This window comes from Grampus griseus (genome assembly GCF_964374135.1).
Source record: "Grampus griseus genome assembly, chromosome: 1".
Classification (NCBI taxonomy): Eukaryota; Metazoa; Chordata; class Mammalia; order Artiodactyla; family Delphinidae; genus Grampus; species Grampus griseus.
The window spans coordinates 39,487,076-39,631,254 of NC_139017.1; the positions used below are offsets into that span (position 1 = coordinate 39,487,076).

The 144,179-nt window shown below is 39.5% G+C and overlaps 1 protein-coding gene across 2 annotated transcripts; it reads right to left on the reverse strand.

Annotated features, from left to right (window-relative positions):
* Positions 1 to 47,705: 47,705 nt before the first annotated feature.
* Positions 47,706 to 105,487, reverse strand: CENPF (centromere protein F; the record flags this gene model as incomplete). Of its 2 annotated transcripts, XM_082660659.1 has the most annotated exons (19): positions 47,706 to 47,909; positions 52,601 to 52,779; positions 54,219 to 54,695; positions 55,916 to 56,078; positions 58,359 to 58,520; positions 58,867 to 59,043; positions 62,165 to 62,317; positions 63,545 to 66,286; positions 67,798 to 71,192; positions 73,362 to 73,497; positions 79,983 to 80,105; positions 84,122 to 84,250; positions 85,199 to 85,324; positions 93,767 to 93,969; positions 95,100 to 95,391; positions 97,856 to 97,947; positions 98,362 to 98,483; positions 104,091 to 104,287; positions 105,326 to 105,487. In XM_082660659.1, 19 exons carry the CDS (start codon positions 105,485 to 105,487, stop codon positions 47,706 to 47,708), a joined length of 9,234 nt encoding a protein of 3,077 aa, XP_082516785.1. The 2 variants fall into 2 exon arrangements, with proteins under 2 accessions (XP_082516785.1, XP_082516786.1); XM_082660660.1 differs by lacking the exons at positions 58,359 to 58,520; positions 58,867 to 59,043 and having other exon boundaries at positions 62,195 to 62,317.
* Positions 105,488 to 144,179: the final 38,692 nt, after the last annotated feature.

Below are 144,179 nucleotides of genomic sequence, written 5' to 3' on the forward strand. Positions count from 1 at the left end.
GAACATGCTGAGGCACATACTACTCAAACAGACAAAAATTAAAGATATAGAAAAAATATTAAAAGCAATGAGGGAAAAGTAACAAATAACATACCAGGGAATCCCCATAAGGGTATCAGCTGATTTTTCATCAGAAACTCTTCAGGCCAGAAGGGAGTGGCATGATATATTTAAAGTGATGAAAGGGAAAAACCTACAACCAAGACTACTCTACCCAACAAGGCTCTTATTCAGATTCAACAGAGAAATCAAAAGCTTTAGATACAAGCAAAAGGTAAAACAATTCAGTATCACTAAATCAGCTTTACAACAAATGCTAAAGGAACTGCTCTAGGCAGAAAGAAAAAGCCACAACTAGAAAAAAGAATTACAACCTGGGAAACCTCACTGGTAAAGCAAACATACAGTAAAGGTAAGAAATAATCCACACACAAATATGATATCTAAACCAGTAATTGTGAGAGGAGGAGAGTACAAATGCAGGATATTTGAAATGCATTTGAAATTAAGAGATCAGCAACTTAATCATACAATCATGTATCTGTGTGTATATGTGTGTATGTGTGTGTGTGTGTATATATATATATACACACACATATATATACAGTTTGTGTACATATATATATATATATGTACACACACACACTGCTATATCCAAATCTCATGGTAACTGCAAACCAAAAATCTGTAATAGATATATACACAAAAAAGAAAAAGGAATCCAAACACAACACTAAAGAAAGTCATCAAATCACAAGAGAAGAGAACAAAAGAGGAAAGGAAAACCTACAAAAACAAATCCAAAACAATTAACAAGATGGCAATAAGGACATACATATCAATAATTACCTTAAGTAGAAATGGACTAAATGCTCCAACCAAAAGACATACATTGGCTGAATGGGTACAAAAACATATATGCTGTCTACAAGTGACTCACTTCAGATCTAAAGACACATAAGACTGAGAGTGAGTGGATGGAAAAAGGTATTCCATGCAAACGGAAATCAAAAGAAGTTGAAGTAGCAATACTCATATCAGACAGATAGACTTTAAAACAAAGACTGTTACAAGAAACAAAGAAGGGAACTACATAATGACAAAGGGATCTATCCAATAAGAAGATATAACAATTTAAATATATATGCACCCAACATAGGAGCACCTCAATATATAAGGCAAATGTTAACTGACATAAAAGAAGAAATCAACACTAACACAATAATAGTGGGGGACTTTAACACCCCACTTACATCAATGGACAGATCATCCAGACAGAAAATCAATAAGTAAACACGGTCCTTAAATGACACGTTAGACCAGAAGGACTTAATTGACATTTAGAGAGCATTCCACCTAAAAGCAGCAGAATACACATTCCTTCTCAAGTGCACATGGACCATTCTCCAGAATAAATCAAATGTTGGACCACAAAGCAAGCCTTGATAAATTTTAAAAAATGGAAATCCTATCAAGCATCATTTCCAACTACAACATTATGAGATTAGAAATCAACTACAGGAAAAAACTGCAAAAGACACAAACATATGGAGGCTAAACAATATGCTAACTAAACAACAAATGAGTCACTGAAGAAATCAAAGAAATGAAAAAAAAAACCTAGAAACAAATGAAAACAAAAATATGAAGATCCAAAACCTATGGGACACAGCAAAAGCAGTTCTAAAAGGGAAGTTTATAGCAATGCAATCTTACCTCAGGAAATAAGAATATCTCAAATAAACAACCTAACCTTACACCTAAAGGAACTAGAGAAAGAAGAACAAAACACAAAGGTAGTAGAAGGAAAGAAATAATAAAGATCAGAGCAGAAATAAATGAAATAGAGATGAAGAAAATAGAAAAGATCAATGAAACTAAAAGCTGGTTCTTTGAGAAGATAATCAAAATTGATAAACCTTTAGGCAGACTCATCAAGGAAAAGAAAAAGGGAGAGGACCCAAATCAATAAAATTAGAAATAAAAAAGGAGAAGTTACAACTGACACCACAGAAATACAAAGGGCCATAAGAAACTACTACAAGCAACTATATGCCAACAAAATGGACAACCTAGAAGAAACAGAAAAATTCTTAGAAAGATACAATCTCCCAAGATTGAACCAGGAAGAAATAGAAAATATGAACAGACCAACTACGAGTACTGAAATTGGATCTGTGTTTTAAAAACTCCCAACAAACAAAAGTCCAGGACCAAATGGCTTCACAGGAGAATTATATCAAACATTTAGAGAAGAGTTAACACCCATCCTTCTCAAGCTATTACAAAAAAAATTGCAGGGGAAGAACTTCCAAACTCATTCCATGAGGCTGCCATCACCCCGATACCAAAACCAGATAAAGATACCACAAAAAAAAGAAAAGAAAAGAAAAGAAAATTACAGGCCAGTATCACTAATGAATATAAACACAAAAATCCTCAACAAAATACTAGCAAACAAAATCCAACAGTACGATAAAAGGATTATACACCATGATCAAGTGGGATTTATCCCAGAGATGCAAGGATTTTTCAATGTCCACAAGTCAATCAGTGTGATACATCACATTAACAAATTGAAGAATAAAAACATATGATCATCTCAATAGGTGCAGAAAAAGCTTTTGGTAAAATTCAACATCTATTTATGATAAAAACTCTCCAGAAAGTAGGCATAGCAGGAACCTACCTCAACATAATAAAGGTCATATATGACAAACCCACAGCTAACATCATACTCAGATGTGAAAAGCCGAAAACATTTCCTCTAAGATCAGGAACAAGACGAGGATGTCCACTCACACCACTTTTATTCAACATTGTTTTGGAAGTGCTAGCCACAGCAATCAGCGAAGAAAAAGAAATAAAAGGAATCCAACTTGGAAAAGAAGAAGTAAAACTGTCACTCTTTGAAGATGACATGATACTACGCATAGAAAATGTATTTAAAGATGCTGCCGGAAAACTACTATAGCTTATCAATGAATTTGGTAAAGTAGCAGGATAGAAAATTAGTGCACAGAAATCTGCTGCATTTGTATACACTAACAACGAAAGATCAGACGGAGAAATTAAGGAAACAATCCCATTTACCATTGCATCAAAAAGGATAAAACATCGAGGAAAAAACCTACCTAAAGAAAAAGACCTGTACTCCAAAAACTATAAGACAATGACAAAAGAAATCGAAGATGACACAAACAGATGGAAAGATATACCATGTTCTTGGATAGGAAGATACAATATTGTGAATATGACTATACTACCCAAGGCAATCTACAGATTCAATGCAATCCCTATCAAATTACCAATGGCATTTTTCATGGAACTAGAACAAAAAATTTTACAATTTGTATGGAAACACAAAAGACCACAAATAGACAAAGCAATCTGGAGAAAGAAAAATGGAGCTGAAGGAATCAGGCTCCCTGAATTCAGACTATACTACAAAGCTACAGTAATCAAGACAGTATGGTACTGGCACAAAAACAGAAATATAAATCAATGGAACAAGGTAGAAAGTCCAGAGATAAACCCATGCCCCTATGGTCACCTAATCTATGACAAAGGAGGCAGGAATCTATAATGGAGAAAAGACAGTCTCTTCAATAAATTGTGTTGGGAAAACTGGACAGCTACATGTAAAAAAAATGAAATTAGAACACTCCCTAACACCATACACAAAAATAAATTCAAAATGGATTAAAGGCCTAAATGTAAGGCCGGACACTATAAAACTCTTAGAGGAAAACATAGGCAGAACACTCTCTGACATAAATCACAGCAAGATCTTTTTTGATCCACCTCCTAGAGTAAAGGAAATAAAAGTAAAAATAAACAAATGGGACCTAATTAAACTTAAAAGCTTTTGCACAGCAAAGGAAATCATAAATAAAATGAAAAGACAACCCACAGAATGGGAGAAAATATTTGCCAATGAAGTGACCAGCAAGGGATTAATCTCCAAAATATACAAACTGCTCATGTAATTCAATATCAAAAAAAAAACAACAACCCAATCAACAAATGGACAGAAGATCTAAATAGACATTTCTCCAAAGAAGACATACAGATGGCCAAAAAGCACATGAAAAGATCATCAACATCACTAATTATTAGAGAAATGCAAATCAAGACTACAATGGTCAGAATGGCCATCATCAAAAAGTCTACAAACAATAAATGCTAGAGAAGGTGTGGAGAAAAGGGAACCCTCCTACACTGTTGTTGGGAATGTAAACTGGTGCAGCCACTATGGAGAACAGTATGGAGCTACCATATGATAGAGCTACCATATGATCCAGCAATCCTACTCCTGGGCATATATCCAGAGAAAACCATAATTTGAAAAGTTATGTGCACACCAATGTTCATTGCAGCACTACTTACAATAGCCAGGACATGGAAGTAACCTAAATATCCATCAATGGATGAATGGATAAAGAAAATGTGGTATATGTATATACAATGGAATATTACTCAGCCATAAAGAAGAACAAAATAATGCCATTTGAGGCAACATGGATGGACTTAGTGATTGTCATACTGAGTGAAGTAAGTCAGACAAAGACAAATATCATATATCACTTATATGTGGAATCTAAAAAAATGATACAAATAAGCTTATTTACAAAATAGAAATAGACTCATAGGCATAGAACACAGACTTATGTTTACCAAAGGGGAAGAGAGGGGGGTTATATTAGGAGTTTGGGATTAAAATATATACACTACATATAAAATAGATAACCAACAGGACCTACCATATACTCAATATCTTGTAATAACCTATAATACAAGAGAATGTAAAGAAAGAATATATATATTCTTATATATATATATGAGTTCACATATGTATATATATGTAATTGAATCACTTTGCTGTACACCTTTAACACAACATTGTACATCAATTATATTTCAATAAAATTTTTTTAATTAAAAAAAATGAAAGCTGAATCCTTAGGTGCCAAAACTTCCCTATGAGTTTGAACTTTCAAAATAAAGAAAAAAGAGAATAGATAAGCCTGGGCTTGATGAGATGGGTTAATTTAAATATCTGAAATTTGCCTTTTTCTAGTCACCTGACAGTCATTCTTACATCTTCCAACCAAGCTTGAAAATTAAACAATTGTTTTAATCCACTGTGTTTGCAGATAGTAAAGAGACCCTCCAAGCTTCCTTTTATACTTTTAAACATATTTTTTACTTCTGCCTCCAAAATCTTAAGTTAAACCATTTGGACACTGTGCTTATTGGTTTAAATACTTTAGGACTTGGTATAGGTGCTGTTTGTCACTACAGATTCCTTCTCTGTCATGTGTGAAGCACAAGGGAGAATGAGCATATAACTTGTTTTGAAAATCGTTCTGAGGGTAGCTCCACTTCAAAAGCTTCGGGTCCAACTTTGAAGTTTGCTCCACTTCAAAAGCTTTGCCTTGAAGTGTGTTATGGAGAGAAATACACACCAAGACATCCTGAATTTTAAGGTTTATTGAGAATTACTTCCTGTGGAGAAAAATAAAAGCAAGATAATAAATGAGGGGAAATCAATCTGAAAAAAAACTTGAAGAGATGTAGAAATAGAATTTTTATTTATAAAAAAAGCTTTATTTTGCAAAAGTTTTAGCACACTTTTTCTTCATGGTTTATTCTATTAGAAACTTTAAAAGATTGTTCATTCCAAATAAAATAATATTGTAAATATTTGAGTATTTTTAAATCCAATAAAATTTAAAATAGCATTAAATAGAGACCACCATATAGAGTCAAGGGTAACAAAGAATAATGCTATTTGTCTTTGTCACGTAAAAACAGTTTAAAGTATCACTTCCTGAAAAGAGGAACAGAAGAAATGTAGTATAAAAGATACATGTTATTTGCATTTATTTAGAAGTTACAATTAAACTAAGATAGTCCCTTAAGGACAGGGGTGTTTTGTTCACTGATGTGTCACTTTCACTAGGTTAATGCCAGCCACATTATGAGTACTCAAAGATCATTTACTAAGTAAATGAATCAATTACTAATAAACCAGAGAGGATACAGAGAAAAGATAGCAGTGTTCTCAGGAATAGAATGTGAATGTTTACTGCTCACAGATTATTAAAATCAGAAATTATCTAAACCTTTGCTCCTCAAAGTGTGGTCCACAGACCAGCAGCATCAGCATCACCTGAGAGTTTGTTAAGATGTGCAGATTCTTAGAGCCCATCCAGATGTATTGAATGAGATCTGCATTTAAGAAAACTGCAGGTGATCCACATGCACAATAAAGTTGAAAAAGCCCAGACTTAGATGACTTTGGTGTCCACAGCAGAGTCATATCTCAGGACACAGGGAGCAAGTGTGCTAACTTACCACAGGATGGGACTGAAATAAGAGGCCTTGGGGAAATGCTTCGCACAGATGATATGACAAAGAAGAGTCGACCTGAGGAATAGGCACAGCATCCAAAAGGAAATAGAAGTCTCTGAGCATAAACTTCAACAAAGTATGGTTGAAGACCATACTTCCAAATAAGTGGGGGTGGTAGGAGTGGGGGAAGCAGTGGTCCATTCAGACAGGTTTCTTGGAAGTCCAAAAAGGCAGTAAGCACCTTTTGGTTCCTTGGATGGCCCATGTAGGTTACAGAGCCTCAGACACTGGGCTGGAATATAAGAGAAGGACTCTGAGGTTGGAATGAAAAAAGGAAGGAAGGAAGAAAGGAGTAAAGGTGGGAGGGAAAGAAGGAAGGATCCAGAAATGTGTGAGAAGACCAGAAGATAATCTCAGAACAGAAGAAAAGAAGGGGAAAAAACTGTTTCTATAAAGATCTACTATGTGACAGACACTGACCAGATGCTTTGCATAGAGTATATGGTTAAATTCCATTAGATATGTATTATTATCTGAATTTGCAGATGAAAGGAAAAGAAATACTGAGGCTCAGAGAATAGAAAACCATAAATAGTCATTTCAGAGGAATCACATATGACCAAAACATATGAAAAGCTCAGCTTCGTGAGAAATCAGGGAAATGCAAATCAAGACCATTTTATAACTATAGATTTCTAAAAATGAAGAGGCCTGACAGCACCAAGTTTTGTAGCCCATGTGGATTAATAGGTTCTTTTATACATTACTGGTGGGAGTATAAATTGGTATAATCACTTTGGAAAAAATTTCAGCATCATCTCATAAAACTGAAGACATGCATACCCTTCAAACTAGCAATTCCATTCTTAGACATATACTCTTAACTACAGACAATCTTGTGCATGTGAACAAAAAGACTTTTTGCAGCAGCATGAGATAATAATAGCCAAACTGGAAATAATTAAACATACATTGACTGAAGAGTAGATAGATGAATTGTGGTATAGTCATACAGTGGAATAATTTACAGCAATGAAAATTAATGAATTAAATCTGCATCCAGTAATATGGCTAAATCTTTGTAATATTTTATTTAGGGAAATAAGCAAGTTCTAAAAGACTACATATAATATGAAATCTTTAAGCAAATTAAACTAAAAATATTGAAGCATATGTGGTATTAAAACTAAAAAAATAAGTCAAAGGACTGATAAGCACAAAATTCAAGATAGTGACAACAGGAAGGGAAGAAGTAGATGGAGGAAACAGAGAGGAGCATAAATATGAAAGTTGCACCATAGTTCTTGAATTGGATCATGGATTGAAGGGTACAAATTATATTATTAAATAAATGAATCCAAAGGCCAATGATTAAACTATATGATAAACAAGGATGATCATTAACTCAGTGCTGTACACTGACCATCCTAATTTGGAAAAGAAAAAGAAAAGAAAATAATCAAAGAAGGATTAAATTTTTCTGATCAGATTGCAAAAGTCAAGTTTGTTGTGAAGATTACCAAATCATACAATCATATAATATAATCAGAAGTATTTTATTAAAAATCATTTATTTTTACTCGAAAATACATATGTGCATTTAAAAGCATTTTAAAGCATCTTGTTAACTCTAAGATGAAATCAATTTATTTTCAAAATTTTAGCTTCAAGTTAAAGTCTCAAACTTTTTTTTTGCTATTTACTATGTTTTTTGTTCAAAGTGGTAAACTTTAATTGGTCCTTTCCTAGAACCAATAATCTTAAATTAATATGTATCTTCCATATTGGAAAGAGCTTCCTTATATTTGTCCCAAAATCTGCCCTTTGTAATTTCTCTGTTGGCTCAAGTTCTGTCTTCTGGTATGCTTCTCTACTTATTTGAAACCACCTTGCTTCCAGAGTTCTACCTCCTCCTTTATAAATCTCACTCTGAGTACCCCAACACTCAGTGATTCCTGTCTTTTATGAATCCTTGTCTGCATCAGTAAGTTGATACTTTAAATTTTTTTGATACTTTAAATTTTTATTTGAACTTTATATGCTCGTTCCTGGCCTCCTCAACTACATTATAAGCTACTTGAGGGCTGCAGACTTACATGTTTTATATCTCATAATATTAGAGATTTGGAGTGTCAAACACACACCTTTCCTCCCATCCAAGTCTTTCCCAGTAGAGAATGGATGCTGGGAGATGTATAGAGATCTGAAAATCAATTTTGTTAGTGATGATCTAGACTGATAAAGCTGGGTTGGGGAATGTAATTGGAACATGAGGCCACACTGGGAGCTCTTCAAAATAGTTGAGACTGCAAAGCATTTGCAGCCAGAGAAAATGGAAAATGTCAGACTTTCCCTTCTCTGTCCTTCGTCCCTTAAAAAGCTCCTCACAAGGGTCCTATGATGTGGAGAATAGTCATGTAGGACCATCCTGCATGAACACAGGCCACAGGCATTTCCCACGAGAGAGATTTCCCATTGTCAGGCAATAGCACTAACCAGTAAAATTGGTTAGTCCATCTAATTACGTGAAAAGAGAAAAAAACTGAAGCATTCACTCCACTAGTCCCCCACCCAGTGGGAAAGGAGTAGCACTCTTCTCTGGCAGAAATACAAGGGAGAACATGGGCATCCTCTGTTGAATGAATGAATGAACTGAAAATGTTCATGGGACAAAAAGCAAATTGTTTGTGATAAGGCATGCCCCTGTGAAAAAGAAATAAGCACAGATATTCAGATGCAAATGATCCCTAAACTACAACCTTATTGGTCCTTTGGACAACAGCTACAAGTCAAGATATTGTACACTGGGCTGTTATTCTACATATGTACAATAATATAAACTGAGTTTTCATGTCTGGAAACACATTTCATACCCAAAGAAATGAATATAAAGCACAAACATGTTTTTACAAACAACTAAATATAAAGCTACCTATAAATATTGTGTGGGGGAGGGTTCTCTGACTTGGACTAGGTGAGGCTTTCTCAAATATGTGTCCAAGGATGTGTCTCTTTGCTGATCAATCTCCCTACATGAAACAAAGGCATTCTTCTTTCCTCCAAGGAACTTTGATCTGCATTCAAAATTAAGGTCATCTTTTCTACGATTATCATTGCCCATGCGATGTGCATGAATGCATCCAGAAGCTTTTGAACAGTAATGATAAAAGGGTGAGGGAGTGGAGGAGAAGAGATGGCAGTTTCCATATTGACTTCTTTACTGTGACCAATAGAGACAGCAGAACAGCTGTTCATTCTGGGTCACAGTCTTTAGGCTGTCATCCATAAATAAGAGTTAGGATCAGGATTATAAACAGCATAAAAGCAGAAGTGGAGGGACTGTTATGTCGAACTATTTATGAATGCCCTGTGCCAGTAAGTTACTTAAGATGTACTTGTTTGTTCATATCTTAGTCTCTGGGGTTTTTTTAATTAACTAAAATTTAAAATGGGAATTTATACATATTTATGCCTTTTAGTCACCCAGAAATAATGACTCTTAGTTCATCATTTCTAGCAAAGTAATAAACCCCACAATCTATTTGAGGTGGAGAGAGAGGAGTTTCAAATATCTTCAGCAGACAGTGAAGTAGCCATACATATGAAGCCATGGGATGTAAAAATAAGAAATGGTAGCATCTATAGTTCCTTCTAAGTCATTTAGCTTCACTGGGTTAAGCAAACAAATAAATACAGAGCTAGAATCAGAGTTGTATCATTAAGTTTCCCACCCTTCACAGCTTTATGGCCAGCATCTACCATAACGAAAGGAAGAGGAAATTTGCTCAATGACTAAAGTCAACATATAGCTGCATCGAAAGTAAGAATATAGTCACCTATTTGCAGTTCTTAAGCTTTTTGTTTGTTCAATAGATCTCTTCAGCTGGGCTATTTATAGGGTATGCCTCTCCTGAGAGGACAATTCTTTACAGTCTGGCAAAAAGAAAAGCAATCATTATAACCAGCAGTGACAAAATGCTATGTAAACATCAATTTAGTAATTTTCTCCTGTAGATTACCAATTTTATCATAGAAGTGCATTAAGCACTTATGGAAGTAAAAAATATCTGCTGTGTTGCATATTGTAAGGAAAGACAGTGAGGAAAATCACACAGTGTCTCCCTCAAGGAGCTTACAGACTGGTCCAGAAGTGACAGTACAAAAGTAAGACAGCTGGCCTGTCTGGAAACAGAAAGATATTCTAAGAAATAATACCTGGGTTAAAGAAGAAATTATACCTGGGTTAAAGAAGAAATTATAAGGGAAATTTTTAAATGCTAAGAACTGAGTAACAATGAAAACACTGCATGTCAGTATCTGTGGGACACCACTAAAGTAGTACTCAAAGAAACTTTATAGTTTAAATAAGAAAATTTTTAAATAAATAAGCTACATGTCCAACTTGCGAAGGTAGAGCAATGGAATAAGCCCAAAAGAACAAGAAGGAAGAAACTGACAGCTATAAGGGATCAATGAATTAGGAAACAAAAGAATCAAGACATGATAAACTACACAAAAATTAGATTCTTTGAAAGGTTTAATAAGACGGAAAAAGTTCTGAAAACTAGATGGGGAAAAAAAGGATTTAAATAAGATACATAATGAAAGGGGAAAATGACACTATATATCAAAATGTCAAAAGATACTTTAAAATAATAAAGAGATAACATGAAAAAGTATACATTGATAATCTAGAAGAAATAGACATAATTTTGGAAAAAACATAAAATGCTCAAATTAGAAGAAATAGAAAACTTGAACAGATCCAGAAGATTGTACAAGTGAATTCCACCCAACATTAAAGTAACAGATGACCTACTACAAGGAAAAAAGCTGTTTCAAAAAACAGTAAGTAAAGTAGTCCACTTTATCTTATGAGGTTAAAATAATCTTGATTCCAAAATTGAAATATAAAGACAAGAAGAAATTAATAATATAGGACTATTTCATGTAGGTGCAAAAACATACTAAATAAAATATTAACTGAATACAATGGTTTGTTTTAAAATACAGTAATACATCATAATCAAATGAAGTTCAGCACAAGAACACAGATAGTTAATGTGATTCAGCACATTAATCAATGTGATTCACCACATTAATAAATTATGGAAGAAAATTCACATGATCATCACAATCAATCCAGAAAAGTTTCTGATACAATTTTTAAAATTAATTTTTAATCATCAGAAATTAGTAATAGAATAGAACTCCCTTGACCTCATAAAGACTATTTACCAAAAACCTCAGTAAATACCATGGTTAAAAAGAAACTTTAGATGAATTTTTAAGATAAAGAACTAGACAGGAATGTCCTTAGTAGAGTAGAGGAGTTTTGTTAGCCACAGTGGCTAGTACAGCATCTGGCATAAAATACATGCTCAATAAATATTTGTAAAATGAATGACCATTGGTACTCCAAAGTCTTGGCCAGCACACTAAAACAAGAAAAAAAGAGTTCTTATAAGGACTGGGAGAAATGATACAGTTTAGCATTATTTGCATATAGTTTCATCTTTTACAAAGAAATCTCAAGCAAATCAATGTAACACACCAACTAATTGTTTAATAGAACTAATAAAAATTCAGCAACATCAATCTATACAAATTGTGTTCTCCTATGCCAGCAGTATCAAATTAAGAAATACAGTGGAAAATAAGCTACATATCAGTTAGCTTTTGTTCAGCTACGTATACCAAAAAAACCCACTTATAACAATTAGGAGTTGATTTTTCTCACAAATCTGGTGGTAGATGGATACTTGTATTTGTTTCAGGGATGCAGTAATATCAGGGAGACTGTCTCTGCAACACTCTTGTATTTTCCCTCATGGGTGCAAGAGGGCTGCTGAGGCTTCAGGCATTGTACCCACATTTAAGGCAGACTGAAAGGGGAAACGCTGTGCATCCACCTCTTTTTTCATGAAAGCAAATTCTTTCACAGGAACCCTCCCTACAACAGATTCCAACTTACATTTCATTAGAAGAACAGTGTCACAGGACCACCATTTTTTTTTAAATTGAAGTATAGTTGATTTATAATGTTGCATTAGTTTTAAGTGTACAGCAAAGTGATTCAGTTATACATATACACACATATATATTCTTTTTCAGATTCTTTTCCATTATGGGTTATTACAAAATATTGACTATAGTTCCCTGTGCTATACAGTAGGTCTTTGTTGGTTATCTATTTTATATATAATAGTGTGTATATGTTAGTCCAAAGCTCCTAATTTATCCCTCCCCCCTTTCCCCTTTGGTAACCATAAGTTTGCTTTCTATGTTTGTGGGTCTATTCCTGTTTTGTAAATAAGTTCATTTACATCATTTTCTTACATTCCACATATAAACAATTATCATACGATATTTGTCTTTGTCTGGCTTACTTAGTATGATAATCTCAGGTCCATCCATGTTGCTGCAGATGGAATTATTTCATTCTTTTTTATGGCTGAGTAATATTCCATTCTTCTGCCCATTCATCTGTCAGTGGACGTTTAGGTTGCTTCCATGTCTTAGCTATTGTAAATAGTGCTGCAGTGAACACTAGGGTGCATGTATCTTTTTGAATTATTATAGTTTTCTCCAGATATATGCCCAGGAGTGGAATTGCTGGATCATATGAAGAACATTCTCTAACACCATATACAAAAATAAACTCAAAATGGATTAAAGACCTACCAGATACTATAAAAATCCTAGAGGAAAACATAGAACACACTTTGACATAAATCACAGCAATATCTTTTTGGATCTGTCTCCTAGAGTAGTAGAAATGAAAACAAAAATAAACAAATGGGCTCTAATTAAAGTTAAAAGCTTTTGCACAGCAAAGGAAACCATAAACAAAACAAAAAGACAACCTACAGAATGGGATAAAATATTTGCAAACAATGCAATGAAAAAGGGATTAATCTCCGAAATATACAAACAGCTCATACAGCTCAATATCAAAAAAAATAATAATAACAACCCCTTCAAAAAAATGGGCAGAAGATCTAAATAGACATTTCTCCAAAGAAGACATAAAAATGGCCTAAAGGCACATGAAAAGATTCTCAACATCAGTAACTATTACGGAAATGCAAATCAAAACTACAATGAGATATCACCTCACTCACTTGATATAAAAAATTATATCAAGCATTTTTTCCAAACACAACAGTATGAAACTAGAAATCAACCACAGGATGAAAAGCAGGAAAAACAAAAACACATGGAGACTAAACAACATGCTACTTAAAAACCAATGGTTAATGAAGAAATCAAAGGGGAAATCAGGAAAAATCTCAAGACAAATGAAAGTAAAAATACAACTTTCCAAAATCTATGGGATAAAGCAAAAGCAGTTCAAAGTCTACTTTAAGAAATAAGAAAAATCTCAAACAACCTAATCTACCATCTAAAGGAATTAGGAAAAGAAGAACAAACAAGGCTCAAAGCAGAAAGAAGGAAATAATAAAATCAGAGAGGAAATAGAGACAAAAAAGAAAACTAGAAAAGATCAGTGAAGCTAAGAGCTGGTTTTTTAAAAGATAAACAAAATTGATAAGCATTTAGCCATGCTCATTAAGAAAAAAAAAAAGAGAGAGAGAGAGAGGATCCAAATAAAATTTTTAAAAGATGAAGGAAGAGAAATTACAACCAGTATCCCAGAGATACAAACAATCATAAGAGAATATTACAGTTATATGCCAACAAATTGCACAACCTAGAAGAAATGCATAAATTTTTAGAAACATACAATCTTTCAAGACCAAATCAGGAAGAAATAGACAATCTGAACAGACTTATCACTAATAATGATATTGAATTAGTAATCAAAAAACTCCCAGCAAACAAAAGTCAGAACCAGACAGCTTCACAGAGGAATTCTACCAAACATATAAAGAAGGGCTAACACCTATCCTTCTTAAATTATTCCAAAATACTGAAGAGGAGGGAACACTCCTAAATTTATTCTATAAGGCCACAATTACCCTGATGTTGAAACCAAAGGCATTACAAAAAAATTACAAATCAACATTTCTGATGAATATAGATGTAAAAATCCATAACAAAATATTAGCAAACTGAATTCAACAATATATAAAAAGGACTGTACAGTATGATCAAGTGGCATTTATTCCAGGCATGCAAGAATGTTTCAGTATCAGCAAGTCAATCAACTGATACACCACATTAACAAAATGAAGGGGGAAAATTACATGATCATCTCAATAGATGCAGAAAAAAGCAATTGATAAAATTCAACATCCATTCATGACAAAATCTCTCATCAAAGTTTTTATGGAGGGAACATACCTTAACATAATAAAGACCATTTATGAAAAAACCACAACTAACCTCATACTCAATATTGAAAAGCTGAAAGCTTTTCCTCTAAAGTAAGGAACAAGAAAAGGACGCCCACTCTCACCACTTCTATTTAATATAATATTGGGAGTCCTAGCCACAGCAATCAGACAAGAAAAAGAAATAAAAAGCATCCAAATTGGAAGGGAAGATGTAAAACTATCACTGTTTGCAGATGACATGATACTATATATAGAAGACCCTAACATCTCCATCAGAAAACTCTTAGAACTAATAAATAAATTCAGTAAAGTTGCAGAAACAAGGTTAATATACAGAAATCTATGGCTTTTCTATACACTAATACTGAACAATCAGAAAGAGAAAGCCAGAAAACAATCCCATTTAAAATTGCATCAAAAAGAATAAAATACTTAGGAATAAACTTAACCAAGGAGATGTAAGACCTATACTCTGATAACTATAAAACATAGATGAAGGAAATTGAAGATGATACAAAGAAATGGAAAGATACCCTTTGTTCATGAATTGGAAGAATTAATATTGTTAAAATGTCCATACAAACCAAAGAAATCTACAGATTTAATGCAATCCCTATCAAAATACACATGACATTTTTTTGCAGAACTAGAGCAAAAAATCCTAAAATTTATATGGAACCATAAAAGACCCTGAATAGCCAAAACAATCCTTAGAGAAAAAGAACAAAGCTGGAGGGACTTCCCTCGTGGCACAGTGGTTAAGAATCTGCCTGCCAATGCAGGGGACACCAGTTCGAGCCCTAGTCCAGGAAGATCCCACATGCCGCGGAGCAACTAAGCCCATGTGCCACAACTACTGAGCCTGTGCTCTAGAGCCCGCAAGCCAAAACTACTGAGCTTGTGTGCTGCAACCACTGAAGCCCGCGCACCTAGAGCCCATGCTCTGCAACAAGAGAAGCCACCGCAATAAGAAGCCCACACACCACAATGAAGAGTAGCCCCCACTTGCTGCAACTAGAGAAAGCCCATGCACAGCAATGAAGACCCAACACAGCCAAAAATAAATAAATAAATACATTTATTAAAAAAAAGAAAACAAAGCTGGAGTTATCACAGTCCCTGACTTCAGACTATACTACATAGCTACAGTCATCAAAACAGCATGGTACTGGCACAAAAACAGACACATAGATCAATGCAACAGAATAGAGAGTGCAGAAATAAACCCACACACCTAAGGTCAATTAACCTACAGCAAAGGAGGTAAGAATATACAATGGAGAAAAGACAGTCTCTTCAAAAAGTGGTGCTGGGAAAACTGGACAGCTACATGTAAAAGAATGAAATTAGAACACTTTCTCACACATATACAAAAATAAACTCAGGGACTTCCCTGGTGGTGCGGTGGTTGAGAATCCTCCTGCCAATGCAGGGGACACAGGTTCGCTCCCTGGTCCGGGAAGATCCCACATGCCGCGGAGAAACTAAGCCCATGCACCACAACTACTGAGCCTGCGCTCTAGAGCCTGCGTGCCGCAACTACTCTGAGCCCGTGTGCTGCAACTACTGAAGCCCACGTGCCTAGAGCCTGTGCTCTGCAGCAAGAGAAGCCACCGCAGTGTGAAGCCTATGCACTGCAATGAAGAGTAGCCCCCGCTCCCTGCAACTAGAGAAAGCCCACGAGCAGCAATGAAGACCCAACTCAGCCAAAAAAAACGAAAGAAAACCTCAAAATGGATTAAAGACTTAAATGTAAGACCGGAAACTATAAAACTCCTAGGAGAAAACATAGACAGAACACGTTTTGACATAAATCATGAAAATATTATTCTGGATCAGTCTCCTAAGGCAAAGGAAACAAAAGCAAAAATAAATAAGTGGGGCTTAACTAAACTTAAAAGCTTTTGTACAGCAAAGGAAACCATCAACAAAATGAAAAGGCAACCTACTGAACGGAAGAAAATATTTGCAAATTATATGATCAGTAAGGGGATAATATCCATACAACTCAATATCAGAAAAACAAACAACCCAATTAAAAATGGGCAGAACACCTGAGTAGATATTTTTCCAAAGACATACAGATGGTCAGTAGGCACATGAAAAGATGCTCAATATCATAAGATACTTACAACTTGAGATGGTGGCAGGATCAAGGGAAAATATAACAGAAAACTTGACATGTTTAGAGGCAGAGGAGGTGGGACAAGCAGAGAAGGTAAAAGTGAAGACCTAAAAGAGACTGGGGATTACACACTGTGTAATCCAGTGGGAGGACACACAAAATGGAATCATGAGCTCAGATATCAGTTTGGACTTAGCAAGGACAAGGGACAATTTTTACCTAGAAAAGAAGTGCACAAAGGTCTAATATCTATACATAGGGATTTTAGAGGTGGCAAGGAGGAAAACTAAGACGTGTTAGTGATACAGAGCTCAATTTTATCTATAAAATTGAAGCCAAGGTTATTTGTCAAGAAAGAGATGGGCAGACATTAGTTGAAAACATTAAAAAAGCAGAAAATCTTTTTGAAATCTTACTGTCTACTGAGAATATTTCATCAGCCCTGTCTTGATATTTGAAAATGATTATTATATATGGAAAAATATTGAGAGGCTGAAATCTCTCACCATGGTTAGTACACTGCAGTTTGCCAAGCTGACTTTGCAAACAACCACTTCATTCATTCAATCTGCATCATATGTACTGCAATTTGCATAACTGCTATCTGGCCAGTAGAGTTGGATGCCCATGTCAGACAGTGGGGAAGAAGCTGTCTTTCTTTATTTTACTGAGTTTGTGTTTGCCTATGGAGAGGAATGATTAGGAAAATATGTTCAGTAGGATGATGAATGTTTGCACTTTTGACAACATGGTTGAGACCTCTAAGAAATAAATCAGAAATCTGCTCTCAAAGAAATGTATTTGCAACCAATTTGATTTTATCTAAAATAATTACAATAATGTATTTGAATCTTAGTAGTGATAGCTTCCTCAAGATTTCCTAATAATATTCATGTGCATTTAACCATTTTCCAATAACCAAATCAGTAGCAGAGGACCTCTCTGAAATACATGTGATGTGGTTGTAAAGTTATTCAAATTGTGGTGGAATCAGGCTGACTACTTTTTTGAAGATTTGCCATAACTTTTTTTCTAGTATTATCTTTTTATACATAGACAATGTCAGCATCCTGATGTTTGGTTTTGCATTATTTTACATGATAGGTTTGTGGTAGTGAAATGTGTACGGTGTATGAAAATGGAATCACAATCGACATACTTTGAAAGTGCACTAAATCCAAAAAATAATCTTGGATTCTTTGCGAAGTCTCAATTAGTATAGAATTGATCTTTCCAGTGGTTGTTTAAATTTTAATTTGAATGATATACGGTAGGCAGTGAATAGTCTCTTAAGGAAAAATAAGTTGAAATCTTTTAAATCAGTTAATCTTTTTGACAGAAAGGAACTCTGTAGAAAGAAATGAGTGCCTGTAATGATCCATGCTCCCCCCCCACCCCAGACTCACTTCAGAATTGTTTTCCTTTTTAATACCTTCTCTTCCATATTAGTGTTGCTTTTCAACTGGTTGTTGCTATCTGGGTGTTCTCTTAAAAGTCAGCTCCAGGCATTATTTTAGAATCACTCAGAGACAGCCAAAGGTATAAATTCAACCCCTTTCTACTGGACATTGTGACACATTTCTTTGAGATTTTATAACTGTACGTTAACGTTTTATTTTATTTACTGTGTGCAGTAGTTGCTCTCCATGTATGTTTCCTAGTGAACAAGGGAAGCTCCTTGAGAATAACTCCAAAATTCTATCTGGTTTCATGTCTTTCATGCATTCCCTCTTTAACTAGAGTGAACATGCACAGAGACAATTAACTGCACACAGTAAAAGAAACAAATGACTGTGTTTTGTGCTACTTTTCCTTTAATCTCCCTATTGTGTATAGTCAGTGCTCCATATTCAGGAGCAGTTTGTAGTCTGTGATGCACTTCTTCTTAATAATACACCAAAGATATTATATTTGGCAAAAAACAACTAACAGAAATTTAGATCCAGAAGGTTGTATAATTTTTAAAACTTACATGGGCTGCTTGTGCCAGCAACTAGAACAGCTAATTCTAGAAACCCAGCTACATTTCAAATAGAGAACTGTGGTTTTGTCCCTCGCTGATCTATCTTAGTTCATAAATCCAAACCAGTTCTCAAGTGATACAGTAAGTACAGCACATAGAGCTGTCTATGAAAAAAAAAATCAGAGCTTTCTGGGAATTATTAAAGTGCCAAATAAATATAAACAGTCATACACCAGAATAGGAATAGATACGATGCACTGCTCCTTTTATTGTAGTTCTGTATCTTTCCATGATTACTTTTTCTGTTTTCCATGCTATGTTTTCATGCTGTTTCAGCACCATTTGTAGGTCCCTATCATGCTAGGAATGACTGGTTCTTCTTCCTCTGGGCTGATTGACTCTCACACCTCTGAACACATCTGCACACAGTTGCTGGTGAGGGAGGAGTGGAGGTGAAGGTTTGAGAGTTGGCCTAGAAGTAAAGTTCAGCATTTTAAAACTTGCTCTCCTGTGGTTCAGAAGAGTTGAATTTTTGTTTCCTGTATCATGTGATCCAGCACACTACACCTACTTTCCCCAACCTCACCCCTACTCACCCATCACAATCTAGGATTTTGCTATTCTAAAATGTTTTGCCTAATATATGTGGTCACCTTAGGCAATTTGTGTTGATTGAGCCATATGAAATTGTTAATATTTTACCAATAAAAATGGCCAAATGGTTCCAAACTAAAAATCTCTATTCAAATACCATATTCCAGTACAGTGAGACATACTGTTTGTTTAAGAAATGTTCCCTTTCAGCTATATCACCACTTTTCCACAATTCAGTAATTATCATTACTTTTATTTTATACCTACATCATGACATAAAGATATTTGATTGGTATTTCAGATTCTATAACTTGAGATGAAAACTTTCCAGCCAACTGTGGCTAATCCAGTCATCTGCTTGTCTTTATTAGTCCTACCCATCTTTCATCTTGCACTAGCAACTGTTTCAGAAAATAGACAGGTAGATGCAAACATGAATCAAGGTAGTCTTCCTGATAGTTTCTAGTTTGAGTAACTTTTTATTATGAACAATGCTGAAATTAGGTTTAGAGATTAATCCAGTGCCTATGTCCCCTTTCCTTGGAGAAATTGAATGCCAACTGCAGATATAATGGTGAAATAGATATCTACATTACCATCCATAAAATTTCCCAAACCTTCCACAGTTATTTTCATCCAGTCAAATAATACAGTATATGTGATTATGTGAGGCCAGTAACACAAAACCAAGCAATGTAATCCTCTAAAATACTTTTCTGGGGAAACTAGATATGCTACGAATTCTCAAGAGCATTGTGTTGCAAAATTAATACTACATAATAAAAGCACATAAGCAGCTGAAGGCATCTTGGGAAACAGGAAAAGTAAGCCATTACCCTAAAAGGAAACTTATATTTAGAAAATATTTCTCTCTTTATTGGGGCCTAGTAATTTGATGCATTTAGTAAATTTGATGCCTAGTAATTTGATGCATTTAGGGTTCTATTATACCCTAAAAAGACCATTTAGCTCTCACAGAGACTACTTATCTTATTTAGAGTACTAAGAATTCTACACCTAAAAAAGGAATTCTTATCTAAGTACTTTTGGTGTTTTAATTTTGTGTCTCTTTTGTGAATTGCACAAAAATAGCAAAAATGTAATAAAACAGATTTTGTACATCTCTAGTTTTAAAAGAATCTCTAACATCTCCATGATATTCCTTGTAAAATTTGATTTATAATTTTTTTTTAACAATTAGAGACGTCACAGTAGGATGAAAAAATTTCCAGAATTGCATATATTTTTAAAGTTCCTTATTAGCACAGGAAACCATTGACTGACTGATATTTCACTAAATTTTTTTCATCAGGGCTTTTACATTTTGAACCTTAACATTCGTAGCATCCCTATAATTCCATCATTTTTCTTCAAATTGAACTCATTGATATCAAATTTCATATACCAGTTGTTAGCCAGTCATATTTCTTTCTATTTTAATTGTCTACTTTTCTCTCACCCATTTTAAAAAAAACAGTCTCCTTAAAAATTCCTGTGAACAATATGGTCAAAGACTTCAAAAGCAAAATTAAAAGAAAAGTTACATCTGAGAGAAAATACTTGCAATCCAAGTAAGAGAAAAAGTGTAAATATTTGGATATTAGAAGAAATCCTAAAAATCGATGAGGAATGCTTCCACATCTGGACAGATGGAATGGATGTACTTTTCCTTATTTCTCTCGCCAAGAAAAACTAAAAACCCTGGACATTATATATAAAACAAACATAAATAAATATGAATATATGTTTACATAAGCTATATAAATATGAACATATTTAAACATATATTTATATTATATATAAAACAAACATAAGAAAACTCTGAAAGATGGAGAGAAGATGGCAGATTGGCTAAGGACCTTGGGACCCAAGGAACAACCCATTGATGAGTTCTGTGGGTTTTCTTTTTGCCTCAGATATACCAGACTTTGAGCTGAAGAAGCTACCAACTCAGAAATGACAATAGGCACAGACCAAAGAAGTCTCAACAAAAGTCTGCTGTCTCTAGTCAAAGAATCAGGAGAGGGGAAAGCCTAGCAATAGAGAAACATTTTAGATAATAACCATTCTACTCTACCAAACAACACAGAAAACACTATAACCCCACTCCTACCCATGCCAGCAAAGGGTAAAGGGGGAGCCCAGAATTCCACCTTAGCAAGGCTGTAATAAGGCACCCAAACATTTCTCCACTGGGATGGCATCAAAGGAGGTCCAGTAGAGACCAAGGACTTTCAGTATCACCCAGTGTTAATAAGACCACCACACCATGGTGTCAATGGAGACCATGTGGAGAGCAGGAACTTTCATTCTTACCCAACAGTAATGAGGAGGCAGCTCTTTCACATGTCAATGGAGGCTGAGTGGGAAAACTGGACTTTCACTTCCAACTGGCAACAACAAGGCAAACTTCTCCTTTCCCTACCAGAATGGCATCAGGCAAAACCAGTGAAAACAAAATATTTAAATAAGATCCAGAGTCTCATAACATAATACAAAAATGTCTAAGTTTCAATTGAAAAATCACTTGAGGAATATCTCAAACTGAATAAGAAAATCAACAGATGTCATCACCAAGATGACAGAGAGGTTAAAAGTATCTGAAAAAAATTTTAAAACAGTCATGATAAAGATGCTACAATAAGCAATTATAAACACACTTGAAACAAATGAAAAAAGAAAACCTCAGCAAATAAATAGAACATCTCATCAATGGAATATAAAGATGATATAAAGAAGAGCTGTGTGGAAATTTTAGAACTGAAGAATACAAATAACAAAATTAAAAGTTCAGCTGGAAAACAACAAGGTACTACTGTACAGCACAGGGAACTATATTCAATATCCTGAGATTAAACAATAATGGAAAAGAATATGAAAAAGAATGTATATATATGTATAACTGAATCACTTTGCTGTACAGCAGAAATTAACACAACATTGTAAATCAACTGTAAATCAACTATACTTCATTAATTTTTTTTTTTTTTGCGGTATGCAGGCCTCTCACTGCTGTGGCCTCTCCCATTGTGGAGCACAGGCTCTGGACGCACAGGCTCAGCGGCCATGGCCCACAGGCCCAGCCGCTCCGCGGCACGTGGGATCCTCCTGGACCGGGGCACGAACCCGTGTCCCCTGCATCGGCAGGCGGACTCTCAACCACTGTGCCACCAGGGAAGCCCCTCATTAGATTTTTTAATTCAATAAATAAAATCAACAGCAGAATGTTGAAGACAGAAAGGATACAGTGAATTGGAAGATAGAACAATATAAATTACTCAATCTGAAAAAAGAAAGAGAAAATAGGCTAAACAATGAAAAATGCTTGAGGGACTTGTGAGACTATAACAAAATATCCAATATCCATGTCCTTGTAGTCCTAGATGGAGAGTAAAAAGAGGATGAGGCTGAAAAGTATGAAAAAAAAAATAGCTGAAAACTTCTTATTTGGCAAGAGACATAAACTGACAGAATCAAGAATCTGAATGAAACTCAAACAAGATAAATCCCCCCCAAAATTCACACCAAAACACATCATTATTAAAATTCTTAAAACAAAAGACAGAGAAAATATCTCAAGAGCAGCCAAAGAAAACAATACCTATCTATAGAAGAAAAACAATTAGAAGGGGATCTGATTTCTTATCAGAAACCATGAAAAACAGAAGGAAGTTGTACAATATTTTTCGGGTGCTGAAAAAAACCCTATCACCAAGAATCCCATACTCAATGAAATATTCTTCAAGAATGAAGGGAAAACCAAGACATTCTCAGACAAAGGGACACTTAAGATAATTTGTCGTCAGCAGAAGTACCCTAAAAGAACGGCTAAAAGAAATCCTTAAGCAAAAAGGAAACAATACAAGAAGAAACCTTGGTAGATCATAAAGGAGGAAAGAGCACAATAAGTAAAAATATGAGTAAATACAGTAGGCTTTCCTTCTCTTCTTCAATTTTTAAAATTTGGTTAACAATTGAAGCAAAAATTGGAACATTGTCTTATGTGGTACTACCTGTAATATGGCAGTTCCCAACCTTTTTGGCACCAGGGACTGGTTTCATGGAAGACAGTTTTTCCATGGACCCAGGGGGCGCGGGATGGTTCAGGCAGTAACGTGAGTGATGGGGAGTGGTGGGGAGTGGCAGATGAAGTTTCACTCACTCACCCGCAGCTCACCTCCTGCTGTGCAGCCCAGTTCCTAACAGGCCGTGGCCGGGAATTGGGGAGCCCTGCTGTAATAGAAGAAATATTTAAGGCAATTATATTACAAATGAGGAGGATAAAAGGGAACACGTTCTCATATTTCACTCAAACTAGTAAAATGATGACACCAGTCAATGAAGTAAGTTATGTATATACAATGCAATACCTAGAGCAACCAGTGAAAAAGGTCTATGAAAAGATACACTCAAAAATGTTACAGATAAGTTAAAATGAATTCTAGAAAATGTTCAAGTAGACCACAGGAAGTCAGGAAAAAGAAAACACAGAAGTGAAAAATGTAAAGAACAAACAGGAAAAAAATGGCAGACAAACCCTAAAATATCAATAATTATATTAAACATAAATGGTCTAAACATTCTTAAATAGACTGGCTGAGCAGATTAACAAACAACAAACAAACAAACAAACAACCCTATCAAAAACTGGGCAGAAGACCTAAATAGACATTTCTCCAAAGAAAACATACAAATGGCCAACAAGCACATGAAAAGATGCTCCACATCACTAATTATTAGAGAAATGCAAATCAAAACTATAATGGGGTATCACCTTACACCAGTCAGAACGGCCATCATCAAAAAGTCTACAAATAATAAATGCTGAGAGGGTGTGAAGAAAAAGGAACCGTCCTACACTGTTGGAATGTAAAGTGGTGCAGCCACTATGGAGAACATTATAGAGGTTCCTTAAAAAGCTAAAAATAGAACTACCATATGATCCAGCAATCCCACTCCTGGGCATATATCCAGAAGAGATGAAAAATCTAATTCAAAAAGATACATGCACCCCAATGATCATTGCAGCACTATTTACAATAGCCAACCAATGGAAGCAACCTAAATGTCCATTGACAGATGAATGGATAAAGATGTGGTATATATATGTACAATGGAATATTACTCAGCCATAAAAAAGAATGAAATAATATCATTTGCAGCAACATGGATGGACCTAGAGATTATCATATTAAGTGAAGTCAGACAGAGAAAGATGAATAGCATATGGTATCACTTATATGTGGAACCTTAAAAAATTATACAAATGAACTTTTTATAAAACAGAAATAGACTCACAGACATAGAAAACAAACATATGATTATCAAAGGGGAAAGGGGGGAGAGATAACTGGGAATTTGGGATTAACAGGTACACACTACTATATATAAAATAGATAAACGAGGAGCTACTATATATCACAGGGCAATATATATTGATAATTCAGCCTGGTCACCCTTGGGTCCATTCGCTTTCTGCCAGTTTACAACATCCAGGTGCTACAGACCATGGCTCTGCAACAGAAGAAAATTTTGGGTGAAGGGGGGAAGGTTTACTAGGAAACGCTCGTCAGGAGAGGAGAGTAACTGAGCAGCTGAGCTTTCTTCTCAAACACCTTGACCAGGCATTTCACCACACTGAGATATGGAAAGAAAGGCCCCTTTTCTCTATCACATTCCTCTATCTCCCGAGTTCTGGCTCCCTGAATGTAGAGAACTCCCGGTGACCAAATGTGGAAAGAGAGAAAGGGTCATACAGGAAATGAAGCCAGGATGAAGAGGCAACCCAAGGGCTTGCCCTGCCTGAAGCCACGGGACTCCCTGACAGTTGGGATAGTTTCTCTGACACTCTACAGCCCACAGTTCAGAAGTGCATCCTGGGGAGATCAAAGAAAGCACAACAACCCTAGGCTTCTGGTGAGCAGCAGAAACATGTGATTGTCATGAGCAAACTAGTGACCGCAGATTTGGAGTCCTGCTAAATATATTATGTACTTCAATTTCCATAAGCACTACCAAAAAAGTCTAAATTCTAGCTTAATTATTTAGCTTCCCTGAGAAAACAAAAAATGACATCACATCAAGTATATATATATATATAGTCAAAGAGAATAACTGTCTTTAAAAAATGGACCCAGAGAATGTCCTCAAAATGTTTAATCATGAAGACTGATTATAATGGGGAGTTGCTGAGTGCTACTGTCCCCAGGGCACAGAGTTCCCAGACTATTCTGAATAGAGGCTTAATCTTGTAGGTAGAATGTCTTTATTCAACTTCATTTGCCCCCTGCTAAAATGAATGGGTACACAATTTAAACAAAGAAATAAATGTCAATGGAAGAAATTCTAAATAAAAAGCTAGCTTTTTATCCAGTTATCATAGAACTAACAAGAAATCTGCATTTCTAAAGTAATCCAAATATCATTTCCAGTAAACCAAACGCTGAGAATCTTATGTTAATGTTTTGCAGATTTAAAACTGAGAGATTTATTTGTGTAAGGAGAGAGTATTCCAGAAGTTGAGTTTGGCTGAAATAACACCAGCACCTTTGATTTTGATGGTGCTGTCAGAACTAAGAGTTCAAAGTGCCCTTCACAGGGAGATGCTTCATGTGCAAGTAAGTCCAGAGATTACTGAGATTCAAACCACTCCTCACGTTTGCAATCTGATTTGTGTTATATACTAGGAACTATTTGCAGTGAGTGCTACTTGAAATAAGCAGGGAATAGAAATATTTTTTATTAATCTAATACTGAGATTTGGGGGGGAGGTATTTATTTCCTCATAATGGGATTACATCCAACAGTTACGTGCTAGTCACAACACTGCAAAAAATACTGTCTTACATGCAATTTCTAAAAGTTTACTTCGAAAGTGCAGAGTCCTTGCCCACTGTTTTTCTATGGCTGTAGTTACTGTTACTAGCAACAATATTAATAATGGCTGCCTTTTTGGGCATTTATGATAGCCAAATAATATCACATATCTAAAATCATGTAATCCTCACAACAGCCCTGTGAGGTTGGTATTATGATACCCATTTTAAATATAGAGAAATCAAGCCTTGGAGAAATTGAATAACTCCTCAATATCACAGAGTTTATAAGTGGAAGAGGCAAGATCTGATCCTGATCTGTCTGCTTCCACAGCCTGTGCTTGAACCGCTAAGCTAGACCACTATTTTGAATGTTCTCGCCCCAGATCTATGTGATGCAGGGACTAGGGAGCACCTCTCAGCACCAGGGCATTAGGGCCTTCGCATTCCCTGAACCACATTACACTGGTGGGTTCTCTCTGGATTGCAGCGGAACGATTCCCCTTTCTTAACTGAATGTTTCCTAAAAACATTTAACTTACCAATTAGATAATGCATCACCTTTATGGAGTTAATAATCACAGCAAACACTTTTAAAGTATCTGCCAGTCCCTTTTCTAAAAACTATAAATATTTAAATAGCACCTAATAATTGGTACTATTGTTGTCCCAAATTTACAGCTAAGGAAAAGAACTTTCCTGAGAGCACACGACTAGTAAGCGGCAGAGCCACATTCACCCCAGGCAGCACTGAGCATCCCCTAACATTTCTGAGCAGGAGCTGTATGCTCAGTTCTGTCCTGGGCTCCAAGGAGGCTACTATGAACCAAGCAGAATGACCTCCTGAAGCTAATTAGTCTGGTGTGGGAGACAGAAATGAATCCTGTCGATACATGTATGATTACAAACTGTAATAAATATATGAAGGAAATGAAGCAGGAGCTAAGAGAGCATAACAGGGGCCCATCTGAGGCTGGGCAGGCCAAGCAGGCCTCTGTGGGAAGCTCCGTCTAAGCCGGGACCTGAAATGGAAGAGGAGCCAGGCGCGTGAATGCTGCAAGCCCAGAAAGCAGCATGCGGGGGCAAGACCGAAGGAGGGATGACACCCACTCATTTCTTTATTATTTTACAACTGTAAGAACATGCTAAACTATGGCTTGTTCTATCTGTTTGTTCTCTCCATAGGTTGACAGCAAAATAATAGATCCCAGACATCCCCACTGGAATTGCAAAGAGGGTACCCAGCCATCCCTTTGTCAATCCCTAATCTATCACCCATCTTGAGGCTCCAACAGGGTTGGAGTTGAAAAGGTTGAGAGCAAGAATTTCTCTGGAGAAGCTGTCCTTTTGCTCTGCATCCACTCCCTTGCCCTCTCTCTTCCACAAAAGGGAAGAAGAGGGATCTTTTACCCCCCATGCTTTGAGATCTACCGGGGATATACCAGGAGACTCCTCAATGCACTGCTGTCTGACTCAGCTGAAATATCTAAAGTCATGCTAACGAGAAACATTCAGAGGAAGTGGCAGCACTGGAAGCAAACTGCACTTCACACAGGCAAAGATGTAGGAGAGATTCTCTTCAAACATATGTGGGTCTCGTGGGAGCCAGACTGGAGCCATCTTCCAAAAGACCTTGCTCTCAAGAGGTTTACCACAGAGAGTCTTGTAGGGTGGAAGGCCCAACGCTCCAGGTCTGAGGGTTTGTGTTGTTAAGTGGCCAACCACATCCCACATCACAGGACTGGTCATTATCGAAGATTCCCACCAGTGGAGTTTCCTAGAAACCCACAAGATGTATCCCAAGGGAAAGATCTAGGTTTACATTTGCCAAGCCTCATGAACACCAAGGACAGATTGTAAAAATATCAATCTCTGGATACTGTGTGTTTCCTTAATGCCTTCTTCCCAATTCAGAAGGAGTCAGAAGCCTGGACTAGTGAGCAGGGTTTAGAAAAGGTGAGGATATGGAACAGAGGCATCCATGCTCCCCTCCCCAGCGCAGGATTCAGAAACTGGGGATGGGGAAACACTTTAAATATGACTAAAAGTCTGAATCTTAGCTTTTTATGGAACTGGGTCATTTAAAGCATTGAAATAAAACTGTCCCTGTGACAGGAAGTGTCCCACAGCCTTTTCATTATTCAACTCTAACTAGAAAAGCTATGGACCTGGTTAAGACTTTATCTAGGAGAAAGGCAAAAAATGTAGACTTCACTACACAGGGTTGAAGACCCCTGGATGGATTACAAAGAAAATTGTTTTTAATCATTCAGCAAGTATGAGGAATGTTTTCAATGTGCCATGTATGATTCCGAACTTGGAAATAGCAGTGAACAGAGCAAATATCTACATTCTATTGGGGTGGGAGAGGGGAGGTATGATGAGAGACAACAGTAAATGTGATAAATAGGTAAATTATATATTATGTTAGAAGTGGTTAATGTTATGTATAATTTGATTGAGCTAAGGGCATTAAGAATGCTGAGGGAGGGGTAGCTTGTAATTTTAAACTGAGTGTTTATTGTTAAGTCTTATTGAGTGAGCAATACTTGAGAAAGGAGACTTAAAGCAAAAGTCAGATCTTGTCACTCCTCTGGTCAAAACCCTGCAATGGCTCCTACACTTTGGCCACTGGGTCAAGAAACTATAAATGGGAAGAGAGAGCTGCTAGGAGGCCACTGCAGTAATCAAAGTGGGAGATCATGGTGGCTAACAGCAGCAGTGGGAGAGGTGAGAAGTGGTCAGATTCTGGAGATATTTCCAGAGAGAAATCCTAACTGGTAGATGTGAAATGTGGGGAAGGGGGGAGTGGGGGAGAAGGAAAGTTTCGGTTGATTCCAAGGTTTTTGGCCTTAGCAGATGGAATTTTGGAATTACCCAAACCTGACACAGGGAAGACTGCTGGTAGAATAGATCTGGGGTTAAAAGACAGTCTTGGGCACTGTTAAGTCTGAGCTGTCCATGGGACCATCAAGTGAAAAGCTGCCTAGATGATTGGGTACATAGATCTGAAGTCCCAGAAAGAGGTGTGGGCTGGAGCTCCAAATCTGGGAGTAGAGACCAAGAATTGTCTATAACTTGTAATAAGGGTCACAGTATAAGAGAAAAAGCAACCCATTGTAAACCAGCATGAGTGAAGTGTCCAGAACCCAAATAGAAAAGAATAATAATAATAATAATGAATTTGCATAAAGCCAGAACAGAGATTTCTGCCAAATCTCATTATTCAAAGAAATCCTGCATAGATATTATTTGGTAATTCGGAAAGTCTTTTTCAATAATTGCTATTTTTCTGAAGATGTTCGGGGTCCCTTTATCTAGATTTTTATTTGTTGAATTTCTTAAAATGAGAAACACCATGTATCTTCCATACTTGGGAGAAGGGCACACTGCCTAGGGTAAGGGTGGCTTGAAAATGTGACAGAACCTCTCTACTCTCAATATAGAAAATGCCCTCCTATTAAACTGCCCTCTCTTGTTTCATCTATTCATCTTTCCTCTTAGTCGACATAGTAATCTGTCAATCACATAATCGTATGGCTGGCCCTGGAAAGGTAAGCAGCACACTGGCCCAATTCTCTTCCCAAGGAGCACACAGGGCACCAGCTGAGACTCAGCCTGCTTGACCAGGAGAGCCTCTTGATCATACCATCCTGATAAGCCTTCATCAGAGCCCAGTTCGTTCTGTAGCTCTTGGCAACATAACTGGCATGACATTTTTCTGGTGGAAGAAAAGAAATAAATGTCAAAATCACTGTTATCAATAAAGCCAAATCTAGTGACTTTTCTCCCTTAAGAGTTGGGGTGAAGTCCTTCTCCAGCAATTTATTTAAAATTTAGAGTACCACATATCTCTTAAATACAGACAAAATTACTTTTTATAGAAGGGTGTTAATTTCTTTAAGCCAACCAGTCAGTTAAGAATATTTTTGGAGTCCCCTCTGTCTGTAAAGTATTATTTAGTTATCTATGATTTTAGAACTCAGAGCTATTGAATACATTCCTGCCATTGTTCCTTGGTGAACCCTCTAACCACAATAAAAAGGGAAATTTGGTGTCCCTCCCCATAGCCCAGACAAAGAAAATTACAACTAGAGATCAGAGGAGCAGATTAAATGGCACCCTGACCCAAAGGTTTGAAAAGAATGTAAAAATGCTATTATGAAAAATAAGGGGGCAAGAGAAATCACGGTGCAATGTCAAACTGCTAAGTATAGTCCTGGGATGATTATGTTCCCATGAAGGATGGACCTAGAACACAGAAGTATATATAGTCAGATCAGTTGAGTTCCGGACTGAAGGCCAGAACCAGACAATTCAGTCTGGTCAGTCTGGACAAACAGTCCTATGGCTCTAACACAGTGAGTAATTAGGGTACAGAAAACAATGGAATGAACACTGAAAAAACAGAAGTGAGAATAAACATAGCCCAACAAAGAAAAACATTTGTAATATACTTAAACTCACTTTGACTTATAAGGCAGTAGAACTAGTTCCAAATCAGGCTGGGAGAGTTGTTTATTTTGCTTTGCTCGAGTCTGATCTAATGATCCTAATGACTTTAAATGTTCCTAAATTATTCCCCAGACTTGGTTAGATTTTGTACTGTGGCTATAGTTTAGACAGCAGAGGCTGATTTATTTAGAGTTCAATCAACCCAGCTCTCAATTTGCCAGCATCCTGGTCCACTGTCAGTACAGTGAGTATTGAAATTCATACTCCCACCTCTAAAATATTTCAAGGTGATAGCATCCCTTCAGATTTATCAAAGTACATTTTCAGGGTTAAGTTAACTGTATTGACTTCTTTTTCCTTTTTCATTTCTTTCTTTCTTTGATTTTTATTTTTTTAGCCATACATAGTATCTTTCTATTACCCAGAACATTCAACTGACTAGAACACCTCTTTCTCTAGAACTGTGCTGTGCAATAGAGCTTTCTGCAGTGAGGAACATGCTCTGTATCTGTATTGTCCAATACAGTAGCTACTAGCCACATATGACTATTGAGCACTTGACGTATGGCTGGTGTGGCTAAGGAACTAAATTTTTGATTTAATCATTTTAATTACTTTAAATTAAATTTGAGTTTTAAAGAATCACATATAACTAGTGGTAACTATATTATTGGACAGTGCTGCTATAGAATAACAGAGGAGGTATTATATATTACTAGCTTATAGACAAATACTGCCTCTGTGTGCAAATGCGTCTGCAAAACACAGTGGTTCTTTCCATACTCTAAGCAGAAGAAACCTATCTTTTATTATATGGCCTGTGGTAAGCCATAGGCAGACCTGATGTGGGACTGCTGACAAAGTAAGAAGGAGTATTAGTTGCACCAAAAACTGGATGCCTTGACACAAAGGGAATGTATCGTCTCACAGTTTTGGAGGCAAGAAGTCCAATATCAAGATGTTGGCAGGGCCATGCTGTCTCTTACAGCTCTAGGGGATAATCCTTTCTAGCCTCTTCTGGCTTCTGTCGTTTGCCAGCAATCCTTGATATTCCTTGGCTTGTATATGCATACTTCGCCTTGTGTATCTTCACATCGTTTTCCCTCTGTGTCTGTCTCTATGTCCTAATTCCTCCTTTTTATAAGGATACTAGTCACAGGGATAGAGCCCACCCTAATGACCTCATTCTAACTTGAAAACCTCTGTAAAGACCCTATTTCTAAGTGTGGTCACATTCTGAGGCCTCTGGGGTTAGGACTTCAACATATCTTTTCCAGGGGGACACAGTTGAACACAAAACAGTCAGTAAAGCAATAATTTCCTTGTATGGAAGTAGGCAGATCCCCGAATGCTAACAAGCCCCCTCTTTCATTCTAATCCTTGAAAGACAACAGGAACAGGTCAGAGGTCCAGGCAGCCTCCCATTTCCACATAAACAGTATTGAGCACATGACTCTGGGCAGGAGATATTGAGAAGCCTCATCTGCTCATGTTTAACCTTCCCTAGTGTCTTCTCTGTTTGGCTGTGTGCAAGTTTGGCAGTAGACTGAGGAGAAAGTGACTTTGAATGGAACCCAAGGCATCATTTCCCCAGCCTTCGAACCAGACCAGCTCTGTGGTCTGGCCTGCACAGTGCCGCTCTCAGAACTCACCACTATTCACAGCTTCCAGGAAGTTTACATAAGGAAGGCCTTTCCTTTAAAAAAAAAAAAAAAGTGTACTTGCCCTTCTCTCCTTTTGTCTTTCTCCTCAGTTCTCTCTGCTAAGTCAGTCTGATGTGTCTACTGCTCTTTTTTTTTAAGCAGCATCCTTCCACTACTGGATGTGGTGTTTCATCTTATACCTGATCCTTTAGGAAAGTTGTTAGGTACCAGCCAAGAGCAAAGGGCACAAATGTCCCCCAGATGAAATTTGATCCAGGCAGCAGCTCAGAGAAAGCCATAGGCCTTCATGAACTGGCCTGGGGAAAATGGTCCTGGTGAAGCTGGAGACCTGTGCATGCTGGGAGGGCTGAGGGGGAAGAGGAGGACGTGCATTGAGCAAGCAAGTCCAAAAGCCACAAAGGGAAGGGAGATAGATATGAAGGTACTGGAGAGACGAGGTTTGCCAAGGTAGCTCAGTAAGGACTTTGAAACACAGAACAAGAACAAGGACCTGAGGTGAGATGCTGAGGAAATCACTATGTTAGCATGAGGAGAGGGAGGTGAAAAGCAAAAAAGAGAGAAGACCATTCAATCAGCATCTCCAAGGACTGAGTAAGATACTGTCAAGCAGAATTTGATAATACTTCATCAGTGGTTAGTTGAGTTGAGTTAGAGAGTAAGCTCCTTGAGGGCAATAAGAAGAGACTATCTTATGAGTCTTATATCAGCACCTAGTATAGTCCGTGGTACATGGAAGTTGTCCAATAAATATTAAATAAACGAAAAAGCAAATGAATTTTGGATTTACTGTATGATGTCAAAGTGTCGGAAAGACAGGCTCAGATACTATTCTGAGAAGTTAGTTGAGAAGTGGAGATGGATAGCTTAAGAAAAATATTAGGAAGTAAGTGATAAAACATGAAGAACAAAGATACTCCCTAGTAGTATTGAATAAATAAATGAAGAAAATGGAGAAATGAATGAATAGGTCAGAAACAACTGAGGTTTCTTACCCGAGACATTGGTGTTATAATGCACCAGCTATTAAGATAGAAACCTGAGTATAAAGTTTCATATGATGACAAAGGATGGCGTGTGATCACACTGCAGGTGTGTTTTATTTCACCCACACAGGGTTAAAGAATAGTTTTTTAAAAGGAGATTTCCAATGAACACAAAATCCATTGCACTGCAGCTAACAGTGGCGTGGCTGCGCGGGCTTAGCACAGCCTGTACCACTCTCTATTGTAGCTTCATAGAGTCCACTTTACCCATGTGGGAAGGGACGATAATCTACCAGTACAGTTTAGCCCCATGAGTTGTTAGACTATTAAATACACTGGTAAGTCAGCACTATCCTGTGCCTTCTAAACGTATCCCTGCCTCTGCAGCTGTCCCATCACCACTCCCTGAGGATCCTTCAGATCTCCCCAAGATCCAGGAAATAAAGGAGAAAGGCCAGCTGTCACAAGGAACCTACTGCACCCTGCTCCCCCTCTGTGGTCAGCGTCTGTTCTGATTGGTAAATGTGGGTACCATATCCGTGAAACGTTATTAATAGCACCCCTACATGTGGGTCACCTGCCTACCCCCTGCAGACATTCGTTTGCCACCTCTCTCAAACCTTAGTCACCTCTCCGTCTCATCCACAGGTGCTCATTTGAAGTTCCTGTCTTTCTTCTGCTGCCGAATATATCTTAATATATTCAGCTTGTTGACATCCTTATGTAACCTTTAGAACATGGCTTTTTTAATAGCCTCATTCCCATGGAAAGCCCTAAATAACTTCTATGCTCAGCCTCTCAGCTTAATCACTCTTCTAATCCTCTGCACTGCTCGTTGTCAATTTCCATGATATCTTCCCAGGAAACTCTGCCTTTATTCCTTTCTCTGGGGCTCCACCCACCCCATGGTTGCCGTTTATTACTGGATTTGAATACCAAATGTTTGGGTACTCTTTGTTTACCTAAAATTTAGACAAAATAAAACAAGAAGAGGAAGCTTTTATTACAGAAAAATATTCCATAGATTAAAAAGTTACTGTCACTATCCTAATGAAACTCGAATAATCAGCAGCTAAGAGAAAATCAGAAACATAACTTTTCGGTCCAATTTTCTAAGTGTTTCTGCATAAGGCAAGAAAATATCTAAAGTACTAGGAGCTCCATCTTAACACTGGACTCCTGTGGTGGCCAGAATTTGGCTGCATTTCAAAATAATAAGCATTTGGTTCAGAAAGCTGTTTAAAGGAAATAAAAAGGCATAAAATCTCAATCATCCAATATGGTTTGTATTAGAATAAATTGATTACCCAAAACCTAACGTGATTAGCGCTTTGCCAAGTGGCTGGCAAGCAACCACTGTTGACATAGTCCACATTCTAATCAGTTACTTGTAACAAGTGATTATTTAATAACCATTCACATTCATCTTTGCTCCTTCAGCCAAATGGAGGAGGAGAAGAAAGAGAAGAACCCTCAGAGGGAATAAAAAGAGTTCCAAGCTTTTTTTTTTTTCTCTTTGTAAGTACAAGAAAATGTATCCATATGCAAAGAAAAATTCAGTGTTGTCAGTCAGACCCCGCACAGTGAAAAATCAAGTCACTCTTTCCATCCCTTTAAGTCTTAAAGAGAAGTTGACTTACTCAGAGGTCCTTTGAGTGGAAATATTGGATGAGGAGATTTGGTGTCATGATGCTTCTCCTAAAGAGAAAACTTCTTTTCTCTTGTAACATGTATAAAAGTATAAAATTACAAACCAAAAATTCAGTTTAAAAAATGTTCCATTCTTTCTTAGTTGTACTTTATTGAGCGATGAATCCATTTCATCAAGCTTCTGAAATTCCAGAGATGTACTTTTAATCAAGTATGATGAATAATGATAAGCATGGCAAATTTAAAGAGAAAATTCAGAACATGTTTAAGACAGTAATGGTTTACTAATAGACAATAAACTTTAAAAAAGGTTTTTGTTAACCACAGAGCAGCATTTTTTACTCTGAGGTATCATGATAAAGAATATCTCTCCTCATTCTTTCCTTGACCAGTTTTGGTAAAACCATTTGAAGTTAGTTTTTGTCTTTCTAATCTTTTATATACTTCACAAGACACCCATCAACTATCCAAGTTGCTATCCTGACATCCTATAGGAAAACAGTGTCTTTTGTAACTGCCTAAAAATGTGATAGAATTGTCAAAGGCATATGGAATTCGTTATATAAATCTTGAAAGTCAGTATTATTTGTTCTCTGATGGCATACGTTTTCAGCCAAAAAGTTAATACAAACAAAGAAAAGTTATAAATGCCCTTTGATGGAGAGACCAGACACAACCATGCCCGTTTACAGGCACAAGCACCAGTGAGAGCATCAGTGATATTATTATAGCAGTTCCGCAGCCACTTGCTTTTGAATTGAACTGAGGGAGGTATCGAGGCCAACATTTCCCACCCACCGTACACACTGCAGAGCTCTGAGAGCAGAGTCAGCTACATCTCACCATTTTTCCACGTTTTCCTGGAAGAGCTGGGCTGGGCTGGGCATCTCCAGCTTGGGCCAAGAGAGATCCTCTGAAAAGGACCCTGAGAAGGGTAACTTTCTCCAGGTAATCTCTGGTGCTCCCTGAGAAGAGCCCACGTCTGAGAAAATTGCTTCCACATCTTAGGTACCTCAGGTTCCTAATCTACCAGTATTTGCTTTTTTATGCAGCTAGAAGAAGGCCTTGCTGGGATGTTAAATCCATTCAGCCCCTACCCTCTTAGCCTCTGTTAATTGGCAAGCAAAGGTCACAATGGCCACTTGTCAAGACTGCTGTCAGGACCTTCTGGTGCACACTCCTGCACTGGCTAGCTTCTCAGCCAGGATACGGAATTTGGAAGGGAGAAGAACTCCTTTTTTCTGACCTTTTAATTGAGGCTCCCTTCCTTCAAAGTCCTACTGAGAAACATTCTAACCCATGAAGCCTTCTCCTGGCATCTAATTAATTCCCTTGACTCAATTAGTTCATCTTATTTAGAGACTGTAGTCTTAAAATGTCGCAATGAAAAGAAAAAAATATCCCTGTAGTCTCAAAGGTCATGTCTGCCACTACAGGGGTAAGAAATCTTCTAAAGTTTTGTGCCTCAGTGTTCTCAACTGTAAATGGTTATTTGAGTATATTGTTCTTCATTCATTCATTTATTCAGCGTTTGTTTCATGCTTAGGCACTGAGAATCAATGATGGCTTTTATAAGCTCCTCTTTCCTTGAGAAGCTGATAGTTTACTGGGATTACCCCCAGGGTTCCTATTTTTTTTTCACACTTTTATTCCTCCATTCCATTAAATATTTTATGAGTTCATACTATATTCCAAGCATTATTCTAGGCACCACGGGGGAAAAAAGAGGAAGAGGAGAAGGAAGGGAGAGAAGGAGAGATAAAATTCCATAACCTCATGGAACTTACTGGGGAGAGACGGATAACTTTTTTGAAAAAGAAGAGCTAAAATATTGAGCAGGTAATAGATACTGATAGCATAGATTGTATCAAGATCTAAAAGAATTGTGGGAGGGGCGCGTATGGATATCTGGCAAGATTTTCCCCGGCAGAGAGCACAGCAAATGCCAGTCCTAAAACAAGAGCACCTGGCACTTTAACAGAATAGCAAGGAGGCCAGAGAGGCCAGAACAGGAGTGTGAGAAAAGGAGATGAGGGCAGGAACATGATGGGATCCTGCTCATGAAGGCCATGGAGAGGACGTTGACTTTTACTCTAAGGTAGAAGGGAGTCCACTGGAGTCTGTGAGCAGAGCAATGACATAATTCCACTTTCTTTTAAAGGAAAGGCAAGACCAGTATCAGAGAATCTAGTTAGAAGGCAACTTAAAAAATCCAGGTGAAAAATAGTAGTGCCCTGGGCCCAGATGGAAACAGTCATGACAGAGGTGGGAAGAAACGGTTGGATGCCTTATATGTTTGTGTTCTGGGAACTCTTAGTACTTCCACTGTATTCTTTACTAAGCTCTACTGTGAACGATTACTTTATCAGGACTGAGAGCTGCTGGAAGCAGTGGCTTTGTCTTTTCCCTTTGTACCTAAGCAGAATCCTCTTAATTTTATTTGTTAATTGCTTAATAAACATTATGTGAAACTTGAATGAACCTGGATCAGAATAGCAAGCTCAGGATTAGACCCCCATGAATATAGTCAACGGATCCTTGAAAAAGGAGCAAAGGTAATTCAATATAGAAGAGATAAGTCTTTTCAACAAATGGTGCTGGAACAATGGATGTTCAGATGGGGAAAAACCCAAAAGCTAGACACCTTATACCTTTCTCAAAAATTAACTCAAAATGATCATAGACTTAAAGATAAAACATAACACTATAAAACTTCTAAAAGAAAGCATAGGAGAAAATCTATGTGCCTTTGGATTTGATGATAAGTTTTTAGACACAACACCAAAACACCCATGAAAGAAAAAACTGTTAAATTAGACTTTGCTGAAGTTAAAAACTTCTGCCCTGCAAAAGATACCAGTCCGTAATGACTAAAATAAACCTGATAGAGAAGCAAATGTAACTAGCAAATGAGTAATGGCACATGAGCACTGCTCTGAGCACAGAAGTTCTCAAGGGAGAAACTTTCCTCTGACCTCAGAATAGCCAACTTCAAGCCAAAGTCTCTGTCCCTAAAACCCATTTGTGCTCCTGCTGAGCAACGTTGAAAGGAATATTTAAATCAATTCTGTCGCTCCCACTGGGGCTTCTCCTCCCCTGCCAAGAGCAAGAAAGACCCAGGATCACTGCTTCCTGGGGGAGATGATGACTATAGTGTCCTGTGTTGCCCCCTCCTGTGATTTGGAAGGTGTCACAAGAGTGGGGCTGACTTGGATACTCCTGTTCCAAGTCATCCCCTCTTTCTGGGGTGCGGGGGGACAGGGAAACAGAACAATATCAACTCTCACTTGCTGGAAATGGAGATCTGTGAATTTTTTTTGGTCTTAAAGTATTAGCATCAAGCCTAGTAAACAGATTACTGCTGAAGGAAAAATATGATTTCTAGAACAGGTTACTAATTCGGACACATTTGGTGGAAATTTTAAAAGGTAAAAAACAGATATTAAAGAATTTACAATATTTCTATTACCTCCAAATACACAAGAGAATGTGTGTGCTCTTTATCAGTCACGGTCCAACCAAGATGTAGAAATGACACCAGCTATTTAAAGAGTGAATTTAACAAAGAATTGTTAACTAGATATTGCAGAACTGAAAAAGCAAAACAAAGAATGCAAAGGATTTACAGAGGTTGCAAGTGCCATCAGCAGTAACCATTCCTAAGACCAAAGGAACAAAGGGAAGAGGTGAAAATTATTAAAATAAAAATACCTGGGGCTTCCCTGGTGGCGCAGTGGTTGAGAGTCCGCCTGCCGATGCAGGGGACACGGGTTCGTGCCCCGGTCCGGGAGAATCCCACGTGCCGCGGAGCGGCTGGGCCCGTGGGCCATGGCCGCTGAGCATGCGCGTCCGGAGCCTGTGCGCCGCAACGGGAGAGGCCACAACAGTGAGAGGCCCGCGTACCGGAAAAAAAAAAAACAAACCTGGAGGAAGGGCCTTGCAGGTGCTGGTTCTCTAAGGGCGGGCAATGAGGCTGATGAGTGTTGGGAGCATTGTAAATTGAACCCATTTGGAAAGCCTGTTCTCCCCAGATAATGCAGACAAATAGCAATCTAGAGCATATAAGACATTTTCACAAATTCCACATTGGTAAGGAATGGACACATTAGGTTCTACCACACCTGCAAAGTGATATAAGGTCATCTCATTAAAAGAAAAAAGATAAAGCAGCTACAAACCTTCCGGGCTTCAATTTCTTGACCTTTCTGTGATTAGATCCTTGAACTACACCATCTTGATTTCTCTCAAAGAAAAGAGTGAAATTAGCTATACTGGAGGTAAATAGTTAACAAACTAGTGGGAAGAAAGTGTTTGTCGTGTACCATTCTCCTAGATAATGGGAATAGTTCTGTGGATTCTGGGACAGAGATTAATCACATCAGAACTTTCAGTAAGATGCTCACCCAATTCATCAGTTGAAACAGATGTCAGCAAAGATTTGATTACTTATTAAGAAGGATTTGGTCTGGTTTTATCAAAAACAAGTGCGAGAAGATGGCTTTCAGTACCAGCCAGGGTTAAGGCTGAGAAATCAGTACATCTCTGTCAGTCTCTCACCCTTCTATGTCCTGATAAAAAAGAGAAGGCAACTGTCATCCAAGCAATAATCATCAATAAGTATTTACAGGCTGGACCCTGTGCTTGAACTGGGAGTATAAAAATGTATATAGGACATTCTACTGTCCCCAAAGAGTCCTGGAATTCAGATGAGGAAATAGGAATATACGTTAAAAATATAGCATATGTAATGTTGTCATGGAAATGCTAACCAAATGAGGTCATGAACTCACTCCCAGCAGGTGATAATAGAGGGTAATAGAGGTACTTCTTTTAAAAGATTAAGTAGGACTAGGGTAGAGGAACACAAACCAGTCCAAGTCAATATAGGATAGCATCACTTGTCAGAAATGTGGTGGCGGAAGCTAAAACTATTAGTTAAATCAGAGTTGGAGTTGAAATCACCTGATTTTAGTTCTATACTAGCTTCTTTAAATAAGCAGAGGCTTTTTGACTACGCCTGAAAAACAGTGTGTGGGGGGGAGGTGTTTAAACAGCAGATAGAGCATTGGGGTGGCTTCCATGAGTTCGTGGTTGTAAAATAAGGACGTTGGCAGGCAATAGCTGTGAGATGGAGTTTCAAGGTCTGCTCAGACCTGGAATTAGCAGTCCTCACAAGACAATCGAACTTCCAATTCTTGAATTGTGACTGTAAAACATCTAATGTTCTCTGGGTTGTTCTGATCCCCAAACTTCATTCCTTTCCCACCCATATCTCTTCCCAGCTGCTCAATGTTCCTCCTTCCCATCTTTTTTCTCCTCCCTCACTGTCCATCTCTCAGCATTTCCTGATCATCACCATCAATAATATATTATCAATTACCGTGAGATGATTATGGTATCTAAGCCAACCAATCTTAAGCCCCAGGGCTCATTTACCTCAATCATTTCAAAAATTATTTTGGAGACTAGAAACCAGTTAAAGGGGACACCTCATGTATGAAACCAGAAAACAAAAGACTTTTTTAAGTGTTTATCTTTTTGAACTTAAAAAATATATAACAATAAACATAGACTTGAGAAGAAACCCTAATGGATAGCTATCTAACTAGGATGAGTGTGGTTAATAACCCTTCTCTGTTGATGTGTCTTGAAAAGTTACGTGAGAAAAAAATGTCTTCTCAATATCTCTATTATTTCTGATAAAAATAATTTTTGAGTTAGGGTGAGTTTATAGATGGTATTTCCTTCTATTCTTGAAATTCTCTTTTACTATCACACTGACTTAAAAGATATTTCACTTTTGCAGTGACCACTGCAGATTCTTCATCTGTATTCCTCCTACTCGATCTTCGGTGGGTGTGACCCTCTAACAAACCTCACTATTAAATCTCTCTCTACAACTCAGACTTTCTGTCAAGAGGTTAATTGTCCCCAAAGCAATATGGTAGGGCTCCCATCCCCTGTCATTTAAAGGGAATGCTTGGGAATTATTTGGAAAGTATGATATTCATACTCTGATTTTGTTCTGGTTTTCATAAATTGAATCTAACAAGGATGTAGTTTGTACATATGAAGAGAAGGAGTATGGGAGAAAGAGAAGGTCTTAAAATTCTGACAGGTTCTATCTGAGGATTTTTTTTAAAATCTAAAGCCCTAATTGTGTAAAAGGTACCCACAGCCATGTTTGGGAGCTACTAAGAGAGAAGTCCTAGAGCACATAGAAGCAGCTCGAGTATGGATGTTGGCTTGGGGGAAAAGCCTGGTGAGGAAAGTAGAGAGCTTCTGTGAGCCTGTCACCAGAAACACTGAGTGTTCATACTCTGTGTGTCTGTCCCCATAACTATTCCATTAACACGTACACACGTATATCTCTCTGCAGCTGGCACCCTAATCATGGCTTCCCTACCGGGTTTTCCTAGTGAAATCCCCTGGTCTTTAAGGCTGGGACAGAATGAAGGGATATTTGACCCTCGTAGAACTCAAGATCCGATTTTCTTGATGTGGTTCAAACTTGCTGTTCCTTCCAGTGCTGTGAATGATCATTTCTAGAGAAAAAAAAACTGTAAATATTATTCACATGCTCTATTTTTTAAAAGCACCATTCTGAGTAGCTGGAATGTAGATTTTAGGACAAAGTGTGGGAGGCAGAGAAAACTATTTCTTATTCAGGATCTCAATTTCTTCATCTTCAAAATGATAAGGAAAACCCAGATAATTAAACCATATTATTATAATAGAAGTTATGGATGCCCGAAAGTCATTTTATTTTTGGACTTGTAGCTATTTTAGTTACCTGATGTTAAGAAAAATCACAATAGGCAGAATAATGAATGACTTTCAAGGTGGGCATTAATAGGCATTAGGACATTATGTACTTTCTTCACGTCCTCCCCTGTGTAATTTAGGTTTCAGACAGGTGCCCTGTGCCAATCCAAGCAGAATTGCTTTTCATGACAGACCTGGAGGGAGTAAGATTGTTAAGCATATGGGTTTCAAAGAGCTCTCTTGCTCAGGTAGCAGGCCAGACTCAAAGAAAAGATAAAGAGTGTAGGGATGGACTAACAAAAACCCAGAAAACGGGCTTTGCAATTATATCAGGAAGCTTGTGGGTGAAGTAACAGAATTTCCTACCGGAAGTTGCTTTAAAAAATCACAGCTTATTTTTGACAAGAAACCCAAGGTTGGTTCAGAGGCTTAACGTAGTTATCAGTGACCCACCTTTCTGACCTGGCATCTGTGTTTTGGAAATGTTTTATTTCTGGTCTCAGAATTGGTTACTGCAGGGTGGTCAGCATAACCAATCACTGACAAAAGAGAATGGAATGACCCAAACTGGCTTATCCCAATTTCGTTCCTTCCCTGTGAGCGGGGCCACATTTCCTGAGCAAATGCTGCCCAGCATCTGAACAAAAGCGAGTTCTATTGGCAGGAAAGAAAGTGGCAGTGACAGCTGAGTAGGCAATCAACCATCTTTTCTGTCTGGGGATAATTTTATTTTTAACTGGCTGAATTTGGTTTTAAAAAAAGAATTCTTCATTGACTACAACGCATACCACATTTGGAAGATCAGTGTGAGACTCTTTGCAAACCAATATATTCTCTTCTTCAATGAGTTTATGACAACCTCATGGAGGAAAAAATTCTAAAAATTCTAATTTTGTTATACATGTTGGAATGAGATTTAGGATGCTAATTTGGGCTTCTGGTTTTTATAACAGCATATTGGTAAATGGAATCTGCAGTAAATCTTCTCAGTGAGAACTTGTTTTAACTTCTAGGAATGATGGGTATCTTCCATTCATTAGCTCTGCCCTTAAAATCTGTTATATGCAAGTCCATGAACGTCTGGTATTTCAACTTGTCTCATAAGCCGAATACCCAAACCTCTGAAAGAACCTAACTGGGCAAAGCCAAGATGTAACTCACTTAACCTGCTCCAAGTCGTGGCTATTTTCAAAGGAAAATAGTCACCTGTTTACAAATCAGCAGTAACACTTCTTTCCTTCCCCACATGGCTATGATTTGGAGGGAAATGACCACCAGCCTGCTGTGAAGGCATAAGCTATGGGCTGACCATAAATAATAGCGTAGGGGAGACAAAGCATTGTGGGCTGACACAGGGCGCCCTCATGACCCTCTGCTGGCCCACGTCCAAGAAGATGGCCATTAAAACAACAGGCAGATGGCATCCAGGACAAGTTAAACCCTCGTGCGGACTGCCCAAGGTCTAGCAGGAAGGAGTGGGCTCTCAGCCAGCACACGTTATTAGATAACACAGCTGTGATTTCAACACCCAGTGGATCGGCTCACATTTAAAACTCAGAAATATCTCAATGTTTCCCTAAAAAGTCTGTAACTGTGGAAAGCTGCCATTTTCCTGCCTCCTTGGGGGAAGGAAGCAGCATTGGGGAAAAATTCGAAGCGGGAAGAAGTGGAATTCCCTATGATTACAACAGTGTAACTTTTGCTGGAAACCATCTCTAACTAAGGGTTAAGTAAAGCACATTTTCCTTAGGTGCGGAGTTGTCCTAAGCCCTAAAAAAAAGGAAACTCCCCCCACTGGGTTCAGAATAGGAACCTAAAAAGAACTTATCAGGCTGGTAGTTAGCTTCTTGACGTCTTTCCTCTCTACTGGGGGGTGTAAGGTAATATATCAGGAGCCTTGGACTGGAGATCGAGTCTAGAACCTCAGTTTTGTTTTGCCACAAACTTAATAACCTTTTTGGGTGTCTTCTTGAGTGGCAAAATAGGACCCACTTCACAAGATTATTAAATATCAAATAAGACAAAGCATTTGAAACTGCAAGGATTCGGCTTGACAAATCTGGTATTTTTATGCATGTAAACATTACCCTATGATCATCCTCAAGGCGTCCTAGAGGAGAGGAACAACAAAGAACTGTCATCTTATTCACCTCCCACATTCTTTACTTTGAGGGGATGAGGGCTGGTGGCATTTTCTGTGCTGGAACTCAATCTGCAAGTCAACAAAAATGTATGAACTTTGGGGATATGCGTGTTTCCTCGTGATTTTCTAAAACATCAATAGAACATACCACTTATATCTACACACATAAATACATCAGCATTACACAGGACAGACCTTACCTGCAGCATCAGAACCAACATAAAAGCCGTCCTTTTCCCTTTCATACCGGGACAGGCTGCTGCTAGAAATGTGGCAGACAGGAATCTGCGCACCTATTACTCTCCAGAAACCACTAGAAAATTCCTGTCCAACACCACAGGATGGGAAGGGTGGAACACACTATAAAAATGGTTGAGGGGTAGAAAAATGAGTTTCTGGTAACTCAATGCTTAAAATATATTTTTCCAGTAAAACAATGCTATAAGTGGAGGTTCTGATAGTTGAAACAAAAGTAATTCCCATTTTTAATATATTATGTGTGAACTCAATTAACTTTCTAAGCTTGAATTAGCCACAATTTGCAATGTTGTTTCTATAAAGAAATGTATTTTGAGTTCCAAATGGTCAGTTTATATGAACCTCAGCAACACAACTCATTTGTAATTAAAATTGCAGCAATTGTTTTCTTTGGGTATTTTTAATGAGTCAACCAAAGAAAAACCAAAACCAGTGGACAGTACATTTGCAAGATCAGTAATTGAATGATATGAACAATTCTACAGTGATTAAACTCATTTGCAAAATAAGCATTAGTGGTTTTGAGAATGGTGAGAATTTTGTAGGACAGAACTTCATCTGAAATTAATGTGTAGTGTTGGATGAAAAGATTTATCTAACAATTGTAAACTGCAATTTAAAAAATTTTCTAATTATATGTATACAGAATAACCAAGAGTGCAAAATCCTATGTATAGTTAAATAGTAACCGATTAATTTAATTATCATGACAACGTCAGGAGTATTATTATTATTCCCAATTCTACCAGAAGAAACTGGGGCATAGTGAAGGTCAAACTTGGCCCAAGGTCACTTGGGGAGCCCAGGCATTCTGACACCTGACTTTTAACGTCTACATTATACTAAACTTGCATATTCAAAGCCTTACAAATCCTTAGATTTTTCAAGTTTTCCAACAGACTCTTTAAAAAGATTTGCTTTTATTTAAATAAATAGTGCTTATGCACTGAGTTAGTAGTTACAATTTTTAGAAGTTGAAATTTATAGCTTGTCTCATTTTATGGTTTTGAAAATTCAATAGAAGGTAACACAAGTCAGATGCCATCATCCTAGATAAAGGACATCTCCATTGCACAGAGAGGAAAAGCTACTTCTATCACAGGAATATTTGTGCTATCAGAATTATTCTGGAACAGACTGCTCCTAGAGAGGCACAATATAAACAAGAAATAGAGTGGGCTCTATGTTCACGAACACCATGGTTGAAATACTTCAACCCTCTGAGCCTACATCATCTTTTATCCAATAAGTATAATCCCCGTTTTGCAAGCTTGTTGTGAGACACACTGTTATTATTAACAAGCTCTCTCCAGACATGAGTCAGAAGCTCCGTGTCTCTTACTAATGTTAGCCTATGAAATGGAGATCCTAATGTCTACCTCACAAAGGTGTAAGGTTTGAGCAAACATGCGAAATGACTATAATTTTCCACACTGTGTTTTAAGTAGCTGAGCCATAGCTCATGTGAATAGTGCCATTAGATACATAGCTCTACCTGGAGGTAGGATGCTAGTTTCAGGTCCTCAGTCTTTTCTAATTAGAACGAACGGCCTGGTTCTTCTGAAGCTACCCAAGTTCTATTCCCTCAGTGTTCTCTCTAGTCAGTGAACTTAGCGTGAAGCCCCTTCCTCTAAAGGGAAGGCAGCTTATGTGAGTAGAAGTGGGAGGGAGAGCATAGTCCCTTTGGACTCCTGATAACTCCCAATAACACAAAGGGCCATCTCAATTCCTAAAGAATATTCAAGAGGGAAAAATCATCTCAACCAAGCCCCTCTTTGAACAGATGAGAATCAAATCCCTAGATCTCTGGACTTGGTTATTTCCCCACATGATATTTCAGCTGGGATCTTATTTGTGACTCACCTGGCTTATTAGGTACTTCAGTAGTTGGGACTGTACTGTATTTAGTTTTCATCCTATATGCAGCTCAGCTCCTAGGGTAACAAGTATTATTAGCTCAAGGAAAAGAATATTTAATGTCCTTGCTGTCCATTTATAAGACTGTGAACAATTCTCTACAATTCTGAAAATGGAAGGCATGCTGAGTACTTCCTATAACAAGGAACAGCAACTACAGTTCACCTAGGAAAAGATGAAGATGCTTTCAAGGACTCACCAAACCGCCCAGCCAGACCTATTGAGTGGAATCTTCCAAAAACTGGAGACAGCCAATAAAGCTGATGGCCTGATCCCAGCAATGTCTACTCTGGGCCATGCCCTTGAGCACATGGCAGCCTTGGGATGATTTATGATAAGGATATTGCACCAGACCACAACCTCGAGCAACAGAAAAAACAGGAGGAAAGTCAGGATACCACTCTCAGTGGATGAATACTAAGTAGCTTAATATTATTGAAGCATTATCCAACCATAGAGGCCATCTGGCAAAGGACAATTTTAAAATATAAATGATAGTATTTGTCAAGGTTTACACATCAATCTGAACTGGAAGTCAAGAGCAAATTATCTTTTACTAGCTCATGTCCTGGAAAACATCTTTACCCCGATTCAAGGACACAAGGACTTGTTCCAAAGTTTTTGGAATTGATATGGCTCATAATGTCTGCATATTTTCAAAACCCTGTCATCCGTAAATGAGCTGGAAAATATCACATACTTGTATCCTTGCTGATGGGATTTAATGGGTACACACAATGTGCTAAGCGCTGGCTGGACATATTATATGCCTACATAATCTTCATGACCCATATTCCAAATCACGTCTTTTAATATAACTGAATACATTCACTAAATATAGTAATATCGGTTGTTAAAACATTTTTACTATTATAAGAGGCTGGTGAAGTTAGCAAGAAATGGTACCAAAGTTCATAGTATATTTATATTTAGGAATCATTTTTACAGAAAACAAAGGTGAATTTTTAATAGAAAATATGCCATATTTTAATAGAAGATCACCATTTATCAGAATGCATACCAAAATACTACAACAAATTGGTCTTCAACAGAAACAGCACAATGACAGAAAACTCGATATGCTACACCTCTGAGGAGTCTGCAACCAGGCTAATTGGAAATCAACACACAACTCCCACTACCCCACACACAAATATGTACAGGTTATATAAGCCAAGATTTAGAAAACACATTGGAAGAGGAGGGACACACCCACATATGTATTTGTGCGCATGTTTTCCTTGAACACATATAACATTGTTTTCTTTTGTTTTACTCAACTCAAAGAAATTCTTGATCTAAAATTATTTTATGCTTAACACTATACCAAGGAAATACCATAAAGCAAGTTTACATTTTCCTGGGAGCTGTTTGTTGCAAGTAAAAAATGTTTTGCAATTTTTTAGTGTAAAAATCCATATAAAAACAGGAGTTGTTATATAGTGCTTGCCATTTGTGTTAACATTACCAAAAAGCTTTATACAGGACTATTATACATTACAGAAGAGGAATATCAATGAAGAGGTAATCAGTGCTTCCAAACTTTTCTAACTGTTATACAGGGGAGATCTAAAGAGTCCAACATATTTAGATTTATAAGGAATTGTTTTCTTCCCTCTGATAATGTGCTCCTTGAATAAAGAAAAACCCCACAGACACACTGCCTTCTATTCAACTACAGCCACCTTCCAGGGGTGCTGACACACAAGGGCTCTGCTACTGGACCCTACAGTTCTCACTGCCCTTGGACTCGGGGCCAGCTTCTGGGCTGGGAGCCAGCCGGCCTTGCTTGGCCCTCAGGCCCTCCCTGGGGCTGTCAGCCGAACTTCTCTCAGGAAGGTTACTGATGGAGAGAGATCTGGTGGTGGGTTCTCGGAGGGCAGTGCCTGAATCCACTGGGCTCTGTTGAGTAACCTTGACCTGCAACACAAGCGTCATTGTTAGAGGTTTAAATCACATTCACATTTCTACAACATGAAAAATCAAGCACTTAGATCACCAAATTTGAAGTTAAATTCTTCTTCTAGGAGTTGTACACAGTTTTACTATTTCTTCTTCCCCAAAAACAGGCCCCCATCTAACAGAGAAGCTAGAGAAAAGAGTCGGACACAACCTCTGACCAGCCAGCCGCCTTGCAAGCTTCCCTTGACACCTCTGACGGCCGCAAACTCACTCCCAAGGCCAGTGTGACATTCTCAGGTCAGAAGGTACGCTCTTTGAGGGCAAAGACTATGTCCTCTTTACCTTTGCATGGATAGTGCCCAGAATATGCCTACCTGGCAAACATTCAATATTTGCCTAAATAAGAACCCAAAGCAGCTTCCATTTATCTTAACTGAGCCCCTGCTGTCATTCAAATGAACATATTACAAATGAGTAATACCACCTTCATAGAGTGGAAGCTTTACTTACAACATTTAAAAGACCTAGAACCTCTTCCTCACATACCAGCATTTTAATCATTCCCCTTACATTGTTGTTTTATTCCCATATTTGGTTTATGGCAGAAGGGCAGCTATCTAATAATAAAGTCCAGAAAAAAGTAAATTCCCTTTCTGATGTCCTGCCTTTTAAGAGAAAGAGGGAATCTCAAAAATGCGAGACTTTAAGAAGTAGATGAAAGGGCAGGGTAGCTGGTAAAGTCGAGATATTTTTGAGGTTTCCATGGTAGCGAAAAAAGATATGGGGTCGGGAAAGAGAAAGAAGAGCACGACAGACGAAGCACAGAAAAAACGTCACTTAACCAAAGTGAAAGGCAAGAGTAGACAATTCAGGTAGGAAGATTTGTAAAAGAGAAAGAGGAAGGACTCTTAACAAGGGTGCTCAGCACAAACGTGCTCAGGACCAAGCCTGATAAGCGGCTATGGGACACGTCACTCCCTGTGCAACGGACTGCCGGTGACCTCCTTCTGAAGCAGTAAGAAGAAAGAATGGAAATTATTTCCCCGTTTATATTCTTTCCATAGGAAGTACGTGGTCTTAAAAGGCAGCTAAATACTCTTCATTACAGAAAACATAGTAAATCTGGCCGACAGATCAGATCCCTGGAAAGCTTGCCTCTACCTCAGAGGATGTGCAGGACACTTAAAAGGAGCAGCCTTTAAGGATTAGGACTTAATGGAAAATTACTGTCCATGGAAAGTTGAAGGAAAAAAACCCAGAGTTTTACTGGCACTCCTTTTTCTTTTCCTCTTTTTTTTTTAAAGTAGAAAGTGATACAAAAACACACTTCCCTTGAACCCAACAGCTGCAGGAGAATCAAACCTTTAGATTCACCATTAAAAGCAGGGGGATGGAGAGATCAAGCTGGGGAAAGAGAATTTAAGCTACTCAATTCCTGAAACCCAATTAAATAGCCAAAGCCCACCCTTTGGCCTCCCCCCTCTAGACTCAATTTCTTTGATTCTGAATTGACGAAACTGTAGCCGGTGATCAGAGTTTACACTATGGATTTGATCTTCATGTTGGTTAGTTAGCCTCAGACTCACCCATAACTAGGTGAGGTCGGACTTACCAGGTACTTAAGCTATTAAGTGCACCCAGACCCTGTCTTACAAACTGTGTCTGCAGCCACAGTGGGGAGAGGGCAGGTATGCAAATGGCTCATTGGAAATGAATCTCATTAGTAGGAAAAATAGCTAAGACCCCACGAAACTGCTGACCGACTCTGTGGTGACGGCCTCACCATCATCTTCTACAATTAGTGGATGGTCCTCTGGAGCTGACTACCAACCCTAGATTCAGATCAAGTTTACACACAATCACAACTCCCTTGTTCCCAGCAAACTGGGAGCTCTGGGCTTATTCATCCCAGAGACATAACAGAGAGTGATCCTCACCTAATCCGCATTTTACCCATGTTCCCCTTTGAACTTGTCAGATGTCACTAAAGGTTCCATTAAACGATCTAGGAAATCTCTCAACACTCAGCCAGTGACTTCAGGCAAAGGCTCATAATCCCAAGTTTCTAAGCAACTGCTTTAGGAAACGACACCTTGCTCTCTCTTTTTTCAAACTGAATGATGAAATATGCTCAACAGATGAGGCAAGCATTTTATAAGGTGATTCAGAAAATGCTGAATTAAATTAAAAATCAATAGGCTGGGGCTTCTCTGGTGGCGCAGTGGTTGAGAATCCGCCTGCCAACGCAGGGGGCACGGGTTCGATCCCTGGTCCAGGAAGATCCCACACGCCGCGGAGCAACGAAGCCTATACACCACAACTACTGAGCCTGTGCTCTAGAGCCCATGAGCCACAACTACTGAGCCCACGTGCCGCAACTACTGAAGCCCATGCACCTAGAGCCCGTGCTCCACAGCAAGAGAAGCCACCGCAATGAGAAGCCTGCGCACCGCAACGAAGAGTAGCCCCCGCTCACCGCAACTAGAGAAAGCCCGCATGCAGCAACGAAGACCCAACACAGCCAAAAATAAATAAAATAAATAAATTTATATATATTAAAAAAAAATCAATAGGCCAGGTTTCAAAGGCTTACATCTAATCATGAAGTCCCCTATAACCTTCTTTCAAGAGGAACCACCCTCCATTCATGTGCACAAGTGCACAAAATTGCTTAGCAATTCATAACCACTGGTGCCTACTGCAGCCTGTAGCTAAAGCAAGCACACAAGTCTGCAGGCAACCATGATTATTGCTCTGTCCTCAGCAGATGCGACAGCAGCGTGGAGAGCAGGCCCCCTAGCGTGCAAAGCTCTCTTTCTTAGATAGTAAGTCTAAACTCCACATGGAAACTGCTTTAAATAACATCAATTCCTCATAAAAGAAGGGAAAAATGACCCATATGATGATTTCATGAGGTGATTTCCTAACACACCTTTAAACATCTATTATTGCAATCACTTCAGAACATTCACAGCTCCATTCATTCAACAAATATCTCTACTAGACATGAGGACACAGGTAAACTGTAAACATAACCAGGAACATCGCAGAAGTCATACTGGAACTCAGAAGGCAGATATTTAGGCGAGTAGTTACAGTAAAGTGAGCTGCCATGAAATAGCAGGACATACAGGGTACTACCTATGTAACATGATTTCCTGTTTTAAAAGAGCCAAATACTTCATTTCAGGAATTAGCTTGTGGTTAATAGCTTTAGTCAAACCTGGAAGCTTCACTCTTTAAAGGTGCTAGTTACTTTATGGAAAAGAAGCTGTTCTTATTGTCCCTTGGAAAGTCAGGACCTACTCCAGTGCACTCTTCAGTATTCTATTGCTACCAACATCCAAGAGTTAAATCCAAATGTGAGTGAGTGAGTGAGTGAGGAAAAAGAAAAAAAAAGATAAAAAGGTGGGTGGAGGGGTGGGGATGGGGAAGAAATTTGCACAACACAGTAGAATATTTCTAATACAAGTCATGAATGGGCCCATTTTAATAAGTGAAAGAAAACCTCAGACCCTTCTTCCTCACTCCTGAGTTAATCAAATTTTTATTATAATGTAAGTTATGAACAAACTTAATAGTAGGCATAAATTCCTTAATCCTTAAAGCCCTTATACATCAACATAGCAAACATGTGCATATATGTTCTTGCTTTGATGCAACTAATCACCAGTGTCTTTGTATTTGGTGTCTAAAATCCTACTGAGGAGCATGCCTGCCCACTTAAGAATTACTACATTACACAAATAGGGTTACTATGCTTTCAAAGCTTTGTTGGCCGGTTCAAGGTAATCATTGAATACTTAGACTCTGACAAGTAAGCAATCAAAGTAAAATCACGACATTAAAAAAAAAAAAAATCTGTGAGCCATTCTAGAAACTTCCAACAAGATTCCTGCAATCCCTAGTTTGAGAAACAATGGGAAAAGATCAAGACTGGAGCTGAGAGAGAGAGTAGGTGTTAAGTCTGGGCAGGTTCAATCTTCGTAAGTCTTACTTTCTTCCTCCTTTTATAATACTACTTACTAGGAGAGTACAATAAAATAAGAAAATAAAACTTGAGTTCCATAAAATACATATACTTTGCATACATAAGTGGTAGATGCTGGTATGGATTATTGTAATGGGACAAAGATCTGTGAAGCAAATATCCTCTATGCTTTAAATAAGGTGACTGGGCTGTTTGCAAGGTGCAGAGAGGTCCCTAAGATCCCAGCCCTCCCTACCCTCAACAATCAAACTAGAGACATCCATAAACAGAGCTACTTTCTCCAGATATCTACTGAAATATATGCTTTCTGTAGAAAGTAAAGGAATAATGAAACACAAAGAGTCAGCAGCTGGGGGGCAGATGGGTGAGAGGGAAAACTGTGAAGCAAGCAATGACCAGTACCCATGCCAAATCCTTCAGTGGTACTGCCCGAAACTTTCTTACAGACCCTCTGAGCTCTGATCTAACAACGCCAATTCCCGCCAAACAATTTATAAGTGGCCCGCTGGGTCAAGGACAAGATTGTGCGGCAGGGTAATGTGATGTTTATCCTCGCATCTGCTCGCTACTTTCCTCGCTACTGACTTCTTTATACCCCAGGGGGAAGGTCAGACTTTGAAGAGCTCCTGAGTCAGAGGGCGCCGTGCCAAACCCTTGCCCAGATAACGCTGTCATTTCCTGGATTTCAAACAGCAGATACATGTTCACAGTAGTTTACCTTTTGTGATCTGCTGCCACCAGCTGTTGGTTTGGAGGTCTCAGCGAGATTTTCTTTGTCGAGACTTAGTGGGGATGGTGCTAACTTCTGTGCAGCAAGGCGGGGGCTGGTCCTTGTCACCATGGTTGTTCTCCGCAGGATGTATGGGCTAGTCTTTCCTGTTGGGATGTCGGCAAACCCTAAAGGCAAAAAGCTGCCTGTCAACACTGCTGGCTCCAATTCTATCTACGGTGGGAGTACTACTCACTAGGTAAAGTTTGAACAAGGATAAGGGTGCCTCCGAAAACACTTTCTCCTAGCCACAGTGGACAATGGACACACTTTATTCATAGTTACCCTGGAGTCATCAAATTGAATAAATCACTAACAGGTTTTTTTCTTATTAGAAACGTAAGAAACCACATGGGGAAAATAACATTAAACAGAAAAAATTTTTCCTGCTTCTTTTATGTGGATGTCTTAACTCGCACTTTTCTAAGAAGAACACACCAGCAGGCCTTCCTGTAAGATTTGGATTAGAGGAGGAAACAATGGGTGAAATGGAAAGGAAAGAGATAAAAGAAAAGGTCTGCTCTTGTTGAAAGGAGGAAAATGTGAAATGGTAGCAGCTACTTGAGGTAATTACTCTCAGGCAGAAAAACTATGTGGGAGGAGAGATTTGACCTTGCTCTGCACTCATCATCTCCTTCCACAGAGGGAACTGACAGGACCTGTGATGACTGAGAGGTGAAGGGCAATGCCAGGATACTTAAAGAAAGCATGTCACACACAGCATTAAAGTAACTACAGTAACTACAGCAGCATGTGGTTTTGCTTTGTTTTTAACCCTTTAACTACAAATAAAAAACAGAAATGAGAAAGAGATAGCTAACTATTTAGGGGTTAGATTTCCTAAAGCCTAGAGTTACTCAGAGCAGTGCTTCTCAAACTATCTATGGCAAAAAATTGGTTTTGATATTTTGCGGGGGAGGGGTGGGAAGTAATTTCCCATCTGCTGTGGAATGATACTTTTGTATAGTACAATAAGAATGAATCTAATAGAGAACTGATTATGTGCTTGAATGTTGCAACAATAGCAAAGGGCTATGAAAATTTCAAACTCTTACTCTTGATTTCTATACATTGTTTTGATCATGGAGCAGTAACAAAAGTTCCTAGACTGGCCCCAATCTCTGGGCCGCACTTGGAGCACCAGTGGGTTTTAAAAAAAAAAAAGTGGTAAGTGGCTTCAGCCAGGGGTCCAGCATCATCAGGCCCATCCTCTAGCTCACCCACTACCTGGGGGTCACACAGGACTGAAGGTGGGAAAGCTCGAAGAGTGTCTTTGACTTGGGGATTTTTCAACACAGAAATGCCTCTTTCTAAACAGGTTTTTGACAGCCATTTTTCAAATCTCCTAGTACTTTTGATACTGTGACATGAGTAATTAGATCTTAGCCATTCTCTCATGACAGAAAAGAAAGTATATGCCTTACCAATTTAACAGTGGACTATTGCTTCTGAAGGTCAACGAGTACTGTTACGCAATAACCTAAAAAATAAATGCTTCTGTCTTTTTGTATGTGAATTTTTATGAGCACTTTCAAAAGAACACAAATCCTTTTTGAATTATGAGTACCTTTCTTTACAACTTCTGGAAGTCCCTCTGGCTCAGGCTCAGCGTCTTCTGCATCCTCTGCAGGGTGAATACCACTTTTGACTGCTTTCCTGCTTTTTTTAGAAAATTTCTCTGGTGTAGAAGGTGTGGTTTCTCCCCCATCCTCCCGAATCCCACCGGACCTTTGCCTCTTGCCTGAAGCTTTATTTTGGCCAGATGATAACTTCTTTTCAGTAGCAGAAGGGACTGGGGATGGTCCTGGAACAACTGAATTCAGCGAAGGAGAACTTCGAAGATTAAGTTTAGATTGTTGTGAACTCAGACGGGCAACCTGTGTTTCTAACATCTCTTTGGCTTTCTCTAATTTCTCGTGGCTTATAAGCAGGGAACAGTATTTATCCAGGTATTCGTCTGCCTCCTTGGTTTTTTCTTCAAGGGTTTCTTTCAGTTCTTTCATCTCGGTCATTAATTCATCAACATTAGCATCCACAACAGTACCTGTCAAAAATAAAGCGACACATCATTTGTAACTTGACGCTTCTCTGATTAACACTGGGCATCAGCAAGCAGATAACCTTAGACTTGCTTCTTGATTTTTATTTTTGGGAAGAGTGGCAGAAGATCTATCTGTATATGTTCTTATAGTTCTTGTTTGGGAGGGATCATATCAACATACATACTCTAGTGAGTTACATACTTATTGGGATAGCTTAAACATAACCCACCAAAATCTCAAACTCATATTTCAGCCAATCCATCAAACCTTCTTGTAGTTATCATATGACATCAAATGAATTAATTTATTACATCCCCGATTTTCCCGTCCGTCCTTTCTATTGTAAGGGAATGAACAGTAAAAGTCGAAAGAGAATATAAAGTCACTGCTGTAATGGCTTTGGGAGATAGGAAATGGCCAGTGACGAGACAAGGCCAAAGAAGTTCTGAAAACCATTTGGAGGCAATGGAGGATCTGATGGACAAGGGCTTGAGGGATACTATAAGGGAAGAGGTCTCAGTAACTTATAGCTGCCTGGTTGGCACTGATTCCATTAGAGACACTCCCTGGAGCCCCAATCCATTCTGAGTACTCTTCTCAGGAGGCAAGACTGTTGACCTCCCACCCGTGCCAATTTATGTATGGTCCAAAAGAGGCACTTCTACTATGCTTGCCATCATCTATCCACACAGAAAAAGCATTCCATTCTGGGGGCATACGTGGAGAAAAGTGTCAGGAAGAGTTGTCATTTCTTTTTTATTTCACCTCCATACCCAAAAATATAGCCCCCAACCCTTCCATTTAGTTGACCCACCAGGATGGGCCAAGGACAACCAGAATCAGCTGTTTATAAATTACCAATGCCAGCTCACATGCCAGTGTTCCTTTACATTAGAACTACATCATGGACATCCACATGAAAAATGCTTCTTGGAAAGGCTCATTAGCAGAAAGGGCTACCAGTTTTTTGTATGTTTTATAGAACAGAAGATGCAATAATTCTGTTTTGAAAATGCAGGCTTCATTCTGAATCCTATTAATGACTCCAAGCTAAGCACAAAATTCTGAAATTGGAAAATGCTGAAAACGGCTAACTGCTGAAAATCAGCATGCAGTCATAGAACAGAGCACTAACGACACTTCCCATGCAGACACACCGTAAGTGTATGATTCACTAGTGGAAAACAGTCTGGGTTCACTGATGTACCCAGTTAACACCGACCTGCTTTCTGTTTCTCTTGCGCAGCTTCAAGACGAGATACCTCTTTCTGCAACGTCTCCTTTTCTTCTTCCAGCTGTTTACAGGATTTGATCAACAACTTTATTTTCCCCTGGGCACGATCGTTTTCCTTCTTCAACTTATCTGCATATTTTAGATTTTCCATCTACAAAACAGAAGTAATTCCACTTAAAACCTTGAATTGCTTTTCATAAGCATATGGAAAAATAATAAGATATAATTAAGAATCATATGCTGTAAATTTAAGAACTATTATTTTCAAAACAATTCATCTTCTCTGCTCAGTGTCCTAAGTCCCCCCAGTAGACACTGTGGTTTTGTCACTCCCTTTCTTAGTATCAGCAAGCACCAGTCACAGTTCTTAATATAATGTCCTATTAAGTAGCCCACTATGTCTGTGTTTATCCAATAGGAATCACACCGGGAGGTAGGGGCCAAGGGTCCGTGCACATATTCTTGGTAGGCCAAACACTCTAGATGACAGAATTGTTCCCTTTTGTGATCTGTGCTGTTGCACAATTTCAATACCTAAGATGGCATTTGTTTCGTCACACCAAGTGATACTACGGCTCACAACACAAATTTAAGGCCAAATGATATTATGGTTTACAATACAAATTTAAATTTTATAGCAGCTCAAACAAAAAGTGAATAGAATGGTGGCAGAATTATGTCATCAAGCACTTCTCAGTAGAACATGTTCACAGTTCCTTAAGCACAATTGCAAAATCAAAAAAAAAAGCTCTGAAAATGATTTCTAGGCAAAACTTGACTTGAACAGATATGAAGGAATTTATTCCTTTATTTATCCCACCTTGTAAAAATATTCATACATTTTGCTGTAGAAATATGAATTTGATTATGAAGTATTACCCCAAGATTCTGATGGGACATTATGTAATATGTGGCATATGCATTGTATTACGCAATATCTAAGAAATGCAGAATTGTAAAACAATCTAGCTCTAAGAGTTTCTGATAAGAGATCATGAACATATAAAGGCAGACCAAACTATTAAAAAAAAAAAAAAAGAAGAACCTGAGCATCGCATTCATGTTACAAGTAGATTTCATTCTTCGCACATTTCACCTTGAAATAATTTATTAGCAATGTTGCAGTAAATCTGCACTTTCAGAACTTTCTATTTCTGATTCCAACAGTAATTGGATTAGAGATAGATTTAATTCAGTTTCAACAATGCTGGGACTTCCCTGGTGGTCCAGTGGGTAGCCCTCCACGCTCCCAATGCAGGGGGCCTGGGTTCGATCCCTGGTCAGGGAACTAGATTCCACATGCATGCCACAACTAAGAAGCCCGCATGCCGCAACTAAGAAGTCCACATGCCACACCTAAAGATCTTGCATGTTGCCACAAAGATCCCACATGCCATAACTAAGACCCAGCGCAGCCAAAATAAATAAATAAATAAATAAAGCAATGCTTATCAACTTCTACTTCATTAAAATTATATAAGATTTGTATAGACTCAACTAACAATGTACCATTTTGTGCACGGCATATATATAAATAGACATTCCCCACAGTACAACTGTCGAAGATTAAAAAAAGGAGAAAGTGAGTAAATTAAAACTTAGACCTGAAGCTACTTCTGTCTTGTTATTAAACCTAACATCTCTCATTTTGTAGCAACAGGACATTATTGATCATTAATGTTATTTTGCACTTAGTTTGTATTTTACTGGTATATTTCCTTCACCTTGATCATTGTATAAGAGCTGTAAACATAAGAAATCTATACCTAGTTTTCTGACCTTTACTGAAAAATATTTATTTTCCAGGTTCATATTGTACATTCTGGATGGTATTCGTTTTATGAAGAGAATTTTGTGGGTATCAAAACAGCCTCCCTCTCCAGGTAGAATTGCTGTAGCACCTTCTACAGTCTCACAATACTGAGATGAGGGCTCACCTCCTTTTTTTTATAAAGAAAAAAGTTTTATGGTCCTTGCATGGAAAAGAAAAGGAGAACATAGACATACGTGTACCTGACCAAGTGCTTGATCTCCCCATAAGCCATGGTAAAGTGGGTTTGGTGACAGCAGTGAACCTGAAGACCAGTCATGCAAGACTTTCACCACCAAATTATTATTATCCACACCTGGAGGGGCCTGCCCTGATCTGTTATTGGCTTGCTCTTCATATCCATCTCAAGAAGTCTCTGACATCCTCTACTCTGAAAGGATTCACTGAGCAATGAATGAAGTTTATTCAAGCTATGGAACTGCAGGCTATCCTCTAATTTTTAAAAACAACTCAGCAGACAAGTGATGAATGGTATTATTTATGATTACAAAAAACTTTTTTCATGAAAATTAAAATGAAAGCACTTAATTTCATACTGTTAAAACCACTGTTAGACGTATGAACCATTCTAAGTCATGAAGTAATGATAAGTGAACATACCTTGGTTTTCTTCAATTCTTCTAAAATCTCAGTGGTCACTTTCAGAGAATTATTGAGTTCTTCTTTACTGGACTTTAAGAGGTCTATCTCCACCTTCTGGGAGCTGAGACATTCTTCCTTAGAAGTTAATTTCTCTCGATATGTCTGGATTTCCATTTCATACTAGGGCAGAAAAATGTTACTTTAGCCAGGAGGCTCAGGTGAAAATATTGTAAAGAAAACAAACAAAAAAGAAAACTGCTGATCCGGGGACCATTTCAAATGGTCTTTGCAACTCCCTTACTATTCTACTCCAAGATGGAAATGTATTTTTAAAAAAATCAAGTCATAAAATAAGACATGTGCAAGTAACTGGTGGAAAGATAGGGAACTTAATAGGATGGGATGTTTACAGGATTATACATCATAATAATAATGCAGAACACTGACCTTCTTGGAAAAAATGCCTCATCACCATGGTCAACACACTCTCTCCAGTTCCCCCAGTCACCAGACCACACATTTTTACCTGTTTGTTTATATCCAGAAGCAAAGCCTGGTGTTTCTTTTCAGCTTCCTGAAGCCGTAGCTGATATTCAGCTATTTCTTCTCTCATCTTCCCTTGCTTTTCCATCTGGTCTTTGTGTACACAATCCAAACTCTTCTTCAGTTCACTGTTTTCTAGAATGAGCTCCTCCAGTTGACTCTAATGAGAAAAATAATAAAATCATGGGAAGATAATTAAGAGCCTGGATATATATATCAACATCTAGAAAATACTGAGTACTGGATATATATATCTATATCTAGAAAATACTGAGTACTGTCTTGCCTGTAATAGTTTACAGGCAAGACAATCTATAGAGAATTAGTGCTATAAATCCCTAGCAATGTACAGTCAGCACTCTGTTTCACCAGATTTCACATTCACTGATTCAAACAACTACAGAACAAAAATATTCCAAAACACAAATTCCAGAAATTTCCAAAAAGCCAAACTTGAATTTGCTGTGTACCAGCAACTTTTTACACAGCATTAACATTGTATTTACAACTATTTAGGTAGTATTAGGTATTTTAAGTAATGTAGAGATGACTTAAAGTATACAGGAGGATGTGTGCAGGTGATATGCAAACACTATGCCATTTTATATAAGGGACTTGAGCATCTGCGGATTTTGGAATCTGGGGAGGGCCTGGAACCAATGCCCCGTGGATACCAAGGGATGACTGTATTCACTTTAAATGGCGATTTCACCTTCAGTGGCAATTTCCTTTGCTCCAGCCCAAGGTTACATCCACGGGGAACAGAGAGTCTCTGAAACCTGGACTTCGCTACGAAAACACTCTGGACCAAACCCTCCTAGGCTCCCAGGCTCACTTATTTAAGTACTTCTAGTGCAGTAATTTCTTGACCTCATTAGCAGCATCGCCACCACCTTCACACTCAAGCCCCTCCAGACTTACGTTTTCTTCCTTGGCCAGCTTAGATTCCATCTTCTATCAGTTTAAGAATTTCCTTCCAAAGGCCCCCCACTCTTCTGCCCTTCTCTCCCTTCACTGTGCAGGACTATCAAAACTGCAACCCTAGGGCTTCCCTGGTGGTGCAGTGGTTGAGAGTCCGCCTGCCGATGCAGGGGGCACGGGTTCGTGCCCCAGTCCAGGAGGATCCCACATGCCGTGGAGCGGCTGCGCCCGTGAGCCATGGCCGCTGAGCCTGCGCGTCCGGAGCCTGTGCTCCGCAACGGGAGAGGCCACAGCAGTGAGAGGCCCGTGTACCGCAAACAAAACAAAACAAAACAAAACTGCAGCCCTAGAGGTATCTGGCTTCTCCGTGCCTGACCCCAAATAGCTGTTTCTATACGTGTTTATATACATGCTGTGTCCACTTCCTCAGCAACCGTTCACCCTCAACCCACTCCAACCTGCTTTCATCCCAGCTCCTCCTGAAATGGCTTTTCACGGCATCGTTAAGCTCCATGTTGCAAATCCCAGGAGGACTCCTCAGCCCTCATCTCATTCGACCTCCAGGAAGTATGTGCTGCCGCTGACCACTCCTTCGGTCTTGAGACAGCCTCCATGCGTGGCTTCTAGAACATGACACTCCTGGTTTGCCTCATCTTGTCTTCTCAGTTTCTTTGCTGGTTCTTCCTCACCCTACATGCTGGAGGGCATCTGGGCTAGGCCCTGAGCCATCTTCTCTTCTCCATCTATGTTTTCTACCATTCCCATAATTTTTTAAACACTACCTATATTCTGAACTAGCCCAATTCATGTATCCACCCTAAACGTTTCCTTCAATCTCCAAGCTCATGTATTTGGTGTCACTTTAGATTCTACTCTAGTTCTTTACCATGCCTTCCTACTGCTCCAACCTTCTTTCCTATTATTTTCCATCTGACTCCAGACACAATGGCTTCCTTTCCATTTCTAAAATGTACAAAGATTTTTCTAATTTCAGAGATTCTACCACTCTGCTCTCTAGACCTAGAAGGCTCCTTCGTCTGCCCTGTTCTCCACGTGGCTGACTCCTTGCCTTGCACGTGACATTCTCTGGCCACGCCATCTAAATTAGGTTCTTCCTTACCCCACACTCCACTTCCCAAATATTCTGCAGTGAAGAATCTTGTTTCCTTTATAGCACTTAACAGTTTATGATTATTCAATATACTTCCTATTTAATGATTTATTGTATGTCAAGATGGTAAGTTCTATGGGTGCAGGAAGAACCACAGGACAGCTATCGCCCTCCATTCTATCCTCTGACCTTAGCCGTGTTTATAGAATGAATAAAGCCATTGCAGACTAACAAACTCATATGTATGGCCTTGAGGCTGAACACCTAGCTTTCCTTTTTAGTAGAGCCTATAAATGAAAGACAAATAACAATATACTTGGGATACCCCCAAGCTGCTCAGTACCAAAGGAGATTTTAGCAGATGCAGGACTCAAATATCATCCATAGGAACTCCTTCCACACAGCATTGCCAGAAAATTCCATGAGCCAATTGCTGAGATTAAATGCTGAAGCTTTTCAATGTTCATTAGATTAAATACCACATTGAAAGAAAAGCACTAACTTCCCCAACTCCTTATACAGGCCATTACAAATATCGTTTCAACTTTTTGTGATTACTCTGGGTCATAATCACAATTATATTTTGCTGTCCTTTTCTGAGAATTACTTAGGGATGAAGTTGCACAAGGACTTCATGAATATAGGAGTGTTTACCATTTGCATGCATGGTAGCTACTACCTAAGACTTGGTGTTAAAGAGATTCAGGAGAAAGCGCATGAATCAGCAATGTCTATTAGGGGACCAGCAGTGGGAGTGGCAGCCCAAACGCTATAGTTCTGCCACAACCTGCCCTAAAATAGCACCCCAAGACTGCTCCAACTTTACATCTTACTATGACTTTCTTTCTGTTACTTTGTTAGTTCTTTGCAAGATCAGTGCATTTGTCTCTAGCAAGTTCCGGCTTGTAATCTGTGGCAAGCTAGGACAACAGCCTGCTGAAAGCAGCATGAAATCCATTTCTGGTATGCATTAATGTAGTTACAAGGGTCATCTTCTATGAAAAAAATATTTGGGCTCCATGACAGGTATTTTCATGTGTTCAGGGGCCTCGCCTGACTCCTTCCGGGCTCATGACAGTGCTGGATGGCGAAAATTACTGCAGGTCTGATCGTGACATGAGCTTGGGTTACTCTTTTCAAAAGCTAAAAAAAAAGTTTAGTACATTACAGAAGGTCTTAACAAAAACAAACAAGGAGAGAGTGCACAAGAATTATCAGAGTGTAATGAATCTGTCACAGAGAAACTTACTTTTCTGCTCTTCATTTCTTCCGACACTAATTTTAAATCTTCAGTTAGCCTGTTTTTCTCCCTACTAAACTCTTCTTTCAGCTCCATCGTTTTCTGTACCATTGCAAGCATTTCCTTCTGCAGCTCAGTTTCCTTCACAGTCATTGTGTTTACCTGAAATTTCCTCTTCGTTAGGATCTGCTTATGGTTGTCTGTTTGATCAAATTAATCACTCTTATATGGCATATTCACGACATTCGCCTTAGCCTCCAATAATAAAATAAAACCCAGCTAATTCTCCCTTTACTAATCCACTCAACTAATATTCTCAAAACCTACTGGTAAGCTTACCTTTTCTTCTCTGCAAGATTTAATAAAAGACAACAATAAGGAAAGGAATGACAAAGAAAGATAATATTACCAAGTCTTAAAATCCTTCATAGAAGTAAAGATTTGAATTAAACTTAAATATCAGAGATTGTATGAGGCAGTGACAATCTATCAGCTCTTGGATTTCTTACTAATTCTCCAAATGCCATGCTAAAATGCAAGAAACATGACTATGATTCATTAAAACCAGTGAAAGCAGTATTGTTTACATTCGTCCCTATATCAGATTGAAACAGCCTGGTATAGTTTGTCTGTCTCCACCCATAACTGCCATACAAAAACTTGAAATTCTTGGAAAATACAGAGGTATGATTGATTGTATTTTCTGGACAGTCTCTTAATATTTGTCCAGTAAAAACTTAATTTGAAGGAATCACTTTCCTAGGTCAGTTAGTATAGGGCAAAAACTTAATTTTTCTTTAATAATTGAGCTTCCAGATGGCAGATTTTCCCCTTTAAACATCAGCTAACAGAGCAGGAGACTGCCCGAGGAGAAGGTACAAAAGAGGGGCTGAAAGCACAAAATCCCCAGGACATGCCCCGGGAGCCAGGAGGGTTCTATCAGTTACAATTGTATCAGTATCTTTAATAGTTCTTTCTCCTAAAGGCAAAAAAAAGGCAGGGCAGCAGCAAAGGGGATCCCTACTGATTCTAACTGATATCTGTTATACTCTCTACAGCAGTGGTTCTCAACTGGGTATGGGTATGGGGGCTACTATTCTGATGTACTGTGAGAAAGGAACCATGCACAACCCAAAAGCTTCTGCCCTGTCCAGGTGCCACAGTGAAAACCATGCCAATCCACACAAGTGCCCCCATGGAAGTGTGTGCCAAAGCAAAGGGCAACCACTGCTGGAGCCAACTCAATGTCCCCACAGTTCAAGACCCCAAAAGCCTTTACAAAGTTTGGTCCAATACTGCAAAAGCTGTCCAGAAGTAAAGAGAATTCACACAGTGGCTGACCCTCCCGCATGACAACACATTCAAATGTACAGAGATAAAGCCACTTACTTTTTCAACAAAGGACAGTTTTTCCATTTTTGTCAATTGAAGCTCTTTCTCCAGATCCTTGGAAGAATTCTGCAGAGCTTCTAAGGTGTCCTGCAAAGTGTCATTTTTGGATTGCAGCACCTGGGTCTTCTGCTCCAATTCCACCATCAGATTTTCCAGTTTTGTTCTTTGCTCCTCCCAAAGTTGCTGTTCTCCTTCCATCTGGGACAGTTTAGAGACCAGCTGCTCTTGGTCTTGAATATGATTTTTTAGTATCCTGATTTCTTCCTCCTTTTTCTCTAGTTTCTGTTTGCCATCTTCTACTTCTTGAATGAGGCCATTCACAGAAGACTGCAAAAGCATGTAATTACTTTTGGCCTCGTCAAGGCCCTGTAGCAGTTGAGCCTTCTCACGTTCAAGGGAATCTACTTGACTACTCAGGCTCTGTTCTTCCGCCTTCCAGGTCTCCTGGTCATCACACAAAGCTGCTACTTCCTCACTTAGCTCTTTCAATTGTGTCTGCAGTATCTCCACCACAGCTTTAGATTCTTCTTTCATCTGTTCTTTTTCTTGCTCTTTTTCTTGCAATAGATTTTCAAATGAAGAGTTTAACGTTTCTAATTCAGACACTCGACCTTGCTCTTTTTGTAATTCTTTTGTCAGATCTTCTTTTTCTGACCTTGTATTGACAAGATCTAACTCCAAAGCTCTCAGATTTGGGGCCATCTCCTCTATTTTTGCTTTCAGGGTCTCTACCTCTGCTTTGGACTTCTCAGCCTCAAGAATCACACGCTCTTGGTTTTTTCCTGATACCTCTAGTTCTCTTTCAAGGTTCTCAACTGTATCCTTCAGCAAAGCTGCCTGATGCTCACTTTCCTTCAGTTTTTCTAAGATATGGAGCCGCTTCCTTTCATTAGTATCTAGGTGGACTTTCAGCTTTCCAATGTTATTTCTCAGCTGATGTACTTCCTGCACTGGGGAGTCCAGACTCTGTTCTTCCGCCTTCCAGGTCTCCTGGTCATCACACAAGGCTGCTACTTCCTCACTTAGCTCTTTCAATTGTGTTTGCAGTATCTCCACCACAGCTTTAGATTCTTCTTTCATCTGTATTTTCTCTTGCTCCTTTTCTTCTAATACATTTTTCAATGAAGAGAGTAACGTGTGTAATTCAGACACCTGACCTTGTTTTTCTTGTAGTTGTTTCACCAGATTTTCTTTTTCGGACCGTATGGTGACAAGGTCTAAATCTAAAGCTTTCAGCCTTTCAGTCATCAATTCCATTTGTGTTTTTAGGGTCTCCACCTCTGCTTTGGAATTCTCAGCATCCAGAATCACCAGCTCTTGGTTTTCTTCTGCCATATGCAATTCCCTTTCAAGGGTCTCAACTTTATCCTGAAGCGAGTCGTTCCTACGCTCGCTTTCTTTCAGTTTCTCTGAGATGTGGAGCTGCTTCTTTTCATCGGCCTCAATGCGGACCCTAAGCTTCTCAATGCCTTTTCTCAGCTGGTGCACTTCCTCCTGCGTTGAGCTCAGCCTCACCGCGACCTCGCCTTTCTCCATCAGTGCAGCCTCCAAGGCCTTGGTGACAGTCAGCTTTTCATGCTCCAATTCACGCAGTTTGGTCTGCAGGCTCTCGGATTCCCTTACGAGTGATTTCGTCTCTTTATTCAGTTGTCTGATTTGGTTTTCCAGCTCACTTCTTACCAGAGACAGTGCCTGAGAGTCCTTTTCCAAACTCTGCAGCTGCTCTTGGAGATGTAGATACTCATCTTGATGAGATTCGAGCTCTTGTATTTTCTCCTTCATCTTTTCAGACATCTGATCCAGCTCTTGATTTTCTTTTGACAAAGTATCTAATTCTCCACGAAGCTGGTCTCTCTCACTTGTGACCACCAAGAGTTCTTCCTCAAGACAGTTTATAACTTTCTGCTTATTTTCATTGTCTTTTTCTAAAAACAGCTTCTCTGTTTGAACTACCTCTAAGTTGGCTTCTGCAGAGAGGGCGTGATGCTCTGTGCTACCTCTCTCAGCTTTCATCCTCTGAAGCTCATTTTCCACATTGAGACATCTCTCTCTCCAGTTGTCGGTCACCTTGGCTACCTCATCTTCGATACCTTCATGTGACAATTTATCTGTGCCCATTTCTAAGTTAGAAGTGAGGCCTCTCGAACTTTCTCCTCTCTGGTTATCACGAGAAAAGGATTCCAATTTTTCACTGAACTCTGACTTTTCTTTCTTGAGTTCCTCAACTATTTTTTCCAATTCTATACATGCTTCAATCTTGGTAGTTAGTTGTACTTCCTGTAAATTGAGTTTTGAGTCTAACTCTTTGATTTCATTTAGCAAGCTTTCAACTTTTTGGTCACGTTCCTTTATGCCATGAAGTAATCTCAAATTCTCATTTGATGTCTCTTTTACCTGCAGTTGGAGATTCTGAATGGTTACCTGATTCTCTAGAAAATCCATAGGTACCGAAGCGTCAGGACCAGAAAGTGACAGTTCGGAAATGCATTCTGAACAGCCCTGGGTTGTGTCTTCCACTGGGGTCCCGTGACTGGTTTCTGGGGACTGCTCCCCGGACCACTCTCCTATAAGCTTGATTGCACTCGTCTTAGTTATTTTCTCCATCTCTAGACTGAGGTCCTGCTGGACATCTTTTTCACAAATCTGATGGATTTCGTGCTCTGGTGTCCTCTCTTTAGTTTCTGAAGTATAGTCTTCCGATTCTCTTATGTCACAGCTATCGTTTCCACCCCGAATAGCCTGTAGTTGTAACATATAATGAGAAGGCACTTTATTTTTCAAGAAGAATCAAAATAGAATAAATAGGCTGAATTATAGTATTATTTTTGAGAAACTGGCTACTTGCTTCTGCTAAACACATCTCTTCAAAGGGCATTCTTCCCACCAAATCCACCTCTCTCCATCCAAATATTCAACACAATTAAACAAACATTCAGTAAGTGTTCTCTGTGGGCAAGGTACTGGGTATTTATCATGAACACAAACCCTTCAGGGTCAGTTACGTGATCATCTAAATTGTGATGTAGTTACACTTCAAAATTTTTTTCTTGCTAGCAATATTGTAGGTAACCTAAATATGAAATTTTCTTTGGGATTATCAAATAAGAGGCTAACAAATTCCACATAAAATGGTCGGCTTCCATCTTCAGCATTTATGATATTCTTCGATAAGAGAAGGCAGTAGGGTTTCATGACCAGATTCCCAGCCCAAGGACTTAATCACAGATCCAGCACTTACTATATTCTTGGATAAATCACATGTTTGAACCTCACTTTCTCTTCTCTGTAAAATAGGGATCTGCTACTTTGACTACAACTGCTGTCACCTCTCACCTGCCCTCCCTACCTTACAGAGGTAGAGGGAGGGAATTAAGTGAGTCTCATTGTCTGTACGCCATTACTAGTTTAGCTGGTAGACTAGAAAAGAGAAAGGTGTAAGTAACCGAACAATTTCATATTCTGTAAAGAAAGAAATGTCTCTTTGAATGACTGATATCAAATCAGAGATTTGATATCCAAATTTGTACCAAGCAAATTGTCAGAAAAGTATTCAGAAATACATAATAAACTCCAATATTTAGGTTCATGACTATAACTCTAACATTAAAAACAGTCTGAAAGGGCTTCCCTGGTGGCGCAGTGCTTGGGAGTCCGCCTGCTGATGCAGGGGACACGGGTTTGTGCCCCGGTCCGGGAGGATCCCACATGCCGCGGAGCAGCTGGGCCCGCGAGCCATGGCCACTGAGCCTGCGCGTCCGGAGCCTGGAGAGGCCACAACAGTGAGAGGCCCGCGTACCACAAAAAAAAAAAAAAAAAAAAAAAAAAAAACAGTCTGAAAAAGGCAAAAGAGGTTAAAATTCATATCACCTTACCATTCCTAAGTTCCAATTTGATATTTAATGTGCTTTATCAACTCACAAAGAGTGAAAACACACAGACGTCCTGAAGAACATGTTCTGACACTGTAACATGATTTTCTCCAGGAGTCTTCAAAAAACATCTTTAGTAATGTCCAATATAATAGTGTTTAAAGATAATCATGATAGAAATTTACTCCTCAAATAAAGTTGACTCACTTTCCTAAAGTTCTGGTTTATTTTTTCAAAACTTTGGTATATTCTGTTCTTATGTCCTTGAACCCTAAAAATATTTTAGTTTAGATTTAATTTCGATTTCAATTCAACAAACATTGATTGCGTGCCTACTAGGCACTCGATTAGAGAAATAGCATGTCAGTCCCACATACTTACATCGTCTATGTCGGTGCCAAGCAGAGACCGAGAGCTTAAGTCCAGACCTTGAAGCTGGAGTCGTGCTACTTCAAGCTCAAGTGTAAGGTGTTCCGTGTGTTTCTTTTCTGCCGCCAACTTGGACTCCATCTCTGCTGTCACACTTGTCAGCTTCTGCTGCCACTGTTCATTTTCTGACAAATACTGCTTCCTGAGACAGTCAAGCTCTTCCCTTGCAGAACTTAGTAACCGTTCGAGTTCTTCGATTTCCTTATTTTTCGTAATCCCTTGACTTTCAATTTTCTCTTCTAGCTTCTTGAAGGACTGCAGGTACATCTGACAGACGGTCTCAAGTTCTTCAACGCTCCTCACCGGGGCAGAGGGGATTTCTTTCTCAGTCAGATTCTCCTCCTCCAGACTACTGCAAGAGACCTTCTCTACACTGGACTGGTTTGCCAAAACAGTCCTGTCTAAATTATTCAAAAGGGATGTTTCTCCCATATGCTCTAAAAGATCTTTGTAAAAAGAAGATTCTATTGCATTACCAGGGCTGTCAGTCACACCAGAGAGTGACAAGGACAGAAAATGCTTCTCCCCCGGTCCTGGCATCACCTCCTTTACCAAGTCACCTTGAGAGTTTCTCAGACTCATGGACAAGACTGAATTTTCAGCCTTTAACGTGTCAATGTAGGACTGTAGCTCTGACATCTTAGAGCTCATCTGGCAGTGCTGATCGTGCAAAATTTTGTGTTCACTCTGTAAAGATGAGAATTTCTCCTGTAATTCAGCAAAGTGCATGCGAACTTCTTTGTTTGACACTGTCAAGTGCTCATAGGAATTACTGTCGTCCAAAGGATTTAAGGACACAGACGTCTGCTCATCTTGCTGTTCACCAAATTCACTTTCTGGCGTTTCTTTCACGAACTCACCTTGGAGAAGTCCATTTTCGTCATTTAATATTTTAACCTCATTTACTAGTTTCCCTACCTCTTCTGCCATTTTGCTAGTTGCTGTGACACATTCTGATCTTGAGTCGTTCAGCTCAGATATGAGTTCAAGCTTTTCCACCTGCAATGCCTCACACATCTTCTCTAACTCGTCCAGCTTGTTCATTGCCGTCTGTAGAGAGCACTGCAGGTGGGCATTGTCCTGCTGACTTGTTGACAACTCGTGAAGCACCGAAATGTATTTTTCCTCTGGATCTATTTCAAAGCTTCCAAGGCCGCTAATATCTTGTGACTGAGTGCCTTGTTGCACATCTCCAGTTTCTAATTCTCCTCCAATTTGTAATTCGTGCTGTAGGTACTCCTCCTTCTCACTCTCCTGAAGTTTTAATTCCATGTTTCTCACTTTAGTTTCTACTTGTGCCAGTTGCGCATTGTAACTGTCTAGAGAAGCATCTTTAACTTCAAGGTCCATCGGAAGTTGAACGTGACGTGTATTTATCTTCCTCTCTGCTACTTTCACAGAGTCTTGAATTGGTTCCAATTCTAGATGCTGATGCTCATGTTTCATCTTCATTAATTCCATCAGGTGCTCCTTCTCTTGTAATAAGGCATTAACTTCCTGTTGCATCTTACTTTGTTCTTCCTTTAAAGTCATGATTTCTTGCTTTAAGCTGTCAGCCTCCCTCTTGGAATTGCTTTGGATATCCGTAACCTCAGATCTCAGGGCTTGCTGCACTGTCTCCAACTCTAGTATTAAACTCTGGTTTCTTTCTTCAGCTAATGCTAATTGTGATACAAATGCTTGGTGTTCCCTTGCAAATGTTTCCTTTAGCTGTCCCAATTCATTTTCTCTATCTTCACAAACACTCGTGCATTCATTCAGCAAGCATTCTAATTTAGAGTTCTTTTCCTGCTCTGCTTTATATTTTTCACTAAGATCCCGAAATGCATTTCCTGTTTCTTCGCATCTTTGGAGCAAAGTAAGTCTTTCTTGTTTGTACTGGTCAGATAACTCTGAAATGCTTTTGTCTCTTTCATCTATACAGTTTGAAAAACTCTCAGTTTTCTGGAGCAAGTGCATCTTCTCTTGGGTTAAGGTTGCATTAATTTCCTTGAGAGTCCCATTCTCTTGGGTCAGCTCTTCAATGTCCTTTTTATCAAGAGAAATGATGGAACTCATTTCCTTTTTCTCCAAGCTCAGAGTTTCAGACAAAAGTTGTAGCTCCTTTAGAGATTCCTGAAGTAAATGGTTGCTCTTTTTTAATTCTTGAATCTCTGCCTGCTCAGTTTCTAACTTTTCATTCAAAAGTTGCAACTCTCTTTCCTTGCTCTCCAAGGCAGCTAAAGTTTCAACAACAACATTCTGATGAACAGAAGTGTCTTCTTGTAACTTACTAATTCGTTGACTTGTTTCAGCCACAAAACTTTGATGCATCTGTTCTGCTTTCATGAGATTTTCTTCAATTTCTCCTTTGATTTGCACCAATTCTTCACACTGCTTTTGCAGATCTGAGTTCATCTGCTTTTGAGACTCTAATGAAAATTCAAGAGAAACGACTCTGTTTTGTAACATGGATGAGCTTTTAGGACTTTGGTCTGTTTCTAGATGGCATTCGCTCCTTTCTGAAGGCACGCTTTCTTGTTCTTCAATTATATTTGCAAAGGAATTATTCACTGCAGACTGCTGTTCAAATGCCAAAAGACTTCTCTGATGAGACTCATTTGTCGCCGCAGAGGAATCTCTGGATTTTAGCAGATCCCTGAGGCTCTCAGATTCAGCATGCAAGTCTTGGTAACGCTGGTTTTTGTCCATCATTTCACTTGACAGTGACTGAAGCTTATCTTCTAGATCTTCAACTTGCCCGGTAAGCTGAGAAATTTTCAAACACATATTTTCTATTTCCTTCTCATGTTTCTGATCTGAGAACTCGGCTTTCTGTTGTAGTTCTCCATAAGCTTGCTTCTGTGTCTCTGCCTCTGCAGTCTTGCTGTCTATCACATTGTGAAGGTTCCTGATCTCAACATTTAGATTTTCTCTTTCCATCTCCAGTGTTCTTACCCTCTCATTGTATTCGTGACTTTTTATTTGTTGTGTCTTAAGACAGGTTTCCAAGTGATTAATTTTACTCTGCAAGCTTTCCTTTTCTGATTCCATCTGATTTAAAAGTTGTTCATTTTCACTTTTCCAGCGAGAAAACAGAGTTTTCTCTTCTTTCAATTCTTCATATTCTTTCTTCTTTAATTCCAAAGCACTCAATAAAGCTTCGGACTCTCTCTCTGTTTGGCTTAACTTTTCATTCAGTTGTTCGATGTGATGTTCCCTTTTCTTCAAAAGGTCTTGAGAACAATCTCGCTGCTTTTCCAGATCAGCCAGGGCAAGCTTCAGTTTCTCTAAAGTCAAGGAATTCTCTTGCTGCTTTATTTGTTCTTGAAGATCTCTTAACATGGTTTCCTGAGAAGTATTCTTAGCTATTAAAAAAGATATTTTTTTAAGTTGTCATGATTTTAATAAATATTTATTCTACAAGAATTCTAAACTCTCAAAAAAAAAAACCCAAACAAACTAACAGCTTCTCAAGTCCTGTACAAACTGGCATTATTGCCTGCATACCTCCTTGAAAATAGATCGCCTGATAATTATCTAAGCTTATATAAAGACAATGGAAAATGGTCCTTTTCAGGACGGCAGTACATTTGTTTATCTCCTTTCTCAGCAGCTTAAGAAAGTGTTGTTGTATAAAATACCAAGGGATTATTTTCCTAAGCACATGAAACTTTCTTTTATTCTTTTTCCTTGTATGTGTTTATGCCCTTTGGAAATACTTATTCAAGGAGAGAAAAGTGTGACAAGAGCAGCAATAAAATGGAAATATCTCAGGAATACTATGGAGTATTCCAGATTTCTCAGAAAAGTAAATAACTTCTTCGCCACTTTAGCCAAAAAATCCATAGGATCAGGCATAAGTACTAGAGTATAAAGTGCTACATGGAATTATACTCAATATTTTGTAATAACTTATAAGGGGAAAAAATCTGAAAAAGTATATGTGTGTGTATGTGTGTGTGTGTGTGTGTATAAAACACAGTCACTGGGCTTCCCTGGTGGCGCAATGGTTGAGAGTCTGCCTGCGGATGCAGGGGACGCGGGTTCATGCCCCAGTCCGGGAAGATCCCACATGCCGCCGAGTGGCTGGGCCCGTGAGCCATGGCCACTGAGCTTGCGTGTCCGGAGCCTGTGCTCTACAACGGGAGAGGCCACAACAGTGAGAGGCCGCGTACAGCAAAAAACACACACACACACAAAAAAAAACAGTCACTGTGCTGTACACCTGAAACTGACATGTAAATCAACTATACTTCAACATATATATATATATATATATATATCTTAATAGTATATGGTGCTATATATTAGTAACTCTCGAGGCCTACGTGTGAGTATCACTGGGAAGCAATATCCCCCCACATCCCGGCCCCTCACAGTGAGGGTGGTGCCTGTGAAGATGAGAATCATCAGGAAGATGTCACAAACTCCATTACCACCTGTCCTCTGCCTAAAAACTCCCCTCTGCCCACTGGCCCCTGCTAATTGAGAATAACCACACTGCTTTCATTCAACCATGATGGGAAGGCTTCCCAAGTATGTTGAGGAAGAATAAAAGTTGTCAATCTCAATAGTAGATGAAAAAGGTAGCATGTATTATAAACTCAGATGTAACTAGAAATCATTCCTATTTTTAGTCCCCTAATCTCAGTCTACATACTGAGAGTGGAAGGCTGGTGGAGATAGCGCCACAGGGGATATCAGTCCACTTCGCGTGTGAGGACCTCAAACAATGATACTGGTGACCAACACTGAAAAACGCCCTAACCCTTTCTTTTCCTATAGTTTTCTTTAAAAAAAGCTGAAGATTGACATTTCTACCTCCTGCCATGGAAAAATTGAAAGCTGTCTTAGGGAGACTGGAATTTAAAAAAGAGAACAGTCACAGAGAAGTGTGACACCCATTCCACAAGTCAGGTTAAAAGAAATCCAAGATGTGCAAATACCTCAGGGGAGAACATAAATGTAAGGAAAGACTCATTCACATTTATATATACATAAATGTGAAACGAACAGTGGATTCATTTGGTGTATACAGCATCATTCTATGGCTATACAGAGAATAAGGAAATAAAATCATTCAGTCAAGTAAGCCATCCCAAAACAATGGTCACTAAGGGCTGGGAAAACATGCATTTAACATAGGATTTTCCATTATAAGGGAAATGGTGATGGGTGAGAAGATGCGCCGTCTGGATGTAACTAACAAACACACTTGAGACACAAAATAGCACTCTGAGGCGAGAGACAGCCCCAACAATTTACTTTTGTCTGGAAAATATTTACCCTTCTGGTTTCAAAGTGCTGAAAACCAGGCATCTGGGGACTCAGTGTGTTCCAATAAAAAAAAAAAAAAGTCCAACTATCACTCTGGAAACGAAAAAGTGGAAAAGCAAAAACTTTTTCCACATCAACTACAGACATCTCTCTGGGAGAAGATATGGAAAAATTCAAAGAAGCTTCTAATGATATCCATCCTCCCTCATGGGAACATTAGCCTAGAGAAAGAACTCAAAAACGCTACATTTACTCACCCCTCATTTCTTCTGCAAAGTTCTGGCTCTGACTCAAACGCTGCTTGGCCTTCTTCAGTTCTTCCTCCAGGTGGCAAACTTCTCTGGCCCTTTGCTCAGACTGACTCTTAAGGAGGCTGTTTTCCCTCTTCATTTCCTAAAGCACAGGTTTAGTTAGTTATCACCCAAGCAGATGCTCAAGCAACTTAGGACTTCTGCCTTGGTGAGGGTCCCTAATGGGACTGGGTGTGTATCTCACTAGGGGAGGAATCACACTTTCCCTTTGAGCAATGAAGTTACATAGTTTTACTTCAATAAAATGATTTTATAAATAGAAGTCAAAAGCACAGAATCCAAAACGGATGATAATCTTTTTACTTCGAGAAATATATTTTTTGAACTTTCTGGATGTCCCTGTGGTTGTGAAAGTGTTCGTTCATAAGGAAAAGCCTATTTACAAGCTCCCCCAAAACACAAATGCTCCAAGTCCCCATCACACCTGAATGATCAAATATATCTTTGCGGGCTTCCCTGGTGGCGCAGTGGTTGAGAGTCCGCCTGCCGATGCAGGGGACGCGGGTTCGTGCCCCGGTCCGAGAGGATCCCACATGCCGCGGAGCGGCTGGGCCCGTGAGCCGTGGCTGCTGAGCCTGCGCGTCCGGAGCCTGTGCTCCGCAGCGGGAGAGGCCACAACAGTGAGAGGCCCGCGTACCGCAAAAACCAACAAACAAAAACAAACAAAAAAAAAAACAAAAAAAGTATATATATATATATATATATATATATACACATATACACACACACACACACACACACACATATATTTGCAAAGTTCTGAGGTGCTAACGAACCAAAAAATTCACGTGACAAATTTTGATGTTTCGTTATAAAACCATCTTAAGGTTCACTGTTATGGGAATGTCTTTATGAGTAAAATTACCTTTAATAAATGTTCATTAAGAAAGTCTGCAATGTAAAGATGTTGGAATGGGCATTATGAAAGATGCAGCTACAAGTTAAGAGAGTCTCTGCCCCCAGGACCAGGTACCCGCCAGTGGGGGACGATGCAATACCAATCACTTAATACACACCAAGATGCACTACATCCTCAAGAGAGATGAAGTGTCCTATGGGAAATCAGAGGGCTGGAGCATGGAAGAATTAATTCTAGGTGGAGGAATCGGAGATTTCACAGTGAAGAAAGGTCCTTTGGGTACCTGATAAAATGAAGGACCCATGCATCGATGTGCCACAGAGTAGCAGAGACACATACGCAGCCCCATACTATTTTCTAGGGAGATCTGTCTATTTTTCTGAGTCTTAAAATGAAGCAATATTTTCATGCTGAATAAAAATGCTTCTTATTAACCACATGACTTGCATAATAAATATTATAAATCCTCTATCCATATTCCTCAACCTGCTGTTCAACCTTCAATGATATTACAGCTGATAAGTATTTCAACCTATATTATATGCCACCCTCTGGACCACTGGGAATTGGCATATAGCATTACAAACTGACAGAATCAAGCAACTCCCATCCTTGGTGGTGGTGGGCGGGGGGGGGGGGTGTGTGATTCATAAGCCTGACTTTAAAACACACACACACACACTTAAAAAATATCCCTCTGAAAAGCTGAAAAGTAGGGGAAATTTTTTAATCTTAAAGAAACAATTAAGACCTATCCTCCAAAACCCTACTGCACTGTTGGAAAACAGATGGCCCTGGCAATTCAGTGCTGGAAGTCTGCCTTCAATTATCAGTCTGGTTACTACCAGCAGATGGGTACCAACGTAGCAAAGCCAAATTCAAGAAGAGGGAGAATCTGGCTGGTAGAAAGTACTTGAAAACTTGCTGGCAGCTGCTGTGCTCATGTATATATGTTCATTTCGTCATCAAAATAAGACAGAGTCCATTGTAGTTACATTTCTGTCTCCTTTGTCCTGATCCTACCTCCCTTCCGTGAGCTCAACTGACAAGCTATCAAATTAAGAGGTCAACCAGAACTAAAAGCCCGCTCCGGGCTTCCCTGGTGGCGCAGTGTTTGGGAGTCCGCCTGCCAGTGCAGGGGACAGGGGTTCGAGCCCTGGTCCGGGAGGATCCCACATGCCGCAGAGCGGCTGGGCCCATGTGCCGCAACTACTGAGCCTGCGCTCTGGAGCCCATGAGCCACAACTAGTGAGGCCCGCGCATCTGGAGCCTGTGTTCCGCAGCAGGAGAGGCCACGGCAATGGGAGGCCCACGCACCGCAACGAAGAGTAGCCCCTGCTCTCTGCAACTAGAGAGGGCCCGTGGGCAGCAACGGGGACCCAACGCAGCCAAAAATAAATAAATAAATAAATAAAATTTAAAAAAAAAAAAGAAAAGCCCGCTCCAACTCATCTCAAGACTGACATTCATACCAGTCATTGTGAAATTCTGCAAAGAATGATCACTGAAGTGCAATGATGTTACTGACTTAAACTAGCATCATTCAACTAGAGAATCTATAATCGCTTGTTTGCTCTTCAGACTCCAAAATAATCCCCACTCAAATGAGATCACAGATGTGAAAGGAAAAATACCTTAACGTACTTTAACAAGGGTAATGGAGCATTGTCAGTAGTGTTTCTTCCTAAAATTTAACAGCAGCTAGATGTGTGTGATCAATGCTAAGATCAGCTAAGTGAGCTCAACATAAGAGAGTAACTAGAATGCAACCATCTGAGTTGACTTAGCATTTTTATTTTGCAACTTATGTTTTTTACCCTAAAAAAAAATCATCAAATCAAATGGCACCTACATCTAGAGGCGTGACAAGAAAGCTGACAAGACACTGTATGCAAAGCTGGGTGCATCCCAGTAGGAGGAAGGAAGGTGAAAAGGAGGAGAAGAGGTGGGGAGGGACCGCAGGAGGGAGGGTGCAACTTATGTTTATGCGTCTCTTCATCTCTATCCATGTCTGTGTATAACTGGAGACATTGAAATGAATACTAAGCTCAATGAAAAGATTAACAAGTCTTTGTCTATTCTGGCAGTAGTTCCATAAATACTTGTTTCAAATGAAGGAATGTTCAGCCAGTCCTGAGACCCAGCAGGCTTATCATGCTATGGCTATGGCCAGCCCAAGAGTTTTAAAAAGCCAGAATTTAGAAAATGAACATCTGAAAATGGAGCTGTAGGCTGCCACCCATCAGCAATTCGTTTCTGCACGGCTTACAGCCACTTAGGACTTGACTGGGTGGCTCACTGCCAACGATGCGTTAAGCATACAAGGATATATTCTCCTAGGCAGCTCTTGCAACCTCACATGATTTGCAGAGTTGGGCACTAGTCTGGAAAAACACAACAAAAAACCCTATAACCACAAGCCAGCCTTAGAGCTTAGCGAGCAATTCCAGCCAGATCAACTTTGGTTTAGGAGCAACCAGGGAAGCATCATTTCCTAGGACCAGACAAAACAAATTTCAGTTACTGTGTGGCATTTCATGATCCCATCCATGAATGAAGCTTAATACGTCCCCTGCTGGGCGAAGTCTATATGGTGAACCAGGGACGGATGCAAAGGATGTGTTTTTCCCGTTCCACCTCATCATTCTTGCCTGCCAGACCAGGCCCCTTAGCGGACCCTGTTGTAATACAGGTCCCCACGCTCAGGAAGGTCCCCAGGCAAGTGTTCCCTCATCTTGGCTGTCAAATGATGGTACATGATCGCCTAACCCCAATGCTATGGAGCTGGCACTGGATGCTGGGTGAGCAGCTTATCTAAACCTTCCATTCACTTTGATACTAAATGCTAACTTTACCCTTGATTGGGCCATTACATCACATTTCCACTACTGATAATTTCTCACTGTGAGCAGCATATTAGTTTGCTAAACATGGACAAGGAAAATTTCAGTACAACTGTCTCATTTTTTTGGCATCCAAAACCTATAAGCGTGCTAAACTTGTTTGTACTTATAATTAGATACAGAAAGATACCCAGCACGATAAGACTAGAATGGGCTGCAATTTTATATGTGAAAAATCTCAAATGCTCTTTCCTTTGCCCATCCTTTCTGTGCCTATGGGTGAGAGCAAACAGTGGTAGCATCAAAAAGTTACAACAGTTGTGAAGACCAAAGAGCCCTTATGTGCTTGCTGGGCACGGATCTAAACATTTGATACACAATATTTAAGTTAATCATTAATGCAGCTCTGGAGGGTTAGTATTAGTCCCCATATGCAGATGAGGAGAGTCAGACTCAGAAATGGTAATCACTGTCCCCAGGTCACACAGCAGGGAGGTGGCAGAAAAGTGATGCAATTTCAGATCTCGCTCACTTTAAAGTCACCAAAATTTTACCTTGAAGCTATACCACCAGTCTAACTGGGTAAATTGCTTTTCTGATTCCAATCCCAATTCAAACTGCAAGAGCCAGCTAAACCCTTTGAATTCTTGATATCATCCTCAAAAGAAGGCACACACACAAAAACGTAAGTTAAAGACAAATACTAAATGAATCCCCTGGCCCTGAGCTACACACCTCCAATGACTGCCCTCACTGGACACAGAAATCAATGAAATGTTAAGTGCAACATGACGGGCATTTAGCTAGATTTCGTGGTGGACAGCTCCACAGCTGACAAACCAGGCCCTGCAGGGATGCATGCGTCTTCAGAAACACCTGCGAGAAATGTCCAGCCCACTGTGGAGCCTTCGCCAAGCAAACCGTTTGCAAAGTGTTTGGACCCTCTTAACCAGTCGATCGATTTTACAAAATGTTTCCACCAGGCAGCCAGTGGAGTCGTGGGAGAGTTCCTGGCTGAAAGGGAAGCTCACAGAGGGAAGAGTTCAGTGCCAGTCTGCCTGTGGAAATGTTAGCAGAAGCATCTGTTGGTTGGTCCCCACTGGCCAAACGGCGAACATTTGTTTTGCTGAAACAAATGCTTTCATTTAAAAACGTTTGCTGATGAAACCGTCATCTGATACGAAGTTTTCTTCCACTCCGGTTTCTGAGGCTGTGGCCTCCTCTCTCCAGCAGTATTACCCCTCTGAGGCTATAGCTGCTTTAACAACCTCTTCTTTGCTACTGACAGACGTTCTGATTTTATAACCATAATACACTACTTGAAGCTGAGGGGATAAATATATTTAGACTTGCCTCACCTGGATAAATCACTGTTCTTTACAGAGAACTTAAAAAACAAACAAACAAACAAAAAAACCGTACAATCTAAAAAGTAATTGCAAAATAGTTAAAAGATTAGTGAAAACAAATTCTTTCCTGTGACATTTGCTGGAAAAGAAACCTCTAATGTTCTGCGGTGCTTTTCCATAAAACTACAATGTAGATTTATGACTCTATTCATATTGTTTCAGTCTATTAACTGTCCCTAAATGGTTCTTAATTAAGCCCTTTAAAATAAACTCCAAGCAACTAAATATGTTCAGAGAGAAGCAAATTAAAGTAAGTACGGGGACCTCCCTGTTGGCGCAGTAGTTGAGAATCCGCCTGCCAATGCAGGGGACATGGGTTCGAGCCCTGGTCCAGGAAGATCCCACATGCTGCGGAACAACTAAGCCCGTGTGCCACAATTCCTGAGCCTGCACTCTAGGGCCCACGAGCCACAACTACTGAGCGCGTGTGCCACAACTACCAAAGCCCGTGTGCCTAGAGCCCATGCTCTGCAACAAGAGAAGCCACCACAATGAGAAGCTCGAGCAACGCGACGAAGAGTAGCCCCCGCTTGCCACAACTAGAGAAGGCCCGTATGCAGCAACAAAGACCCAACACAGCCACAAATAAATAAATAAATAAAGTTAAGTACAGATAAAATCCTATCGGTAGAAGCAACATCAGGGTATGCCCAGTACTCCGTGCCATTGGGAAACCTCATCCACAATTTTGTATCGTTACCATGACTCTCCAGAGACACCGTCATGGGAATTTTCTGGTGATCAAGTGGTTAAGACTCCGTGCTTCCACTGCAGGAGGCGCGGGTTTGATCCCTGGTGGGGGAAGTAAGATCCCATATACCATGCAGCATGGTCAAAAAAAACCCACAAAAAAACCCAGCAAAGACACCATCACCCATGCCTGCACACACTCAACATGAAAGTTAATGTTGGCTGCTGAAGCCAGAGTAATACAATTTACAATTACTTGAGGTTTTTATAACAATATTAAATCTAGAAACTCTTTATCTGTAAAAAATTTTATATTTAAGTCTATCACTTTGCACAAGGTTTTTAATATTTGATGATGCAAAAGCCAACCCTTGGAAAAGGGATTTAAATTATACCTCCCATGACCAGTTTTGTTTCTTTCCATTTAGAAAATCCCTTGCTTTCTTCCATCCTTCCACCTCACAGGTGGTCTAAAACAATCTTAAGAAAAAACAAAAGAGTAGTACATGGTCTTAATATAAGTCATGCTTTCCTATAATTGCTAGATGTATATTAGTAAGTTATATCAGAATAGAAAGTGAAAAAAAACCCCACATGTTCTATGTCATAGATTTTATACAAAACACTGTAATATATACTTCTGGCAAATTAAAAACAAAAATGTAGCTATAATAAACTACTAGAAAATGGTATAGAAAAATTCTTTAACCCTCCCACTTCCTCCTGTACAGAAGTTGACAAATACTCTTCTCTACCCCTCACTTACCTCACTGCTTCTCCTCAGCTCGTTTTCCTTGGTCTGACTCGCCTGTAAGGTCTGTTCAGTTCTACTGAACTTTTCCTTAAACTCTTCCAATTTTTTTTCCAGCTGGTGCTTTACAGATGTGACCTACAAGCAGAAAACAAAGCAAAGCTTCATTTTTCTTTACTTTTTAAATAACTATGTATTCTTAAAGAATAAAAAGGTCATGGAATATAATAATTGATATCATCTATTTTGGTTGAGACCCACTATACATAACAGCTTAATAAGGCCCTAGAAGTTGAACTTAAAATACCGTCATGTCAACCTGTGACATTACTTGGCAGCAGCATATGTTGATTAAAAAGGCTGGGTTTGAGGAGGAAGCCACAAGGAAAACAATTAACCACAAAAAAATAAAACAACTAAATAGTAATAAACTAATTTTAAAAAATGAGATAAGAAATAACAAAAATTGAGAAAACAAACTGGGAGAACACATTTGCAATAAATACAACAGAATAAAAACGATATTTCCAAAATACAACACATAAAGCATATCTATGATTCAATATACAAAGAGGCAAGCCCATTTATAAAAAGAGCAAAGGACAGAAACAGAAATGTTATACAAAAGATACAAATGGCAAATCACCTTCTGAAAGAAATAACCTCAATGGTAATCAAGAAAGTGTGAATTGGGACTTCCCTGGTGGTCCAGTGGTAAAGAATCCGCCTTACAATGCAGAGGATGCGGGTTCGATCCCAGGTCAGGGAACTAAGATCCCACATGCTGCAGGGCAACTAAGCCCATGTGCCGCAACTACTGAGCTCGCGCCTCTCAACTAGAGCCCACGTGCCACAAACCACAGAGCCTACGTGCTCTGGAGCCCACACGCCACAACTAAAGAAGAGAAAACCCGCACTCCACAACTAGAGAGAAGCCCGTGCACCACAACGAAGAGCCCTCACACCGCAATAAAGACCTGAGGCAGCCAAATAAATAAATATATATATTTTAAAAGTGTGAATTAAAACAATGATAACATTTTTCACTCCTTAGTTGGCAAAATTTTAAAAACCTGGACTATCTCCTATTAGGAGGATGGGAGGAAACAGGCCTCTTACAGCTGGTGTCAGGTGAACTGCTACGACTTTTCTGGAGTACCTATCACAATTGGAAGTACCTATTTGGAAGTACCTATCACACGTGAGAACACATATGCCCTCGAGGCCATCAATGTCACATGTAGGAAGCTGTCCTACAGAAGCACCAGCAACACACACCTTTACCTGCCCAATGATACCACCAATGGTGCTACATGAACCTAAATACCCATCAGTAGGGGAATGACGAAATAAACTACAAAACATCCGATAAAAACAAGGCTCAGACACTACCAACAGAATGCTTCCTTTTAAACCAAAAAAAAAAAAATTATACATTTGCGAATGTATCTTTTTAAAAGTCTTGGAGGACATCCAATAAATAGTGCATAACAATTTATCCTGGCACAGGAAGATTTTTTTTCTTTTTTCCAAACTTGGACAGATGGATAGATAAAGGAATGACTCTATTAGAACTTCAGATGATCCCTTGTATGTAAGAGATATCAATAAATGTTGGCTGTCCGCATTTCACCTGCATTCCCCCATCCCCAGCTCCTCTGCTACTAGAAATCAACATGTCCTAGGCTGCTATATCTTACATTTGGGAATTAACCTGTATTTTTCATATGAGACAACCTAATTGGTAAACCCTCACTTTTAGAAAATAAACAAACACTAAGAAAATAAGTATAACTCTGACAACAGGTGAATACCTGACATATTCAGCATAAAACTCTAAAATGTGTCACCCTCTCAGGGAAAATGGGTGAAGTCAAGAAAAGAATGAATTGGGAATTCCCTGGCGGTCCAGCAGTTAGGACTCTGCGCTTTCACTGCTGAGGGCCCATGTTCAATCCCCGGTTGGGGAACTAAAATCCCACAAGCCTCAGGGCGCAGCCAAAAAAAAAAAAAAAGAAGAAAAGAATGAATGACCACATTCCACATTGCTTCTTCTGAGAGCATAAGGCTCTGGATATTTAGTGCTTCCGCACTGCAGATGGAGCAGGAAACTAAACAGACGAGACCCTGTCCTCATGGAAAGATCTGAGTGATGGAAGGAAGATAATATCTTTTTAAATTAATTAATTAATTTATTTTTGGCTGCATTGGGTCTTCGTTGCTGCACGCGGGCTTTCTTTTTAGTTGCGGTGAGTGGGGACTACTCTTCGTCGCAGTGCGTGGGCTTCTCATTGCGGTGGCTTCTCTTGTTGCGGAGCACAGGCTCTAAGCGCACGGGCTGCAGTAGTTGTAGCATGCGGACTCAGTAGTTGTGGCTCGCGGGCTGTAGAGCGCAGGCTTAGTAGTCGCGGTGCACGGGCTTAGTTGCTCCACGGCATGTGAGATCTTCCCCAGACCAGGGCTCGAACCCGTGTCCCCTGTATTGGCAGGCGGATTCTTAACCACTGCACCACCAGGGAAGCCCCAGAAGATAATATTTAAATAAACAAATAACTCTATTGTATGTCAGGTGATAGACTTTATGGAGAAAAATAAAGCAAGGTAAAGAAACAGAAAGTACCTGAGGGCAAGGGTCTATGTAGTGACCACGGGAAGATGTCATTCATAAGGTGACACTGGAGCAGCAAGTCTTCAGATAGTGAAGGCTCACACCCTACAGATCTGTCTGGGGATGGAGCACCCCCAAAAGCAAAGCCCAAAGCTGCCACTTGCTGGGTGTGTCCCCCCATGGCAAGGAGGCCACGTGGACAGGTAAGCAAAGGGAGAGTAGGAGATGGGGTGAGCGGGTAAGGTGGTGGGAAGGCCACCTAGGCTCCTGCATACATTTGGAATGACCTGACTCTTACTCTGAGAAATGGGGAGTAACTGCAGACTTCTGAGCAGAGGAGTGACATGATCTGACCTATACTTGAAAAGACTCCCTCTGGCTGCTGATTGAAAACACACTGTGAGGAGGAAGGGTGGAAGCAGGGAGACCAGTTAGGATGCTGGTACAGAAACCCAGGTGAGAGATGATGTGTCTTAGACCACATATAGAGCTGGAGATGGTGAAAGCAGTCAGATCCAGTATAAAACATAAAGACAGAGAAGTCAGGTTTATTCTTAGCAGGGAAGTATGTGGCACATGAAAGGTTTCTGGGGTAGCCAACAAGATTCTATCCTCTGACATATATAATGGTCACGAGAGGCATGCCTTATAGTAATTTATTGTTGTACATTTGTTCTATATAGATTTTGTGTTCTAACCCACAAAAAAGTTTATACTATTCATATAATACACACATATACTCATGCATGAAAATATACATATGCACAGATATACACAAATACACATGCACACATGTGTGTGTGTGTGTGTGTGTGTGTGTGTGTGTGTGTGTGTGTGTGTGTGTGAATAAATAAAGGTAGAGCCAGCAGAGTTTTAATGGATTACTTTGAGGTGTTGAGAGGAAAAGAGGAGGTGAAGATGACACTGAGGTTTTAGCCTGAGCGATGTGAAGAATGGAATTGCTATTTACTGGGACAAGGAAGACTAAGCAAAGAACAAGTCTGAAAAAAGTTGGAGTTCCATTAATAACATGTTTCAAGTGTGAGATGCCTATTACGTGTGTGACTGGAAATATCAGATGCACACCCACAAGTCTGAAATTCAGACCAGACATCCAGGCTGGAGATATAAACATGGATGTCATCGTCACATGGATGACACAGAAAGCCATAAAAGCAGATGAGATCATTTGTGCAGGGAGTGTTAAATAAGTAAATTATAATTTTCAGTGCTTTGACTATTTGGAAGCATAAATACTTGGGATAGCTCCCAGCTGGTGGCATGACCAAGAACCACTGGAATATCAGAGACGCCCACAGACCTTCAGATCTGAGATCCTCACTCACTGCACTCCTTCTCTAAACAAGAAAACCCAGACCCAGAAAGGTTCAGTTTGCTCTCCACTTTGATACGTAAGGAAAGTGAGGATAGAGCTTTTTTTTTCTTTCTTTAAAGGTATCATATGTCCGCTGTGGTACAGAAATGACATGTATTAAAAAGGGGATGGGGAGGTTAAGGAGGAGGGAGAAATCAGTTAGCACCCTACTTTATCCAGTTCAGCCTGGAGGATGTTGTGCATGTTCTTGGCTTGCTGTAGCTCCTGGGTGAGCTTGGCTTTCATCTGAGTGAATTCTTGGTCCAGGGTTTGGAAGGAACGCTGTTGACGGGAGAGCTCCTAAAAAGCAAAAGACAAATGCATCAAACTTATGCTGGTTAACAAGGGAGATCCTAGGGCGAGACCCATTCTTCCCCCAGGCAATGCTCTTCTGTAAGAGCAGAAGATTATGGGAGCCGGTCTGCGACTACCTGATGATTGATATAGGCAGCCTTAGCACAGGTCCCGGGCATCAGATCCGGGTCTCTGAGCGGAAGAGGAAGGAGTCCGCCAGGAGAACACATGGAAACTGGCCTGTTCCCGCCTCATCCCCGACTTAAATGAATCACCTCTGTTCTGAATTATCCAGGGGCAAAAGAGTAGAGCCGAGCTGTAGCCGGTCACAACTCGGCTGAGAAATCAACACACTCAAAAATGGAGTTTAAAATGTCAAATAGCTTATGCCACTGACCATTGAGAATGACAGGAAGGAAATGCCACCAATTAACTTGGATAATCACACAGGGACACCAGGTTAACATTCCCAGTCACTCTCATTGAAAGACTATAGACCCATTTCAAGGCTAACTCACCTGAAACTGATACCAAGCCTTATGCAAGGGCATCTTCAGCCCTAATTTGTCTGCCAACTTCATTCCCCTCCCCATCAATTACCTTCCTAATGTATTTGCCAACTCACAGCCTTTAAATACACCTGCTGAATGTAATACAATTTCCTTTAGAACACAGAGTGTTTGAAATAAGAAATACAATCCTTTCCTACTTGGTGTCAAATTTCAAACAAATCAGAAAATGTGGATAAAAAAGAACATTCTAAGTCCCTTCTCCAGTCAAAAACTAAAAGATGGAAAAGTGTGAAGGAAAATATAGTGCCTTTTCCGCACAAAGCATTTCCCGTCTAGTGGAACATCCCAAATAATGACAGACACTCCTCTTTTCAAATGATCAAACTAGGAAATGCCAACAAGAGCCTTCTGGACAAACTCCTCATGAATCCATTTACCTTACCTCTTGGAACTCTTTTTCTTTTTCCTTGATTTTCTGTTCCAGAGAACATCTGGCACTTTCTGCATTTTGACGCTGACAACTCAAATCTTCAGTCAATTTTTTCAGTTTTTGCTCCAAAGCAATACACTAACAACAAATTAAGACACTCAGTACAAAACAAAATTATTCTTGGAAAGAAGCAAACATTCTGAATTTTAGAAAAATTAGTCCCATGATCTGGTTCAAGTTTAACATAGTGTTTTGACATTTTTATTTCATAAAAAGTTGGGTTTAAAACAATTAGTCAAGTACCAAAACCACTACAATTATTTTAGCACACATAAAATTATATTTGGGAAATATTAGCAAGGATGTAAAGCATTAGACCATTTAAATAAATACTTCATAACTTGTGCCATGAAAAAAGAAATCAGCATGTCTGAATAATGATTCACCTAATGATTTTTTGGTTTTGCTTTTTTTTTTAGAAGATGTTGGGGGTAGGAGTTTATTTATTTATTTTTGCTGTGTTGGGTCTTCGTTTCTGTGCGAGGGCTTTCTCTGGTTGTGACAAGTGGGGGCCACTCTTCATGGCGGTGCGCGGGCCTCTCACTATCGCGGCCTCTCTTGCTGCGGAGCACAGGCTCCAGACACGCAGGCTCAGTACTTGTGGCTCACGGGCCTAGGTGCTCCGCGGCATGTGGCATCCTCCCAGACCAGGCTCGAACCCATGTCCCCTAGCATTAGCAGGCAGACTCTCAACCACTGTGCCACCAGGGAAGCCCTCACCTAATGTTTTGTTGCACGGGAATGAGAGGTTAAAATGCAGTGATGTTGGGCTTCCCTGGTGGCGCAGTGGTTGAGAGTCTGCCTGCCGATACAGGGCACACGGGTTTGTGCCCCGGTCCGGGAGGATCCCACATGCCGCGGAGCACCTGCGCCCGTGAGCCATGGCCGCTGGGCCTGCGCGTCCGGAGCCTGTTGCTCCGCAACGGGAGAGGCCACAACAGTGAGAGGCCAGCGTACCGCAAAAAAAAAAAAAAAGGCAGTGATGTTGACCTGCGTAATTTAGAGGCTATAAAATAACCAGAGGGTACCCATTATCCTCATGTGATAGTGTTTTTCAAGCACAACAGATTTTGTGGGAAACTTAAATATTAATATGCATCTTTCCACAATGCTCCCACTATGCCATTTTAAATATCTGGAGGTTCACAGCACTCCAAAGAATATCACAATGGGTTTTAACCAAGCTGCCAAAGGCAACACGAAGAACATGCATTTGCCCTTTTACATAGCCATTTATCTTTTTTTTTAATTGAAGTATAGTTGATTTACAATGTTGTGTTAGTTTCAGGTGTACAGCAAAGTGATTCGGTTACACACACATATGTTCTTTTTCAGATTCTTTTTCATTACAGGTTATTACAAGATATTGAATATAGTTCCCTGTGCCTTACAGTAGGTCCTTACTGTTTACCTATTTTATATATAGTAGTATATATCTGTTAATCCCAGTTTATCCCTCCTCCCACTCTCCCCTTTATAACCATAAATTTGTTTTCTATGTCTGTGAGTCTGTTTCTGTTTTGTAAGCAGGTTCATTTGTATCATTTTTTAGATTCCACATATAAGTGATATCAGGTGATATTTGTCTTTCACTGTCTGATTTACTTCGCTTAGTATGATAAGCCCTAGGTCCATCTATGTGGCTGCAAATGGCATTATTTCATTCTTTTCTATGCATAGCCAGTTATCTCTAAAATAATTTTTAAAACATGAACTACATCAAAATTTAGGATGCTCTTCTAAAATTAAATCTTCAAGTGTTAAAACCCATTCCTCTGATGCTTCCCTGTGGTGTTCAAATCCTTGAACTGCCCTACAAAGCAACTCTAACTTCCCAGGAAAGAATGAGAACAACTCACATTAGTGGGGGAGAAGTCCTGTTCCAAAAGAAATGTGCCCCAGTTTGGCAAATCTCTCCACTAATGTATTTCTCTGAGACTCATTATAGTCCGATTTAGAACTATTAGAACTATTAGAAATTTAACAGAAAATTCAGAGGAAAAGAAAACATTATGTAAGACTTTCCTGGAAGACCAGACACCAACTATTAACTAACCAAAGATGAAAAGATAAAGCTGGTCTGATTTTGCAAATATCATAACTTTAAAATACTGGATTCAAAAAGTAAAATATTGAGCAGTTGTTCAAATTAATCCACTGCTTTGAACATTAAGACACCTTTGTCATTAACCTTATTGTTCTTGAATTTTTAAATCCCTAAGGAAAAGTATGAAAGAAATTATTTCTAATAATAATAAATATGAACTCAACAAATATGTCTAGCACCATGCTAGGCACTGGGGATATAGCAGTAAACAACTCAGACAAAAATCATTGTTGCCTAAATGATGGTCTAAAATTTTGACAGGGACTTCCCCAGTGGCACAGTGGTTAAGACTCTGTGCTCCCAATGCAGGGTGCCCAGGTTCAATCCCTGGTCAGGGAACTAGATCCCACATGCATGCCGCAACTAAGAGTTCACATGCCACAACTAAGGAGCCTGTGTGCCACAACTATGGAGCCCCTGAGCCGCAACTAAGGAGCCTGCCTGCCACAACTAAGACCCATCGCAACCAAATAAATAAATAAATATAAAAAATAAAATAAAATAAAATTCTGACAATTTTCAGGGGGGAAAAAAACATGCATGGCAGAGTAGATGAATGAACCCTTGGCACCCTCTGCTGGCACTCCGTCAAACTGCAACGTATTCCACTATAGGATCTCAGGATCTATCAATTCTTTCTTATTAGAAACAGTAGCTTAAAAAAGAGCCTTTAAGAGTAATTTATATTTTATTTAGATTATTTTTTATGCTGATATTTATGATGCACAATCCATGTGCAAGTACCTGGCCACTAGGTGTCATGAATGCTCCATAATACTCTAAAAAAGGGTCCAGAGCTCAAGTCCTTTAAAAATATACAGCATATGACCCTGGAGACTCAGTGCTCTGAACCAATGAGCTTTTCGCTGTAAAATACGGGTGCTGAAGTCTAGCTTTGCTGCCAGTCCCAGCACTCTGTTTCTACATGAGTTCAAACCTTGCATCCCACACGGTTTGTAAATACTTGGAAAAGAAGCATACGAGAAACAGCGTATGTTCACTAAAGCACACGGTATTGATTTTGGCTAAATTAGCTCCATTTTATTTAATAGGTAGTTCTAATGGTACATCAGGGAATAGCATAAACAAAGCATAATCTGATTTCAGCAACATATTGGACAAGGTCATATTATCTTTAGAGACAAGATGGAGAAAGGTGGACTGAATTTTCAGTTAGGTGGGTTTGTAATTTACAGGAAAAAAATGGAATACAAAAAGCATTGAACGAATGAGTCTTAAGAACTTGGAGAGGAGTCTCCAACAGAAAGAAAGCCAGAGCTATATTCTCAGCACTGTCCTAGTCAAAAATCCTAATTCATGATCTGGTAAGAAGAGACTTCATCAAATATGCTAGCCAGTACAAGGATTCGGTGACCTTGTCACACCAAAACCAACAAGACAAAATGTAAAAGGATAAGTATAATTCTCTTATGTGAGAAGGCGTGACTTGGCAGAAGTGCAACTGAAAATGAGCTTCACTGACAAGGAACTTTATTGATATAATAATAACAATTATTATTATAAGTTCACCATGTGCCAGGCACTATATGCCAAAACCTTTATAAAAATTATCACAGGTACTTCCCTGGTAGTCCAGTGGTAAAGAATCTGCCTTCCAACGCAGGGGACGCGGGTTCAATCCCTGGTCAGGGAACTAAAATCCCACATGCCGTGGGGCAACTAAGCCCACGTGCCACAACTATTGAGCTTGCATACCTCAAAGAGAGAGCCCACATGCCACAACTAGAGAGAGAAAACCCACACACCACAACTAGAGAGAAGCCTGTGCACCACAACAAGAGAGAAACCCGAGCAGACCACACGCCGTAACGAAAAGATCCCACATGCGTCAACAAAGACCCCGTGTGCTGCAACTAACATCCGATGCAGCCAGAAAAAACAAGGAAAATAAATAAATAAAATAAATAAATATTTTTTAAAAATTATCACAAACTTTACAGCAATCCTATGACAAAGGCATTATTATTAACACCATTTTATTGATTAGGACACTGAAGTTCAGAAGTTAATTAAATAGCTCCAAAGCAACACAACTGGGATGTAGTAGAGCCAGGGTTTGAATCCAAGTCATTCCAACTTAGAAAACCAAATTACAAACCCAGACTGCACAAAGAGAATAAATATATGGATCAAGGGAGATCATGTTCCTTCATACATCTAAGCCACAGTTACCAAGAATTTCTCGGTGCAAAGCACTGCACTAGAAGAATTCTAAAAATGAACCTGGACTACCACTTCCAGGTAGATGGAAGAGATGAACATTTCCCTCTACCTCCCACCAAGAATAATCCAAAACCTTGCACATTACATTAAAACAAACATTAAAAAGCTCTGAAAAAAAGAGAAGAAAGATTAACAAGAGACTTTGGAGCCCAAGGAAAAACAAGACAGTGCTGAAAGAAAAAAACTGTTAACATTTAGAATCCTATACCCTGCAGAAATATCTTCCAGGAATGAAGAGGAAATCAAAACATTCCCAGACAAAAGAAAATTTAGAGGATTTGTAACTATACTAAAAGAATGGTTAAAGGATGTTCTCTAAACAGAAAGGAAATAATGAAAGAAGGAAATATGGAAGGAATCATGAAGGAAGGAACAATAAGTTAATGAACAATAAACATATATACAATAGGCTTTCCATCTCTTCTTCAGTTTTCTAAATTATGTTTGACAAGTGAAGCAAAAATTATAACACTGTCTGATGTGGTTCTAAATGTATGTAGAGAAAACACCGAAGGAAATTATACTATAAATGGGGGAGGGTATAAGGGCAAAAAGAGAAGTAAATTTTCGATAATTTATTAGCGTTGATAGAATGACAACACCAATAAACTGTGATAAATTGTATGTATATATACATTATCTAAAACAATCATTATAAAAGCTCTACCAAGAAATACACTCAGAAGCACTATCAATAATTCAAAAGGGAATTCTAAAAAGCGTTCAGGTAACCTACAGGAAGGCAGGAAAAATGAAAGAGAAATGAAAAATGAAAGAAATAAAAAACAAAAAAAAGATGGAAGACTTAAGCCACGACATATCAATAATTACATTGAATATCAGTGATCTAAATATACTAATTAAAAGACAGATAGTGTTTCTAAAAGGGAATAGTGTTTTAAAAGAGTGGATTAAAAAATATGACCCAACTATACGCTGTCCACACAAAACTCACATTAGGCCTATTTTCTAATTTATAGTTAGGTCATACTTTTTAATTTAATAGCATAGATAGGCTGAAATTAAAAAGACAGAAAGAAATACATCATGAAACATAAACCAAAGGAAAGCTACAGTGGCTATATTACTACCAGATAAAGTAGACTTCAGAATAAAAAAAATTACCAGAGACACTGAGGGCTATTGCATAATGATAAGGGTCAATCCACCAAGAAGACATAGCAATCCTAAACGTGTATGGACCGAACTACAGAACTGCAAAATAAGTGAAGCAAAAACTGATAGAACAGAAAGGAGAAATAGACAAATCAACAATTATGGGAGACTTCAATATCCCTCTCTCAACAATTGCTAGAGCAACTAGACAAGAAATCAGCAAAGATACAGAGGAATTCAACAAAGAACGTTAACCAACAGGAGCTAATGACACTTTTAGAACATTCCATCCAACAAGAGAATATACATTTTTTTCCAAGTGCCTATGAAACATATACCAAGATAGACCATATACTAGGCCAGAAAACCCCCACAAATTTAAAAGACCTGAAATCATAAAGTATATTCTCTGAACACAGTGGAATCAAACTAGAAATCAATAACAAAAAGAGAAAAAGCTCCAAACACTTGGAAACTAAACAAGGTATTTCTGAATAATCAATGAGCCAAAAAGGAAGTTCCAAGAAAAAAAAATTTTTTTAGTACATTAAAGAATAAAAATTAAAATACAATATATCAGGGACTTCCCTGGTGGTGCAGTGGTTAAGAATCCGCCTGCCAATGCAGGGAACACGGGTTCAAGCCCTAGTCTGGGAAGATCCCACATGCCGCGGAGCAACTAAGCCCATGCACCGCAACTACTGAGCTTGTGCTCTAGAACCCACGAGCCACAACTACTGAGCCCGCATGCCACAACTAGTGAAGCCCATGCGCCTAGAGCCTGTGCTCTGCAACAAGAGAAGCCACCACAATGAGAAGCCCACGCACTACAACAAAGAGTAGCCCCTGCTCCCCGCAACTAGAGAAAGCCTGTGCACAGCAACGAAGACCCAATGCAGCCAAAAATAAATAAATGTTTTAAAAAATTATTTAAAAAAATGCAATATATCAAAATTTGCAGAGCACAGTTAAAGCAGTATTGAGAGGGAAATTTATAGCATTAAATGTCTGCATTAGAAAAGAAGTCTCAAGTCAGTAAGCTAAGCTCCCCACCTCAACAACCTAGAAAAAGAAGAGCAAAATAAACCTAAAGCAAGCAGAAGGAAATAACAGAGAGGAAAAAAAATTTAAAAATCAATGAAATTGAAAATAGCAAATAGAGAAAAATCAATGAATTAAAGAGCTGACTCTTTGGTAAGATCAATAAAAGACAACAAAACTGTCAAGTTCCTAGCAGTACTGACAAAGAGAAAAATAGAGAAGACACAAATATCAGAAATGAACAGGGAATAAACCTGACCTACAGACATCAAAAGAATAAGGAAATACTATGAACTCCACATGCACAAATTTGACAATTTAGATGAAATTTCCTCTAAAATCACAAACTAACCCAACTCATCCAATGTGAAATAAATAATTTTAATAGCTGTGTAACTATTTAAAAATTGAATTTATAATTTTAAATCTCCCAAAAAAGAAATCTCCAGGCCCAGATAGTTTCATGGAGAATTCTACCAAATGTATAAAGATGAAATAACACCAATTCTGCACAATCTCTTCCGAGAAGAGAAGGGAATGCTTCCCAATGCATTTTATGAAGCTAGTATTACCTCTGATACAAATACCAGACAAAGACAGTACAAAAAGAGAAAACAGCTGAACAACATCCCTCACAAATATAGACACGAGAATCCTTAACAAATTATTAGCAAATAAAAGTCAGAAATATATAAAATGAATTATACACCAAGACCAAGTATGGTCTATTCCAAGGATGAAAGACATTCAAATATCTGAAAAGCAATCATTGTAACCCATCATATTAACAAGCTATTATTTTATATAACTACACGAATCTATAATTATCTTAAAATAAAAAGGATTAATTTGAAAAAAAAGAAAGGCAGAAAGAGCCTGTTCCCAGGAAGCAAATAGAAGATACAGGTCTACCTACTACAGTGGTTTTTACCTAGAGATTTTATTAAAGGTAAATTCCATAGGCCCACTTCAGACATGAGTCTAAGAAGATTAATTCTGCAAGGTTCTCAGTGATTCTGACAATTAGCCAAGTGTGGGAACTACAAGAGCTAGAACATAAATAACGACAATAAAAGGGTCATAATGGGGATGGAAGCCAGGAGAAAAGACCTCACCACACTAAGAAATGAGAGAAGGAGCTCACGGGATGGGGAGCATGTCAAGAGTATTCCAAGAGGCGGGTATGCCAAGCAGAAAGGCAAATGTGAGCAGAACACTGACCCAGACACAGATTAGGTTCAAGAAACACCAAATAACTGCAGTTGGTCCTAGAAGATAATTCGTTTTGCTCTACACTTTTCTCCATATAACACACTATCTACGTGACTGGTACATCTACGTTACGTCCCCCATTATGATGAAGCTCCACAAGGGCCATTCTTTTTGTCTATTTACTCACTGTTGCATCCCCAGGTCTAGAACAGTGGCTGACATACAGTAGATGGTCAATAAATATTTGTCAAATGAGTCAGTGAATGAATGAATAATAGAAAAAAAGAGAAGAAAAGACTAGAGAGGTAGGTTGGGGGCAAAGCAACAACAACAACAACAAAGACAACCCCCAAATAACGGGCTATGAAGCTTGGCCTTAATTAGAGCCTTAGATTAAATGGTAGGAGTGTATACACTGGATCCCAGGAGTAGGTCTATTCAATTGTATCGTATGTCCTAAACCTCTTTTAAAGCTCCATGACTTTAAGTGCCTCTTTTATATATTAGGCACCTGCCAGGCACTGTACATACATAATCTTTATTCTTCACCACCCTCTGAGATATAAAAGAGATCAGTGACTTGCCCAGGTCCCTTGGCTGGGAAAATGTGCAGTCCGGATTTGACCCCAGATCTACCCAACTCTAAAAGAACTTACTGTTCAACTGCATCAATACCGCCTAGTATATAATAAGGTTCACTACTAATATTTATTTCACAAGTCTAAGTGCAGAGTACTCTTTCCAAAGAATGATATGAAAAAAAATGGAGATTTATCAATAACTCATGAAAAGTCAAGTACCTTGGTTGATGCCTGGTCATACTGTGCAGTTGTTCTCACCAGTTCATCCCTGCTTTTGTTCAAAACTTTCTCTTTTTCGTTTAATTCCACTTTTGCTTTCTCCACTTGGAGTTGGAGTTCTTGAAGCTTGTTCACTTGGCCTTTCATTTCTCTTTCTTGTCCTTGCAGACGTAGTTCCAACTCACTAATCTTGCTCCTTAGCTCTTAAATCACAAACAAAACCCACACTTCAATTAACATATATTTTTCACAAAGACATTTACAACTAAACTCAGAATGTATCAACGTTACTCTGCTCTGAAATCTTTGGTGAGTCAAACATAAATCAATTCACATTAAACAAAGAAGCTACTTTAATTGGATTTAATTTCAATGTTTAGTCTTAATTGTTATTTGTATTCAAAAACCCTACAGAAAGCAGGAGAAACAAATTTTCGTAAGTTTTCACAGAGAAACTTGGGGGGGCAGAAATGTTTTTCTAAAATCGTGAATAGTATCTTATCGAGACTGCAAAAAGTGTACCACATATAACAGCCTGCACTAAAATTACCACTTGGTTTCATACACCCACAACCTAATATATTTTTTATGCCCATATCAATGCAAATGAGTGCTAAGCAGTGAAAAATTCACCCTCCCACATTCTCTAGTAGCTTGTCCTCCAGTAAAGAGCAAGACAGTGTGAACCTCCTCTATTGCCAAAATTAACAACAATGTTTTTTTTCATTTTTTTCCCCCACATATACACAATATTGGTTCCAATGGCACTGGCCATGGGACAGGTCTCACCAGTGCACACAGATGGTGATTTTCAATCTACCATACCACTGGAAATTATCACAGTCTGCAGACTAGATTCCAGAACACCACCTGGCACCCTTGGCTGTCAGCAGCAGCGTGGTGCAGCAGCCAAGGTTACAGGTTTCTCCCATACACACAACCTGGCAGCACACAGCAAAGCTCTCCTACAGACACATGCCACACCTCTGGCCAAAACTGGCTTGTTTCATGGGCCACAAAAGGAGCCAGGGGAGAGCTGTGGGGAGTGTCAACTGTAACCCACCTACTTGCCCCGCTCTGGAAAGTCAAAGCCACTCACCCTACTTTTCAAGTCTTCATGGCACCAGCTTTATAGTACAAATAAAGGTACCTTTCCAAATGGTGATATCTTTTCTCATTATCCCAAAGACAGTATTTCACATCACCAGGCTGGGATGTTGATCACTGATGGGTCTAACAAAACACATGAGCACTTTCTAGGGCTAAAAATGTCTAGAAATCTCTAGACTTCTAAAATTATCTCAGGAAAATTTAATTTAGCTCAAGAAGTTACCTTGATTCTGGGCTTTGAATTGATCCAAAAGATGAGAATTGCTAGAATTATCACAGAAACTGCTATTAGCATCTCTATTCCCTATTTGCAAAGTTGATCTACTCAGAGTCACTTCTTGTTCCCCAGAAAAACTAGATGCAGAGAAATCCCTCCTAATTGGAGTTTTTAGAGCACTGGATGAAAGACGACTTGGGGTCTTTTCTTGTTGCCATGAGAACACAGATGATGAAGCCTGATGTCGGGCAATGTCCCGGTGGTTCATGGTGCTTTGGGGAGTAGCCTGGCTTGCTTTCTGTAAAAACAGAAACTCTTTAGAGCCCTTTAGAAGTCAAAATATTTAAGACTATGTAGTAGACTCATAGACATAAAAAAGCAAACTTATGGTTACCAAAGGGGAAAGCAGCGGGGGTGGGAGGGCGGGTAAATGAGGAGTTTGGGATTAGCAGATACAAACTACTACATATAATATAGATAAACAACAAGGTCTTACACACAGGGGACTACATTCAATGTTTTGCAATAAATTATAATGGAAAAGAATATGAAAAAGTATATATGTATATATAATGTATATAACTGAATCACCTTGCTATATATACCTGAAACTAATACAACATTGGAAATCAGCAATACTGCAATAAAAAAAAAAAGATTATGTACTTATTTTCAAATAGAACATAAAGCCATGCCAAGAAGGTAGTAACACTTCCACTGTGTACCAAGAAAGAACATTCATCAAGTCAAGGGGACCACTGGGTCCCAATAACCAGTGAGGAAATGTTCTAATGGTCAGACTTGGCACTGAAGGGTGAAATCAGTACCATCTGAGGCCCAATCTATTTTAAATGGGCTCAGTTTTTGTATTTATTCTGCATCCCTCATATACTTCATAAAAACACATGTGAGTACTCACTGCCATTTTGAATTCTGAAATTTGATTTTACTTTGCCCCTCCTTGGTCACCTCCCCCTGTAGCTTTGCACACTGAGACTCAAAATTCAATACTAACCTAAAGAACTCTTTCAAGAATCTCACATTCCACCATAACACTCTCCCCCCAAAAATGTCGTATGAGGTATTTTGTATCATATAATACACATTTGTGGATTTTCTGCTGTTTTGAATTCTTCTTTTTGTTCTTCTCTCTGCCTGCATTCTGAAAACTATCAAGGTGTGGCTATAGAAGCTGAGTTAATTTTGTTTGTTTGTTTGTTGTTGGTACGCGGGCCTCTCACTGTTGTGGCCTCTCCCGTTGCGGAGCACAGGCTCCGGACGCACAGGCTCAGCGGCCATGGCTCACCGGCCCAGCCGCTCCGCGGCATGTGGGATCTTCCCGGACCGGGGCACGAACCCGTGTCCCCTGCATCGGCAGGCGGACTCCCAACCACTGCGCCACCAGGGAAGCCCAAGTTAAATTTTTGATAGCAAGGGCTTTTCTTGCCACAGGGAAAGGTTTAAGGCTTCTGGAGACGCATAGTCCTCCACAAAATAACTCTGGGAACAGATGTCAGGGCCAGAATTGATACCAATGACTGAACTGGATAACAAAGCACGTATTTCCAAGTCAGACCAGAGAATTATTGTTTAATTTTATTCATCTTGTAAGCAATGCCTTTGCTACATATCAAAACCCTGGTGATCTCAAAACAAGGGTTAAAGACGTAAAAAGAATTTAAATTGTTAAAGCTCTAACAGGTATTTTTTTGATCCTCAGTATTTAAGGCATCTACGTATAAATTCAGCCTTAAACTGTTTGCTAAGTTGTGCCATCTCACCAAGTTCATATGTTTAGAATTGTGCCATTAAGTGCCAAACTGGAATTTTTTAAAAAACAAATAACAGCGGGCTTCCCTGGCGGCGCAGTGGTTGAGAGTCCGCCTGCCGATGCAGGGGACACGGGTTCGTGCCCCGGTCCGGGAAGATCCCACATGCCGCGGAGCGGCTGGGCCCGTGAGCCATGGACGCTGAGCCTGCGCGTCCGGAGCCTATGCTCCGCAACGGGAGAGGCCACAACAGTGAGAGGCCAGTGTACCGCAAAAAAAAATAATAAAATAAATAATAAATAAATAACATCGTGCACAGAAATGGGAAAGGTATATTCTATAGACACCAGGTATTTTCTGGGTCAGTCCTGAAACTAAAAGCTGGGGTTTCCAAAATACGCATTTTGTTTATTTTATTGATGTTAAACAAATCTTTTCACCCACCTCTCTCTGCTTTTTTTACCCCTATCAAAATGTAATTTAAAACACTTGTCAGCAACTTAGTTAAAAGAACTGGGGAGATTACGTTGATAACATTCTCACCTGAAATAAACAGTTCATTAATAATGACCCCCAAACCTCACGTCCCTGGTAGCAATCACCACATTCCATCAGAAGGCCTGAACAGGAAGCAATCGCCTCCAGGTTCCAAAGCTAGTGAGTGTCAGTTATGACTCTGGTCCCACCCTCTTGAAACTTCTTCTTTATCATTAGATCTTAACAGAGAAATAATTACATGACCACAGTTTCCATGGAATTTGGTGAACATTTAATATTTAGGGATAAAGTCATCTCCCCAATCTATTTTACTCTACTCTTACCTATTTTAAAATTTAAAAATACCATAACCAATGAGCCAGGAACTTTATTTTCTCAGTGTAATAAAAATGTGCCAGCCCTATGTGAAGCAGATTTTTCTCTATCCTTGTTGCATCCTATATCAAAGTACTTCTTCAACTGCATACTCTATTAAAAGGCCCATAATTAATTTACCTTTGCCTGCAAGGCCTTCACCTCTGCCTCTAATCTTTTTCGTTCTTCAACTTCTTTATTATATTTTTCTTTTAGATCTTCATATTTGGAACCTAAACACAGACATTGAGATACAGTTTTACTTCGATCACTGATTTTGCAAAGAATCATTATGATAGATCGCCTAGAAATGAGTATCTTAGTACATCAGATAGAAAGAATATTTTGGTTAAGGCAATGGATACTGATCAAATTACTCAAATATCAAAATACATGGAAACATAGGTGTTTTAAATATTCCAAAACTGAATTATGTTTTAAAATACCATAGGATAAAGTGAAAAGTTTAAAGGCTTACTGATGGCTCAACATAGTTCAACAGATACACAAATGTATATGTAACTAATGGCTGCTTTTTTTTTAATGCTAAAATTAGAAGTTGAATTCAAAGTTGAATGAATTCATTTCTTTGGCAGAATTAAAATCTCAATAAAAGAGCTATTTATACAAAGGGAAAATATCCTTACCGCTATAATACTGGCTTGGTGTGAGTGGAGTTGCAAAAATTTTTTGTGGTGTAGTGCATGGACTCATAGAGACATCTGCAGACTGTGCAGCTTGTTGGCTTCTTTCAAGTTCAGATTTACACCTATGAGAAAAGGACCCGAGAGGATGGCAAATCAGAGCAACAGCTGTAGAATACCAACACCATACGTTCTCAGAAAGCGATAAACTTACAAAAAAACCAACCCTCTAAGAATTCTTACCACTTCATTTATCCAACAGACGTTTAATAAGAACTAATTTATGAGACAGTCCTTTGTCTTCAAAGGAACTCAGTCTAGTTAGGAAAACAGAACTATAGACCAGTAATTACAACGTGATAAAGACGATAATGAAGATCTGTAATAACCACCACAGTAGCAAAGAAGAGTTGAGAGGGTTGGGACACATTCCAATGAAGTTTTATATTCTAGGCCAAAGAAAGACACAGTGCTACAAAATACCAGAATTTCAGAAACACAGGAGGAAATTGGAGCATGGGCTCAAATCATAAAACCGGATGGCATTACTTATAATATTGTCATTATAAAAACAGAGATTTGGGGCTTCCCTGGTGGCGCAATGGTTGAGAGTCCACCTGCCGATGCAGGGGACACGGGTTCATGCCCCAGTCTGGGAAGATCCCACATGCTGCAAAGCGGCTGGGCCCGTGAGCCATGGCCGCTGAGCCTGCGCATCCGGAGCCTGTGCTCCGCAACGGGAGAGGCCACAACACTGAGAGGCCCGCGTACCGCAAAAAAACCAAAAACAAACAGATTTGATATACATATCACGTCTTTTGTGATATTTTTAAAACACATTTTAAAAATCAAGTTAACGTAATGCATCTAGAAAAGATACTGGCAGGAAACAGATCCAAAGAACTGGAGAAAGTGAGCTATATACAGTCGTCCTTGGGATCTGTGGGTTGTTGGTCCCAGGACACCTGCAGATAACAAAATCCAGGGATGCTCAAGTCCCTTATATAAAACAGCAGTCGTACACTCAGCCCTCCATATCTGTGGGTGCAGAACCTGTGGATACGAGGGCCGACTGTATTGTATATGTGTACAGAGTATCCCTACCATTTCAGTTGTAACACCCTTCAGAAGCAAACCTAAGAGAGGACTCAATTCCTGCAAGTCTCCAATGTCTCTGAGTTTAACTTAACACAAGAAATAAAATGAATACCCTAGTAGAATGGCTAATGATGTGCACCATTCTCTTTGCCAAGGACACATTACTCAAAGCAGGGAGTGAAGAAAGTAGTGAAGAAAGTGCCTCAGTGCCCTAGCTCTGCCTGCTCCAAATTCAATCCGGGAAGGAAGAAGCAATGTATGAGCTGAAAATGGCTGCTCAGCAAATCAAATTGTCACATTCGAATTTATAACAGGTAAGAGTCCTCCAACAGAAATGTTGTATTAGCATGAAAAAAGTAACAAGAAATAAATGAATTTAATCTTAATATTTAACTCAATATTTTCCATATTGTAATTTCAACTTATAATCATTACAAAAATCATTAATAAGATATTTTACATGTTTTTGTACTAAATCTTCAGAATTTGGACTGGGTTGTGTCCTTCCAGCACACCTCAATTGACACTAGCCACATTTCAAGTGTTCAACAGCCACATGTAACCAGTGGCTACCAGATTGGACACTGCAGGTCTATAGACTTCCAAAGGTGTAAAAAGGTTGGTAAAACTCCAGAGATGAATTTTGAAGAACTTTGCAAAACTGATGTTTCTTTGCCCTCTCAAATTCACATCTTTTCAGTAAAAAAAAAAAAAAAAAAAAAAAAAAGTTTATTAATTTTAACTATTAAATAAAAGTATACCCTATTATTTTTATAAACCTTTGTATCTCCTGTCTCCTAGGGAGAGAAAAAACACAAATCACCACACCACCAAAACAAAACAAAAAAACATAAAATTAAGCTGTTTTCTCCTAGGTCTAATTTAACTATATGAGATTGCTAATATTCACCAGTTTTTATTTGTTTGTTTTTGTTTGTTCATTTTTTGTTTTGTTTTAAAAAATAATTTATTGAGGTGAAATTCACGTAACATAAAATTAACCAGATTAAGTGAACAATGCAGTGGCATTAATTACACTCACAGTGTTGTACAACTACCATCTCTATCTACTTAAAAGCCATTTCTATCATTCCATAGTAAAGCTCTTTAACCATTAAGGAATTTCTCCCCAGTGCCATCTTCCCCCAGTCCCTGACAACAACCAGTCTGTGTTCTGTGTCTATTATTCACCAGTTTTTGACCAACATTTCAAATGTTCAACCTAACTCGTTCAAGATGTACCTGAAATCGGTGGCCATTGATGGAAAAAATAAGTTCCTGCCCTGTACCTGAAGGTTACCAGTGAAAAATTTTAAACTACACTCGGGGCTTCCCTGGTGGTGCAGTGGTTAAGAATCCGCCTGCCAATACAGGGGACACGGGTTCGAGCCCTGGCCCGGGAAGATCATACACGTTGTGGAGCAACTAAGCCCGTGTGCCACAACTACTGAGCCTGTGCTTTAGAGCCTGCGAGCCACAACTACTGAAGCCCACGTGCCACAACTACTGAAGCCTGCGTGCCTAGAGCTCGTGCTCTGCAAAAAGAAGCCACGATAATGAGAAGCCTGCGCACCGCAACAAAGACCCAACACTGCCCCAAAAATTAAATAATTAAAACTATACTCAATAGTTATTGTAATCTATAGGTCTTATACCCTTAACAATTTTTATACTATAGAAGAGTATACTCAATAGTTTTTATAGTCTAAAGTCTATACAGTTTGTAAACTTTTATAAACATCTATATCTATCAACATCATAGATAATAAAAATATTTTTAAACTAAATGTGCTATGAGGGTATCCTAATCCCATGATGACGATAATAACTAACAACTGATAATATTAATGCTAACATTTAACCATTGCTACATGTCAGATACAACCATGAACTATATCTGCAGGCACTGCTACCAAATGGCACTTTTCAATGAAATAGGGAAATGTATACAAAAGCATTTTTTCTCAAATGTTAAAAAATACTAACATTTCTGTCTAAATTAAATTATTAAAACCAATTAATAAAGTAAATTATTAAAACCAATATTTCTAATATTGGCAGCCAAAATGTTCTTTTCAAAGAAATGATTATTCTAGCATACTGAAGTGAGCTTCCTACTTCCCGAGCACCTGCTTTCCAAAACAAATGCCTCTCTTTCATTCATTCATTCAACAAATATTTGAGGACCTACAATTGCCAGGTGCTAGGAATAGTGATGAACACAGACCAGGATAGAGTTTAGGAAAACAAAGAACTCAACAAGACAGAAATTTATTTATCATTCTAACATGGCAAATTATAGATAGCCACCTTCCCACACGGATAGGAAACAAAATTAGAAAAAGATTTCTGTGCACTTAAATTATCAGCTTCACCAAAAGACAAGCATATAGTTGTCCCTAACAATCTACCTGCAGAAGATTGGTTCTAGGACCCCCTTGAATACTAAAATGTGCAAATGCTCAACTCTCATATAAAATCACATAGGTAGTATTTACGTATAACCTATGTATATCCTCCTGTATACTTTAAATCATCTCTAGGTTACTTATAATACCTAATACGATGTATATGCTATGTAAATAGTTGCCTGCACGCAGCAAACTTAAGTTTTGCTTTTGGAACTCTCTGGAATTTTTTTCAAATATTTTTGACCCTTGGTTGGTTGAATCTGTGGATGCAGAACTCATGGATATGGAGGGCAAACTGTAATTTTTAAACGTTTTAACTTTCAAAAGTATGTTTCCTTTGTAGATAGAATTAAGATTATTGCAGCTATGCCAGGAAAAAAAATTCTTGGCATCAAAATATTTATTAATTACAAATGGAAAAACAGTAACTTTATAATGCAGAAACCCAGATAAACACCCTAACAAGCGATCGGTTTAAAAGTCAAATTAAATCATGTACACTCTGATATGATGCACGTCACTACTATACACGTCACTATAAAGGTGTGTCACTACCTCCGTGGTATTCTTACCAAAAATTCATAACCTCAATCTGACCCAGTGATTCTCCATCCGGGATGAATTTGCCCTCCCAAAGGACATTTGGCAACGCCTGGCAACATTTTTGACTGTCAAAATTTGGAGGTGGTGTAAGTGCTACTGGCATCTAGTGGGTAGAGGCCAGGAATTCTAAGTATCCTACAATGCAGCCTACAGGGCAGCCTTCCACAACAAAGAATAATCCAGTCCAAAATGTCAATTCTGCCATTGTTGAAAAACAGCAGACGAACCCAAATTGAGGACTATTCTACAATAAAGGAGACTAGTGCTCTTTAAAAATGTCAAGGTCACAAAAGACAAGAAACCATCAGAGCTTAGAAAAAAAAGTAACTAAGACCCAGCGCAGCCAAATAAATACTAAAAAAAAAAAAAAGTAAGAAAACATCAACTAAATGCAGTGTGGAATCCTGGATCAGATCCTGGAACACAAAAAGGCCATTACTGGAAAAATGAGTGAAATTCCAATAAAGTCTGTAGTTTAGTTAATAGTATTGAATTAATGTTTATTTCTGATTTGGTCATTGTACTCTGGTTATGTAAGATGTTAACAACTGTTTCTGGAAGTCTAAAGTTATTTCAAAACAAAATTTTTTCTTAAAATTTTTGGGTGTATATTCATGGAATTAACAATAGGGCAATTTGCTAAAGTCTTTTTTGCTTTTAGTGTTTATCACTCCTTGTTATTTTGACAAAATTCCACTACTAGAACAAGAAGATTCCATTTATAAGCCAGCAGTGCTCAAGTCCCATTAAATTTATTTTGAGTAATGCCTCTAGTTGTTTGGGGGATTTTTTTTTTAATGGAAAAGTAGTAATAAGCACCTTTTTTTTATTGCCTAAATATGGAATTGATATTGGTGAATTGATTATGTAATACTTAAGATGGAAGATGGGTCTCTTGGATGGGGACCTCAGTAGGAAAGTCTTCTAGACTTCACTTCCCTCCTCTCCAGCTGAGATTCCATGGCACCCAACTTCAATCACTCTCTTCCAATATCCTCAATTATTCCACTGTCTTCTATCCCATCACCCTCGCCCAAAAACCCTAAATCGATCCTCCTGTATACCTTCTCAGCATTTATATGCTAAAGAAAGGAAAAAAAAAAAACTCATTAAACGCTATAGATTGGTCCCACTATAAATTCCTGGCCTCCAATCTCAACTGAGCCCTCAGTGCTCCTCAGTCCTTTTGAAGTTCCCTAGTTCTCTGATTCTCTACAACAGCTTTTCCACACAGAGAAAACAGAAGCCATCAATATAAGCCATGCTTTAACTTCCCTCCATTTTTTCAGTAACCACTGTTGATAGTTTTGGTATTATTTATTATTGCATTCCCTAGTAACAAACACAGTGCCTGGCACATGAAGCAGCTTAATAAACATATACTGAATAAGTAAATGAATAAGCTAGCAACCATTTAATGAATTTATATAGTACTGAGCCATGCAACAATAGGACTGAAGCATATAAGAAAAGAATTAATCTTCCTCAAATCATTGTTCATTCCACTGGAAAGAAAAAAATGTCAATGTGTAATAATTACACCATAAAAGGAAAAGATAGCTGCATCTGATGAATATATACAAAGACATCTATAATAAATACAATTCCCAAAAAAGTTACCTTTTAAGTTCCTGTTCCAGTTTTTCTATTTGCTTTTTGCTTGTGTTCAGTTGTCCTTCTTGGAAATTCACTTGTGACTCCTTGACTTGAAGTTCGTGAGAAATCTTCTGCTTAGTCTTCTCCAGATTTTCACATATTTCCATCAAGCTTTGGTTCTCCCTTTTCAGGTTTGCACCCTCAGCTTTTTCATTCTCAACCTAATGCAGATTATTCAAAAGGAACTAGGTCTCTTACTCATGAATTTACCAAATAGTATCTGTTAATCTAACACTGATGACTAATTTTCTGAGATATGGTTGAAAAAATACAGAAGTCAGTGCTTGATGTACACCGAAATTTTAGATGATCTCACTTTGAAGCCTATTGATAGAAAAGTTTTGCAAAGTCATGTATTACAGTCCTTGGTTAGGGCTACACAAACCCATCCTAGAAAGAGAGGCTTTAATAGGCTTTCAAGAATTAAAAAATCAAAAATAAATCTTATAAACCCTCCCTTAACTATTCATTTTCAAGTTCAGCTGCTAAAGCCAGTTACTGTAAGAAACTGAAAAATTCTCCCACTAGCAAAAACATTTTAGGAGCAGTAATTGTATTACTATGGGTTGGCTAATGCAAAGATACGAAAGAAGTACTATTTAAGTTTCCATTTACTAGTCCTGGAGAGAGGTGGGAATACCAAGGTGAAAAGCTCACTCTCAGAAAGTCCAAATAGTGGACTTTAAATAGATGTCCAAATAGTGATATCTATTTGGACTGCAAAGTGCTCTAATATTGATCCCAGATTCGGAGCCAGAGATTTTCGGCCATTTTAGTGCAGAATGCAAAAGCAATGCCCAATTCTTGGTCCTAAACAGAAGTGAAAATGGAACTCAGCAGCCCTACACATTAGCAGGTAAGCAGAAATGAAAACAAAGAACGGAGAAAATGAGGTAATTAAAATAAAAATGACTCAACAGGGGAGGGGACTTCCCCTGTGGTCCAGCGGTTAAGACTCAGCTTGAGCTTCCACTGCAGGGGGCGCGGTCCCATCCCTGGTCGGTGAACTAAGATCCCACATGCCACGTGGTGTGGCCAAAAAAAAAAAAAAAAAAAAAAAAAGATTCAATAAAGGAGAGGAGGGGGGATTACCACCTGAAGATGGCAAAATCATTTTTCTCTAAATTGAAAAGACCAAGACAAAACCATTCATCCAAATAATGAGAGAACAGTTTTAAATACCAGCATTTCAGTGATACCTTCTGTTTTTGCTTCTGCAACGCAGCCTCCAGAGTTTCAAGTTGAAACTGCCTTTGCTGCCTTTCTTTCTTCAGTTTGTCGAGCTGTCCTTCAAGCTCTTGAATTTTCTGAAGAGCTCTTGTAGGCAGGCCTTCCTTCCATTCTTCCAAAGCCCAGCTCATTTTGCTCTCCTTTATTATTCAAACATTTATAAATAAACTGAAAAGAATAAACAACCTGTTGGTCTTACTATAGTAAAAAGAAACTTACTGTCTCAGAGACTAACTAATCTACATAACCACCTCTAAGAATCAAGTTTCAAAACTTCATGTTTCAAAAGATAACAAAGTATAACATCCATCTTCTCCACCCTCTGCAAGGTGACTACTAATAACTGACTGTGAAGTGTCAATAGTACACAGTATGCTTGTTTGGCTTCCCCTTGCTTTCTGGTTTTCTTATATCTCATTTTTGACTCTTATATGGCTACCTGCTTTCTACCACTCAGTTTGTTTTCATTGTACAAGACATGAATATTTTGCTATAAGGTTTCTGGTGAAATAGGTCTTACAGGACAAATAAAATGCATGATAAGTTACTTTGCAAATGCTCTTCTTTCCTCTCTTCATGTCATTAATTCCCACTCATACTCTGTCCCTCTTCCTCCAGGAAGCCTTCCCTGAGGACAACCATCATAATCTGGTCATATCTCCCCATCAAAGTCTCTCATGGCACAGGTACCTCCTTTTCCTCCCAAGAGGTTATCATTTGTTGAGTCAATGCATGCATGAACAAAGGGTGAATGCCATACTAGCACTAGAATCACTGCAAAATGCAGTAAAGTCATTCTCCAGACAGACCCTGACCAGGAATCAGGTATATAGCCTTAGTGATTCAAATCCCTGCTCAGCAACCTACAAGATGCGTGACCTTGGGCATGTTATTTAACACCTCTGTGCCTTGGTTTCCTCATTTGTAAAATGGGAATAATAATGGTGGTGGTTCCCTAAAGCTTTAGAACAGTATCTCCTGGTAAGCTTTCCATACATATTAGCGATTGTATTAGTCACTGAAAACGCTTTTTCATTTGTATACTGATGCCTGTGGCGTCAAGATAGAAATGGCCTACCTCTTTCTCAGGCATATCTTAGAAAATTTAAATCAGCTGGGAGACAAGTATGGCAATTATTCTTTATTCATTAGCCTTTAGAACTCAAATGAAAGAAAAAGCATTCATTTTCCACTTCCTTTAGCAACAGGATGAGAATCTGTTTTTTACTAAATGAAGTCCACAACCATTTTTAGCGTTTTGTTTCAGTCGACTTTATCAATGACATTTTTTATCAGATTAATAAATAGTTGATGAAAGTACTAAGTATAATAAAACTTTTTCCAAATATTAAAAGAGAAGGAAGGGTCTCGGAAAACACATACTTTAGTATCAAGCCTTGGAGAGCTGTTTTCTCTGCCATTCTCACCTCCCACCCCACCCTTTTAGTTCTTTGAACACAACATCTTAAACTCCATTCCCATTTACCCAAAAACTACTTAAAGGAGTCTCATGCCACTCCACCAACAAAGGACAATTTACACTGCCCCAATAGGCTACTCCTTCTATTCCAAACTAGCTTGCTCATTCAGGGGTTCACGGGCGGGTATAGCATACCTCAGAGGCACACAACTACAACTCCTAAACAATTCTGCCAGCCACTGAAATCATGACATCCGTACACCACAGTGAACAAAATATTAAAAGGAGCAATTTAAAAAGATGATAGAGATGATGGAAATAAACAGAAGGAAGACTGGCAAGTTAAATGCTTTTCCATTTCCAAAGTCTAAGACACAGCAACAAATAAATGGTTAAAGCAATCACCAGACCCAAGCTAATTTTGATTAGAGGGAACTTTGACAGATTAAGGCATCAACCATTCAACAATCTCTATGGAGCCACTGGGAGAAAAGGACAAAAAATGCAATCCTCAAAGATGTGAGGGGCAAAGGGATGGAAGTGGGGGGCAGGGGTGGGTGATGTAGAAAAGCCCTGGATATCGAGGTTCCTGCAAAAAAGATCTGCAGGACTATCCTCCTTCCAGAAAATGCTGTTTCTGTCTTAACCGTGGGGAGGACACTCTCCATGCCCGAATCACTCAACCCCAGAAAGTGCCCGAGGAAGCTCTTTTGTGACCTTGTGACTCGCCCACCCCCGGCACGGCAGGCCCGTTTTGCGCTTTCCCTTTATCAGAATTCCCCATCTCCACCAAGAAACCCAAGTTCCCGCCTAAAGTGCCACCGCGAGCCTGTGAATGAAAACTCTGCCTGCTCGTCTAGACCAGGCTCAAAGTCATTTATTTCTGAGTCCTCATCCCATAGCGGAGCCAGGAACACAGGCGCAGCCAAATGAACGTGGAAGGCGTGAGAGAAATGCTCTCGCAACTAACAATAGGCACACCAACCTGCTGCCCGGATCAAAACCCTCAAAACTAAAGTCTGCATTTCCTCCACGCAACAAGGGACCGGTGTCCAAATTTCAAATAGGCGCGGAAGGCTGCTAGTAAATACCTGCTGATCTCCCAAGTCTTTTACCTTACAAAGGAGGAAATTGATCCTCCAAAGGGCAAGCCCGTGACCGAGCAGGGCCTCCGGACACTAGTGCGAGCCCATTTTTACCAGGAGCAGAGGGGGGCCGACACCACAAAGAACTTGGCCCGGGGCCGATTCCCCAGCTCCGTCAGAAGGGAAGAGGCGGCGGCCCGCTGCAACTTCAGTGCCTAGGAGGGCGATTCCACAGGCATCCCCGCCCAGTAACCCCCTGCAGAAGGCCAACAGCTCCCTCACTCTCGCCGCCAGAGCCGGGACCCAAGCAGAACGCTCACCTTGCTGGCAGAGTCGGGAAAAACCCGACTCAGAGAGTCGGGCCCTAGTACAGCCGCCGCGGGCTGGAGCACAGATTCCAACTCAAACTGCCCGCGACCGCCACCCGTTTTCGATTCGCTCGCTTCCGGCCCAGACCAAACTCATCTCAAAGCCTATTGGTCACTGTCATCAGCTGTCAGCCAGTCCTCTTCCGCGCACTCGGAATGCCGCCTTTGATTGGTCCTTTCGGATGGATTTAAAAATCAAGCCACCAAAAAAAAAAAAAAATCAAGCCACAGGAGCAGAGCGGCGGGTGCTGGTGCTACAGGGTGTTTTGTTGTTGTGGGGAGGCGGAGTCCACGTGCTTTAGCTGAGGCTGGGAGGCGTTATGAACCGCTCTTTCCGCAAAAGCCAGGGAATGGGCAGACTGATTAGGAGGGTGAGGCCTATCGGCTACAGCCCGCTGCAGTGTGCTGTCTGGTGAAAACTCAATACTGTACACACATATCTACTTATTTATTAAATATATAACTTAGGACATAAATACTAAGTACTGTGCTGCCATGTGTTCTTCATCCCGTGTCATTCTTAACAATTCTTTGAGGAAAATATTCTTATTTTTATTTAAAAGTTAACTGAAGCACATAGAAGCTAAGTCATTTGAAATTGAATCTAGAACATGCAGGATCTCACTCTTAACTGCTGTTCTCTATTGATCATATTCTAAAGAGGTGATTCTGAACATCTGTTAGCCGGGATTCCAGGGGAGAACACTGTAGCCAGAAAAATCGTCGAAACAGGATGCAACCTCTCCTTTTCTATGAAGCTCACTAGTATTGTGAGTATTTATGTACCCGTTTTATTTCTCTCAACTAAAAATAAGCTTTAAAGGCAGGAGCAAAACAATGAATTGTTAAGTTAATATATCTCTGATGTTGTTGTCTTCCTCAATAGATTCCAATCTTTCTGTCTCCCTCTCTTTATCTTTTATTAGACCGTTCCTGCAGCCCCTTACCTTTCACTGAAATTCTGCTCATCCTTCAGTACACCATTCAAATGCCACTTTCTTCTTAAAATTTCGCTATTCCCACCCACCCCTTAGAAATAATAATTTCCTAGGCCTTTCCTAGAGCTTGGTTTATACTTTTAGGATTTTTGCCATGTCTTATAATAGATGGGTAGATAAATATAGTTATACATATAGATATCTATGTTTACGTCTGGCTCCCCTTCAGACTCAGAAAATCCTGTAGATTAAAATCTTTTTAAATTCATCTTTGCATCCCTAGTAACTCCCTAGTAATTTTACACATAGAACTTAAAAATAAAATTATCTTGGGAAGTAAAACTGCCAGCTGGAGAAAGGCCTTGTTCTCCAGTCTCCTTGAAGCCCCAAGGAGAGAGGAGGGAGCAGGTAAGGGAAGAGAATTTTATGAGACACTCTTCCTTATCAGTCTAGTATCTGGCTGTTTGGGGATTTGAACCAAATTCTGACGCCAACAACAATTCCAACTATGTTGCTTCCCAGGGTAATTATTCGACTATGTATTAGCTGCCTAAGGAAAACAGAACTAGAAAAACGTGTAATAGAGGATTCTCAAGGTTTGAATGAGATATTTGCAGTTACTATTCTTTCATTCATTACTAAGCAGATGTCTATTAGCGACCACTGTATAGCCAAGCTTTGTGCTACACTATTCTATAATAAATAATAAAGAAATACATTCACTTCTTGGACAAGGGAATTATGTGATGGAGACTATTGTAGCAACTTCAGTGATATTTCTGTGACTTAAATTTTATGATTCCCTTCCCCTGCCTCTATTTTTCCCCAGCTTTGTTTTTGGCTAGCACCATAACTAGAGGAACTGATGAAATAGCAGAGGATACTGAGGCACAATTGTTAGAGAGGATTAATGAGTCACCGTGGTACGCAATCCAGGTTGACAAGTCTACCGATGTTGACAACAAGGCAACAGTGTTTGTTTTTGTGCGATATATTTTTCAGGAGGATGTGCATGAGGATATGTTATGCGCACTTTTGTTGCCAACCAACACCACAGCTGCAGAATTATTCAAGTCCTTGAATGATTACATATCAGGAACACTGAATTGGTCATTTTGTGTCAGTATATGCATGGACGGAGCAGCTGCCATGACCGGACGGCTTTCTGGTTTCACTACTCGGGTCAAAGAGGTCGCCTCTGAATGTGAGCCTACAGAATGTGTCATCCACAGAGAAATGCTGGCTAGCCGAAAAAGTCAACTGAACTTAACAGCGTTTTGCAGGATGGGATTAAGTTGATAATGAACAATTATCAATATTATTATCAATTAATATTATCATGTATTAAAATACATGCCCTTAGCTCACGTCTATTTGCACAGCTCTGTGAGGAGACGGACGCAGAGCACACACGTCTTCTCTTAGACACAGAAGTGAGATGGCTTTCTAAATGTAGATCACTGGCCAGAGTTTTTGAGTTATGAGAGCTGTTCCAGAGATTTCTTTTAGAAAGAGTCACCACTGGCAGCACATTTCAGTGACACAGAATGGGTCGCAAAACTTGCTTACTTGTGTGACATATTCAACCTGCTCAATGAACTCAATCTGTCACTTCAGGGGAGAACGACAACTGTGTTCAAGTCGGCAGATAAAGTGGCTTCATTCAAAGCCAAAGTGGAATTCTGGGGGCAATGAGTGCACATTGGGATTTTTGACATGTTTCAAACATTAGCAGAGATTTTGAAAGAGACTGAGCCAGGGCCTTCTTTCTCCCAGCTGGTGCCTGATCAGCTATCTCAGCCTTCAAAAGACTTTGAGCGTTACTTCCCAACCACAAAAGACCCCCGAACTGGGAAGCAATGGATCCGTGACCCATTTGTGAATAAGCCAGGTGAATCGACTTTGTCCGTCCTAGAAGAGGATCAACTGCTTGAGATCGCAAATGACGGTGGCCTTAAAAATATGTTTGAGACAGGGCCTCCCTGGTGGCGCGGTGGTTAAGAATCCGCCTGCCAAAGCAGGGGACACAGGTTCAAGCCCTGGTCTGGGAAGATCCCACATGCCTCAGAGCAACTAAGCCCGTGCGCCACAACCACTGAGCCTGTGCTCTAGAGCCCGCGAGCCACAACTACTGAAGCCCGTGCGCCTAGAGCCCGTGATCCATAACAAGAGAAGCCACCGCAATGAGAAGCCCGCGCACCGCAACAAAGTGTAGCCCCTGCTAACCACAACTAAAGAAAGCCCTTGTGCAGCACGAAGACCCAACCCAGCCAAATATGAAAATAAATAAAATAAATAAATGTAAAAAAATATATGTTTGAGACAACTTCAAATCTTCATACGTTCTGGATTAAAGTCAAGGCGGAATATCCTGAGATTGCCACAAAAGCACTGAAAAGCCTGCTTCCATTTCCAACATCCTATTTTTGTGAAGCAGTTCCTGTTACACAATGTAGTGATTCGATATTTCTACACATTTCAAAATGATCACCACAATAAGTCTAGTTACCATGGGTGTTTAACTTTTTAAGAAACATCCTCAGTCTTTTCTGAAGTGGTTGTATACTTCACGTTGCCACAGTGCATGAGTGTTCTATCTCTGATCCACATCTTCACCAACATGTGGTAGTCAGTCTTTATGTCATTCTAATTGGTGTGTGTATTTCACACTGGATTTAATTTGCATTTCTCTGATGACTAACGACATTGAGCATCTTTTGACATGCTTATTATTTAGTTGTATATCTTGTGAAGTATCTATTAAAATATTTTGCCTATGTTTTTATTAAGTTGGTCTTCGTATGATTTCCCATATATTCTGGATACAAAGCCTTTGTCAGATATATGTCCATTGCTTGTCTTTTCAATTTCCTGATGATGTCTTTTGAAAAGCAGAAACATTTGATTTTGATGGAACCTATTCAATTTTCTCCTTTACACATCATGCTTTTTTTTTGATAAATCCCTTATCCCAAATTTGCAAAGACTGTTTCTTCTGTTTTCTTCTGGAAATTATACAATTTGAGCTTTTACATTTAAGTTCATGATCCATGTTGAGTTTATTTTTGTGTATGGTGTGAAGTTAGGTTTAACATTTATGTTTTCCCATATAGAGATCCAGTTATTCTACCACAATTTGTTGAAAAGGTTATCCTTTCTTCATTGAAAGCACCTTTGTTGAAAATTAGTTGAATATACAAATATGGATATATTTTTGCCTCTCTATTCTGTTCTACTGATCTATATGTCTATCTTTACACCTGTATCACACTCTCTTGATTACCGTAGGTCTTATAGTAAGTCATGAAATTAGGTAATGTAAATCCTCGATTTACATTATGATCTTTTTAAAATTGTGTCATCTATTCTAGGGCCTTTATCTTTCAAAAAAATTCAGAATAAGAATATTAATTTTTCTAAAAGCCTTCTGGAATTTTGATTGGGATTGTATTCCTAGGTGACAGATAAATGGCCAGCACACTTGGGTTTCACTTGATTTCTATTACCAGAAATATTCAAGCATTGGCCCAGCAGAAAGCTGAGAGCCATTACAGTGCAAAATCAAGGCAGGGCCCGGCGTTTGGCCATATCATCTGCAAACCTAATAATACTAGAGATAACTGTGGCCAATAAGGCCAAGCCTCTGGCAAGCCTCAAGGAGAAATTCATTGCACAGACTCCCCAGCATCCTGGAGCAAAGCCATGTTTCCTCCAGTAGAGAATGACTCACCATTTGAAAAAAGACTCCTGATGTGCTACTGGCTTTATTAAAGACTGAGCACCTGACCTTGGAATATCAGGTATGTCCATCACTAGCTGAGTATTGTCAGATCCACCAAGTCAGGGGTTCTAGTGGGTGCAGTAGCAAGCCATTCTATGATGGAGCCCAAGCCACAAATAACTTACATAAATAAGTGGCCACAAGTCACCTGTTCTGTTTCACCAATGCTTTGTCTCAATGCACATCTATGGTCTCATTGTGGGTTCCCCAAACAAGCCAAAGAGGAGAAAATGCCTGATTCTCGTTCACAGATGGGTTGGCTTCATATGTTGGGGTGTCCTGAAAACAAATTGCTGCTCCCTACAGCACCACAAGGGGGGATTCCAGTGTGCAGAGCTGTGAGCAGAACAGTTGATTGTCTGCTTCACATGGAAGAAAAGGTAGCCCAAGTTCAGGATATACCTCTGGGCAAATGATTTGGCTGACATGTCAGGGGCCTGGAAGGAGCACGATGAAATTATTAGAGACATAGAGTTTTAGAGAAGAGGGTTTTGGGTAGACCTTACAGAAAAGAGAACAAAGAGTTTGAGTCTTTAGGCCTTACGTCAATGCCCTCTAGAGAGCACCCACCACAGATAAGACACAACCAGATGGACAGGATGATTGGTCTGGTGGATTGTCCAGTGGATGCCCTCAGTCACCCGAGTGCACAATGGTCCCATCATCAGAATAGCCATGGTGTCAGGGATGTGGCTATAGATGGGCCCAACAGCATGGGCTCCCTCTCAAAAAAGCTGGTCTAACCACTATTTCTGCTGCATAATCAACCTGTCATCATCAGACCGACACTGTGTCCTCAGTATCCCAAGTAAAAACAACCAACCAGCTTCTTGATGGCAAGTCAATTGTATTGGAGCCCTTCCTGTCTGAAGGAATTGATACCTACTCCTAATATGGGTTTATCTTCTTTTTCTGCAGTGCCTCTGCCAGAAATACTCTATGAAGGGCTTATAGAATACCTGATAACGGTCATAGAATCCTGCATAAGATTGCCTTGTGCCAAGGGACCTATTTTATTGAGAAATGTGTACATGACCATGGGATTTGCTGGTTCTACCACATGCTACTTTTTTCTGGAAGTAGCTGGTCTAATACTGTTTGAGTTGAATTGTGTCCCCCATAAATTCATATGTTGAAGTCTTAACTCCCAGTACAACAGAATGTGACTTTAATCGGAAACAGGGTCGTTTCAAATATAATCTGTTAAGTTAGATGAGGTCATTAGGATGGGCCCTACTCCAATATGACTATGTCCTTATCAAAAGGAGATATTTGGACACAGAGACAGAGACACAGAGAATAGAGTTACGCTGCCACGAGCCAAGGGACACCAAAGATGGCTGCTAAGTGACCAGAAGCTAGGAGACAGGCATGGAACAGAGTTTTCCTCACAGCCAACAGAAGGAACCAATCCTGCCAACAGCATCTCAAACTTCTAGAATCTGGAAACGTGAAACAATAAATTTCTGTTGTTCTAAGCCACCAAGTTGTTGGTACTTTGTTATATCAGCTTCAGGAAACCAATACAAATACCATATTGGAGGGACTTCCCTGGCGGTCCAGTGGTTAAGACATCACCTTCCAATGCAGGGGGTACAGGTTCCATCCCTGGTCCGGTAGCTAAGATCCCACACACCTCGCGGCCAAAAAAGCAAAACATAAAAACAGAAGCAATATTGTAACACATTCCACAAAGGCTTTAAAATTGTCCACATCAAAAAAATCTTTAAAAAAAATACCATATTGGAATAGCCTATTAACAGTTCAGCTAAGGCAACATCCTACAGAACTGGGGAACTATCCTCCTTAACGCACTATCTGTACTGAACCAATATATCAAGCTGTGTCCCTCATAGCTCGAAAATCCAGATCCAGATGCCAGAAAGTGGAACAAGGCTTAGCCCCTCTCATTATCACTCATAATAGCCCATTTGTGTTTCCCATTCTAGTGTGGGCTCTACTGGGTAAAGTGGGGAGTGGGGAACACTACTCCCAGTGACACAAAAGGATTCCACAAAATCTGAAGCTACAACTCGTCTCTTTGTTTTCCTTACGTGGGTGGAACAGCAGGCAAAGAAAGGAGTTACAATACTGGTGAGGTTACTCAACCTTGATTATCATGAGAAGCTAGAATTGTTACTATGTTAAGGGGACAGGGAAGAATATGTCTGGAACTCAGGGGGTTCACTGGGGTACCCTTATGTGTTTGTGTATTTGATAATAATAGTGAACAAGCAATTGCAGCCACCGCAGCCTGACAAGGGCAAGGCAATCTAAGGCCTGACCACTCAGATGAAGTTCTGGGATCCCCTACCAGCCAAATAAATTAGACCAGCCAATGCTGGCCAAGGATGAGGTAATCTAGAATAAGTGGTAGAGGAGAAAGTTGATGAATCTCAGTCATGGCCTTGGGACCAGCAGGCACTGTTAGCTTATTCCACTGTTTCTCCTGCACAAAGTCCTTTCTAGAAACGTGGCCACCGCTTTGAAGGCACAATGACAAAGCAAATTTAATAGGGGGCCAGAGGGATCTGACTAGTGTAAGCCATGGTCTATAGCAAGTACTTTATGACATCCCCTTGGCCCAGCTCTGATTTCAGCCACAGTTGTGGTAGACAGTTCTCTGTGGGCTCAGACTCTTTCTACCTCAACAAGCCATAGGTCGCTCCACTTCTCTGCTCCAGGGCTTTCTCTGAAGCTGACGGAGGTCACAGCACAGCTTGGAAACATGGGGACAGTCACTGTATCCAGGAGCAATCCTCAATGCATGGGGTCAGGAGGTAGCAGATAAACATCCAAGGGTTCCATCTTCCCCATGGGCAATTCTGGTAGATGCTGGGAGAATCAAGCCACTGGCATCTACAGTAACAACTGCAATTTGTCACCCTTCTCTTGGCTTCTCCGCTTCCCCCGTCTCACTCTCGCTGCTCCCTACTTCCCTTCCTGGAATCATCACCCAAATAAACTACTTCCATTCAAATCCTTATCATAGTCTCTGCTTTTGGCAGAACTCAACCTAAACAGAAGTTGCCATACATGTATGATTTATTATTTTCAACAGGTGAAAACTCCATCGTGGTCCCGAGTGTTTTAAAGCTTCTATTATGTAGATAGAACCTCAGCTACCTCATTTGTGAAATTAGAAGTGCAAACATAATGCATTTGCCTGGTGTTGATGGTTTTAGACCAGGGGCTTCTGATAGGTAAGGGGCATGCTTTCATGCTTGGTTTTTGCATATCTAAACTTTGTTTGACCATGGAACTGTGAATTAACACATTCTTTGGGACAAGAATTAATTTTCAAAGCTTAATATTAGGGGATTTTTGAACCCTCTAGGAAAGAGAGGCTTCGGGGTAAATATTTAAATATTCAACATATTAGCATGATTTAAATAAAGTTGATCACAAAAAATAAGTGTTCAAAATCTTCATATGTTTTAAATAAATTCATTGCAAACCATATGGACACTTGCTCAGTAACATGTACTGAAGCACAAGGAAAAGGATCTTAAGCTTTTGAAAAGCGTTTTCTATTCGCACCACTAGGTGATCCCCTATACTATGCCTTAGAAAGTCATTAACCATTACTGCTGTCTCATACATCCTGGTTTACTACATTATCCTTCTACCTCCCACTCCACCTTCCCTTAGTGTATCTAATGTTCTTGTTTACTCTCTTTTTAAAATAACACTTGCTTGTTTAAAGTAGAGGAAAATAAAAGGAAACAATAATAGCTCATAATCCTACTGCTTATAAAATCTTTCTTATTAACAAAATAATAAAACAATAACACGTGCACCTGATAAGAAATTCCAAACATTCAAAAAAGTGTAAAAGACAAATTCAGGAAACTAGAATGAGCATTGACCATCTACCAGACTAAATCATTTTGTAGTTGAGGTCAGTGAGATCAAGATATTTCTAAAAATTCAGACAACTAGTTACTGACCCAACACCCCACCCCTGCCAAATGCAAATTAAGAAAATGGTGTAAACAGATAAAACATCATCATTCTGGTATCAGCCACCTTACAGGAACTCAAAACACATTCTTACAACCCTTACAATAGTAATTTTTATGAATGAAATGATATAATTTATGTTTTAAAAATTTTAGTAGCATTTTTTATGGGGAAAAAGGCTCACCTAGTGCTTATTTCTTCCAAAGTATTAAAATCAATGTTCATTATATTATCTATTCCTTAGCTGTAAACCTGAACCTCAAAGAAAGAAAGTGGCTGGTATAGGTCCAAGTTCCCCAAAAGGAGATGAGGGGCTTCCCTGGTGGCGCAGTGGTTGACAGTCCGCCTGCCAATGCAGGGGACACGGGTTCGTGCCCTGGTCCGGGAAGATCCCACATGCCGCAGAGCCGCTGGGCCCGTGAGCCATAGCCGCTGAGCCTGCGCGTCCGGAGCCTGTGCTCCGCAACGGGAGAGGTCACAACAGTGAGAGGCCCGCGTATGGCAAAAAAAAAAAAAAAAAAAAAAAAAAGAGATGATATAGCCAAAAATAAATCTTTCAACTTGCAAGACAAGTCTGCTCAAGGACATAATATTTTTATCACGTGACTGAATTTAAGTTCAATTTGTCTCTAGCTCATTTTCAATAATAGCTTTGATCCAGGTGTTAGATTAGCTATGGAGTAAAGCGCTTGATTCTCCAGGCCTCTCTGACAAGGGGGCTTGACACCTTGGAATAAAAGGTGAAGGAATTCCCTAAACCAGGAGTAAAACTTTAGTGTCCCTAAGAATATCATGGAGGGAACTATACTCAATATTCCTATAAAAGAATCTGAAAAAAAATAGAAAATATGTATGTATAACTGAATCACTTTGCTGTTCACCTGAAACTAACACAGCATTGTAAATCAACTATACTTCAATTAAAAAATAAAATAAATAAATAAATTTTAAAACAAACAAACAAGAATATCATGGAGAGCTTTTTTTAATGCAAATTTTGAGGCTATACCTTTTTCTGATTTAACAGGTTTGGAGTGGAGTACAGAAATCCATTTTATGAAGCACCCCTGTGGTCAATAGATAAGATGAATACACTTTCTGATTTACTTCAATTGTCCTGGCCTCCCTCTGGTTTAACATGTGTCCCAGAATTATCGTTGTTGTTGTTTTTAAGAAAATATTATTAAAAATAATTGTATTAAAATAAACCAGGCTGGCTTTGGTAGATCACTTTGTACTTCCATATTCTACCATGGCCTTATTTAGTAGCATGTGAGCTGCATGTGCAGTAAGCAGAGTCCAGCATTTAACAAGTGGTTATATCTGAACCATGAGTGATAACCCCCCCTCACTTTTTCAAAACCCATCTTGACACTGGTAACTAACTCCACCACTTTAAGGATAGCATACAGGATGCTGGCTGATAAAGTGTGGCTGCATAAGGGCAGGTGGCTTGGGACAACTAACTTCTGGTCCCCAGTGATGTGGGAGAAGTGTTTGCTTCTGCCCCTGGTGGCCATCTGGTGGATGAGTCGTTGTGCCTTAGTTCAGAGGGAGGCCTGCGAGATGAGGAAGCCAAGTAGGCTGCCAGTCACCCAGTGGGTGGTATCACTTTGAAACGTGGGAAATCAGAAATTTGGTGCATGAGAAATAAACGTGAGAAGTGGGGGTGAAGCATGCCTGCAGTAGAGCTTGTACAGAGAAGTGTGAGCCATCCTGCTGAAGTGGGTTTGGCTTATACTAGCCAAATTGTTGTAAATCTACAACAATTTATAGCTATCCTCCGCTTTTCGAACGTTCGGTTTACACCACTTCTAGTACCTTTCTTTGCTAACTGAAACAAATCTGAAGAGGATTTTTGCTTTCACAAAAAAAGGGCAAGAAGCAAAAATAGCATTTTGTGTTTGTTTTGCAGAAGCCCATAGAGAGGCAGTGCATACCTGGAGCGTTGAGTGAGGCACCACCAAGCTCCTTCCCCAGGGACCACACTCAGCATCTCAGCATGAAGCCGCCATAGCTTTGAACTGTGTCTGTGAGCATCTGTGCTTTAGCTGGATCTATCTTCCTACGAAAGATTTCGTAGGAACACTACTTTTGTAAAGCAGGGCAAACCTGTATTTACTTTATTGCTGTAACAATTTTTAAAGATTTTACAATGAACCCTCTCAGCAGCAATGAGCTCAAGAAACAAAGCTAAACAAAACAAAAACACATGTTTAGTGAAAATTGAGTACAGAATTTTTATTTTTCAGTAAAGTTGATAATAAATGTACAACATACATAAAATGTTTGCCAACATTTACCATCTACCATGGGACCTGTAGTAACTAAAACTAGAAGGCATAAATATGCTATAAAGACCCCAGGGACTTCCCTGGTGGTGCAGTGGTTAAGAATCCACCTGCCAATGCAGGGGACACGGGTTCGAGCCCTGGTCCGTGAAGATCCCACCTGCCGCGGAGCAACTAAGCCCGTGTGCCACACCTACTGAGCCTGTGCTCTAGAGCCGGCGAGCCACAACTATTGAGCCCACGTGCCTAGAGCCTGTGCTCTGCAACAAGAGAAGCCACCGCAATGAGAAACCCACACACCGCAACAAAGAGCAGCCCCTGCTCGCCGCAACTAGAGAAAGCCCACGCACAGCAACGGAGACCCAACGCAGCCAAAAAAATTTTAAAAACCCCAGAATTTGCTTTAAATCTTAGACGTTATTTTAAGATTATCTTGGATAAGTATGAACGATGAAGAAATAGCTATTAATGTGCTTGGTTTAATTAATAGAAGAACTCTGCAGACAGTTAAATGACTCATTTTTTGTGTCACCAATTATTTCAAATTAAAAAATTAATTCCAATAATTGTTCATTTTTTCATGAAATTCATGGAATCAAAGTAAAAAAAAGTTCTTCAGATCTTATTGTGAATACTATTGTAAATTCAGTTAAAAAGTTTAATTTTAAATATTTATTTATTTATTTATTGGGTTGCACCAGGTCTTAGTTGCGGCAGGTGAGCTCCTTAGTTGTGACTCGCCGCCTCCTTAGTTGTGGCATGTGTACTTTCAGTTGCGACATTCATGTGGGATCTATTTCCCTGGCCAGGGATGGAACCCGGGCCCTCAGCATTTGGAGCATGGAGTCTTAACCACTGCACCACCAGGGAAGTCCCAAGAAGTTTAATTTTAAAGATAAAGTTATTTGTTTTGTGAGGATCATATGAGTACAAGTTCTACATACAGTCTGTCTCTTATCAATAAATTTCTTGCTAAATAAGAAATAGAGCAGAAATGTTCTTTGAAGCTTTTAGAGAATTGCAGTTCTTAAAAACAAAATTTGGAAAGTGGGAGATATTGCAATTTTTCTTATAAAAGCAAGGAAAATATTGAACAAATTAAACAATGAGAGCATAATCAATTTACAAGTTTTATCTTTGAAATTCTACCATTGTGCCTTGGAATACTCAGACTTGTGGAATAGTCTTTTGACAGAGCCTCTTGCTTTCATTTCATAAATGTATACTCTGTCTCAGAGAGAATGAAACTGCAAAAGCTAACAATTTTGAAGCATCTAAATTACACAAAATATTTTAAAGAAGTATAAATAGAGACAAGTTACTGACAAGTTTTGTCTGGAGGCAAACATAAGGCACCTGTGAAAAAAACCTTGGCTGAAAAATTTACGCATTTCAAAATTTAAAAAATAGAATTGAGAATCCCTCCATTTAGCAGAATTTATTCTGAGCTTACCATGAGTCTCACCACCTGAAGAATAATTTCTCAGTTGAAAATATTGTGGGCTCCAGAGAAGAGTCAATTGGAAAAGATTGTGGCAATTTAATGGAAAAAAAAAGATCATATTGAAAACAATATATTCTTCAGAAATATGTCAGTAACAGAGTATTAGCAAATGATACAGCTAAGAAATTGAAGAAAGTATATAAGTATAAACCAACAACTATTCTGCTCATATTATTTTTAATATTCAGATAAACAATATAAATGTTTCCAAAAGTTTGCTTTAATATACATGGGTACTTATGTTTTGTTTTGTTTTTTCGGACACGCTGAGTGGCCCACGGGATCTTAGTAACTGATCAGGGATCGAACCCATGTCCCCTGCAGCGGAAGCATGGAGTTTTAACCACTGGACTGCCAGATAAGTCCCTTTTATATACTTTTTTCTTTTTAAAAATTTATTTTATATATTTATTTTTGGCTGTGTTGGGTCTCCGTTGCTGCACGCGGTCTTTCTCTAGTTGCAGCGAGCAGGGGGCTACTCTTCGTTGCAGTGCGTGGGCCTCTCGTTGCGGTGGCTTCTCTTGTTGCGGGGCACAGGCTCTAGGCACGTGGACTTCAGTAGTTGCAGCACATGGGCTCAGTAGTTGTGGCTCGCGGGCTCTAGAGCACAGGCTCAGCAGTTGTGGTGCACGGGCTTAGTTGCTCTGGGGCACGTGGGATCTTCATGGACCAGGGATCGAACCCGTGTCCCCTGCATTGGCAGGCGGATTCTCAACCACTGAACTACCAGAGAAGCCCCTATATATGTTTTTAAGAGAGAATTTTTTTGAAAATGGTTTTTAATGAAAGTATTTTATAGATCCAATAATGTAAAAAACCAATTTATTGGTCAATAAATGAATATGCTAAAAATGACACATGCTAAATAATTTTAGTCACCCCTTTTATTCTCAAAAATATTTGTCAGCTAAACTGTATACTCACTCTATTTTAAGCCCAAATTTAAGAAGCAGTTAAATCATTCATGCCCTATATTGGTTCTAGAATATTTTTAAATGGATTTGGATGGAGGTTCTTTTATTGTTATTTTAGGGTATAGGACATTGACAAAAGACCAGAGAATGTAACATTTTAAAACTGTCTCAGGGCTTCCCTGGTGGCACAGTGGTTGAGAGTCCGCCTGCTGATGCAGGGGACACGGGTTCGTGCCCCGGTCCGGGAAGATCCCACATGCCGCGGAGCGACTGGGCCCGTGAGCCATGGCCGCTGAGCCTGCGCGTCTGGAACCTGTGCTCCTCAACGGGAGAGGCCACAACAGTGAGAGGCCCGCATACCGCAAACAAACAAACAAACAAACAAACAAAAAAAACTGTCTCATTTGATTCTAAGCAAAACATAATCCTACTTATTGAGGTGGTAGGCTTAGCTTGTTAAATTTCAAGGAGCTGTTGAATGACCAACAGGACAAATGCCCAGGAGGGAAGAACGGTTTCCCTGGGACATGGAACTTTCAATGCTAAAACTGTGATAGTCTCAGACAAGCCAAAATTGATGGTCTCCCTACATCTATTAAGTGAATTCAGACTCCAGTGTGTTTAGGTGAGGCCGGGATCGCATGTGAAGAAAGGAAATCATGAATACTGGGCCTGAGCCACGATTTCAGAAAAGGTACTCTTTACCTTTCCTATATCTCAAAATAAGCAGACATCAAGTTTTATGGCTCCTTTATATTCCAGTCCTCGCTTCTCAAACCAGGAAAACCCAAGACAAATATCGTATGATGATTCACTTCCTTCTCCTTTCTCCCCAGGGGAGCCCTGAGTTGTGCTTCTTCACACCCTTAACCTTGAAACTACTCCCACCTATGAGAGCAGATGCAATATTTGAACAGCATCTGGGGACTGCCTGACTTTATAAGGAATCCATTTCCTCACATACCCACCAAAAAAGCTGAGCATTGAATCCTAATGCCTAGTTCAATGGTGGGCACATAGTAAGTTTCAATGAATATATGTAGAACTTGTGAATGATAGATCAAAGCGCCCCTGAAAGGTGGAAACTCATCCAAATGTACTCACCCAGCTATGTGGTGAAAGAAAGTCCTCAGGAGGGGAGGGGAGAGAAAAAGTTGGGGAATAACCATTTTCCTTTTTGCCCTGCCCAAGAGCTCAGTGGATGGATTGAAGTACAAGCAAACCACAAATGCATTGAGGACAACCCTTTATTCCTGTCTCCTTTGCCTCTTGGAAATTAAAGGAGGAAGAGCAACTGAAGGAACCTAGCTATCCTCTCTTGGCTGGTATCAGCTAGCCAGGCACCTGAGAGATAAAAGGTATAAAAGTACCCCTTATAGGGGCTTCCCTGGTGGCGCAGTGGTTGAGAGTCCGCCTGCCGATGCAGGAGACACCAATGGGAGAGGTCATAGCAGTGAGAGGCGTACGTACCGCAAAAAAAAAAGAAAAAAGTACCCCTTATATTTTCCTTTTGAGGAGATATTGCTTCTGGGATCCTAGAACCAGGAAATAGGAATACCTGATTATTTAAAAACAGGTAACCAACCCTTTTTAGATTTGCATGTGACTCTTAATTACCAAGAGAAAAGGTATTATTTCATGAAAAGTCAAAGATGACAAAATATGTGTTCAGAACATATAAAGGTGACCTGTTGACCACAGCAACTGAAGAGTGTTTTCCTTGCTTTCTAGATTCCTATCCTGCCTGGTAACCCGGAGGCAGCCCAGTGTAGGGCTGTAGGTATCAAACTGAAGATCACGGCCCAGGGCACCACCTACCAGCTGTGAGACGTTGGGCAGATTATCCACCTAATAGTGTTGTTATGAGGATTAATTGAGATAATGTGTGAAGCTCTTAGCACTGGGCCACATGGTAAGTACTCAAAAGGTGCTGATGGTACTTACTGTTCTGGATAGGCTGTGTCATCTAATCACCTGTGATTTCTGCTGGAAGAACTAAGGTGATTTTTTACCCCTCATAGTAAAATTATAAGTTATATATTAATCATAGCAAAGGTTATACCATGAGTTGGTGGTTGCCTAATTTGATGAGTCAGATTGTTTTCTTTTTTCACTTCTTTGTTGAAAATAGAAATTTAGGTCAAATTTTTGCTTGAGGCAGAAAAACCTTTTTATTCAGTTACTTGTCTGAAATGAGAAGGTAACCCGTTTTAATGTCTGGCCACCAACCCAGCTCCACAGCTGATATTAATAGGTTTCCTTTGGGAACCACAAGCAGGAGTGTTAGGACAGAGCCTGTATATGGCTCTTAAGCTAGGAAGCATAGATTAAAATCTAGTTTAGAGTCTTTTATCTCCAAGCGCATCTGAACTGAAACATTTAAAAACTCAGAACCCCAGAATTCTTTGGTTGAATTTAATAGGCAATGTATCCTTGTGAACAGCTTCACCAGATCAGAGCTCATTAGTTCTGTTACCCTGGGGTGCAGTCAGGGAAGGCTACACAGGGGAGAATTTATGTGATGGGAAACTTGAGGATGCCTAGGGACATCCAAGGTGGTCTTCCTACTAAGAAGAGCTGATCTAACGAGTTGCTCTAATAGGCTTCTAGGTTGCTAACAATCAAACGGCCCTAATCAGCAGTAAAGGAGCACCTACTTAATCTACCCCAAGTCCCAAGGTAATGTGATCTAACAAGAAAGGTGAACTGCCTATGTCATTACCACTAAGTGACATAACTTGAACAAAACTGGCAGATTTTCATTTTCCCAGTGTTCTCCTTGGTGCATGAAACTGGGTGCTGGCTTAATAACCCTCCGCCATAAAATACTGTAACATGTTAGTTCATGCTGAGTGGCAACAGGTTTGTTTTTCATGATTATGTAATCTGAATTCTTTTTCCAAGAAAGGATTTGGAAATGAGCTATTACATTGGATTGCCAGCAAGTGTCTGGTCTAAATGCACATGTGTAATAGCTGCAGTAAACTCAGACCCTTTCTCTCAAGCTGCCCCCTTCCCCTAGACAAAACTGTAAACTATAAATCAGGTGTGACCCATGAGAAATGTCCAGTAGCTGGCTGAGGTTTACATAAAGCATTGAAATGCCTGCTAAGGATTTTTAGGGAGGGTATTTGATCTCCCTCAGTCTTAAATAGCAACCTAATGAGCCAGGCGATCTGGGCCCTCTGTACACTAGTACCCATATTAGATCGGCTTTAAAAACTAATATGGTGTTAAAATAGTGTGTAAAGGGTGCATACTGGAGTTGGTTCAAAGACTTTAGGTGCGAGTTTGGTATTTATTGACTAGAATGCTACTTAGAAGAGAGTTCACATTGTTCTTACCTTCCAGGACAAAGCTTAAAACCACAGCAAATAACTGCTTGGGGGTTTGCATTCCATAGTCCTGGACTCAGAGACAAGCTTCCTGTTCCCTCCTGGCTGGCAGACCGAACCTGAAGGCCAGACGGTGAATGGTTTGATTCTTATAGGACAATCCACTCTGGCTTTCAGCCCTCAGGGTTCTGGGTGCCAGACCAGGTGTTTTTGTTGTTGTTGTTGTTTTTAAGTTCCTGCTGGAGACTTGGGTTTCACCTGAAGATAACAGGAGGAGAACAGACTGAGTTAGGCATTTGGGCAAAGGCCTAACTAATAGAGATCCACACACCCATGTAGATCCCATAGAGGAGTGTTTCAGAACAACTAAGAACCAAACTTGGAAAACTGTAATCATTCTCTGGGATCTTCTTGGTAGGTTTCAGGAATTAAGAGGGGAAAAAAAAGAAGAGAAGAACAATACAAGATTCTTGGGGCAACATGATTTTTTTTCTTCTGGGGGAAATGGCAGATTTTTTTTCAAATGGTGTAATTCTGTGCTTTCCTATGCAACATGTATACACAGTCCAATGTTTACTATGAGCTGAAAGTCAAACGTCAAGATTTCCTCTACTGCCTTCACCAACAAGTGCAGTGTTAGTAAACGGGCCCCAGGTCAGAACCTATGGAAACTCTGAGTGAGGGAGAGAGATTGTAACTCTGGCAGTGAGTGTGTGTGTGAGTGTGTGTGTGTGTGTAACAAAGAGAAAAGGAGAGAGAGATACAGGAGGAGAGAGAATTCCAGAACTTGTCCTTGTATGGAATAGTTATGAGTCTGCTTTGAATTTTTAGTGAAAAATAAAGAGAATACTAGAACACTCATTATTCAAATATCATGCCCAAATTAATTGCTTAGGGAAAACCATTAACCTTTTCTTCTCTGCCCCATTACTGCAGCAATTTTAAAGGTCTTATGGCCAAAGGACAGGATCTTGAAGGGTTGGTGGTGGGGTGGGCGAGAGCTGAATTTTTAACTCAGCTGAATTGGGGACTAATTTCCTTGGCAGTTCAAAAGCTCTTAATGAAGGCTTTCTGCCAGACAGAAGCAGCGCAGGCCACTAGGCAGTCATGCTCAGGCGTGTCCCCGACCCTCCTTCAGAGGAGAAAACGCTGGTGTCCTATTCCTCTGAGGCAGCCCCTCCCTTGGGTAAAACAAACAACCTTCCTCAACACCCCCCAACGGCTACCACTGTGCTCATTCCGACCTTTGTGCCCCCTTTCAAACTCTGCTTGGAATTCTCTCTCCCCACCTCTTTAACCCAATCTTTCGCCTCCTTCCAGGTCCATCTCAGAACAGCCTTACCTATAAAGAACTTCAACGCAAGGGTGCTCTCGTTTCTCTAAGCCATCATGAAGCTGCTGCAGTTTTCACTACTTCTGGTAGATTCTTTGAGCTAGCTAGTCAACTAGGGACAAAAGCCCTTCCCTTTCTTTCCTGGCTGCACTTTTCTTTCTTTTCTTAAAAAAATAAATAGGGGCTTCCCTGGTGGCGCCGTGGTTGAGAGTCCGCCTACCAATGCAGAGGACACGGGTTCGTGCCCCAGTCCGGGAAGACCCCACATGCCGCGGAGCGGCTGGGCCCGTGAGCCATGGCCGCTGAGCCTGTGCGTCTGGAGACCTGTGCTCCACACGGGAGAGGCCGCAACAGTGAGAGGCCCGCGTACCGCAAAAAAAAAAAATAATAATAAAAATAAATAAATAAATAACTTTATGATCTCCCTGCCTGACTTTTATCATTTTTTACTATCTCCACAGAGGTGGAACATAACTGACTTTTCACTGCTGTTGCATCCAGGCATGATATTATTTCAGCTTAATCCACTGCAATCAACCCAAGTGCATATTTGGTTTTTGCAAAAGTTCTCTGACATTAGAATTTAAAAGCATTCTGAAAGAATGGAAGCTGTTTCTCCAGCAAGGAGGAGAGGAACTGAAGAAAAAGTGAGTACGTGGAGGATATATTATGCTACTTACATTACTCTACTCTACTCTGGGAGCATATGCAGAGAAGTAACCTAGAGGGACTTTTCAGAGATATGGTCCAAAGATACTACAGAAAACCCTCTCTCTATTTACAAAAATGTCTTAAAGACTTTTTTTTTTGGGGGCCGTGCCACATGGCATATTGGACCTTAGTTCCTCAACAGGGATCGAACCCGTGCTCCCTGCAGTGGAAGCACGGTGTCCTAACCATTGGACCGCCAGGGAAGTCCCTTAAAGACTTTTTAGAGACTTCCCTGGTGGCGCAGTGGTTAAGAATCTGCCTGCCAGTGCAGGGGACACAGGTTCAATCCCTGGTCCGGGAGGATCCCACATGCCGCAGAGCAACTAAGCCCGTGCGCCACAACTACTGAAGCCCGCGTGCCTAGAACCGGTGCTCCGCAACAAGAGAAGCCACCACAATGAGAAGCCCGCATGCAGCAATGAAGACCCAACACAGCCAAAAATTAAAAATAAAATAAAAAGATTTTTTAGATGAAGCAAAAAGTAGAAATATTTTTCTACTTGGGTCTCCCTAAGTTTTTAGATCTCCCTTAAAAGTAATAAAGGTGGATACAGGGAATAGAGATTCCATGAGAGAGAAATAATTCTTTCTCATGAGTCTAAACTTCCCTACCTAGGGAAACCTAAAGGAAATTGAGTGCAGTCAACCTGCAAGGGTGAGCAGAGATCATTGAAATGCACTGATAATTCAGAATCTCATTTCCACCTCATTAATTTCAACCTCTGTTCCCTTCTACTGGTACTTCTACAAGGTAGACTAAGTTGAAGACAATATCCTGTCCCCACTCCTGCCTTCCCCCTCCCCCAGGGTACTGTCAGTTGGGTGGAAGATCATTCTGAGGAAAAAAAGGCAAAGTAAGTTGCCTACGTGGTTCACAACCCAGCTAGCCTCCTCTTCATCACTTAATTATGCAAAGATTACAGGTGAGTATCACTTTAATATTGATGAGATTTTTAATTTGAAAATTATTTCTGGTCTTGATCTGTTTCCAATTTGTCAATACCCTAGATTTTGCCAAGTTTGGGAACCTTAGCGTAATTATGGCTAAAGTCATTTGACTACAGTTAGTGAACTTCTGTGTTTTTACTCTCTCTCCCATTCTTTGGGAAGGGGGGAATTTTGCATTGTTTTCAATAGGACATGATTATTAATTATTGCCTATACTGGAAAGTGATTGAGGTGCTGCCTCTCCCTAATATTTTCCTCTGTCATTTTACAATGTGTACTCATCCTATTGTTGTATAAGAATATGTACTGTATATACCCTGTTACAAATCATTATAAGAAAAAAAAACCCTATCTTCTTGCAAGGAAAATTTCAGGATTTACAAATACTAGATAACACATCTGGATGATAATCTGGGGAACATCAGACATTAAGTATTCTAGAATAATCAGGTTTAAGTACAAAAAAGAATGTTCAGTGTCATAGGAAGCCATTGTAAAGAGAGAGGAGGAAATTCAAGCAGGTGTAAACAGCAGGGACTACGTGGAAAAAGGGTCAGAGAAGGTTGTTTCCTATGAGAGTCAGAGTGAGTCCTACTCAAAACCGTGCTATAGACAAACTTAACTTTCCCCTTTCCTTTTCTTTACTAAGACCGGCTTAGAATTTCCAATAACAGGATAATTATTACTACCACTTGTAGAGTTTACATTTTGACAGTGTTTGACACAAATTATCTCTAACCCGCAAAGTTTTAGACTGGAAAAATATGGATGAAGGGAAATTTGTGGAAGAAATTCCCTAGCCCAGAAATTCTATTGCACATCAAGAGTGCCTCAGTCCAGCCTTGAGCAGTAATGAGGAAAAAATTCTAGGCTCTGATCAAGTTACCTGGTGTGAGGGAATAAAATATGTATGCCAACCGCATAAAAATAAAGATTAAAAGAGTCCAATCCTTCTAGCAGGGTGTGCTGGTTAGCTATATGTGTCAACGTGGCCAGGCTATAGTTTCCAGTTTTTCAATCAAATACTAATCTGGATGTTGCTATAGAGGTATTCTGCAGATGGGGTTAACATCTACAATTAAGTTGACTGCATTTTTTATTTTTTCAGTTGACTTTAAATAAAGGAGATAATCCTACATAATGAGGCTGGGCCTCATCCAATCAGTTGAAAGGCCTTAAGAGCAAAACTGAGATCTCCCTGAGGAAGATAAGAAATTCTGCCCCATGACTGCAGTACCAGCTCCTGCTTGGGAGTTTCCAGCCTGCTGGGCTGACCTACAGATTTCAGATTTGCCACCCCCATGCCCCACCCCCCATAAAATATCTGTCTATTTACCTAGCTCCACCTATCTGTCTGTCTATCCATCTATCTATCCTTCTCACTGGTTCTGTTTCTCTGGAGGACCTTGATACAGAGAGTCACCAGGAGAGAACTCAGGAGGTGATAGTAAACTGACCCTCAATGAATAAGGAACCAACTATATGAAAAGTAGAGTTTAATTATGTTCCTTTCAGAGGGAAGAGCATACCCAGAGGCCCAGAGATAGGAAATAGCTTGGGATAAATAAGGGTGTGAAAAAGAAATCAGTATGTTTTAGCCACAGTGAGCAAAAGAGAGATGGCCCAAGATAAGGTTGGAGAGGTTTGCAGAGGTCAGATCATACAAGACGCTTAGTAAAATACTTGAACTTATTTTTCAAACTATTGTAGGAGGTCATTTAAGGTTTTTAACCTGGAGAAAGATGGCTGCCTGTGGAGAAGAGAATGAAGAACAACAAACACATAGAGGGTTACTATAGTGGTCCGGGTGGGTAATGGTGATAGCCTGGCCCAGTGTGATGGCAGAGGCGATGGAAAAATGTGGGCTGATTCAAGGTTATATGATGGAATGAATGAAGAAGGTAGGAGGTCAGGGCATCACAGATGCTCCTATGTTTCTGCCTCATACAATTGGGTGGATGGTGATGTTACTATATCCAATGGGGTAGACTGCTAGAGGAACAGGATTAAAGAATGTGAATTAAGAGTTTAGTTTTGACTGGAGTTCAGAAGAAAGATTTCAGCATTAGATATAAATTTGGGAGGCGTCTCTTACAAATGGCATTTGAAGTCACATGAATAAACATGATTAATCAAGGAGAGAAGGAGATGAGACAGGGTAGAGAAAGAGTGGCTAGAGGGTTTCGAAGGGGGCGAGGGCGGAGAGAGTAAGAGTGTGCCCAGAGGTGTTGTGTTTCAGGAAAGAGGTAGTAGTCAACTCAGTGAAATACTGCCAAGAAGCCAAGCACAACTAGGACAGAAAAATGAACATAGGGCTTGATACCATGGCCTTGCTCTGTGAGTTCTGATGTCTGGTGTGCTTGCGTATTTACTTAACGTGTTCTCATTTACCATTCACCATTTATCATGGTGACCACTATCATGGCTAAGTCCAGGTGATTATTGGATCTCCTAGGTATTGGTTTTCATAATTGAATGTACGTGGATGCCTAATTTTTTGTTTGTTTGTTTCTGAAAGAGAAGGAAGGAAAGAAGTTGGTTTCTGGGAACCTGGGGATGAAGAAGGAAGAGAAAAGAGAGGGGTAAAGAAAGGAAGGATGTTCTGCATCCCCCAACCTGACCTTAGAGGTAACATCTGCTTTTTATATAAGATGAATTGTTTTAGGGAATTCCCTGATGGTCCAATGGTTAGGACTCGGCACTTTCACTGCTGTGCGTCTGGGGTTCGATCCCTGGTCAGGAACTAAGATTCCTCAAGCCGTGCAATGTGGCCAAAATAAAATAAAATAAAATAAATTTTTTTTAAAAAAGATGAATTGTTTTGAAGATTCAAATATCCCAAGTTCTAGGTTACTCTCTCCCTTAATACTGTTTTTCACTTTTTCTTCATAGTATTTGAAGGTTAATTTTATGTGTTGACTTGACTGGGCTAAGGGATGCCCGGATAGCTGGTAAAACATTATTTCTGACTGTGTCTGTGAGGGTGTTTCTGGAAGAGATTAGCATTTAAATGAATAAACTGAGTAAAGTTACTCCACTCTCACCAATGGGGGGCGGGGAGGGGGGGCATTTTCCAAACCACTGAGAGCATGAATAGAACAAAAAGGCAGAGGAAGGGGGGATTTGCTCCTTCTGCCTGAGCTGCCCTTGGATGTCTGCTCTCCTGGTTCTCAGGCCTTCAGATCTGACCCGGACTTACGCCACTGGCTCCCCTATTACTGGGCCCTTGGAATTGGACTGAACTACACCCCCAGCTTTCTTGGTTCTCCAGCTTGCAAATGGCAGAGCGTGAGACTTCTTGGCCTCCATAATCATGTGAATCAATCCTAGGATAAATCTCTCTCTCTCTCTCTCTCCATATATATAATATATATAGCTTCTATTGGTTTTGCTTCTCTGGAGACCCCTGACTAGTACACTCAGCCTGGTCTCAGAGATCACATCTGATCTATAGGAGACAACTTACATAAAAGATAAATTGTTTTGAAGATTCAGGTATCCCAAATTCTAAGTTAGGAGATTCATTCTCTCTCTGAATATTGTCTTCTTCCCCCTTCATTACATTTAGCACAATTTGTAATTACAAATATATTTGGTATAACAATTTATTTAATGTTTAGACCTGTACTAGCTGTAACTTTCATGAGGCCAAAGCCTGTCTGGTTCTATCTACTTGTATCTAGTGTCCAGCACAAAGCCTGGCACGTAGTAAGAGTTCAAGATATAGTTGTTGAGTTAATAAATGATGATAGTTTATGTAGGAATAGAAAATTAAAGCCATAAGTTTATAGGCATAAATAAATTTGTGAACTAAAAATCAGTAGTCTTCTATTTCTCCATATACATTAATTTGCTACCTTTTTATATTGCTCTCCACCACTAATAGACAAGCAGGGGCAGCCCCTGGAAATTTTAAGAGACTATTTGGAGAAACACAGCAAACTGAGAAAATTTTACATATTAACTTACTTTTCCAGAGATTTTTAGAAAAGACAACCGTTATTTTATTTTACCTGTAGAAAATCTCAGTACTTATGGAGAATTCTGTACTGGTATTTGGGAATTAAAAACTTATTTTTTATTGACATGTCCAGAAAAACCCAGATGTACAGTAGCCATAGGAACCACAGGAAGTCCACTACTTGTGTAGTTCCTAGAGCATTAGCAAAATCACCACTTTTCAGAATAAGAAGTTTGGGGAAGAGGCATATAAGGGAACTATGAACTTATGCCACCGACGTAGTAGAAGATTTATCTTAGAGAAATCAGAGAATCATACGATTTTAGAGTTAAAGGAGGCTTTAGGCCAGTTTTCCTTACTGTATAGTTTGGGAAACAAGGGCCTATAAGTGAATTGTAGACTCACACGGCCAGTTGTTACAACTTGTAATAATCTCATGTCTGAGCTCAAGTCCAAATACTACATCGTGTGTGTGTGTGTGTGTGTGTGTGTGTGTGTTTAATTTGTGTAAATATTGAATTCTGACGTATAATCAATACTGGTGCACATAATATAAATGAGCTTATGGTTAGAGCCTTGGCTATTTACCTCGAATGAGAAACAATCCCCCAATATATTTATTTCATAAGTTTGGAATTTTTATATTAGGTTTTCTCCAAAGTGAGGCACTGCTGAACTATTCTGATGAGATCTCAATTTTAGTAGGAGCGAAAATGTCACTTTCTCCCCTTGCAAACTCTTGCGAAGACGTCGGTGAGCTCAGCAGGGGTCATCGAGTGAGGCCAGTGCCCTGTGCTCCAGTGGCCCAGGTATGGCCATCAATAGCTCTAGTGGAGGATCTCATACATGAATCGCATCCCTGTCCTGCCAACTTTTTATAACTCACTTATTTCTGTGCATTTTTGAGGAAATTGATAGTTTTATATGGCCACGTATTAATATTTTCTTTCTTGGTTACAGAATTTGGTTAAGAAATGACTACTCCTCCACAAATACAGGGAGTTTTCTTGAATGTTTCTTCTAGAGTCCTTGCTTTCTACACTAAAATGGGTACCAATGGCTTTGCTGGTTGCAAATCAATAAAAACGTGTATTCAGTCAGATATAAAACACACATAAAGATGTAACTCACTTTGCAGAACAGCTATTATTTAGGCTAAAATTTTTCATTCCTTATTTTAACATGGTTTTCTTCCGTTGTATGATTTTCAAACATTAGGAATTTTGAAGTCAGACTCCTTTTATATCCTTCATTTACAGTTCTTACAGCAAAGTGCTAGTTTAGCCAGAAAGGGTGTTTTTGTGCTCCTATTAAGGACTATTTTCCTAAATCTTCATGCTGTTTTCATGATTTGATGATGTCATAACATTTTTTGAAGTTTTATGTCAAGGATCATTTAATTTGAATGATTCCTTTTAAAATTAAAGAATACAGAAAAATGTGGTAATAATGTTCTTTCAAGGAAAGTAGCTATTGAACATTTTTCCCAAGTTCTATTATTTAAAAAAAAAAACTCCTTTCCTCTTTATCAAAAAGCTTGTATTGATTCATAATTCTGTATTAAGTATAGGAAGTTATCAAAAGATGACAACAAAGACCTGCTTTAGTCTAAATATAGAAGATTGTTTAAAAAGTTCCCCCCAAAACATGTCTTATTCAATTGTGTGTTATGAACACTTAGCAAACAGTAAGGGCTTATTAAACTTTTACACAAATACAATCATATAAGTGTTTATAAGGAGTCTGCAGAAAAATTGGGTGGAAAAGATACTCTCCTTAATTGAAAAAAAAGTCTAATAAAGAGATTACATTGGTTTTAGAGAACATATGGAGCTGGCTTGGCAGATGGATGGGAGTAGGTGGTACCCGGCATGCAGAAGGGCCCTACAAGTCCATCTTTCTGCTTCTTGTCAGAAAAGAGATGATAAGATCAATGCACACGCTAAGTGTTTCTCTCTCTGTTTTTAAATAAGGTCCATGTAGTTATGATACTTGGTCTCTATTTATATTCTCATGTTTGCTAACCTTTCTTTTCTCCTCTTTCCTGGACAGGTCTACCGTGATTAATTTATCAGCTATTTTAATAGAATATTTCTAGCTGAAACAGATAGTTTTAAAAACTGAATTGACAGGATTGACCAGTTATTTTGGTGCCCTACACACAGGTTACCTATAGACTCAGTTCTCCTGACTTCAAATCCAGATCATGGATCATGGGGTGTGTACATGTGTGTGCATTTGAGAAGTTATGTATACATTTAATAAAATGTAAAAAGCAAAATCAGTAGTGGACTTCACAATCTAAAGGAGCCCTAAGCTATACTTATGTTTACTTGTTTTTTTTGTTTGTTTGTTTGTTTGTTTGTTTTGCGGTACGTGGGCCTCTCACCGTTGTGGCCTCTCCCGCTGCGGAGCACAGGCTCTGGACGCGCACCGGGGAACGAACCCGTGTCCCCTGCATCGGCAGGCGGACTCTCAACCACTGCACCACCAGGGAAGCCCTGTTTACTTGTTTTAAGTGAAGATTCCTTCTCATCCAATCTAAAACAAAGTTTTTTCCTAAGTTTGGAATTTTTATATTGTGTTTTCTCCAAAGGGAGGTACCTTGGAACTTATTCTGATACCTTCAAATCTCAAATTTACTACAAATGAAAATGTAGTTTTCTCCTCTATATTGTTTGGTATATATAATTCCAGACTTTAAAATAGTCTTGTGTGTGTCCGACCCAAAATGTAGGATGGCTGACAGCATTTTGTAGTAGCTAATGCCTCACTTCAGCTTTTTCTTGCACTTAACATATATATCTATAAAATAAAGCATAAAGCCTTGGTCTGTATCAGTATAGAATTAAAGTGATTACCTCCAGGGAATGTTAATATGAAAATGGGAAGTGAAAACAGGCAACCCATCTTTTCATTATGTACTTCAATATTATTTGAAATGAGGACATATTGTTTTTATAATATATTTTTCCTTTTAAACTTTTTATTATTATTAGGCTTTTAACTTTATTATTTCACACCTATACAAAATTAACCAATTAGTATAATGAACTCCCATGTATCCATCAGTCAGCTTCCGCTGTCATCAACTCCTTGCCATCTTTGCTTTATCTGTACTCCCATCCATTTCCTGGCTCCTGTTCTATTTGGAAGCAAAATCCAGATAAAACATTTCAACTATAAAAAATATATATATTTAAAAGAAGAGGACTCTATTTTTAACATAAAAACAATAACAGTTATCACATCTAAAGTATTTCATAGTAATTCCTTAATATCTAATCAGTGTTAAAAGTCCTCATACATGGCATAGCTTTTTTGTTTTAGATTTTGTTTATTTGAATCTGCATACAGATAAGGCTACCTGTTGTGAGAGTTGATATGTCTTTTAAGTCTCTTTTAATCTATAGATTACCCCTATTCCCACCCCCACCCCCCGCCATTGCAATGTATTTGTTTTAAAAAAAATGTTTTCTTCTAGACTTTCCCACAGCCTGCATTTTGCCGATTGTTCATATGCTGATCTCTGAGGTCTGTTTGAACATGTTCCTCTGACTTGTATTTTTTTTTGTAAATTGGTGGCTGAATCTATCTAGAGGCCTGATCAGGTACAGGTTGTCTTTCTCAAAACAAAATAGTGACAGTCTGATGTCTGATTATCTCTTTTTTTGTGATGTTAGCAACCATTGAAGGTCTTGCCTAGATCCATTACTTTATCAGAGGTTGCAAAATGGTGATATTCTAATTTTATCATCCCTTTTACTTGTTATCTAGGATATTTCCATAATGTAAAATCCCTCCTCATCTACTGCTTGGTTACCAGTGGTGTAATTTCTTAGGAAAGGCAAGATGAACGATTTATTTCTATGCCTTCATTTATCATTTTTCAAAATAAGGACTTGGCTCCAATGACGACTAACTAGTTTTTTTCCCTTTGTACCATTATGAACTTATGGATTTCAACACAGTTGAAAATGTATAACTAATTGCTTTTATCACCCTTATTGATGCTAAAATTGGTCCATCTGTAGCCACTGAGAGTCTCTTCAACGTGGTTTCTGAGTCCTTTGGTTACAACCCTAGTGTTCTTTTGATACCTTTCTTGTACATTTCTTTCCTCAGATTTGGAGTTTGCCATTTCTCTAAGGAACCCAGGTTCTGTTTAGTGGGAAAGATTTGGAATGAAATAATTTTTTAGTTGGATGGATAATTTGACCCCATCACCTTTCAGCAAACCCTGAGCATAGCATAGGGGTTAAAATCACAAGTGCTGGAGTCAAAAAGATCAAGGTTTGAATCCCAGCTCCATCACTTACAGCTTGGTGATCTTGGGAAGCCTACAGGGCTTCTGGCTCAGGGCAAGATAGCAAAGCAACACAAATGGAGTGCTCTCCCCTGGAGAGATGCCACAGGAGATGAACTTTGGAGCTGTGCTCAGCAATTAGCTGTGGAAAGAAATTCTTGGGGTGGATAGAAGTTGACTTGATCTCCTGGCAGGGAAACTGGCCAGAGGTGGGTAGGGCCTGGGGTCACAGGTAGGGACTCAGTTTGGGGGAAAATGTTTTAGTTCTGTCTTTTCCTCATCCTTGTGCTGCCCTAGGTAGATGTGCCCCTCCTTTGGGTACTGTAGAGGCAGGATTTCAGCACATAGAAGCAGTGGGGTAACTACAAGGCAGGGCTTGGATGGGGGATGGTTATGAGCAGATGGCAATGAGTGTATCTGGTCTGACCAGTCCCTGAGAAGGCCCCCTCCATACATACATCTCCTGGCTCTTATCCTCCTGTGGGCACCCACTTATAATACCGAGTGGCTGCCTCCAAGAAAAGATTATTCAGAAGTTCTTTGGAGACCAACTGAGCACAGTACCGTGCCTCTCCCACAAATGCACATAACAAACATACAAACCAATTCATCTAGAGCAGCACAAGTTGTTATAGACATCTGCCCCCTCCACAGATGCATTTTGCTAATCAAGGCAGCTAATGGCCCCAGAGGAACAAGGATGAGCTCAGAGGGCAAATACCAAGAACTGTAAGTTTGAGGAACAACAAACTGAACAACCTATACCAGAGAAAACAGAACTCATGGAAAACAGGAGAAGAATTTAAAACCAGAATAATAAATATGCTTGAAGGGGTGAGAGAAGATACTGGAAACATGAAGTGAGAATAAGCAGTTCTTACTAGAAGAGTAAAAGAATTAGAATGAATCCTGACAGAGAAAGACAGTACTGATGGTATCACTTACAAGTGGAATCTAAAAATAAAAAAAGTCAAACTCATAGAAGCAGAGTGTAGAATCATGGTAGCCAGGGGCTCGAGGGTGGGGGAAATAGGGAGAAGTTAGTAAAAGGGTACAAACTTTCATTTAAAAGATGAATAATGTCTGAGGATCTAATGTGTGACTGGTGACTATAGTTGATAACACTGTATTGTATAACTGAAATTTGCTAAGAGGGGTGCAATTTAAATGTTCTCACCCCAACCAAAAATAAATACGTGAGATGATAGATGTGTTAACTTAATGGGGAAAATCCTGTCACAATGTTTACATATATCAAGTCATCACGTCGTATACTTTTAAGTATCTTACAATTTTATTTGTCAATTATACCTCAATAAAACTGAAAAAAAGTTAATTTTTCAAAAATATCCTGTAATTATTGAATAAATAATTCAATGGATTGCTTAAATAATGAAGGTACCTAGTCAATATGAGCTGGAAGGTTAGGTTGAGGAGTTTCCCCAGGAGGCAAGGAAAGGGTAAGGGTAAAGAATGGAAAATAGAAAAGAAACACGGAGAATCAGGTGTCAAAGTGTGTGTATTAGGGACCCCAGAAAGAAAAAAAACAAATGGAGGGAGATCAAAAGTTCAAAATTTCCCAATGTCACAGCTATTAAGTGGCAAAGCCAGGAGGTCAGCCCAGTCAAACTAGCTGGAGTATAGACCCTTAACTATAATTAACTGCCTCAGATATACTATATCAGATGCAAATCTGGAGGAGGAAAACCAAGTTAGGAATAGGGCATAAAGGGAAAAATTATAAAATAAGCAAAAGAGAGGCAGTGTATAAAGTGAGGAACGGATAAGTCTGGATGTCTCCTTGTGACTGAGGTCCTTAAAAGCAAACCAACGTCAAAACCTCCCAAACACAGAAACCACCTAGAAATAACAACAAAAACAGACAAGTTATTTCATCTCTCTAATCTTCAATTTCTTCATCTATAAATGGGAGAGTGTAACCCTTACTTCGTAGGGTTGTTGTTAAGATTAAATAAAATAGTACCTGTAGACTTCTGAGCACAGGAAAATAACTGCATATAATCACATAAAAATAATAAAATTTTTATTTATTCAAACATTCAAAAAATATTTGTTGGGGATCTTCTATGCACTAGGCAGTGGAATACAGTGGTGACCAACACAGACAAAAATCTCTACTTGCAATGGAGCTTCTGGAGGGGCGGGGAGGGGCAATAAACAAATAAACACAAATAGATAATATAATGTCAGTAGTGAATGTGCTACCAAGGAAACTAGAGCAGGATAAAGGAATAGAGAATGGAATGTGAAGAGGTTCTATTTTGATAGGATGGCTGCGAAAGATCTATCCAAGGAATGAAGTGAGGAAACTTCCAGGAAACATCTAGAGGAGTGGCAGTTCTTGGCAGAGGAAACAGCACATGCAAAGGTCCTGAGGTGGGAGAGTAGTTGGAATGTATGTTCAAGGAATAGCAGAATGCATCCCGGGGGCAGAGGGAGACAGTGAAGAGTAGTTGGAAATTAGATCAGAAAGGTAGCCAGACAGTGGCCAGATCACTTGGGTCTTCCTCTATCACTAAAAATTCAGTTTCTCTTTCACCATTTAAAATTTTTGTCTTTGTGTATTCCATGACATCAAAGGTGCCCATCGTAGAGGGAAGCCCAGGATGCACCCTCCTATATTAGTAAGCTCTAGTGTCTAGGATTTAGAATGTCAGAAGGTACCTCTGTCTCCTAGTTGTGACAGAAGATATCTCAAAATTGAGCTTCCGAGGCAATTTGCCTTTCTCCTGCTGGCCACCAGAAGTATCTTTCGATCTCAGTGGTCATTCCAAACCAGTTCTCTAATTGCCCTTGTCTAGGTCCATGGGAATTACTCAGAAATGTTTGAAGTCACAGTGCCAGTCACACTTTGAGTCACCCCTCATTCTAGAAGAGGCAGCCAGGAAGCAGCCAGGTCTTAGGGGAGGTTTTGATTTAGTGATATTGGATTCACTTACATAGCCCTGACCATACTTGGGGGTAACCCTATCTCACCCCTGCAGGCTGGAGCGTCCATGTTCTTTAGAAAGCCATCCCAAACACGACCTGATCCTTCCCTCCCCCAAAGAAGGTTGTTCCTTGTTGCTAATCACAGCAGAAGATTCCTTTCATGGCCCATACCTCTCAGAGGGGTGTTCTGGCTATAGCAGCCGATGTTGGAAACAAATGCACTCTTTTCTTGCTTTATTTTCCAATCCTCTCTGAATTTGTAATCCACCTGGAAGTCCATCTAGTTTTACTTCCATAAATCTGGTAGTACAGTTTGCATTATTATTTATTGACAATTTCACCTAGGTGTTTAAATTACATTAAAAAATAAGCTCAGAACCAAAGAGGCGAGGGAAAAACAAACTAATGAATTACCACTTACTGGGACTTTATTTTTTTTAATTAATTAATTTATCTATTTATTTTTGGCTGCGTTAGGTTTTCGTTGCTGTGCACAGGCTTTCTCTAGTGGCTGTGAGCGGGGGCTACTCTTCTTTGCGGTGCGCAGGCTTCTCATTGCAATGGCTTCTCTTGTTGCTGAGCACGGGCTCTAGGCACGTGGGCTTCAGTAGTTGTGGCACACCTGCTCAGGAGTTGTGGCTCACGGGCTCTAGAGTGCAGGCTCAGTAATTGTGGCGCACAGGCTTTGTTGCTCTGCGGCATATGGGATCTTCCCAGACCGGGACTTGAACCCGCGTCCCTTGCACTGGCAGGCAGATTCTTAACCACTATGCCACCAGTCCCTGGTGGCTTTATTTAAACGTGGCATTTATTTATTTAAACGTGGCATTTATTTATTTAAACGTGGCATTTAGGACACTAGAAGAAGAGTCAGTGGCCCATAAAGTTGAAATCCAGCTTTGTCAGGCTGGATATATTTTCAGAGGTTTAGGGCAGCTACAAATATTAGCAAACACAGACAATGTCAGGAAGAGAGCCATATCTGGACTGGCCCCTTTATTCTGAACACCATCATTTTAAGAAGGTAAAGATAGATACCGTGGCTGCAAATAGTTTTCTTCTAAGGTTGGTGGGAAAAGACAGAAAAATGTACATAATGAAGAGGGGGAATCTATTGACTTTTTACTCAGAAATGTCCTGACTTGATTTTTTATAATTGTGTGCCTGGCCATCACTTTCTTTATCTCCTATGAACTGTCCCCCTCCAGTGCCGCAGCTCTACGCAGCATGCAGGATCTTTGTGCCCCAACCAGGGATCCAACCTGCGCCCCCTGCAGTGGAAGCACAGAGTCTTAACCACTGGACTGCCAAGGAATTCCCCTATGAACAATGATTTTAAGATTCCACATAGAATTTCCCTATCCCAGTTATTTTTAGCAACCTGGCACCTATTCCCACTATCATGACACAAAATGGCAACAGGCAGATATTTTGGAGACGATTAGACAGGGATAATTACGGCTTTTATTGACCTGCCCTCATGCAGCTCCTTGGAGGAGTTGATGGCTCCTTGGCCAGCCATGGTAAATGCTATAGCTGTGTACCTTCCTAAGAGGTGGCCCAGGTAGGGATATAATCAGGATGAAGAACAGTTTAGCTCAGTTCATGGATTCAGGAGAAATTCATAAGTAACTATTCTTAGAAAGTAGGGTATTTCTGACCTCTTGAGTTTGATGTCATGAACAGAAAGGACTCCACACTCTCAGAAACTGTGACCTCATGCCAGTCGAAGGCGACCTCCTGTGTGCTAGAAGGACCATGGACCCAAATTGCCACTTCTTGGACTTCATGCAGCTAAAAAGTGGGGACATTAACTCATGGGAATCTTGGGAGCTAATGAAATAAATAGTAGTGAGAATTAGAGTTCTTTGAAAGGATTTGCTCCCTGATCACATGGCAGCAGCTTCCCTTCCCCTTTTTTACTAGGTGCACTCAGAAAAATGTGGGAAAAGAAGGTTTTAAGATAATTGAAGACACGTACCCTGGATATGTGTCTTCTTATTAGTAAAATTTAACATCAGCTGTCCTCTGATCAACTACTGTAATGGGGAATTTTGACACTACACTTTTGATGGTTTTATTGCCCCTGTTTTTAACCATACAAGCTTGGCCACCACCTAACCCTATTCCTGACATATAATGGTACTCAATAAACTTTGTAGCGACAGGATGGTTTAGAAAGAGCATGAACTTTGGAATTAGAGAGGTCCATATTTGAATCTTGGTTCTGCCACGTACTTAGGTACTTAAGTACTCGTCTAAATACTGGTACTTAATGTCTTGAGGTCTCATTTTATTTCTCTGTTAAACAACAAAAACGCTAACCTCAATGTATTAGTCTGTTAGGGCTGCCATAACAAAATACTACAGACTGTGTGACTTAAACAACAGAAATCAATTTTCTCACAGTTCTGGAGCATGGAAGTCCAAATTAAGGTGCTGTTGGGCTTGGATTCTGGAGAGACCTCTCTCCTTGGCTTGCAGATGGCCTTCTTCTCGCTGTGTCCTCACATGGCCTTTCCTCTGTGCACATGTGGAGAGAAAGGGCTCTGGAATCTCTTCCTCTACTTATAAGGACATCAGTCCGATTGGATTAGGGTCCCACCCTTATGACCTCATTTAACCCTAATTATCTCCGTAAAGTCCTTATCACCAAAGATAGCCATATTGGGGGGTCAGGACTTCAACATATGAATTTTGGACGGACACACGTCAGTCCAAAACACGCAAACACTGTCACAAGGATTACTTCAGACTGTGTATATACAGGACCTAGCCTTGCTCCTAGAGCATAGCAAGTGCTCAATGAATATTGGTTCCCTTCCTTTCAGCCCTGTGTCACTTGCCTCCCTAGGGGGTCACTTTCTTCCCTACACATGAGAAGCCAAGTTTGGCCCTTTGCATAGATGGTGTAGACAATTAGAGAGGGTGAACAGAGGTTTTCGAGACTTGACTTTGGTCTCCCTTCCTTGATTATTGTGCTTTCAGATGACTCCCTGGCCCCTCCTGCTTTCTGAGAACTGTCCTTCCCACCCAAAGGGCTGAGCCCAGCCACAATAGCCTGTTCCTTCTTCAAGACCCTAGACTCACAACTGAAGCCATATTCCTTCTCTTGGGAATTTGGATTTGAGATTCAAATTTGGATTTTCCTGCTGAAGGCGAGAAATCCAGTCGGCAGAGACAGAATGACGTTGATGATAATATTAATAGGTAACATATTGACAGCTCAATGTGTACCAGGTACTCTTCTAAGGGGTTCCTACCTATTGACTCACTCACCACAATCTTACTACTACTTCTTACTACAACCCCATGAGATAGCTATGTTCATCATTCCCCTTTTTACAGGTGAGGAAATTCAGGTGTGAGAGCTTTAGTACTTTGTCCAGGGTCACATAGCTATCAAGTCTGGGTACAGGCAAAAGAGTAAGATAGTATCCCCCCAGCCAAAGGGAGGAAAGCAGAATACCCTCAAGGTTCTCTGGTCCCGCCCCTCTTTCTTTCTTGTTATTCCAAGACATGTTCCAGTATCCTGCCAATATCTTCCTTTTTTGCTTGAACAATAAGGAACTTGTACTAAGACAATTGGCCCTAAGTACCAGATCCGTTGCAGCCAACATTAGAGTATGCTTTTGAGTTTATCAATCACATGTAAATGACTATGAAGAGCCTTCCCTCCTCCCTCCCTCCCTCCCCCCTCCCTCCCTCCTTCCTTCCTTTCTCTCTCTTTTCTTCCTTCCTTCCTTCTTTTCTTTCTTTCTTTCTTTCTTTTCTTTTCTTTCTTTCCTCCCTCCTTCCCTCCCTCCCTCCCTCTCCCCTCCCTCCCTCCTTCCTTCCTTTCTCTCTTCTTTCTTCCTTTCCTTCTTCTCTTTCTTTTCTTTCTTTCCTCCCTCCTTCCCTCCCTCCCTCCCTCCCTCCCTCCCTTCCTCCCTTTTTTTAATGACTCTATTCCATTACAAAGTTTAAAGTGATTTAAATCGAAATGAAGAAGCCCTCCAGAAGAGATTCTGGAGGTAAAGTCTTCTTCACTGGATGGATGGTGGATGGTTTTCAGCAGTAAGGGGTGGGTACACTCCATTGGCCGCATGCCCCACAGAGGATATGGTGATGACTGGACGTGTGTGTGCACATGACAGTGTGGGGAGTAAGCTGTGTGTTCCCATCAAGGCTGGGAAAGCTGGAAGACAAGGTTGGGGCCGAGGGCATCGGGGAAAGTCAGCAAGTGGAGACCAGTGAGTATGACCAGGAAGCTTGTACCTTTAAGATGTGATTCAAAGTGTGTTTGTGATGCAAGGTGAAATTAGTAGAGAATAATGAATACAGTGAAGTGGGTAAGATACTTAATAGTGCCTAGGTTTTATTTCTTTTAAATCTTGCTGAAAGTAGTGATAATGTGTGTGAATTATCCTTTATAGCGTATACTTGATTAGCATACATTGCTGTCGTATGGAATTTTTAATAAACAATTGGCTGCATCTTGTACATTTTCCTTGGAAAAACTAGTGACCTGCCTAGAGTGAATCTGCTTGGTGTACATGACTCTGATACCATCGCCCACGTGGTCAACCACAGTTGCCAGGGGAGCTGGCACAGTGTCCCAGAGGACAGATTTATCTTCCTCCTCCCAGCTCGAAAAAACAAAACCTAAAAATCTTTGGAATTCTTTCCAGAAGGAAGTAACAAGGCAATAATTCATTTGTGGCCTAGGTTGACAGCCATGGATCTGGGGTCCCTCATTTCTTTGACTCAGGTCAGAGGACAGTCCCTTTGGAAGGCAGGGAGCCTTTTCCTGAGAGATGGATAAAGGAAAGAGAAATGAAGTGGAGAGGTAATGTGGTGACCAGAAGGCTTGGTGGCCAGAGATGACAGTATATCAGGAATGGCAGGGTTGAGACATGAGGAAAGATGAGGAAATGGAGACAGTATGGGACATAAAAGGGTGCAGGTATGGCGGGCCTCCAAAAGAGGCTGGAGAACAAACCCAAACAGATAGTTTGCACTTTCATCTTACCC